This window comes from Oncorhynchus kisutch, linkage group LG14 (assembly GCF_002021735.2).
Source record: "Oncorhynchus kisutch isolate 150728-3 linkage group LG14, Okis_V2, whole genome shotgun sequence".
NCBI lineage: Eukaryota > Metazoa > Chordata > Actinopteri > Salmoniformes > Salmonidae > Oncorhynchus > Oncorhynchus kisutch.
The window spans coordinates 23346069-23481738 of record NC_034187.2 but is presented as its reverse complement, the minus strand read 5'-3'; the positions used below and the strand labels follow the sequence as shown (position 1 = coordinate 23481738).

The 135670-nt window shown below is 42.4% G+C and overlaps 4 protein-coding genes across 10 annotated transcripts; 2 read left to right on the top strand and 2 right to left on the bottom strand.

Annotated features, from left to right (window-relative positions):
- The first annotated feature begins 1888 nt into the window (after positions 1-1888).
- LOC109904561 (potassium voltage-gated channel subfamily F member 1-like) lies at positions 1889-4676 on the top strand. Its single transcript, XM_020501761.2, has one exon. It carries the CDS (start codon positions 2063-2065, stop codon positions 3593-3595), a length of 1533 nt encoding a protein of 510 aa, XP_020357350.2. The 5' UTR covers positions 1889-2062; the 3' UTR covers positions 3596-4676.
- Positions 4677-48293: 43617 nt separating this feature from the next.
- slc66a3 (solute carrier family 66 member 3) lies at positions 48294-51517 on the top strand. The gene is made up of 7 exons (XM_020501347.2): positions 48294-48585; positions 49620-49702; positions 50036-50105; positions 50215-50272; positions 50523-50643; positions 50838-50879; positions 51002-51517. Exons 1-7 carry the CDS (start codon positions 48440-48442, stop codon positions 51103-51105), a joined length of 624 nt encoding a protein of 207 aa, XP_020356936.1. The 5' UTR covers positions 48294-48439; the 3' UTR covers positions 51106-51517.
- A 147-nt stretch (positions 51518-51664) lies between these two features.
- On the bottom strand, positions 51665-104214 carry LOC109904161 (rho-associated protein kinase 2-like). Of its 4 annotated transcripts, XM_020501344.2 has the most exons (33): positions 103362-104214; positions 79012-79093; positions 78839-78939; positions 78570-78707; positions 66262-66522; positions 65909-66053; positions 65552-65690; positions 65291-65382; positions 64973-65132; positions 64728-64791; positions 64453-64464; positions 64206-64294; positions 64070-64118; positions 63806-63941; positions 63642-63733; positions 63222-63468; positions 63017-63123; positions 62763-62919; positions 62303-62648; positions 62103-62172; positions 61867-61970; positions 61417-61603; positions 59335-59428; positions 59147-59241; positions 58820-59011; positions 58449-58617; positions 56006-56076; positions 55830-55918; positions 55637-55715; positions 55248-55512; positions 53956-54169; positions 53741-53837; positions 51665-53069 (listed from the first exon to the last, which is right to left on the bottom strand). In XM_020501344.2, the coding sequence occupies exons 1-32, from the start codon at positions 103458-103460 to the stop codon at positions 53765-53767; spliced, it is 4218 nt and encodes a 1405-aa protein (XP_020356933.1). In that variant the 5' UTR covers positions 103461-104214; the 3' UTR covers positions 51665-53069; positions 53741-53764. The 4 variants fall into 4 exon arrangements, with proteins under 4 accessions (XP_020356933.1, XP_031643894.1, XP_020356934.1 ...); XM_031788034.1 differs by having other exon boundaries at positions 51665-53837; XM_020501345.2 differs by lacking the exon at positions 53741-53837 and having other exon boundaries at positions 51665-53405.
- Positions 104215-105446: 1232 nt separating this feature from the next.
- LOC109904164 (sine oculis-binding protein homolog A) lies at positions 105447-131010 on the bottom strand. Of its 4 annotated transcripts, none has more exons than XM_020501349.2 (9): positions 130603-131008; positions 125102-125173; positions 123978-124110; positions 122553-122765; positions 119923-120074; positions 119398-119421; positions 115844-115939; positions 109719-111765; positions 105447-109147 (listed from the first exon to the last, which is right to left on the bottom strand). In XM_020501349.2, the coding sequence occupies exons 1-8, from the start codon at positions 130696-130698 to the stop codon at positions 109729-109731; spliced, it is 2823 nt and encodes a 940-aa protein (XP_020356938.1). In that variant the 5' UTR covers positions 130699-131008; the 3' UTR covers positions 105447-109147; positions 109719-109728. The 4 variants fall into 4 exon arrangements, with proteins under 4 accessions (XP_020356938.1, XP_031643891.1, XP_020356939.1 ...); XM_031788031.1 differs by having other exon boundaries at positions 110004-111765; positions 130603-131006; XM_020501350.2 differs by lacking the exon at positions 119398-119421 and having other exon boundaries at positions 130603-131007.
- Between the last annotated feature and the right edge of the window lie 4660 nt (positions 131011-135670).

Below are 135670 nucleotides of genomic sequence, written 5' to 3'. Positions count from 1 at the left end.
AAAAGGAACTAAGGTCAGGATGTGACAGTACGGCTGACTTGGTTAAATAAATGTGGTTTCTACTGACAATTGAGATGTGGTGGTTCATTTCTTTACCATCAAATGCAGAGAGACAAACTTATCACACAAGTCAGAGTTATACTTAAACTACATTTTTATTCACTTATTAATAAGGGTGCAGGTCAATACAACACACACATATAAAGTGAATCGATTGAGTGCTCTACAATAATGAAGGCTGGTCGAAGAATCACCCTCAGATGATTCGTTGAGAGCCCCGAAACCAAAGTATTGTAATGAAACTGGCAAGGAGCAGGTCTCGAACCCTCGACCTTCTAGCCCGAAGTCCAGCCGCAAAAGCATGCTCGTGCGGCTTATAAACCCAGGGTCGTTACACTACTCCCTCCTTTCAAAGAGCGCGTCCTCGCGCTAGCTTGCAACTCAACGTCTTATAGGTACGCGCTCACCGGTCAAGCACACGCACTGTCGTAGATGCAAGGTCCGATCACTTCTGACACCAATGTAATGAAACAGGTAAGAAGCAGGTCTCGAACCCTCAACCTTCTAGCCCAAAGTCCAGCGCGCTATCGACTGTGCCGCAAAAGCATGCTCGTGCGGCAGAATAGATTTCAGCGCTTATAAACCCTGGGTCACTTGATCAGGAAAACTTTGTCATTGGACTTTGTCATAAAAGTCTGGCATTCTCTGGATTTATGTTGCTTTCAAGACAAATGGGAACTCAGAAAAAACAAGGTTGAATCATGATGTCAGTGATCTTCAGGTCGCAGCTCTAGAAAGAGGTCCGGGTTCCCGACTTGGAATTCTGAGTTGGATATCCGTTCAAAACCTATTTCCCAGTTCCCGAGTTTCCAGTTGTTTTGAAGGCGGCAGAAGTCATGCTGGGTTGACAGCATGGCTAAATATCGAATGTTTATCCTTTTAAGCTTGAAAAATAGACCCTTAAACCCAGACTTTGACCATACACCACTCCAATGAATAGCAGGCTAGTGATTGCTTTACAATTCTTGCAGTTAGCTACTGATTCCTTCCAAACCACTCAATGTTGAATTTGCGATTTCAACTTGTGTTATGTTTATGTCCAATGCACCGATATGTTTTATCTCTAATTTCTCTTCATAATTTCTCTTCATATAACAACGTTTGAAAAGGATTTGTAAGTAGATTGTCGACTTGATTCGTGATGATGACTGCTAGCTTGCTAGCAAAGATTTTGAAAGTATGATGTTGACATGATCAGTCCATTCAAAGCTGTGGTAGATATAACGTGATTTGACGTAATTTTATCTGTGACCAATGACCTTGAGCCTTTTTTGGATGGGCACTTCTAATGTAACTCCATGGCAGCACCCAAGGGGCTTGAATTTTCGAGCTCTCCCCGTAGATTTTACGATGACATAGTGTCCCCATAAATGAGAGAACACTGAGCCAATCACGGCGCAACTAGAGAACATTACCAACCCGATGTTCCGTATTTTCCGCTGGTTGCCCCACCCCCACAGACAGCACTGACCTAGGCTGAAACACCTGCATTTTCGAGATGCCTTACTCCAAAAAACAAAGAGACCATGTTTGTATGTGGCTTTATTAACTAAATTATATATATTTTTTTTACATTGTTTGCAAACTGATATGTGACACGTATTATTGTCAAAATAGCATGCAAAACAGGTAGCCCGAACTGCCCTTAATGACGGGTCGCCACTGTACTCACATCATATCACCTCACTTCAACAATATGGAATAATTGTGTTAATTGCCCATGCCGGTTTGGTCAATTCAAAACTTCAAGCAGAGTAATATCCTCCCACAGAGGATATCCGCCCACAGAGCTCAGAGGCGCAGCAGCAGTGTGTGTCAGTGTGAGTGTGTGTGTGAGAGAGAAAAAAGAGCGAGAGAGAGAGAGGAGAAATTAGAGACAGAGAGAGAGATTACTTAATTGCTGCTTTGGTAATGGGAGAGCACGGAGCGGGGTTTTGCGCAATGACTTTCCTCCTTTTTAAAATTAGTATACTTTATAGGCTACCTGCACTTTAAACTGTTCATGCACATGAAACACAAGTCTGTCGATTGCATTTCGACATTTTCGACGCCAAAAATAGCCTACGACAGCAGGAAGATGTGGACTATACCCAAACCCCGATATAGGAACTGCAACAGCTTGGACACGAGGGATGAAGCCGAGATAGCCGTGAACATTGGCGGGGTGAAGCTCGTTTTATACGGGGATGTGCTTAACCGCTACCCGGAGAGTCGACTTGCAGAACTTATCAACTGCTCAACTCTGAATTATGACATTATCTACTCACTTTGTGATGACTACGACCCCGGTAAAAGGGAGTTTTATTTTGACCGGGATCCTGACGCTTTCAGATGTATCATTGACGTGTATTACTTCGGTGAGATTCACATCAAACGAGGAATCTGTCCCATTTGTTTTATTAAAGAGATGGAATTCTGGAAAATTGACCAAAGCTATTTGGACGAGTGCTGTAAAAGTGACTTGACTGAAAAAGAGGAAGAGCTGGCTGAGATTGCCAACAAAGTGAAGCTTATCTTGGATGATCTAGATGTGGTCCCTTCTGTCAACCGCTCAGCGCGGTACCAAAAGTTCCTTTGGAAACTCATGGAGAAACCGGAGTCCTCATTGCCTGCGCGCATTATCGCCATTGCATCTTTCCTCTTCGTCCTTGTGTCATCCTTGGTGATGTGCGTGGGTACCATTCCAGAAGTCCAAATGGAGGACGACGAGGGAGACCTTGTGGAACACCCAACGCTGGAGGCCATCGAGACAGCCTGCATAGGCTGGTTCACCGTAGAATATCTGCTGCGTTTTATGTCCTCCCCAAACAAACTGCACTTTTTCCTATCCTTTATGAACATAATAGACTTCATGGCTATCATGCCCTTTTACGTGGTGCTGACCCTAACTTACCTGGGTACGGCCATGATGGATCTGGCCAAGGTCCAGCAAGCGGTCCAGGCGCTTCGCATCATGCGTATTGCCCGGATCTTCAAACTGGCGCGTCACTCCTCCGGGCTACAGACTCTCACCTATGCGCTGAAGCGGAGTTTCAAAGAGCTGGGGTTGCTCCTTATGTACATGGGCATAGGGATATTCGTGTTCTCAGCACTGGGCTACACCCTGGAGCAAAGCCACCCGGAGACCCTCTTCAGTAGCATCCCACAGTCCTTCTGGTGGGCTATTATCACCATGACGACCGTAGGCTATGGAGACATTTACCCCAAAACCACGCTCGGAAAGTGCAACGCAGCCATCAGCTTCCTGTGTGGGGTGATAGCCATCGCGTTGCCCATTCACCCCATTATCAACAACTTCGTTATTTTTTACAATAAGCAGAGATTGCTCGAGACTGCGGCCAAGCACGAGCTGGAGCTCATGGAGTTGCAGTCTAGCGAGGACTCAATGGTGAAGGCCACGCGCAAGTCTGGCGCATTGGGCGCATTGGAGAGCTCTATGCGCACCTCGCGTAGTGATAATTCTATACCACTTATTGAGGAATCAACCAGGACTTTGAAGTCGAAAAAGTATTGCTCCGAAACAGAATCGTTTTAACTTGACATAGACATAGGCCTATTGTATAGTGACGTGTTTCAATTCGATGAGGTATTTCCTCCTGTAGCTTCTACACAGTAAATCAAGGATAGTTGAAATCACAGTGTTAAAAACATTTGGGTTAAATTGACTCTACTGGGAGTTATTTTAACCCTCAATAGAGTGATATGCACTGTGGAGTTAATGTTGATAACTGGAGTTGATTGGGACAGAGTACTTTTAACTCCCTTAGGAACAACCAGAGACAAGGAATTAAATATATGGAGTTGTCTACGATGTGGGAGGAGCATCATTGGCATATTTCCCAGCTTGCTCTGTTGAAGCTTGATTTATTAAATTGTTTGTTTCAATATCTGTGTTTTTGCATGCACATTGATTGTTTTTTTAAATCTTATGCTACACAAATATAAGAAACTTAGATTTTTCTAAACTAATCCAATCGGTAAATGGTTGGATTTCTAGCAACCAGTAGTGAGATAGTTGTTCCAGTTTATATGGTGTAGTTGGTAGTCTCTGTGTACTGTATTTTCTTCCATACTATGACAGGTATTATATAAGCAAATTGTGGGGATGTAAAATTGTTGGATATCTTCCTGCAAGTTGGATTCCAGTAGAGATTTCGTTTCACATTACAAACCACCATAATGTGAAACATTAAGAAATATTCATATGTTTTTAACACCCTTATAACACAAAGGAAGTAAACCGAAAGAGAAATGTACTCTGCTGGAGGTGATTGTTAATTCAAAACAACACTGAAAATAGTAAAATGTCAATTGGTGTTACATTTAAGCAACTCTCTGAGAGTTGGAAATTTACTCCATTTAGTGCTGTTTTAAATCCCAAAATATCAACACCATGATCAGAGTAGTTTTAACACAAAATGGGGGTGGAACCATATAAACCCCCAAATAGTGTTACATTTCACTCCATAGGAGTTGAATTCACTCTGGTGATTTTACCATGTACATGTGGGTCTGGTGACTCTAGTCAGTCTACAGCAAACATCAAGAATTGAGTTTTTCGGGGAGAATTGTAATTGTATTTATTTAATTAGCATCGAATAAAGCGTTTGCATGAGAAACATTGAAATAGACCTGAGTGTCCAACTCTGGAGACATAGGCGTACTAATGTGGAACTTAACCACCCCATTGCCATTTCTTCTGAGGAAAGTCATTTTTAAATACAGTGCTCACTCCTGAGCGTCATGTGTTGTTCCTATGTCTTTGATGTTTGTGCAGGGGGATGCCTGAAATTATTATACCGGTGCACAGACCTTTTATGCACAGATAGCCTAATGGGTATTTTTTTAATCCTCAATGCAATTTAAACATTTTATGCATTGGCTTGCCTTCTGGACCTGCAGTGGAAAGAATGGCTTTTTGTTTTTTATCTGAGGTACATAAAATATTAGCCTCGTAATTACCAGACTAACATTCATATAAGCTTGCAAGATCAAGCAGCTTGCAAGGCTAATGAATATATAGTGAACAAAAATATAAATGCAACGTGCAACAATTTCAAAGATTTACAGTTCATATAAGGAAATCAGTCAATTGAAATACATTCATTAGGCCCTAATCTATGGATTTCACATGACTGAGAATACAGACATGCATATGTTGGTCAGAGATACCCCCCAAAAAGGTAGGGGAGTGGAAAAGAAAACCAGTCAGTTTTGGTGGGACCCCCATTTGCCTCATGCAGCGCGACACATGTCCTTCGCGCAAAGTTGATCAGGCTGTTGATTGTGGCCTGTGGAATGTTGTCCCACTCCTCTTCAATGGCTGTGCGTAGTTCCTGGATATTGGCGGGAACTGGAACACATGACGCCATACACATTGTCTGCAGTTGTGAGGCCGGTTGGAAGTACTGCCAAATTCTCTAAAACAACGTTGGAGGTGCCATATTAACATTAGAAATGAACATTCAATTGTCTGGCAACAGCTCTGTTGGACATTCCTGCAGTCAGCATGCCAATTGAACAGTCCCTTAAAACTTAAGACATCTGTGGCATTGTGTTGTGTGGCAAAACTGCACATTTTAGAGTGGCCTTTTATTGTCCCCAGCTGTAATGATCATGCTGTTTAATCAGCTTCTTGATATGTCACACTTGTCAGGTGGATGGATTATCTTGGCAAAGGAGAAATGCTCACAGACAGGGATGTAAACAAATTTGTGCACAAAATCGGGGAGAAGAAAGCTTTTTGTGCGTAAGGAACATTTCTGGGATCTTTTATTTCATGAGACATGGGACCAACACTTTACATGTTGCATTTATGTTTTTGTTCAGTGTGTTTACCAAGGACACAACGACCTTTCAACGACATCTAAGCGCCACTGAATTGATATGTGAATAAAACTATACATTTGGTTTTATAGGCCAATAATAACAATCATTATAGTCTAAAATACCCAACTTAAATACCCAACTTCTAATCACAAAATCATGACATGATGTTTATATAACAGTTCTCTCTCTCTCTTTTTGTCATGCAAGCTCCATATATTGCCGCCTCCTCCTCAGTGCATCTGTTGGTGTCTGTCTGACACTAACTGAAGCTCACTAATAACTGCCTCTACACATTCCCTTTCACAACACACTTTGCTAACCCCTGTTCCCATTTCTGTAAACAAAATGGCTGTACAGTGCCTTCAAAAAGTATTCACACCCCTCGACTTTTTCGACATTTTGTTGTTTCAGCCTAAACATTTTTTATTACATTGAGATGTTGTGTCACTGGCCTAAACACAATACCTCATAATGTCAAAGAGGAATTATGTTTTCGATAATAAGTATTCAACCCCTTTATGGCAAGCCTAAATAATTCCAGAGGCTTGCTTTTAACAAGCCACATAATAAGTTGCATGGACTCACTCTGTGTGCAATAATAATGCCTAATATGATTTTTGAATGACGACCTCATTTCTGTTCCCCACAAATAAAATTATCTGTAAGGTCCCTCAGTTGAGCAGTGAATTTCAAACACAGATTCAACTACAAAGACCAGGAAGATTGTCCAATGCTTCGCAAAAAAGGGCATCTATTGGTAGATGGGCAAAAAAAATAAAGCAGACATTGATGATCCCTTAGAGCATGGTATTAATTAAAATCAAATCATGTTTTCTTTATCACGTGCGCAGAATACAACAAGTGTAGACCATGGAATTACTTAATTTCGAGCCCTTTCTTAGCAATGCAGTTAAAAAAAGTCAGAAAATTAACAAATAGATAAAAAGAAAATAGAAACACAATAAAATAACGCAATAAAATAACAATAAAGAGGCTATATACAGGTTATATAGAAGGAGTACCGGTACTAAGTCAGAATACAGAGGTACGAGGTAATTGGCGTGTTTGATTGAGGTAATGTACATGTAAGTTTGGTTAGATGATGTACATGTACAGTAGGTAGGGGGTGAAAAGCAGAACGTCTGGGAAGTCGTTTAACTTACTGTTCAGCAGTCTTATGGCTTTGGGGTAGAAGCTGTTCAGGAGCCTTTTGGTCCCAGACTCCGGAACTGCTTACCATGCGGTAGTAGAGGGAACAGACTGTGACTTGAACATTTCTGTCTAGCAATGATCAACAACCAACTTGACAGAGCTTGAAGAATTAAAAATAATAATAAATATTGTACAATCCAGGTGTGAAAACTCTTAGAGGCTTACCCAGAAAGACCCACATCTGTAATCACTGCCAAAGGTGATTCTAAGGATTGGGTTACACAAAGCAACTTTCACACAATTTTAGTTGCAGTTGCAAGTTGCAAGCAACTTTGCTGTTACATGAAGCAACTCAAATGCGATTAAAATGGCATGCAACAGCCAATCAAATTGAAGCTGCTTGTTTAAGAATTATAAACTCACTCCATGTCATCTGCTGCATTACATTGTGTTTTCACAAATAATTTGTTTATCCAACTGTTGTTTATTGTAACAGCAAGGATATGGAAGAAATGTAGCCTGTACAATTTAGTTAGCTTGCCAAAATGAAATTGCAAACACCAACACAGTTAACCAATCTAGCAACGAACTAAGCTTGCCAGCAGAGTTCAGGGCGGACAATTTCAGTTAAAACTGGTCAGGGAGAGATTTGGGTTCTCCTCAAAATTACATTTATTGACAGCTAAACCATAACTTGTACGATAATTTGTATAGATCTGCTGTTGTGCTAGTCTCTGTTCTGTCAACCCTGATTGCAGGTTGTGCAGCGCAGCACTGAAAGCTGTGTTGACATGACAACTGGGTCAGAATTCCGAACCTTCCTATAGATAATGTGGCAAAAGTGTTTGTTTTGATTGGCTCTTGCTTGCAACTATTTTCACACAGTTGAAAAGTTTCAACTGGATGAAATCAGGTTGCAGATGAGTTGCTTAATAGTTGCAGGTGTTTCACAAAGCAATCAAGAAGCAACTCTGTTCCAAGCAACTAAAATGGTGTGCAAGTTGCATCTTGTAACGGCAGCCTAACATGTATTGACTCAGGGGATTGATTACTTATCTAATCAAGATATATGAATGTTTATTTTTAATTATTTTTTAAACAAATTTTGACATTAAATTTTATTTTGTGTAGATTCTTGACAAAAAAATGACAATTCAATCTATTCGAATCCCACTTTGTAACACAACAAAATGTGGAAAAAGTAAAAAGGTGTGAATACTTTCTGATGGCGCTGTACATCCCACTGACAAGACATTACTACATCTGTCAACCACATTGATTAGATGTTTTGATTAACTGAAAGGTTAACTACTCATATGCCAATTCTAAACTACCGCAAAGGTTACATTCCCTGCTTTTGGTTCCATGTTTGAAGTTGTCCAACAATTGTCCCATGTCAAACAATATTAGAATAATTTAAAACAGGCCTCCCGCGTGGCGCAGTGTTCTAAGGCAGCGCTCCCCAAATTTTTTTGCCCCACAGACTGGTCATTACATGACCGGAATATCGATTAGTCCTATAAATTCCAGTTTGGCTTTGAATGCAGCCAATTTATCTGCCAATTTAAAGACAGTTGTCATTCTCCTCTAAAGTCTGTTTCTGAAGACAGATTGAGTTCGTTGAGCGGGTTGAAAATCGCGCAGGTAAACGAGTTTTGCAACCCATTCCTCGTCATTGAAATGTGCTGCCAGTGGTGACATTCTTTCTGAAAGAAATCGCTGCAGCGGCTCTCATAACTCAAACACTGGCAAGCAATCTCCCCCTGGATAGCCATCTTACTTCTGTGTATAAGAGAAGGTGTTTGTGCTCTGCGTCCATTTCCTCACAAAGCTGTCCAAACAGACGCGAGTTAAGGGCGTGTGCTTTGATGTGATTGATAACTTTAATAACATCATTCAATACGACGTTAAATTCAGGTGAATTGTTTAAAAATCTCCTAAGAGTTCACGCAAATATCCTTAGCAGCAGGTAGAATCAACTTAGTGAATAGTGAAAGGCTTCTTTAGCAATACAGCTAGCCACTAAGTATGATGCTCTCAGTGCAGCTACATTTGTTGATGCGTTGGCTTTCAAGCCTTGCTTCTGTCCTTCTTGGTTACGTTTTCTTCGCTCAAAGAATTCAACAGGTTTGTCTTTAAGTGCATGGTGCTTGGATTTGATGTGCTGAAGCAGTTTTGAGGGCTTCATTGCCTCGTTAGATAGCCTATCTCCACATACCATGCAAGTCACCTGTCGCGATAAAGCCATATTTTAGGTAGGACTCATCATATATTTTAGGTAGACTCATTAGGTAGAACTCATCATATTTTCAATTTTTTGCAGTCCGGGCTGTCTCTGCATCATCGACATTGTCATTCGGCTTTTATCTCCCTTTCCCCTTCCGAAGAAGCTCTCCTGTAAAGTTTGTTTTTATTCATGTCAGCTAACGTAGCTAGCTAGTACAAAGTTGGCAGGCAATACAGCTCACGCAGACCGCGATGAACTCGTGGCGTTACTCAAGTTCAAAATCTGTAAACTGTTGTGGGCATGACAGAGATATTGAGAAAAGGACCACAGACTGCACCAAGTTCAATGTAATTACTGCACAAATAGCCTATAATTGTATATAATTATCATTTTATTTTACAGATAAAAACTACATATATATATATATATATATTTATCCTTTCCGTGCGGCCCGGTAGCGAATGTGCCGGTCTGCGGCCCGGAAGTTGGAGACCGCTGGTCTAAGGCACTGCTCACAGTGATAGCAGAGATCCTGGTTTGAGTCCAGGCTCTGCCGCGACCGGGAGACCCATGGGGCGGCGCAAAATTGTCCCAGCGTCATCCGGGTTAGGGAGGGTTTGGCTGGCAGGGATGTTCTTATCCCATTGCACTCTAGCGACTCCTGTGGCGGGCTGGGCGCAATGCACGCTGACACGGTAGCCAGGTGTACGGTGTACGGTGTCGCCACCAATTGTGCAAGTTCTCCCACTTAAAAAGGTGAGAGAGGCCTGTAATTTTCATCATAGGTACACTTCAACTATGACAGACAAAATGAGAAAGAAAAATCCAGAAAATCACATTGTAGGATTTTTTATGAATTTATTTGCAAATTATGGTGGAAAATAAGTATTTGGTCACCTACAAAGATTTCTGGCTCTCACAGACCTGTAACTTCTTCTTTAAGAGGCTCCTCTGTCCTCCACTCGTTAGATGACATTATTACGCAAACCTTGTAACGTGAAGAGTTTTCCTAGTAGATGTTTGATGTTTATACATTGTACGTTGTATGGAAAATATCCAGATCAAATATAATGTTTTGGGAAAGATGAAATGTTAAGTTAGATAACTAACTTAATAAAATCTAGACCTTGCCTCATTAACTTGGTACGCCCAGAGAATTGCCCTTAAGGCGGTTACGCCCACTTCTGACCCAAGGGTATAAAACCTGTGAGTATAGAATTTACAGAGAAGACTACGTGACCCAAGCTGCAGCCAAGGTCTAAAAAGTCAACGAACCCAGAACGCAAGCAAGTTTGAAGACAAAATAAATCCTTTTCTACCCAAGCTACGTATGAGTAGCTGTGTCTAAGCGGGTGAATTCAAGTCGAACCACCTAGCCTCCATCTCCCATCGAATCGTGGTATCTAAAGGGTTTCATTCCTATGCTGTGAGCTCTGAGCTACAGAGCAAAGGGTGAGGGAACAGACTCCTAAGCCAAAAGGACACTGACATCGGGAGGACGGTCAGAGAGGTGCGCCGGAGTAGTGCGTCATCGATCAGCCTGAACGGTCCATGCAGAGAATCCTCGGAGATCATCCCCACGTAATTACATCATTATATTGTGACCCATAAGAGCGGCAGTTAGGGGCAAGGCTAGGGTTAGAATAGCATAGCTGCCAAATTCCCCCAAATGTATATTTCTCTCGTGTACTTTCTTTTTCTCTCTCTCTTTGAAATCCCCATTTTGGGTAACACGCGCCATAGTGTGTTGATCTGTTATGCTAAGTTCTAATCAATAGCCTATAATGTGTTTTGTCTATGTTTATCTTTTATCATCATTTTAGCTTTTTAGTAAATAAATATTCAACTAAGATTGGTGTGGTACGAACTCATTGGTGAGACCCGGGTCCGTGCAGATTCACGGGCTATACGACGTTCAGAACGAGATTGGTAGAGGTAACTGGTTAATTGGCAGCTGTTGTAAAATCGATATTCTGATATTCTTTGAGTTAATTTGGGAAATAGAAACTCAATAAAAACTCGTTTTCCCATGGTGCCCCAGGTTAATGAGTTAATAATTGCTTGATTCAGTTAATCACGCAATTAGAAACTTGTAATCATTTGATGAGCAGCAGTCGTCACATTAACTAATACAACGTCACGACACCAGTAACACGTCAAAGTGATACAAAGGCTTTGTTTACACAGGCAGCCTAATTCTAATCCTTTGCCTAATTATTAGTTGCTTGTGTAAATGCACCCTAAGACCTTTTACAGATACATTTTCTCTGATCCATTCATTTTGGTCTGAAGTTTTTGACAATTTTTGACAATTTCTGTCAATTACACAGCTACAGCCAAGTCTCTGGGATGTCAGATGAGCTTCCTTTATCTGGACAGAGAAAGAGAAAGGAGTTGTGGAGCAGACAGTCCAAACTGAAGAAAGACAGATGGCTGCAGTCCAAGGTTTTAATTGGCTAATTACTTGGACCAGAGATGGCTACCATATTTCTCCCCATTGATTAATTATGAATTAATTCATTTCCCTCCAAAGGACAGTCTTACATATAATAACAATGATATCAATATCACATAATTATATGGTTTTATATGTCTATTTTCTACCTATGCTGTGTTTACACAGCCACCCTGTGTCACACCCTGACCTGAGTATTCTTTGTTTTCTTTATATATTTTGGCTAGGTCAGGGTGTGACATGGGTGATGTATGTGTTTTTGTACTGTCTAGGGTTTTTTGTAGGTTTATGGGGTTGTTTACCATCTAGGTGTTTATGTATGTCTGTTGCTGCTAGATTGGTTCTCAATTAGAGGCAGCTGTTCATCGTTGTCTCTGATTGGGAACCATATTTAGACAGCCATCTTCTTTGGGTATTTTGTGGGTTATTGTCTGTCTAGTTGCCTGTGTCTGCACTGTTTATATATTGCGTCACGTTCGTTTGTTGTTTTGCAAGTTTGTTTTAGTGTTCTTTCTTCATTAAATATAGAAGAAGAGAGGCAGCCCGAGAGGCAGCCCCAAACATTTCTTGGGGGGGGGGCACTTGGAGCAGTCGTCAAAGTTGAGGGTTGAGTCTGAGATTGTAGAGGAGTTATTGGACAGATTAGAGGAGAGTGAACGGAGGGGAGATTATGAGACATTCGAGTAGTTGTTGACGAAATTGGAGGAGAGTGAAGAGAGAGAGAGAGCTGTTGGTTTGGCGTAGGATGCACGGCATTCGCCCTGAGGAGCGTGTTAGCTGTCCAATGCCACCTGTGTCAGTTCCTCGTACTCAGCCTGAAACTTGTGTTAAAGTTCTGGAAGATTTGATGCCGGCTATACACACCAGGTCTCCAGTACACCTTCACAACCCGGTGTGTCCTGTTCCTTCTCCCCGCAGTCGCCCTGAGGTGCGTGTCCTCGGCCCAGTACCACCAGTGCCAACACCACGCACCAGGCTTCCTGTGCGTCTCCAGAGCCCTGTATGTCCTGTTCCTCCTCCCCGCACTCACCCTGAGGTGCGTGTCTCCAGCCCGGTATCATCAGTGCTGGCACCACGCACCAAGGCAGCAGTGCGCCTCCAGTGTCCAGTACTCCCTGTTCCTGCTCCTCGCACTCGCCCTGAGGTGCGTGTCCCCAGCCCGGTACTACCAGTTCCGGCACCATGCACCAGGCCTATAGTGTGCCTCGGCAGTCCAGTACGCCCTGTTCCTTCTCCCCGCACTCGCCCTGAGGTGCATGTCTCCAGCCCGGTACCACCAGTACCGGCACCACGCACCAGGCCTACAGTGCGCCTTGCCAGTCCAGAGCGTCCGGCGACAGTACCCAGTCCAGAGCGTCCGGCTACAGTACCCACTCCAGAGCGTCCGGCTACAGTACCCAGTCCAGAGCGTCCGGCTACAGTACCCAGTCCAGAGAGTCCGGCTACAATACCCAGTCCAGAGCGTCCGGCTACAATACCCAGTCCAGAGCGTCCGGCTACAGTACCCAGTCCAGAGCGTCCGGCTACAGTACCCAGTCCAGAGCGTCCGGCAACAATACCCAGTCCAGAGCGTCCGGCAACAGTACCCAGTCCGGAATCTCCTACGACGGGTCGCAGTCCGGGAACCTACCACGACGGGTCGCAGTCCAGAACCTACCACGATGGGTCGCAGTCCGGGACCTACCAGTCCGGATCCGCCAGAGTCTCCCTCCAGTCCGGATCCGCCAGAGTCTCCCTCCAGTCCGGATCCGCCAGAGTCTCCCTCCAGTCCGGATCCGCCAGAGTCTCCCTCCAGTCCGGATCCGCCAGAGTCTCCCTCCAGTCCGGATCCGCCAGAGTCTCCCTCCAGTCCGGATCCGTCAGAGTCTCCCGTCTGTCCTGAGCCGCCAGCCAGCCAGGAGCCGCCAGAGCCGCCAGCCAGCCAGGAGCCGCCAGAGCCGCCAGCCAGCCAGGAGCCTGTCTGTCACGCCCTGACCTGAGTATTTGTTTTCTTTATATATTTTGGTTAGGTCAGGGTGTGACATGGGTGATGTATGTGTTTTTGTACTGTCTAGAGGTTTTTGTAGGTTTATGGGGTTGGTTTCCATCTAGGTGTTTATGTATGGCTGTGGATGCCTAGATTGGTTCTCAATTAGAGGTAGCTGTTCATCTTTGTCTCTGATTGGGAACCATATTTAGGCAGCCATCTTCTTTGGGTATTTCGTGGGTTATTGTCTGTCTAGTTGCCTGTGTCTGCACTGTTTTATATATAGCGGTTTGTAAGTTTGTTTTAGTGTTCTTTCTTCATTAAATATAGACCATGTATTCATATCACGCTGCGCCTTGGTCTCCTCCATCCGACGAACGTGACACCCTGAGAACCTACATTTTTGTTTTTTTACTGTCCAACCTGTTTTATATGTGAAACATATCAGATTTGCACATTCACTCTGACAGTGTTTACGTAGGCAGTCCAATTATGATATTTTGCCTAATTATTGGCAAAAGAGCTGATTCGATTGATGAAAAGATCAATTCATATCTGGAAAAAACAGAATTGGGCTGCAAGTCTAAATGCAGCCACTGATGTAGCCACTGAAGTAGCACACACATACAATGCTCATTTTCTGGCACTGATCCTTTACTTTTTGGGTTAGTTGTCATGGTAATGACAGATCATCTAATAATATAATAATAATAATAGATTTAATTTATATTGCACTTTTCATTATACAGATCATCTCAAAGACACAAAATAATGTGTTTTTTGGGCTGGAAAATGGTCTACTACTTCAGAGCAAAAAAAACGAATCTGAGTGATCTGGATCTGTTAAGAAGGTTTGACTCTGAGCATCTCTTTTCTGGCCTTGTTCAACTAAAAGCACACATCAACATTATGGATTGCTCCCAAGAATTACCTTTGGTGACAAGCACATAAATATTCTGCTTCCCACAGTGTTCATTTGTTGGTCAACAATAGCACATTTCAGCGAGCAGATCTTTATCCAATAGTTTTATCTGAGGGACAGAGATAAATCATGTTATATCCAAATGAATGTAATTGAGCTAGAAATAACTCATAAGGAGGAAAGACACGAGTAGAGAACTACCTCTTTACACAGACATTTTGTTACGGATTTACAGTACCAGTCAAAAGTTTGGACACACCTACTCATTCAAAGGGTTTTCTTTATTTTTACTATTTTCTAAATTGTAGAATAATAGTGAAGACATCAAAACTATAAAATAACACATATGGAATCATGTAGCAACCAAAAAAGTGTTAAACAAAACAAAAAATATTAGATATTTGAGATTCTTCAAAGTAGCCACCCTTTGCCTTGATGGCAGCTTTGCACACTCTTGGAATTCTCTCAACCAGCTTCATGAGGTAGTCACCCTGAATACATTTCAATTAACAGGTGTGCATTGTTAAAAGTTAATTCATGGAATTTCTTTCCTTCTTAATGCGTTTGAGCCAATCAGTTGTGTTGTGAAAAGGTAGGCATGATATACAGAAGATACCCCTTTTTGGTAAAAGACCAAGTCCATATTATGGCAAGAACAGCTCAAATAAGCAAAGAGAAATGACAGTCCATCATTACCTTAAGAGATGAAAGTCAGTCAATATTAAAAATGTCAAGAACTTCATTCAAGTAACAGACACATCTCAACATCAGCTGTTCAGAGGAGACTGTGTGAATCATGCCTTCATGGTCAAATTGCTGAAAAGAAACAACTACTAAAGGACACCAATAATAAGAAGAGACTTGCTTGGGCCAAGAAACATGAGCATTGGACATTAGTCTGGTGGAAATCTGTCCTTTGGTCTGATGAGTCCAAATGTGAGAATTTTGCTTCCAACCTCTGTGTTTTGTGAGACACAGAGTAGGTGAACGGATAATCTCTGCATGTGTGGTTCCCACCGTGAAGTATGGAGGAGGAGGTGTGATGGTGTGGGTGTGCTTTGCTGATGGCACTGTCTGTGATTTATTTAGAATTCAAACCACACTTAACCAGCATGGCTACCACAGCATTCTGCAGGGATACGCCATCCCATCTGGTTGCACTTAGTGGTTCTATTATTTGTTTTTCAACAGGACAATGACCCAACACACCTGCAGGCTGTGTAAGGGCTATTTGACCAAGCCAAGAAGGAGTGCTGCATCAGATGACCTGGCATCCACAATCACCCAACCTCAACCCAATTGAGATGGTTTGGGATGAGTTGGACTGTAGAGCGAAAGAAAAGCAGCCAACAAGTGCTCAGCATATGAGGGAACTCTTTCAAGCCTGTTGGAAAACCATTCCAGGTGAAGCTGGTTGAGAGAATGCCAAGAGTGTGCAAAACTGTCATGCATCATATGTTTAACACTTTTTTGGTTACTACATGATTCCATATGTGTTATTTCGTTGTTTTGATGTCTTCACTATTACTCTACAATGTAGAAAATAGTAAAAATAAAGAAAAACCCTTGAATGAGTAGGTGTGTCCAAACGTTTGACTGTATGTCTCTTTAAGCTGCAACCTTTACTGCTCTATTCACCTACCTTACCTCTATGTCAAGGACTAGGGCATATTTTAACACAAAGACTATTTTCACAGATGTCCTTCAAAAAGCAAAGCACAGGTTATTTGTCCATTTCCTAGTGTTCCTAATCCATAATGTATTGAATTAGTGGACATTGTCTGCCACATAGCTAAGAGAGAATGGCCAAGACAGTCAATATGGAGTGAGGTCGGTGTAAGCTGGGTGTAGACAGAAACAATGGCTTGAATATGCAAGTGCACATCTTTCTCCACAGCATATGGAATGAGGTTATTTCTGTTTCAATGGAGAATGTACTCTGTCTCTGCAAGGAAAACAGTCTTCTGGTTATACTGAAAATCAATCAAATATAATCATGATGACCTTATTAAAGGATGTAAGCCCAAGGGCTTAATTTATTAAATATTCCTAAACACGGATCAGATTGTAAGTACTTTGAAACGACGCCAATATAAACATTGAACTTGGTTATCCTGCAGCAACGATAAATGTTATTATGTGGATTATAATGAATGGACATTTTTGCAGGGGTTGATATATTTTTCATAAGGGGAAATCAAGTCATAAATCTCAAAGTAGAAATGGAAAACTTCTGAAGCCTACTAGCTCACTGACTCATTTGAAGAAATCAACACACTATGGGGTCTGTTTCTAGCTACAGCTTCAAATACAGTACAAAGTTTGAAGTACAGAGTTGTCTAGAATGTCATTGTTTAGCGTTAAGATTTCCATTCACTGGAACTAAGGGGCTGTCACGACCGTGTGTAGAGAAGAACCAAGGCACAGCGGAGGTTGAGTTCCACATCTTTATTTCTAAGTGAAACTTAAGCAAAACAAGAAAGAAAGACCAAAACGTGACTAAGTGGTGCACATGCACCAACACAAAACAATATCCCAGAAACACAGGTTGGAAAAACAGTTACTTAAATATGATCCCCAATTAGAGACAACGATTACCAGCTGCCTCTAATTGGAAATCATACAAATCACCAACATAGAAAATTAACCTAGAACCCCACATAGAAATAAATAAACTAGATCACCCCCAGTCACGCCCTGACCTACTTCACCATAGAGAAACAATGGCTCTCTATGGTCAAGGCGTGACAGGGGCCTAGCCCGAACAATGACAAACAGCCCCAGACTATTACTCCTCCTCCACCAAACTTTACAGTTGGCACTATGCATTGGGGCAGGTAGCGTTCTCCTGGTATCCGCCAAACCCAGAATCATCTGTCAGACTGCCATATGGTGAAGCGTGATTTATCACACCAGAGAACATGTTTCCAGTGCAACGGGTGTGGCTGACATATCCGAATCCACTAATTTGAATGGGTGTCCACATACTTTTGTAATTGTAGTGTATTTGTTTACTGCGGCAGTTCGTTTGGAGAGAAAAAAATGCTGTCTTAAAAACAAAAAGGCGCTAGTCAGTTATCTTTATAGTTATTGTATTGGTGTTACGATATTTACTGCACATATATGGATTTGAATAACATTTATGCAATCGTTTCAAGTGTTATAATCTATGTATGTAATTATGTTGCTGGAATTGATATGTGAGAGTATTTGAGTTGAGAAGGGATCTTCTTCTTATCACAGACACAAGTTTTACTCACATAGTTCACTTAACTGCCAGTTGTGAAAAATACTGCAAAGTGTGCAACCACAGCAGTCTAACAATATTTATTATTTCTATGCGGTGCACAGCAACTCTTCAACTGTTGAACTTTAAAGAAATATCAAATCATTGCCAAAAATTACATACAGTGACACACTGGCATACAAACTCACACACCAACACACATTCTCTCACTCTCTCTGCCAGGTGCCACATGGGGCCATCTCTCCCGTGAAGCATTAAGTGAGGGACCAAGAAAGAGAAAGGTAATATAGAGGGAGGGAGCAACAGAGAGTGTAAGAGGGAGTGAGAGAGAGTGTAAGAGGGAGCGAGAGAAAGTGTAAGAGGGAGTGAGAGAGAGTGTAAGAGGGAGCGAGAGAGAGGCAGAAAAGGGAAATGAATAGAGATGAGAGGGAGAGCGACCATCAGCTAACATACCGAAACTCTATGTAGCTGCGACATTAAACATGGTTTTAATTAGAGCAAACAAGCCTGTGGCTGCGTTTACACTGCGTTTATTTTTGACCAATCACATCATATTTTTTCACATCAGATCTTTTTCAAAGCTGATCTGATTGGTCAAAATATAAATGAGTGAAAAAGAGATCAGAATTCGGCTGCATGTCTGGGTCCAGAACATGTATTAATAGCCCAGAGGCCTGAGCTGTGCAGCAAAGGGGATGATGTGTGTAATTATCAGGGATGAGTATAGGATCTAAGTGAACTTCCTGCACATTAGACCGTGGCAGTCAATGTTTCATGCCCTTTTTCCATCTTTTAAATAAAATACCCTTCTGAAATATTTAAGGGGAGGATTTACTGTAGGAGGAATCTCTTCATAGTACGGAGGTTAGTGATGTCTTAACATGTCGTCAAGGACAGGAACAAGTGGAAGATAGCCTTATGTCCCAAAGTGGATGAGGAGGATTAAAGAAAGGAGTAACAGAGGTGATGTGTCATTTAATGTGAGGTGATATGTGATCCATATAATGTAATGTTCCTTCTACCTATTTGCTACTGTACGTTTTGTAGAATGTCAGTTCTTGACCGAATTGCCATAACATTATTTGTAACTTGTGGTGTATTGAATACGTTAATATACTGCTGGAATCCCTTGCATTGCACAGAGATTTCAGTCAAGCTTAAGGAAATATTGCAACTCTGGCACAACACTGCCATTGGGTCACAAAGTTACAGTAGCAACTTTAGTATGGTTCCACCGAATTGTAAATATTTATTGTAAAATCTTGAAAGTGAACACACAGTACGATTGCTTCACTTTGTCGCTCACATGGCTGCATGCACAATGATGCACCCTACACATCAATATGATAGCACACAGGTAAAATGCATGTGTTGCAATTGTATAAGCCTACGTAATGCCCCTGCAGTTTGTGAACCCTAATGCCAAAGTGTGTAATCATGTCAGATTCTTTGCTATTTGATCCATGGTTTCAGCTGAGGAAGCTGTGGACCTTTGCTCTGTGCAATAAGCGTTGTCTAACATGTCTTAAAATATGTTTTATTTTGTAAATGCCACATAAGAGAATTAACAATAGTATGGTCAGGTCAGTCAGCCTTTTAAGAATTTAGATGATAATGGGAGCTAAAACCTCTGGAAGGCAGATGGGAGAATCTCCATGAAGTCAATAGACAGGCCCCAACAGGCTCAGGCAGTAAATGTTCAAGGCTTTGATCTCTTCAGGCACACTTTGAACTCCATGGTAACATTACTTCATTCAATTGTGTTGTGTTTGGGTATGTCAGTCTAAATCTGTCAGTGTTAGTAGTTGAAAGAACCCAGAAATGGTCTAAAATGTGACAGGGGGAAATGCTAGTCTTGTCTCACAACTTTTCCAGCTGTGATCTTCTCTTTTCCGGTAGGATGTGGAAGCAGATGCACAATATGTATTGGTGTGTTAAAAATGACCCTAACATCACACTTACAGAACATGTGTTGAATAACGTGGCTGTCATAGAGCGCTATAGTACTCCCATCAAAAGGACAAAATCAAAGGGACTGAGTGCAGAGGGAGGCAGACTGATCAAGATATGATGGCCATCTCATCATGTCTCATGAGATACTGTTCTGTGCTGAACTTGAACACACACATAAATCTGGCCAAAAACGGAAAGCTAATGTAGCTTGTTTAACATTGTTAACATTGTAAACAGTTTAGCCCACAAATCCAAGCTTGTATTAATTGTGGTGTGAAGAGAATAATATTTTTTTTATTCATCCCCAAAAATGGGTCACAGTGATTGAACAGGCCTCTGATATAAAGCTCGCTCTGTTTCAGAATAAAAGAGGCAAAAATGTGTTTTTACCAACTGAATCTACATTAGTCACTTGATTATAATAAGCTTGCTCCCTCTCACTGTTCAGCATTTGTCATTGTTAAATTCAGCTAAAAAATGAGAGAGATAGTTCATAGGAAACACTGAGTGCTAGTTCTATGACAGAATATGACCCTAGCCTGATCATAACTGCACCATGCTGCATACTGATGAATTCTGTGACCTCATGGGACTAGTCCCTATAGTCCTTACTTGCAAGAAATCATATAGCAAAAGCGCCCATATTTAATCAGTGGATACTCTGCATTGACAATAACAGTCTACTCCTCCCCCAACATTTTAGAAAGTTGGATCTGATGGTGAATGGGGGGGGGGGGGGGTGCAGTATGTGTTTCGTACAGAGGAATGGCTAATGTTGCATTGCAGCCAAGGTGTGTGTGAAACAGATGCTCCTTTCTCTGTTGTCATGGTTATTAAAACACAGACTGACAGGCACACATTTGGATCCACAATTAAGCATACACTTATGTAACGCTACTGTTCTCTCTAGAAGCAAATCATCATACTTTCCTTTATTCTGGGATTTTAAACATGTTCTAAAAAGAAAAGTATCCTTGCCTACAGTTTCTTTTGCACACTCCCAGACATGATCATTCTAATTCTCCCTCTTCCTCTCGCTCTCTCTCCTTCTAGACTCTACTCCCCTCTTCTAGCAACCAGAAGCAGTGGTCTGTTGTCATGACTTCAGTCTTTAAATAAGATTCTCCCCCTCATTATTCCACCTCATTAGAGCCTTTCTTTTGGAGATTGGTTCTTTTGGTTCCTATGATGATGAAAGCACTTCCTGTACTGTTCATGGTCAGAAAACAAAGAGCAGTTGCTTTTCCCTAACATACTCGGTGAGATTTTTTGATCACACTTTTGTTGCTGAGAATTGTAAACTTCTAGTCTATTTGAGTAAAAAAGACACCTGAAGTTTGTAATTCCCACTTTGAAATGTGATTTGCCCTAATGAAAAATGTCTCAACCCCTACAGAAATGTTCATGAATTATAATCCACATTTCCGGTTTCTGCAGGATTGTTTAAAAAAGCTTTCATAGATTGGAAAAACCTTTTGAGATTGGGAATGGAGAGTGATAAAATAAACCGATTTATGCATACAGAAATTACATTTCAAACATCTGTTGCGCACAATGAACCTTTTTCTACTCTCCCTCTTATGCCGATTTCATGTACATCTCCATGAAAAAGTATCTACCTCACTGTAGAATTGTCAAGTTCGGTGACCACTATCAAGTTCAAGTTATCAAATTCAAGTTCAAGTAAGCTCTCATCTTGGCAGTGGATTGACAAGAGCAGATGCTGCATGGAAATTCAGTTGGTGCTTGGCTTTTGAGAATTTATTTAGAAGCCCAATATATGAGAGAGGAGGGAAGAGAGCCAGAGAGGAGAGCTGTGGGCATCATTTCATGACCATCTGACTCCCCTCATACGATCCTCTAATTTATTAATGCAGCGTCTGTGAAGCAATGACTCAAGGGGAGCAGAGAAGATATGGTGAGTCTGCCTGGGGAAGATATAAAGATGCCATGGTGATGGTGTCTTCTGACATGTTGATTGTCTATGTGCATGTGTCACATAAGAAGCAATTGCTTCACATCACAGGATAATAAGTGGAACTGTTTACGTAAGGCCAGCTCTACATTGTGTTTGTCTGTGGGTGGAGGTAACCAGGAAATAGATACTGGATGAGATCAAAGTTGATTCTTTGTTGGTTTATTGACCTCAGGCTTACCCCAAAGGGACAGGTAGTAGGAGGAGGCCAAGTGTATGAACATAGACACACTATTCTATAAAGTCCAGGGGAGGGTATACTATGCATACACAAAGACTAATTCTAACCAGTGGTGGAAAAAGTACTCAATTGTCATACTTCAGGAAAAGTAAAGATTCCTTAATAGAAAATGACTCGAGTAAAAGTCACCCAGTAAAATACTACTTGAGTAAAAGTCTTAAAGTTATTGATTTCAAATATACTCAAGTATCAAAAGTAAATGGAATTACTATGTACTTAAGTATCAAAAGTAAAAGTATTAACCATTTCTAATTCCTTAAATTAAGCAAAGGAGACGGCACCATTTTCTTGTTTTTTTATTATTAACGGATAGCCAGGGGCACACTCCAACACTCAGACATAATTTGCAAACAAAGCATTTGTGTTTAGTGAGTCCGCCAGATCAGAGGTAGTAGAGATGAGTTCTCTTGAGATGAGTTCTCTTGATAAGGGTGTGAATTGGACCATTTTCCTGTCAAAATGTAACAAGTACTTTTGGATGTCAGGGAAATTTTATGAAGTAAAAAGTACATTATTTTCTTTAGGAATATAGTGACGTAAAAAAAAGTTGGGGTGGCAGGTAGCCTAGTGGTTAGAGTGTTGGGCCAGTAACCAAAAGGTTGCTGGATCAAATCCCCAAGCTGACAAGGCAGTTAACCCACTGTTCCCCAGTAGGCTGTCATTGTAAATATGAATTTGTTCTTAACTGACTTGCCTAGTTAAATAAAAGGTTTTTAAAAATGATAAAATAAACAATAAAAAAAAAAATATATAAATATATAATATGAATAGTAAAGTACAGATGCCCCAAAAAATGACCTAAGTAAATATACTTTAAAGTAAATCTGTTGCACATTTTAAAATGTGCAGCATGTTAATGCATTTAAAATGAACTAATTCACTTGTGGGACTTCATTCCCTTAAAACTAGTGACAAAAAACACAGAAATCACTTTGCAGTAGTCACTGGGGAGTGCTGAGTTAGAAGCGTTTCCAAAGCCTCACAGGAGATATCAGATATCAGATGGATCCCCACTGAGGAGACTCAACCATCCTCAAGGATATTTTTGGCATTGTGTCCAAATCTGGAAGGACTGATAGTTATGCATGTAGGCTACTGAAAGCAAATGTTTTTTGTATACCAGTATACATTTCTTTATACCTAGCCAGGTTTCCATTCATTTAGTGACAGAGTGTCATTTCAATATGCTAAAATCTGCATAAAGAAAATATTAGCATTTTCCCACCAGTTATGTTTCCACCAAACTGACTTTTGTCTGCAAAAAATCAGTGTGGTGACAGTGCACACAAACTGTACTTTTTATCTAAATCTAAAGTTTAATGTGTTTCCATTGCATTTTCAAACCTACCGATTTGTTGTTGCATTAAAGTTGAAATATGTAACTTTTAAAATTCATATAGAAATGTGAGATCTGTAATTCTTATTAAAATCAAGTCTAAGAAGCTGTAGATCTGTTGAATGTGCAGTGCATCTGTTGTTCTGTACAGTGCATCTTTAAATAGCAAATGTGCCAATTTTAGTCTTGGCACATGCGCTCTAGCCAACAGCTCGCAGATACTGAATGGGTAGGCTTTGCAGGTAGGCTAGTGTACATGATGAGATTATGGATAAGAGCAAGAATATTTGTATTTGTCAAAAGGCAGTCAAGCATTGATCATCATGTCACCAGAATAACACTCTCAATATCTATTGGAAAGGAGCATCAAGCTAATCACCGTGCACGTTAAGCACCCTGGGAAATGTATTTAATCTGTAGCCTAACAAACTGCATGGTTTCGTAGTGGAAGGACCACACACACACACACACACACACACACACACACACACACACACACACACACACAACATCATCAGGGTGATTCCTAGTTTACTTCGATACGATGGTTAATAGTGTATGTCAACATTTGTGCATAAAGGTGTTTCCACCACCATTTATGCATTTTAACAACACAAAAAGATCCCACCATGTTGAACGAACAAATGACCTGTTGGCATTTATAAAATTGCACTGAAATGTCCTGTTTCCATCACAGCTGTCATGATATTTTTTGATTTGCCTATGGTATGACTTTACTTGCATAAAAACTGGATGGAAACGTGGTTAAAGCTGTAGAATGAAAAGAGCACCAGACAAAACACATTTGAGTAATTTGGTAATGAAACTGTTGTTCAATATATCAAATTATAAAAAATGTAAAAAGCCATATTTTGTTAAACATTGAGAGATATAGTCGGACCAGAAAGCTATCACTCAGGTATTTCTGAATATATCAGCAGGTGGAAATGTGTGGGGTCAAATAACAGAGCCAGTAGCGGTGTGTGGGTAAAATGACTGTGGAAGCCAAGCTAACAACCCCTGTCCAGCGAAGTCCACTAAGCATATTGCATGTACAGTTACAGACAGTTACATGACCTACAGCATGGTCAAGCAAGTTAATGTTTCTGACATTTTCGGACCACTAAACAACTCTTGATTTAGAACTATAGAGATTTACCGCAAACACAATACACCATAATAAAAAAGCAAAAACATTTTCTTTTTAAATGTTAGCAAATGTATTAAATATAAAAAATGGAAATATCACATTTACTTAAGTATTCAGACCCTTTACTCAGTACTTTGTTGAAGCACCTTTGGCAGCAATTACAACCTTGAGTCTTCTTTGGTATGACGCTACAAGCTTGGCACACCTGTATTTGGGGAGTTTCTCCCATTCTTCTCTGCAGATCCTCTCAAGCTCTGTCAGGATGGATGGGGAGGGTCGCTGCACAGATATTTTCAGGTCTCTCCAGAGATGTTAGATCGCATTCAAGTCCGGGCACTGGCCGGGCCATTCATGGACATTCAGAGACTTGTCTCGAAGCTACTTCTGCATTGTCTTGTCTGTGTGCTTAGGGTTGTTGTCCTGTTGAAAGGTGAACCTTCACCCCAGTCAGAGGTCCTGAGAGCTCTGGAGCAAGTTTTCATCAAGGATCTCACTGTACTTTGCGCCATTCATATTTCCATAAATCCTTACTAGTCTCCCAGTTCCTGTCGCTGAAAAACATTCTCACACCATGATGCTGCCACCACCATGCTTCACCATAGGGATGGTGCCAGGTTTCCTCCAGCTGTGACAATTGGCATTCACACCAAAGAGTTCAATATTGGTTTCATCAGACCAGAGAATCTTGTTTCTCATGGTCTGAGAGTCCATTAGGTGAATTTTGGCAAGCTCCAAGGCTGTCATGTGCCTTTTACTGAGGAGTGGCTTCAGTCTGGCCACTCTACCATAAAGTCCTGGTTGGTAGAGTGCTGCAGAGATGGTTGTCCTTCTGGAAGGTTCTCCCATCTCCACAGAAGAACTCTAGAGCTCTGTCAGAGTGACCATCCCCAGATTGCTCAGTTTGACCTGGCGACCAGCTCTAGGAAGAGGCTTGATGGTTCCAAACTTCTTCCATTTAAGAATGATAGAGGCCACTGTGTTGTTGGGGACCTTCAATAGCTGCATAAATGTTTTGGTACCCTTCAACCAGATCTGTGCCTCGACACAATCCTGTCTCGGAGCTCTATGGACAAGTCCTTCAACCTCATGGCTTGGATTTTGCTCTAACATGCACTGTCAACTGTGGGATGTTATATAGACAGGTGTTTGCTTTTCTAAATCATGTCCAATCAATTGAATTTACCACAGGTGGACTCCAATCAAGTTGTAGAAACATCTCAAGGATGATCAATGGTAACAGGATGCACCTGAGCTCAATTTTGAATCTCATAGCAAAGGGTCTGAATACTTTTGTAAATAAGGTATCTGTTTTTATCTTTAATACATTTGCAAAAATGTCAAAAAATCTGTTTTAACTTTGTCATTAGTGTTATTGTGTGTAGATTGATGACGAAAAACATTGAATCAATTTTAGAATAAGGCTGTAACGTAACAAAATGTGCAAAAAGGGGTCTGAATACTTTCCAAATTCACTATACATTCAGCCTATTGTGCATTGAAGGGAAATAATGAAACACAGAGAGACGAAATTGGTTAATTTTTGGGGTAAACTTGGCTTCCCTTGGCATCCATGTATACACGCCACTGCAAAAATCCAATAGTTGCAGTCAATCAGGCTAGACTCCCTATTGTAAAATGAGCTTTTGAGAATCCTTTCTTGGGTTCGGGGACTTTCAGCAAGCACTCAACCTTGCAGTTGCATGAATGGATTTTCTTTCCCTCTTTCTTTATTGCACCCACTCCCTCACAGTTGATCACCTCGTCTATTGGCATTTCAGATGGCCCTGCTGAGCTTTTCAGGTTGGAAGCACTTCGGAAAATGTATTTTTTGACGGGGAGATTTAAGTTTCATTTTGTTTCATATTTTTGGGAGGAGAAAGAGCTTTATAATCAATAATACATGTGTTGTGAAAAGGGCGCCTGCCAGTTGGAGATGTTACAGGTTGTTGACTTGAAACACGGACTGAAACACCACATTTCCATCCACAGTTTTTATGTGAGAAAAGTCATACCATTTTTTAAAAAAATAATCAAGACAGCTGTGATGGAAACAGGAAGTTTCGGTACAATTTTATATATGCCAACATGGGATCTTTTTGTGTTGGTAACATTAATTATGTGAGAAATGGCGGTGAAAAGCATTTATGTACAAATATTGATATAATAACCATCATACCTAAGTAAACTTGAAGTCATGAGATGCTATGGTGTGTGTTCCTCCCATTATGATTCGGTAAACCATGCAGTTTATTAGGCTACAGATGAAATAACTTATGAACTTCACAGGGTGGTGAAATTGTATGCTGATCTTGATGCTCCTTTCCAATAAATATCGAGGGTCTTTTTCTAGTGACATGATGATCTATGCTTGACTTTTATTTGACAAATACACTCACTCTTATCCATAATAATCTAATCATGTATATAGTGGACAGAAATATAAACCCAACATGTAAAGTGTTGGGTTTATATTTCTGTTCACTATTATACATGATGAGATTATTATGGATAAGAGTGAGTGTATTTGTCAAATAAAAGTCAAGCATAGATCATCATGTTTCATGAGCTAATAGAAAAGATCACGAAGCGTTTCATATGCACACAAAACGTATTTCTCTCAAATGATGTGCACACATTTGTTTAGACCCTTGTTTAGTGGGCATTTATGCACAGATAATTCATTCACCTGACAGGTGTGGCATATTAAGAATTATCATCACACAGGTGCACCTTGTGCTGGGGACAATAAAAGGCAACTCTAAAATGTGCAGTTTTGTCACAAAACACAATGCCACACGTTTTGAGGGGGTGTGCAATTGGCATGGTGACTGCAGGAATGGCCACCAAAGCTGTTGCCAAATAATTTTATTACATTTTTATTTCTCTATCATAAGTGGCCTCTAACGTCGTTTTAGAAAATTTGGCAGTACGTCCAACCAGCCTCTCAACCGCAGACCATGTGTAACCACGCCATCCCAGGACCTCCACATCCTGCTTCTTCACCTGCAGGATTGTCTGAGACCAGCCACCCAGACTGCTGATGAAACTATGGGTTTGTACAACAGAAGAATTTCTGTACAAACTCTTAGAATCCATCTCACGGAAGCTCATCTGCGTGCTCGTCATCCTAACTAGGGTCTTGCCGTGACTGCATTTTGGTGTTGTAACTGACTTCAGTGGGCAAATGCTCACCTTCGATGGCCATTTGATGGCCAATGAACACAATTGCATTTTGTTGATGGCAATTTGAATGCACAATGATACCGTGATGAGATCCTGAAGTCCATTGTCGTGCCATTCATACGCTGCCATTGACGGCATTATAATGCACAGCCCCGTGTCGCAAGGATCTGAAAACAATACCTGGAAGCTGAAAATGTCCCAGTTCTTCTATGGCATGCATACTCATCAAACATGTCACCTATTGAGCACGTTCGGGATGCTCTGGATTGATGTGTATGACAACGTGCTCCAGTTCTCGCCAATATCCAGCAACTTCGCACACCCATTGAACAGGAGTGGGACAACATTCCACAGGCCACAATCAACAACCTGATCAACTCTATGTGATGGAGAGGTGTCGCGCTGCATGAGGCAAAAGGGGGTCACACCAGATACTGACTGGTTTTCTGATCTACACCCCTACCTTTTTTTGAAGGTATCTGTGACCAACAGATGCATATCTGTATTCCCAGTCATGTGAAATCCATAGATTAGGGACTAATAAATGTATTTCAATCGACTGACTTCCTTATATGAACTGTAACTTGTTGCATTTATATTTTTATTTATTTTTATTTATTTTTATATTAACTAGCCTACCTGCACAACCTAACCCACACTTGTTACGGTTTTCTAGTGGTGATGAAGGAGAGTCTGACCAAACTGCAGCGTGTCGATTGCGATCCATATTTAATGAAACAAAATAACACGAACTTACACGAACAAAACAATAAACGTAATGAAAACCGAAACAGCCTATCTAGTGCAAACTAACAGAGAGTACAAGTAAGACACTAAGGACAATCACCCATGACAAACTCAAAGAATATGGCTGCCTAAATATGGTTCCCAATCAGAGACAACGATAAGCACCTGCCTCTGATTGAGAATCACTCCAGACAGCCAAAGACTTTGCTAGAAAACCCCACTAGCTACAATCCCAAATATATACACACCAAAACCCCAAGACAAAACACACCACAATACAAAAACTCCATGCCACACCCTGGCCTGACCCAATACATGAAGAAAAAACACAAAATACTTAGACCAGGGCGTGACAACACTGTATATGTGAGCTGTTGGCTAGAACACACGTGCCAAGACCAGAGTAGGTACATGTTCTATTTATCTCAAAATTGTTTCTGACAAAACTATCGGTAAAGTTGAAAATGTGATGGAAACACATTGAACTTTGATTTTTAATCGATACATGAAAACTTGTGCGAAAAAGTAGATTTTGTTTGCACTACATCATCAAGCAGTGGCAATTTTAGCAAGTAAATCTTGGTGGGGCAAACCAGAGAAAATTGTTTTATGCATGCCAGCAAAGCCACTACACAACACTAAACAATACATTAATTGTACTATAATGGTGACTGTACACCAAGTCAGAACCGTAGGATAAATAAAGTGGGCATATAAGCAGGCAATGGAAGCTCTTACAATATTAAATTATGACATTTCTCTAAAACAGGCTATAGGCTATATGTGCACAACCAAGTCAGAATAGTAGGCTAAGTTGAGGGGAAAAGGGACCAAATTTTTAGGGTGAGGCACATGGGCTACTAACAGCTTACTACACAACATACACTTAGTATTACTTTCTTAGCTACGGTATATATACACACCTGTAACGAACACAATGGGAGACAGAGAGCTGGTTTCAACCGCAGGGCGCAGCAGGTGTTTATTGGTAAAGGACCACAGGAGGAGGCAGGTAGCTGGGTCCAAGGGGAGGCAGAAGGTCATACACAGGGGGTCCAAAAAATGAACAGTAAAGGCAGGGAAAAGGCTAGTAACATCGTCCGGGAGATCAATCAATAGGTTGATAACAGGAAATCCGATAGGCTAAAGTACAGGCAGGGAATAGGCAAAAGGCGTCATTAGAGAGGCAGACCAGGATTAAATTATGGGAAAAACAGAGCTCCGAATAGAAGTGTGTCACAAAACAAACAATACGTCACAATGATGTGGTGCAAAGAACTGAACAAAATAGTGTGCGATAATGACAGGTGTGTGAATAGGTGATCAGAATTCAGGTGATTGGGATCTGGAGAGTGAGCTGTGTTCAGGGGATCTACAGTGGGGAGAACAAGTATTTGATACACTGCCGATTTTGCAGGTTTTCCAACTTACAAAGCATGTAGAGGTCTGTAATTTGTATCATAGGTACACTTCAACTGTGAGAGGCGGAATCTAAAACAAAAATCCAGAAAATCACATGTGTAATCACATGTAAAAATCATGACATCAGTGATCTTCAGGTCGGAGCTATGGAAATAGGCCCGAGTTCTTGACTTGGAATTCTGAGTTGGATGACCGTTCAAAACGTATTTTTTCAGAGTTCCCAGTTGTCTTGAACTAACTTAAGTCTGAGATTTCCCAGTTCCGAGTTTCCAGTTGTTTTGAACACGGCAGAAGTCATGCTGGATTGACAGCATGGCCAATGTTGAATGTTTATCATTTTAAGCTTGGAAAATAGACCCTTAAACCCAGACTTGGACCACACAACCACTCCACAGCAGGCTAGTGATTGCTTTGTAATGCTTGCAGTTAGCTACTGATTCCTTCCAAACCACTCATTGTTGAATTTGCGATTTCCAACTTGTTCTGTAATGTTTATGTCCAATGGCCAATGAGAACCGATCCGTTTTATCTATAAATTCTCTTCATAATTTCTCTTCATATGTCAAGGAGTGAAAAGGACTTGCCAGTAGATTGTCGACTTGATTCATGATGATGACTGCTAGCTTGCTATCTAAGATTTTGAAAGTATCAGCCCAATCAAAGCTACGGTAGAGGTACGGTACGTAATTCTATCTGTTGCCAATGACCTAGAGACTTCTTAATGCCAAAATAGCATGCAAAACAGGCACAGACTATGCCCCACCTCACCACTGTCACCAAACACTGATATCACCAACAAGTCCATTTGGTGGAAACACCACTGATGGGAAAAGGCGCATATTTTCTCTATGCAGATTTTTTTAAATCTGTCGCAAATTGGATGGAAACCTAGCTACTGTCTCTAACCAAGTTTCCATCAAACTTTTTTTATGCAAGTAAAGTAGGCTACATGTCAAATAAAAAAATGTCAAGACAAGCCTGATGTAAACAGCAAAGTTGTCTGTAAACTTTGTCAAATGTCAACAAAACAAAATATGCTAGATAAGGTGAGGTGGGATCTTTTTATGTTGGTAAAATTAATTATGTGAGAAATGGAGGTGGAAACGCCTTTATGTGCACATACTGATATAATAACCATCATATCGAAGCAAACATGGAGTCACGGATTACATGTTGTGTGGTCCTCCCACTATGACTCGGGAAAGCATGCAGTTTATTAGGCTACAGTTGTGGACCACCCATCATAGTGGTGAAGGTGCACGGTGATGAGCTTGATGCACCTTTTCAATAAATATCAAATGTCTTATTCTGATGACATGATGATTGATGCTTGGCTGCCTTTTGACAAGTAAAAATAATCTCTCTCTTTTGTCCATGTTAATCTCATCATGTATGCTATACCCACACTGTATCTGCAAGCCAAGACCAGAGTGAGCACATAGCCTATAATGCACAATTTCTTGTGACAAAACCGTTAATAGAGTTGATAATGGGATGGAAAGCCATTTAACTTGTACTTTCTATTCAGGAATTTATCCACAAAAGGTATTTTTATGTGCACTTTTATGTCATCACACACAGCCTTTTATCAACAACAAGTCCATTTGATGGAAACACATATCAGGTGAAAAAAGTCACGTTTTTTAATGCAGATTTTAGAATATTCACATGAAAATCGGTCCTGAATATATATATTTTTTTACAAAATAAAACAACTCTTGCCATGTTTTAACAATTACACATTCAATGGTGTTCAAATAATGTGCATATTCTATGTGAATTGCCCACAAATATTTACCTGGTCCTTTTCTGAAATTTCTGCAATCATTGGGCTCCATTCAAACCTGTATTGCAGCATTTATGATGTTTTCTGTGGTCAAATAAAATCATAGACAAGTGCAAAAGTACCAAGAGCAGTCTCCTCACAGACGCTTCTATTCTTAGAATAAATAATAAAATACTTGTATGCCCTGACTCTAGTACGGGCAGGTTGTGTAAAGTAAAGATACTGCATAAACATTGCTAAGGCAGATGTGACTGAATCTGCCACCTAGTCTCCATGGGTACTAACTAAAAAAAAGGCGCTTTAACAAGTAGCAGAAGAATCCGAATACAATCCTATTCCTATCTCATTTTCATCATGTCTAGATGGTAATTACCACAAACCAGGAGGTGATCACTCTTATGTGGACAAATTAGGAGGCTACTGTGGCCTAATCACTGGCAATGGCCTGTTAAAGTCTTACATTCTACAGCCCAACTTTGTACCATTGTATTGGGCAAAAACTCGTTGAATCAATGTTGTTTCCAAGTCATTTCATATATTTTTTTAATGTGATGACATTGAATCAACTTGTTTGTATTTGCTAAAATTGTATTTGCTAAAAGTCATAAATGTAAGGGAATGTAGTCTTTTTTCACCCAACTTTCCACCTAAATCCAATGACATGATACATGTTTTTGTTGATTTCACATTGAATTGACATTGATTGACAACTCAAAATGTAAATTCAAATTAGACGTGCCCAGTGGGATGTGTTGTGTGTGGAGGAAATGGGAAGACAGTAATACAACAGTATTATGTGTGAGTTCCATTTTCCCGTTCCATTTCTCACAGTCTAACTCCTCTTTAATGTCACTGACTGCAGAACTGTTTCCTCTATACCAACTGCTTGAGGGTAAGAGGAGGGGGAGAAGAGAAGTGCTTGGCCATGCTCATAATGCATTGAATGAGTATTCAGAAGCACAGGTATTATTCGAGACATGTTATGTGAATGTGGAGTTAATATGGCCATCCGTGAGGCTTGACATTTGCAGCCATTTTTTTATCGAATGTTCAGCAGTCTAATAATGAATGACGAGGACAGATATAAATTATTCACATCCCCACTACAGTACCTTTTCATTAATCTATGAGGACTCTTCCAGCGCTTCACCTTCGTCCTAGCTATTAATAGCTCCTTACAAGAAACGGGGTGGTGGTACAAAGGTCATGAAGAGAATGTATTTTACAGGGGAGGTTTTGGTTTCCCTGAGTCTGTGGAGACTGTTCAACCTTGATAAGAGACTTCTGTTGAGAGTCCATTTGATTTGCACAACAGTATACCACAGAGGGATGGAGCTGACACTTGACTTAAGTCGTCCTGATGTGACCCATTCTTCAGTATCGTTACACTTACTCCTGAAGTTTGGAAGTGCTTACTCACTATCAAAGGTATAACTGAAAGCATACCTTTGTACAAAGCAATATGTTCCCCAGCAAGGTCTAGTCATTGTCTGTTTCTCTGTTCTTAGTGGACAGATGTTCCAGGGTCATTCAGCCTTTAGGAGGAAAGCTGGCCCACTTATTTCGACATAGCAGTTCTATTTCAAAGATTGTAAATGGCTTCAGTTGCTTTACAAAAGGCAAATGGACTTCTTGTAATTAGGCATAAAATGTGCTTTATTAAAAGAAGCAAATATTTGTGATTGAAGCATTAAATGTTTTTAACATGTCCCTTATTAGCATAATTGGTCATTTGTTACTAACACCAGAATGGCAATGAAGAACCAAAATATAAAAAACACAAATGAATGCATCACACTATGTGCAGTTTGGTGATTACTGATGCAAATTAGACTTCAGTGAACTGGGCAAACAGGCATAGCCAATCATGCTTGTGAACTGTGGGTAGACTAGGTACAGGCCCTTAAATACTGTCCCTTACTGATGTGATATGGATTGTTTACAGCTGAACAATGAAGGAATCATGGTACTGCCAGGGACCCAGGTGCTTAGACCTCTGTATTTGGTGCTGGTGACGAGGTGATGGTGGAGTGGAATCGCTTTTTTTGCATGTTACCGTTGAAGTTTGTTCATGTCAGTTATAATTAATGTTCTGTCAACACATTGTTTAAAAAGGCCTGAGGCCCCCCTCTCCTGTAAGATATATCTTTTGAGATTTAGGATAGATTACTTTGCTGCTCTGCTTCTTTCATAACCACGCATTTCTTTGTTCTTTCGTTTTCTGAGCTGGCTAGAGCTCCCTCTTGGTTCGGGAGCTCTTCTCTAGGTTGACACTGTCCCTGGCGAAGGAGTGATAACCCCCTAATGATTAACTTCAGAGAAACACGAGAGGAGAATTGAGTGAGAACACATTCTCATTTACAGCAACAACATGTGGAATAGTTACAGGGGAGAGAAGGTGGGATGAATGAGCCAATTGGAAGCTGTGGATGATTAGGTGGCCATGATGGTATGAGGGCCAGATTGGGAATTTAGCCAGGACACCAGGGTTAACACCCCTACTCTTACAGTAAGTGCCATGGAAGGCACCTCTACCATACCGACTCTCATACCATAAGAAACAAGATTCTCTGGTGTGATGAAACCAATATTGAACTCTTTGGCCTGAATAGTAAGCGTCACATCTGGAGGAAACCTGGCACCATCCCTAAGGTGAAGAATGGTGGTGGCAGCATCATGCTGTAGGGATGTTTTTCAGCGGCAGGGTCTGAGAGACTAGTCGGCATCAAGGCAAAGATTAACGGAGCAAAGTACAGAGATCCTTGATGAAAACCTGCTACAGAGAGCTGAGGACCTCAGACTGGGGCGAAGGTTCACCTTCTAACAGGACAACGACCCTTAGCACACAGCGAAGACAACGCAGGAGTGGCTTTATATTTCATATGATGCAAACTGCTCATAAATGCATCATGATGCTAAATGCATCTTACCGGCTGTATTTCTGCATTTTGAAAGTTAATAATATTGAAAGAATTTAGAAAATTCCAAAAACAAATTCCTGTAAATGTACATTTTAAGCTCAAATAATGCAACAAAATAATACAAATAAAGTTTCCCTGCCGGAAAAGGATTGTTCCAACTTTCAAGAATCCCTGAGCTAATTTCCTGCTATTCTATACATTTGTTTCCCATGAGGCTGAGAGAAAAGGTTGCCGTTTTCAAGCTAATTTCCTGTAATTAAAAAAAGAAAATCCATGGCTTATGACATGTTCATATGCTATCTGGGGTCCCGACCTCTGGTTAAAAAGGGAACGGGTGCTGTCTGAGGTGCTGAAAATGAAGTACAATACCAATAAAAAGGAAAGATCAGAGAAAGTATAGTTCTGTGAATATGATTTCCGGCAGTTATTATGCAGTCCCTTAGATTTTGTATTGGTCCAATTGATGTCTCCTAATTTCAGCACTTGGATAATGTGATGCTTGCTGTCTGGTGTCCGTGTTGCCTGGAGATAGCTAAAGCATGGGACAAAAAATGTCATGCGTATACAACGAAAAGGGATCTCAACAAGGCCTCCTGAGTGGCATGGTGTTCTAAGGCACTGCATCACAGTGCTAGCTGTGCCACTAGAGATTCTGGGTTCGAGTCCAGGCCCTGTCGCAGCCGGCTGTGACCGGGAGACCCATGGGGCGGCGCACAATTGGCCCAGTGTCGTCCGGGTTAGAGAAGGGTTTGGCCGGCAGGGATGTCCTTGTCCCATCGCGCACTAGCAACTCCTGTGGTGGGCCGGGCACAGTGCAAGCTGACATGATCACCAGGTGTACAATGTTTCCTCCGTCACATTGGTGCGGCTGGCTTCCAGGTTAAGTGGGCATTGTGTCAAGAAGCAGTTTTGGCTTTGTTGGGTTGTGATTCGGAGGACGCACAGCTCTCGACCTTCGCCTCTCCTGAGTCCGTACGGGAGTTGGATGAGACTGTAACTACCAATTGGGGAAAAAAGGGGGTAAAAAAAGAAAAGAAAAAAAGATGAGACAAGCAATGTGACAAGACTGTAACTACCAATTGGATACCATGAAATTGGGAGAAAAATGGGTAAAGATAAGGGACCTCAACCAGTGACATAATCTCTTTATTACATTTGTGTTTTACTACTTTTTAAAGCAGATCCATAGCGACTTACATTTACAACATACTGGTTGTACATAATGGTATATTCCTTGCATTCTATTCTGTCTCTTTAAATAGGATGTTTAATTAACACTTGTAACTACACTAACAAAGCCAGAAAGCACAAAACAAATAGAGGGGATCTACTGTATAACCATGAGATGCTACTTGGCATTACACGTGTAAATGTATTGTCTCTCACCAACAGACTAAACACGCACATAGAGATTTAGAGAATACTGGGTTCTGAGGACCAAAGGGGGAAAGTGATCCTGAATAGCCTGCCATATGAGGTAACAATGTCAAGACAGTCAGGGCTTGAAATACCTCTCTTCAATCGCTGTGTCATGCAAGGATAATTACCATCATCATCCCCACCATTTAAGAGGAGAAGAACAGACAAGGAAAAATACTGATTACATAAGTCTGCTGTTAACTGCGGCCATATTGCTGCTTGTTAGTAGGCAGACATTTGTGACATAAATGTTCATAGAAATTATTCTCCATAATGTGTCATCTCCTCCACCTTGGCTAGCACAATTAATTGTCCTATTTTGGACAGAGATGAGGAGGCATGAGCCATCACAGACATATTCATCAGCCTGTCAGTCAAAAGGAGATTTCCCTAAATGAATCCAATGCAGCCATCTTATCTCAATATCATATACTGTCTGGGTAACAATTGAGTACCTTAATGTGATTGTTTTCAATTAAAATGGTAATAAAAAAAATAGTAGAGCAAGCAATCATTTTTCAGAGAGGTTTGGAACTCTCATTCTTATTGGGTCTATTAACTCATTTATAAGCATGATCACCAAAACAGGCTGAAATTTCAAGCGGTCTTTTCAAACAGCTCTTACACTAAAAGGGCATTATCATAATGTTCACAATTTCACAGTATTATTCCAACTTTATGGTGTGGAAATATATATAAAAGACATGAAAATTATATTTTTGACTGCACTGGGTCTAGTCCCTTGGCACATACAACTGTCAACGGGGCTGCAGGTTGCCTAGCACTTACAAGTGTTGGGCCAGTAACCAACCGGTTGCTGGTTCGAATCCCTGAGCCAGCAAGGTGGGAAAATCTGCTGTTCTGCACTAGAGCAAGGCAGTTAACCCCCAACAACAACTGCTCCCTGGGCGCCGTGGATGTCAATTAAGGCATTCCTGCACACCTCTGTGCAGAAGACACATTTCGGTTGAACACATTCATTTAAAAAGTATACATATGTAAAATGTATACTCTTTAAATGTGTCTTTATATGATAGTATTTCTGAGTATCACATTTAGCAGTGCACAATTGTTACAATTCTCCAGGTTTCGGATGTAATATTTCCGTTTTCACTGAATAGTCTATTTTGATTTCTCCCTGTCTGCGCTGTGTTATCCAAAAGGACACATGCTGTGCCATGGGGTGACACAGCAGTCAGATATTATATCACAGTGTGATTCATCAACCTGACCTAGGAGTGTGAGATAGGCCGTAAGGGCACCGTAGCCATACTAAGCTCAGTGAAGTGAGCACATCTGTCTATAAGTAACTCTGCTCTGTATTATGCAATGGTTTCTCTCTCTCTCTCTCTCTCTCTCACACACACACACACACACACACACACAGAAGTTTTCTGCTAACTGTTGTCTCCAGACCTGAACAACCTGTCCATCAAAAATGCTTAACTTAGAACCAGAGATGACAATATAAGGATGATCCACAGCCAGTTCAAATGCCCACACAAGTGACCTAAAGTTACACTATGGTGCCATCTGGTGGATGTATTTTCCAATGCTCAATTTTCACATGGGCAGTTATACAGGCCTTTTTGTCCCTGTATGGAGTGGCTGTGGATCCAACTTCTCTGGAACCCCCTTCCTGACAGCAAAGGTACAAGGTTCTGCACATGTGTGGGATGCTCTACTGTTCACACGGGATGAATTTCAATTGCATACTCATCGTGTCCTGGCTCCTCGCCTTCTTCCCAAAATCAATTGGAGGAGAAGGCCAAAGGGAAAGGATCTGTGGCTTTCATGTCCAATGGGTTTTGAGAAGAAGGCGTGGAGAGAGGAGTAGGCAATTGAGATTCTTTCACAGTCTCTGATCTAGCCTACTGTTGGGCTGCCAAGAGAACAGGCTACTCTGACAAATGTTGCTTGTTTAATAAAGTTAGATCAAAGCTGAATCAATGTCAATGATAGTCTCCTACATACTGTAAAAGTGCCTCGGCCTAAGGTCTGTACACGTGTCAGCAATTTCCTTATCCTGCAATCCTGGCTGATATCCTATTGAGTACAATGGATATTTTGTAGGAATTTTTATCCTGTGTTAACGATCTCAAAATCTACAGGCCTACTATTCTACTGATATAATGCCATGATAATTTATTAAAGCTTTAGTGCCACAATCTTGTGTTGAAGATATCTTCCCAGTACACAACACAGGCCTAAATGGTTGCATTGACAGCATGGATTGATTATTGCTGTGCAAATACATTCATTATTTTCTTTATCTCAGAAAATCAGGTTTGAATAGGCATCTGTAGGTACTACGCATTGTCTTCTGTCCAGTAGAGACTGCTCTGGTACAGTTGTGGAAAGCATGCAACCTGGACTCAACCTAGACCTGCAACCTAGACTTAACATAGTTAACAAAAATCCAGGACATTCAAATTATGTTACATTTGGTATGGTATGTATTCATTTTGGGATGTCCATCATCCATTTCATATGATACACTATATATACAAACATATGTGGATCCCCCTTTGAATTAGTGGATTCAGCTTTTTCAGCCATACCCGTTGCTCCAGCCATGCAATCTATATAGCCAAACAATGGCCGTAGAATGGCCTTACTGAAGAGCTTAGTGACTTTCAACATGGCACCATCATAGGATGCCACCTTTCCAACAAGTCAGTTTGTCAAATTTCTGCCGTGCTAGAGCTGCCCCGGTCAACTGTAAGTGTTGTTATTGTGAAGTGCAAATGTCTAGGAGCAATAACAGCTCAAACACAAAGTGGTAGGCAACACAAGCTCACAAAACAGGACTGCCGAGTGCTGAAGAGTGTAGCGTGTAAAAATTGTCTGTCCTTGGTTGCGACACTCACTGCCAAATTCCAAACTGCCTCTGGAAGCAACATCAGCACAAGAACTGTTCGCTGGGAGCTTCAAGAAATGGGTTTCCATGGCCGAGCAGCTGCACACAAGCCTAAGATTACTATGCGCAATGCCAAGCGTCGGCTGGAGTGGTGTATTGCTCGCCACCATTGGACCCTGGAGCAGTGGAAGCGCGTTCTCTGGAGTGATGAATCACCCTTCACCATCTGGCAGTCTGACGGACGAAGCTGGATTTGGCAGATACCAAGAGAATGCTACCTGCCCGAATGCATAGTGGCAACTGTAAAGTTTGGTGGAGGAGTAATAATGGTCTGGTGCTGTTTTTCATGGTTTTGGCTAGGTCCCTTAGTTCCAATGAAGGAAATCTTAAAGATACAGCATACAATGATAATCTAGATAATTATGTGCTTCCAACTTTGTGGCAACAGTTTGAGGAAGGCCCTTTCCTGTTTTAGCATGACAATGCCCCCGTGCACAAAGTGATAACCATACAGAGATGGTTTGTCGAGTTCAGTTTGGAAGAACTTGACTGGCCTGCACAGAGCCCTGACCTCAACCCCATCGAACACCTTTGGGATGAATTGGAAAGCCAGGCCTAATCGCCCAACATCCGTGCCCGACCTCGCTAATGCTCTTGTGGCTGAATGGAAGGAAGTCCACGCAGCAATGTTCCAACACTCTAATGGACTGCATTCCCAGAAGAGTGGAGGCTGTTATAGCAGCAAAGGGGGAATCAACTCTATATTAATGCCCATAATTGTGGAATGAGATGTTCGACAAGCAGTTGTCCACATACTTTAGGTCATGTATTGTATGTTACGAATTACAATCCATATGATAAGTTACGAATTGCAATTCATACAATATGTTACGAATTTGTAATATGTTGGATATTTCTTGTGGCTAATGTTAACTAGCTGGCTTGGTGGATAACGCTAATGTTAGCTAGGTGGCTAACATTAGTTAGAATAGGGGTTAAGGTTTGGGTTCAAGTTGGGGTAAGGTTAGGGGAAGAGTTAGCTAGCATGTTAAGTAGTTGTAAAGTAGTTCAAAAGTAGTAAGTAGTTGCTAATTAGCTAAAATGCTAAAGTTGTCCGTGATGAGATTTAAACACACAATCTTTGGGTTGCTACCTGTTTGTGTTATACACAGTCCTTCCATTTTTGCCTTAATAACCTTCTGTCTTATATAACCATACCACTTCACTGTTGTTTAATGGGCATTTAATTTATATTCATGATACTGCCCATTTATATTTATTCTTCAGGAATGAAACACAAGCTATTCAGGAAGAAGCACCATCTTCGGCGGGATTCGTGACAGCTACTCTCTTGTCAAGTTTGACAATAATATGATGTGGTAACTATCTAGCTTGTTAATTGTTTACAAATAAATTAGTGAATGTGCTAAATTAGTAATACATTTGTGAATGTGCTATAGCTAAACAGCTACCTAGCTAGGTAGTTGACTGCTGTGGCTAGATAAAAAGGACTCATTTTGAAAGTTTGAGTTTAAGTTTGAGTTTATTTTTATTTTTACAGGGACAGTGCACATTAATCAACATTTCAGTAAAAGTGCCGGTTTTAGCCAACCGGCTAATTTTCAACCGCAGTCCCTAGGCAGGTTATTAAAAACAATTACAATATAGACAATAGCAACATAGAACAAGCAAGACATAGCATACAGACAGAGCAACATAGGACAAGCAAGACGTAGCATACAGACAGAGCAGCATAAAACAAAAAGCAGCAAGACAAAATTCATTAAAGCAACAAAGTGTTTCCACACCTCACAAGCTACAGACAACAGACAACATGGAGTGGCAACACACAGCTAGGGACCATGTTCACAAATCTGATTGACCTTTAGCCATGTCTTCAAGCATTTTGTGAAAGTGTGATATGTGGTGCAGTTATGTGTGTCTGATGGCAGTGTATTCCAGACATGGGAAGCTCTCACAGAGAATGCAGATTTACTAAAGGTGCTTTTCCTTAGGGGAACTATACAGTCACCTCTCATGGCGGACCTTGTGGATCTGCTGCCATATGTCTGGGTTTTCTGTTTAACAAAAATATTGAGTGGAGGGGGAGCCAGGCCATTGAGGATCTTGAATACAAGACATGCGTCGGTGTATTGCACAAGATTTTCCCAACTCAAGAGCTCATGCTTTCTAAGGATGTGACAATGATGATGGCTATTGGGCTTCCTATCAAGCACTTTGAGAGCCTGTTTGTAGACAGACTGAATAGGTTTTAATGTTGTACAGCAAGCTTGGGCCCAACTAGTCAAGCAGTATGTTAAGTGGGGGAGTATCATAGATTTGAAGTACAGTTTTGCTACCTCTGTAGTCAAACAATTTCGTATAAATCGGAAATTAGCTAGGTTGAATTTGGTTATTTGAATGACCTTTTTCACATGCTTTTTAAAAGAGAGGTTGGAATCAAGTATGATGCCAAGGTACTTAAAATCGGATACCACCTGGAGCTTCTCCCCTGACACATAGACATCTGGCTCAGTAGCATCTGTTGCCCTCTTTGTGAAGAACATGCAAACAGTTTTTTTCACATTGAGATGCAAACACGAGTCACTGAGCCACTTTGTAACCTGGACCATTACAGTAGTGAGTTCTTGTGCAGCTTGTTGTTTGCTCTTTGCATGCACATATATCACTGTATCATCTGCATACATTTGAACATTTGAACTTGAAGTTGGATCATCTTATCCTTTTATGCTTTAAAAGTGTTTTTACACTATGATTTTGAACATTCACAGCAACTGGGAAATGTCCATGGCATGCATTGTTGTCAATTTAGCGTGCTACATAACTTCTGAGTGATAGGAAGCACCACCACCAATCAGCCTACACCACTGTACACATACCCTTCGTTACTATGACAACTAGTGGAGCCATGTAAGTAAATTACTGCTTTTTAAAATGTCTTTATTAATTATTTTCTCATTTTAAATTGGTATTTTATTTATTTATTTATTTTATTTATTTTTATTTTTGCAGAAAAACCAGTGTACATACAAGGAGTATACAAACAGACAATGTTAACATATGCTAGGGGGTACAACAAATGACAGATTATACAAAGACCTTAAAAGACACACACATATTGATTGTTTTAACAGCTTTCTTATGAGAAGAATGTATAATGGTGTTAATGTACTGCTAGAATTCCTTATAGAAAACACGGAAGAGTGTTTTTTTTGTGTGAATTTACATCTATGAAAATGACATTTTGCAATTAGCACAATTCGATTTACGAGGTAAAATTGTTTTTCTTTATCCTTATTATAAACCGAGCAGCACATTCTCCCTTAAAAAACAAAAGTCATCAAGAATATTAACAATATTAAAACTATGAATATCTTTCCATAATTTCTTTACATGTAGACAACGCCAAAATAAACGCAATGCTGTTTCTGGATCCTCAACACAAAAAGTACAGTTAACGTTAATGTATTTTTTGAGTTTCTTCAGGTAATAATCCGCAGGGTAATACTTATGGATCATTCTGAAAGAGACCTCTATGAACTTGTTAACAAGCAGGTATTTGTGTGGTAAAAAGAGGGTGGTGTCATCTGCAAGCTGATTTATGATAATATCTGTCAGCAATAGAGATCCCTTTTATATTGTTGGATTTAACAAAACTTGTAAAAAGTTGGTTTGCAAGCAGGAAGAGGTAAGGCGAAATTGGGAAACCTTGCCTAATTTCTCATTTCAAATCAAATCTAGGAGAAGTGCCAAGCTTGAATTTTAAGTACTGTTCCCATTCATATAAAGAGTTTTAATAGTACTACAAAATAATTAGCCAAAACCACATTTCTCAAGGGAAAGAAATAGAAACTCATGTTCCACTGTATCAAAGGCTTTATAAAAGTCTATCTTTGGAGTCTAGATCAGGAAGTCAATAATGTTGTCACGTTCTGACCTTAATTTCCTTTGTTTTGTATTTATTTAGTATGGTCAGGGCGTGAGTTGGGTGGGCAGTCTATGTTTGTTTTTCTATGATTTGGGGATTTGTATGTTTCGGCCTAGTATGGTTCTCAATCAGAGGCAGGTGTCATTAGTTGTCTCTGATTGAGAATCATACTTAGGTAGCCTGGGTTGCACTGTTTGTTTGTGGGTGATTTTCTAGGTTGATTGCTTGTGTCATCACAGTTCTCATTTAGCTTCACGGTCGTTATTTGTTTATTGTTTTTGTATTCAGTGTTCAGTACTTTCTTTAATTAAATATCAAGATGAACACAAAAGGACCAAGCGACATGCGATGTCAGGATTTCGGGACATGGGAGCAGAATCTGGACTACACAATTTGGGAAGAGATAGACAGGTGGGCGGTCGACCCAGGGAGAGTGCCGGAGCCCGCCTGGGATTCGATGGAGCAGTGCGCGGAAGGTTACAGGAGAATGAGGTTACAGGAGAATGAGGTTGGCGAAGCGAACACGGCTGGAAAGGAAGCCCGAGAGGCAGCCCCAAAAAATGTCTTGGGGGGACACAGGAAGTATGGCGAAGCCAGGTAGGAGACCTGAGCCAACTTCCTGTGCTTACCGGAGGGCGAGAGGGACCGGGCAGGCACCGTGTTATGCTGTGGAGCGCACGGTGTCCCCAGTGCGGGTGTATAGCCCGGTGCGGTACATACCAGCTCCGCGTATCGGCCGGGCTAGAGTGGGCATCGAGCCAAGTGCCATGAAGCCGGCTCTACACATCTGGTCTCCAGTGCGTCTCCTTGGGCCGGCTTACATGGCACCAGCCTTGCGCATGGTGTCCCCGGTTCGCCTGCATAGCCCAGTGCGGGCTATTCCACTTGGTCGCACTGGCAGGGGGAGGTAAACACTTCTGGCGCCGACAGAGATGGCCGCCTCGCTTCGCGTTCCTAGGAAACTATGCAGTGTTTTTTTTTTTTTTACATTAGTACCCCAGGTCATCTTAGGTTTCATTACATACAGTCGAGAAGAACTACTGAATATAAGATCAGCGTCAACTCACCATCAGTACGACCAAGAATATGATTTTCGCGAAGCGGATCCTGTGTTCTGCCTTTCAACCAGGACAACGGAATGGATCCCAGCCGGCGACCCAAAAAAACGACTCTGCAAAAGAGGGAAACGAGGCGGTCTTCTGGTCAGACTCCCGAGACGGGCACATCGTGCACCACTCCCTAGCATTCTTCTCGCCAATTGCCAGTCTCTTGACAACAAGGTTGATGAAATCCGAGCAAGGGTAGCATTCCAGAGGGACATCAGAAACTGTAACGTTCTTTGCTTCACGGAAACATGGCTCATTGGAGAGACGCTATCGGAGGCGGTGCAGCCAGCGGGTTTCTCCACGCATAGCGCCGACAAACAAACATCTTTCTGGTAAGAAGAGGGGCGGGGGCGTATGCCTTATGGCTAACGAGACGTGGTGTGATCACAGAAACATACAGGAACTCAAATCCTTCTGTTCACCTGATTTAGAATTCCTCACAATCAAATGTCTACCTACCAAGAGAATTCTCTTCGATTATAATCACAGCTGTATATATTCCCCCCAAGCAGACACATCGATGGCTCTGAACGAACTTTATTTGACTCTTTGCAAACTGGAATCCATACATCCTGAGGCTGCATTCATTGGGATTTTAACAAGGTTTAACAAGATTTTAACAAGGCTAATCTGAAAACAAGACTCCCTAAATTGTATCAGCATATCGATTGTGCAACCAGGGCGGGAAAAACCTTGGATCATTGTTATTCTAACTTCCGCGACGCATATAAGGCTCTGCCCCGCCCTCCTTTCGGAAAAGCTGACCACGACTCCATTTTTTTGATCCCTGCCTACAGACAGAAACTAAAACAAGAAGCTCCCACGCTGAGGTCTGTCCAACGCTGGTCCGACCAAGCTGATTCCACACTCCAAGACTGCTTCCATCACGTGGACTGGGATATGTTTCGTATTGCGTCAGATAACAACATTGGCGAATACGCTGATTCGGTGTGCGAGTTCTTTAGAACGTGCGTTGAAGATGTCGTTCCCATAGCAACGATTAAAACATTCCCTAACCAGAAACCGTGGATTGATGGCAGCATTCGCGTGAAACTGAAAGCGCGAAGCACTGCTTTTAATCAGGGCAAGGTGACTGGTAACATGACCGAATACAAACAGTGCAGCTATTCCCTCCGCAAGGCTATCAAACAAGCTAAGCGTCAGTATAGAGACAAAGTAGAATCTCAATTCAACGGCTCAGACACAAGAGGTATGTGGCAGGGTCTACAGTCAATCACGGACTACAAGAAGAAAACCAGCCCAGTCACGGACCAGGATGTCTTGCTCCCAGGCAGACTAAATAACTTTTTTTGCCCGCTTTGAGGACAATACATTGCCACTGACACGGCCTGCAGGCGAGGTGAGTAAAACATTTAAACGTGTTAACCCTCGCAAGGCTGCAGGCCCAGACGGCATCCCCAGCCGCGCCCTCAGAGCATGCGCAGACCAGCTGGCCGGTGTGGTTACGGACATATTCAATCAATCCCTATACCAGTCTGCTGTTCCCACATGCTTCAAGAGGGCCACCATTGTTCCTGTTCCCAAGAAAGCTAAGGTAACTGAGCTAAATGACTACCGCCCCATAGCACTCACTTCCATCATCATGAAGTGCTTTGAGAGACTAGTCAAGGACCATATCACCTCCACCCTACCTGACACCCTAGACCCACTCCAATTTGCTTACCGCCCAAATAGGTCCACAGACGATGCAATCTCAACCACACTGCCCTAACCCATCTGGACAAGAGGAATACCTATGTGAGAATGCTGTTCATCGACTACAGCTCGGCATTCAACACCATAGTACCCTCCAAGCTCGTCATCAAGCTCGAGACCCTGGGTCTCGACCCCGCCCTGTGCAACTGGGTACTGGACTTCCTGACGGGCCGCCCCCAGGTGGTGAGGGTAGGCAACAACATCTCCACCCCGCTGATCCTCAACACTGGGGCCCCACAAGGGTGCGTTCTGAGCCCTCTCCTGTACTTCCTGTTCACCCACGACTGCGTGGCCACGCACGCCTCCAACTCAATCATCAAGTTTGCGAACGACACAACAGTGGTAGGCTTGATTACCAACAACGACGAGACGGCCTACAGGGAGGAGGTGAGGGCCCTCGGAGTGTGGTGTCAGGAAAATAACCTCACACTCAACGTCAACAAAACGAAGGAGATGATTGTGGACTTCAGGAAACAGCAGAGGGAACACTCTCTATCCACATCGATGGAACAGTAGTGGAGAGGGTAGTAAGTTTGAAGTGTTTTAAGTTCCTCGGCGTACACATCACAGACAAACTGAATTGGTCCACCCACACAGACAGCATCGTGAGGAAGGCGCAGCAGCGCCTCTTCAACCTCAGGAGGCTGAAGAAATTCGGCTTGTCACTCACAAACTTCTACAGATGCACAATCGAGAGCATCCTGTCGGGCTGTATCACTGCCTGGTACGGCAACTGCTCTGCCCACAACCGTAAGGCTCTCCAGAGGGTAGTGAGGTCTGCACAACGCATCACCGGGGGCAAACTACCTGCCCTCCAGGACACCTACACCACCCGATGTCACAGGAAGGCCATAAAGATCATCAAGGACAACAACCACCCGAGCCACTGCCTGTTCACCCCGCTATCATCCAGAAGGCGAGGTCAGTACAGGTGCATCAAAGCTGGGACCGAGAGACTGAAAAACAGCTTCTATCTCAAGGCCATCAGACTGTTAAACAGCCACCACTAACATTGAGTGGCTGCTGCCAACACACTGACTCAACTCCAGCCACTTTAATAATGGGAATTGATGGGAAATGATGTAAAATATATCACTAGCCACTTTAAACAATGCTACCTAATATAATGTTTACATACCCTACATTATTCATCTCATATGTATACGTATATACTGTACTCTATATCATCTACTGCATCCTTATGTAATACATGTATCACTAGCCACTTTAACTATTCCACTTTGTTTACATACTCATCTCATATGTATATACTGTACTCGATACCATCTACTGTATCTTGCCTATGCTGCTCTGTACCATCACTCATTCATATATCTTTATGTACATATTCTTTATCCCCTTACACTGTGTATAAGACAGTAGTTTTGGAATTGCTAGTTAGATTACTTGTTGGTTATTACTGCATTGTCGGAACTAGAAGCACAAGCATTTCGCTACACTCGCATTAATATCTGCTAACCATGTGTATGTGACAAATAAAATTTGATTTGATTTGAAGGTTGGGCAGGCTCGGTGCTCAAGAGCTCCAGTGCGCCTGCATGGTCCGGTCTATCCGGTACCACTTCCACGCACCAGCCCTCCGGTGGCAGCCCCCCACACCAGGCTGTCTCTCCATTTCATCCTTACAGGTGCTCCCGCCTGTCCAGCGCTGCCGGAGCCTTCCTTCTCTCCAGCGCTGCCGGAGTCTCCCGCCTCTCCGGCGCTGCCAGAGCTCCCGCCCCTCATTCCAGAGGCGCCAGAGCCCCTCATTCCAGAGGCGCCAGAGCCCCGCCTGGGTTGCCAGTCTGCCAAGAGGCGCCGCCTGTGCCGCCAGTGCCGCCAGTCTGCCCAGCGCCGCCAGTCTGCCCAGTGCCGCCTGAGCCCCTCTGTCCAGAGCTTTAAAATTGTCCCATTTTATCTACTCCATGCTGTCCTACTTTAGCTAGCTAAGGTTGGTAAAATGGGACAACAAAACATTTGTAACAATAGTTTTGATTTGTCAGATCAAAAAACAAATGGGTCAAAATTAAGCTGTCACTGTTTATATGATGTCCCTCTCTTTTTGAATTCATCCTAGAGGTTTGATTGATGTGTGGTTGTATTCAACTCCCCACTCTGAAATCCATAAAAAGGCTTAAAGCCCATCACATATTCCACATCAAATTGAATTGAGATTACATGTACTGCACCACTAAAACTACTGTATGTAGCTTACATTATCCTATGAGGCTCATATTTCCAATACCAGAATCATGGCAATGGAAAACACAATAAAACACTGAGTATACAGTAGACTTTGAAATCCACTGCAACACAATAAAATTACAAATTAAAATGTATTGAATAAATCCCCTACATTAGGCTACAAATAAAAGTTTTTATTCTTTTTCGAAAGAGTGTAATTAAATTATAATTGTCTGTTTGAACGATGCTGTGTGAATGCCGTTTCAAGCCTCTCTGCCTCACACTAGAAAACAGTTAGGCTATTGTGATTGAAATATTTGTAAACATTTTGCGCAACGTTTATAATATTGGAGAGAAAAAAAAGATTCTCCAAACTATCGATTTAAAATCACCGTCTACAATATTCCTATAGAATAAAATGATAGGTACCGGAATTATAATGGCTTTCAATTTATACATTTGTTTTACTACGGATGGGACTTGGGGTAAAAAAACAACAACATAGGGGAGGTGTAATGTGTGCGGAAGTGAAATCAAAACTCCGTGCAAGGAGACTTTCGATCCTATCATAGTTAGTAGTCGTTAGTGATCTACGAGCCAAAAGTCGATAGATCTTCATCTAATTGTGAAATCATGGAATCAGACAAGGTACTACATATCGCTAACTTTAGCACACTGTTTGTGTGCATGGTGCTAAAGTTTCCGCAAATATTTGTTTTGATGCGCGCGAAATCGACAACGGGTGTCAGCCTCAACAGTCTTCTGCTGGAGCTAACCGGGTATGTTTTACAAAGCAGTGCATGGTAATATTATACTCTGTCCTAATACCTGCCTTTTTAGGTTCTATGAATGTGTAATTGGTTGTTGATTGATGTTTGCATGGTGGTTTAATTGTAGACTAGAAATCTAATTATATGTGACGATAATACCTAATTGCAACGCTTGCGGATACAGTGTAGCCGACAACATCATGCATAAAATAAGTTACATTGTATCGAGTAAACCCATGATATGCAGTACACTTCCTGCGTTCTATGGTTGACTCATGTAGGATGAAAGTAAATAGACATTCAGAAAAACCATACAAACCATACATTAAATCATGATGACTGTACAGACCATGTTGCAGTGTTGCTCTCAATTGAAATATCCTTGTTGCAGGGCAAGTATTTATCAGATTTGGTTCAGCATCAGATTAAAGATGGCCCAGGGAATTTGACCTCATCCACCCAGATGGCAGTCTGCCTATTTTGTGATTAAAAAAATCTGTGTGTTTGCTTGTTCTAATGGACATGGAGAAGCTCTATCTTTGTGAGACAGTAAATATATAAATGTGAAGAATATCAGTTATCATCCTCCACAGCTCACTGGATCCTGACACTCTGCCAGAATTACACTGGTTCTCAGGCAAGGAAGGAGTGGTAGGCATACAGCATGGGTATTTTACCGTCTGCTTGCTACTTTACATGACTCATCATGGTTTGTTGACGTTGCAGTCCCTAATCTCTCCATTTAGCAACACATCATCCTTTCACTTCTCTCATATCCTGTTGGCTCGAAGCTCATTGCACCATATCACGATACACACCTAACGTTGTTATTGTTCTAAGAAACATTCTCTAATTTGGATCCTGACGCATTATCGTATGAAAATGCCCTTAAATACAGCGAATGGTTGGGTCAGGTGTGAACATTCCATCACAGGTTGCTCCCTTGCAGATCCACGGCTTGCTTGTTCACTTTGTGTTCCCTGTTGTTCCCACATGTAATTCTTTATCTTCCATAAATTTAATATCACATTTCTTTGTTTTAGGTTCATTGTGTTTGTCACCTACCAGATGTACTATGACTACCCACCCCCAACCTACTTGGAGTACCCCATCCTCATTGCTCAAGGTGGGCCATCATTCTACCTTTTGGTAAAAGTGAAGGTTCCTGTTCATTCATTTAATGAAATAGTCCTATTTCCCAGGTAACAATACTCTCCAGACAATAATCCAACCACATTGTTAGTTGCCGACTTATCTTGCATCCCTTTAGGGTTGTTGCTAACCACAAATGGTAAAAAATTAAGATAATCTATTGTGGTTGTACTCCAGGTATTCGTTCCCCAAACCTACAGTGGGTGACAATGCACTAGCCTTGCATACCTGATCTCTGTATAAGTGTGTTACACAGTGAGTTACAGCTTGTTCTTTTAATCCTGTTGTGTGCCATTATTTGTCCCAGATGTCATCCTCCTGCTCTTGATTCTACATTACAATGGCAGCCTGAAGCAGAGTCTGATCTATGCAGTTGTGTATCCTTCTCTGCTCATGCAACAAAACACAACACACACACACACTCCTGATTTACATAATGCTAACGTTTTGGAAATTGGTAGCAGATCCTTGACATGGCTTGATCAGGTTTGTGGTAGGCTGGCAACTACTCACTGTGCAGAAGTGGATAATTGATTTGGCCATGGTAAGTAGAAGACTGATGAGATGTGAAAAAGAGCAGTAGGTTATTCAGACAGTCAATGTCCACAATGTCAGAAAGCATATTGTATTATGAAGAACAGCTTGCAAAGGACTCTTATTAGACTCACATTGATGAAATTGTTTCCACAGACCAATATAGATATAGCACCAGTCAATGATGAAGTAACATTGAAAGGTCCTTTGACATGATGCAAGTTATCTAAATCAATTGCTTACCTTTCCATCTCTCTCAGAGCCTGTGTACATTCATCAGTGCTGGCAGTAAATTTGCCCAGCTCCAATGCCTGTGGCAGTCCAAGGACTCAGGGCAGGTTAGCGCCCTCTCCTGGGGTATGGCTACCTACACATGTTTTGGTGAGTGAACCTAATTCTAAACCACACACACACATAGGCCATAGCCCTTACAGATCTGTAAGGATATAAGTATGAGCGAAACAGCAGCAAATTGGAGCTATGACCAAGTGCCTGCCTAGGTGATCTCGCAACCACAGCGATGAAGATAGTCTTGGAATGTAATAATGTGATTTATGTTAACTGTCTTGTTTCAGCAAGGATTTACACCACCAGTGTGACAACTGGAGACATGCAGGGTAAGTCAGTCCTGTCACTGCAATTATCAGGTGTTGGCTGGAGAATGAAAATGTCTGTTATTACATTTTTGCGCAGCAGCATGTGTTTCTAACACCTCTGTTTTGTCTTCCACTGTCCACAGTTCTGGTGCGATTTATTGTCATGGCACTGCTGAATTCATGGGTGCTAGCTACAGTCTTGTACTACAGGAAAAGGGCTGGGGAAGTACAGAAGAAGCAGGATTAAGTCTCCTGTCACAAACAGTTATTACCTCCAATGTCTAAAACCGGACAATTTGTCTGCACTCCCTCTTTGTGTTTAATTTCACCCAGACATGAAGCTGAGAACTGGACTGTGTGGGTGACAAATGGACAGGTGGCAACCCTTTTGGCAAACCAACCCTTTTGGCATCAAAAGGAGGTTTTTTTCTCCTAAAATGTTTGGTACCATTCTTTTAAACATTCCATTTGGCTGTATTCTCAGTTTGACAACAGGTCAAGTTAGTACAAAATATTTTAAAATGTGTTGAGCTAATATATTGGGTGTATTAATCCTTTCTGTTGAGATGCAGATGTTTCTCAGGATAAAACATTAAACAGCTGTAATTTTCAATGTATTTTCTAAAGATTTTAATCAATAAACCATACCACCTTTGAAATAGTGGCCTTCTGTTATTAGCGAATATCAGAAAGCATAATTGTTCTTCAGCATATCTATAAAACTATTTGACTAGTATATGCAGATATCACACAGGACAGTGGTGCATAACTTATTTTTGGTATAGAAAAGACAGCATACACATCAATGACCTAAACCAGAAGGCACATACATTTCTTTATTGTAGCAATATCAAACATGCATTCTGGATGAAGCGCCTTTAAATACAAAGTGGACAAGGCAGTATAAATAATACAATGTGCACTGTATGTCATGTAAAATATTGTATATTAATATGTATAAAACGTGCTTTTTAGAAGCTTGAATAAAGGAGAGCACACCATCACTCTCCACCTGAAATATGAGCCAGATGCACACCACGTGCTAAGAGGAATTCTTTACAAAAATATCGGAAACATTCAAAAAGCTTCCATTACAGGTTACTGTTCCATACTTTCAGCTTGTGAATGAATACATTTGTAGTCTTTTTCCATCTTTATTTAAACAAAGATACGTAAACTTGATGTTCCCCTCTTCCATGGAGAAAAATACAAATCTTACGGGTGGACTTCCAAAAGAAAGGCATGTAGGCAACAGCACACTGAAAAATGTAGGGGGGCCCTCCAAGTTGATTTTGAAGATGGTAGGGGGGCCCTCCAAGTTGATTTTGAAGATGGTAGGGGGGCCCTCCAAGTTGATTTTGAATAGAAAATAAACAGCATAACTTCTAAGTCATACAATACTCGTGCTTCATCTCTGGTTTGCTCAGATGTACAACCAAACAATGAAGGAGTAAAGCTATGGTATTAATGCTGCACTCCTTGCATTCAGCTGGTGCATTAAACATTTCCCTCTTAAATTGTCATGCTGCATGGTGTAAGTACATTAAGGCAATGCCAGGGTGAAGTGCTATTAGGTAAGTGTTAGCATCTGAACTTCAACTCTATCCACCTACCAGTTTACAGTATAGTTCTCCTTGTGGGCGTAGTGTTCTGCACTAGATACTTACGATGGCTTGTAATCGTGAACTGTATTATATAAAGAATTGTCTTTGCCACGAACATTCAGGTTGGCAGATCACCTCAAACCTCATCTCTTGATCTCTGCTTTTTCCAATGTGGATTTCTTAAGTGTTGTCAAGGTAAGTCCCTCTGCTCTCACATGCCGTTTAGCTTAATTGAGGCTGCTGTTCTGTGTTGAGTGAAAATCTGGATACAAAGTCCAAAGCCAAACCCCTTCCCATGGCCTCGACATCCCCTCGCCTCACCCCCTCCTTAAGGAACCTGGAGAGAAGTTGCTCTTTGTATGCACACAGACAACAAGTAGTTGTGTTGGCACATTGTTCTTGGGAGACTAGCAGTTGAAGTGACTGGCAAAAAAGACAAGGCAGAAGTGGAATAGATAGAGAAGTCTTCTGGAAGAGTGAAGTGCAATCAAAGTTGTGCATGGAGGAAATGCCAAGTGGAACATTGTTTGTTATCAGTCTTTTGATTGCGTGTTAGGAGGAAACACCCACCACCTCGAACCAGCACCACATTCCCAAGTAAGGTTAACTGGAGAAAGAGAAAACAGAGGGGAAAAGTATTAGTTTCTCTAAAACCAACCCACAGCTCAGTGACATTGCCTGCATCACCACACACAGCATGCAGCTGTCACACATACAACCACCCATAGTCACACAACTTTGCAGAATGGATCTTTTGATTGCATGTTTTATTGCAAAACGTCAGTCATCGTAAATAAACATACAAACCATCATATTATAACACTCTTCTACATTAAAAAAACGAGTCAATCTGAAACACACAGAGAAGATGTAAGTCATGATGTCTCAATGGCCACTTTTGGAGTCTTCTCGTTGCATCCTGGGGGTGTCGGCTCTAGGGGGACTGAGGTCAAAGGGAAAAGGTCACACAGGGTTCAGTAGGAGGCTGATATAAGAAAAGGGATATCCAGAAAGGAAAGCGTTTTAAGGGTCCGATCACAGGAATCAGATCCAGTAGTGTGGTAGGGTTCCTGGAAACCTAAAAGTGTTTGTAATATTTCCTGACATTCAACTATGAAGACGAGAACACATGCACATTTAATTTCTTAAATTCAGGTACACGAACACCAGGCAATAGATTAGAGAAATATAAGAATAGACAATATTCAGCTGAGAATATCCAAGTTCTATTCCAATACAACCAAACTCACTGCACAACATGCCTTTCTCGGGATTTACCTAGGCTTTTACCCTATCTGCTCATCAGAAATCAAAAGCATCATCATCGATATCATCTAACTCCCAATGCCAGTCCTGTAGGCCAAAGTCGAGCAATCTGAAAGAGGAAAGTGGTGTTGAGCATGGCCCCTAACCACAGAGCACTAGTCACATCCTTCTCACATAAGTATTTAAAAGCCCAAGCTTTACGGTTTATGTCTGGCCTTTGCTTTTACCTGTTCTTGCTGGGGGGCAGCTGTCTGCTGGGCCGCCTCATGGACTGGCTGGGCTGGACCTTCATGGAGACACGGGGCGAGGAGCGGGCAAAGTGCTCAGGGGCCGGCGGCTTCTTTGTGATCTTCTTGACCAGTCGTCCCACCCACTCTTGCTGCTCCTCCTGCGACACAGCCAGCAGCAGCAAGTTCTTGGCCATGGACACATCATAGTTCACTGCAGGGGGACAAAAGGGTTTATATTGTGTTTAAGACAAAGATCTGTGCAAACAAACTTACAAAACAGCATTTTGTTGTGTTACAGCCTGAATTAAATAATTCTCACCCATCTCCACACACACACACACACACACACATATAACCCCATAATGACAAAGTGAAAACATGTTTTTAAAAATGTTTGCTAATTTTTTCAAAATAAAATACAGAAAGCTCATTTACATAAGTATTCACAACCCTTTGCTATGACACTCCAAATTGAGCTCAGGTGCATCCAATTTCCTTTGATCATCCTTGAGATGTCACTGCAACTTGAATGAAGTCCACCTGTGGCCAATTAAATTGTTTTGAGAAACACCTGTCTAAAAAGGGCCTACAGTTGACAGTGCATGTCAGAGCAGTAACTATACCATGAAGTCCAAGGAACTGTCCATAGATCTCCGAGATAGAATTGTGATAAAGTGTAAATCTTGGGAAGGGTATAAAACTATTTGTAGAGTGTTGAAAGTTTCCAAGAGCACAGTGGTCTCCATCATTGGTAAATGGAAAAAATATGGAACTACCCAAACTCTGCCTATTGCTGGCCGTCCGACGAAACTGAAGAACTAGGTAAGAAGGACCTTTGTCACTGGAATAGCTTCAGAACAAGAATGTGAAAGTCCTTGAGTGACCCAGACAAAGCCCAGACTTGAATCCCATTGAAAATATGTGGAAAGACTTGAAGATTGCTGTTTACTGCCGTTCCCCAACTAACTTAAGAGCTTGCCAGGAAGAATGGGAGAAAATCCCCAACTCCAGATGCTTCTACAAAGTATTAACTCAGGGGTGTGTATACTTATGTAAATGAGATATTTCTGCATTTCATTTTCAATACATTAGCAAAAGATTATAAAAACATGTTTTCATTTTGTCATTATGGGGTAGTGTGTGTAGATGGGTGAGATTAAAAAATAAAATGTTGAATTCAGGCTAACAAAACGTAGAATAAGTCGAGGGGTATGAATACTTTCTGAAGGCACTGTATGTTAACTTGCTCTGCAATAAGTAACGACACCACCCTCACGCCCCACCCCTACCTTTGCAGGGTGCGATGATCTCTTCCTTCTTGTCCATGTGGTCCTTGTGACACTTGATGTGGCAGCGCCTGCACTCCAGGGCAGGAGGAGGCTTAAACATGTGCCACAGGGGCTTGGTGCACGCCTCACAGTTGGTAGGGAAGTGGTAGAGTGTAGGGATGAACTCATGGCCCTTGTGGCAGATGTAGCTGGACTTCTCTCCACTTGCCAGCTCCACTGGGAACTCAGGCTCCTTCTTACACTCTCCTTCGTTGGCATACAGAATCTGAGGAGAGAAGGAAGAGGCCATCACTGTCGATGTCAATCATTACCATCAACAGTATGAACTAGCCCCATCACATGAATCGTTAAATAAATGCATGAAGAAAGAGCCATAAGAAGCAAGGGACCTGGAATATCCTGGGGATCTCTTTGGCGTCAGCACGGTAAACATCTGTTTGAGTGACAGGTCGCACATGGAAGAGTTTACTGAAAAGGGAATAGAACAAAACGTCAAGGTATTTTTTTTTTTACTACAGTTCTCTGCATTAGCATGATCATTTAAATGTAAATAAAAGGAGCAGGTAGATAGTCATTACTCACTCGATATCCAGCACCATGTAGGGGTTGGATAGCTCTTTGTCCTGTTCGTTGTTATAGAACAGAATCTTCTTGCTGCTTACAACCACATACTAAAGAGAGACAAGAAAACATTTAACTGTAGAACATCAACAATATAAAACAATGTTTGATCAGTAAGCCAGTTTAAATCTTTTCACCTTTCTCTCCCATCCAAACTTCTTTGTGTTGTTCCTCACCGGCAGTGAGAGCCATCCCTCTAGTCTCATTTCTGAGAGTGAAAGAGGGGGAAACATTAAAACAGCAGGCTAATGTTGTGATAGATCTACATGCATGAGTTTGTACATATTCCCAGGAAACATAACTTTTTCGATTTCAGTCCACAAAAATTATGTAAACAGCAGATGCAGAAAATGTCCACAGCAACTTTGCACACATTATGGATGGACTCAACTGCAAAACATGCAGGTTTAATATCTGGTGTTACCAGCTGCAGAGAAGTTTTCCTTCATAAATGGACAAAATATCAGTCAACCAGTCAAATCAATCAATGTATCAAATCACGCAAATCATCGGAGTCATTAGTAGCCTATTAAAGTGATCCTGTATACATACTGGCAACTGGACAACACAAGTAAAAAACAATCACATGCCAAAGACAATAGGAAAGATATCTGGCACTCCAGGACAAGAAAGCAAGTCACACCCCCCCCCCCTGTTCAATAGAATAAAGGTGCAATCTTTCTTGTACTTAAAAAAGGGTGGTTACAGAAGGACTCTGAAGACAGCAGATTGGAAGGCCAAACCAGACTCCAAGTACTAAAACTGTTCAGAGATGGGGGGGAAAGGAAAGGATAAACGAATACAATAGAAAATACAAGAGGTATAGAAACATTACTGTAAAAGGTAAGTGTCAAAATCACTGAGTGAATAAACTGTGAAGACAGAAGCTCAAGTGGTTTTAGTTCTTTATTAAGCAATAAGGCCCAAGGGGGTGTGGTATATGGCCAATATTTTTTATTTTATTTTTATTTCACCTTTATTTAACCAGGTAGGCTAGTTGAGAACAAGTTCTCATTTGCAACTGCGACCTGGCCAAGATAAAGCATAGCAGTGTGAGCATACAACAAAGAGTTACACATGGAGTAAACAATTAACAAGTCAATAACACAGTAGAAAACAAAGGGGGGGTCTATATACAATGTGTGCAAAAGGCATGAGGAGGTAGGCAAATAATTACAATTTTGCAGATTAACACTGGAGTGATAAAAGATCAGATGGTCATGTACAGGTAGAGATATTGGTGTGCAGAAGAGCAGAAAAGTAAATAAATAAAAACAGTATGGGGATGAGGTAGGTGAAAAGGGTGGGCTATTTACCAATAGACTATGTACAGCTGCAGTGATCGGTTAGCTGCTCAGATAGCTGATGTTTGAAGTTGGTGAGGGAGATAAAAGTCTCCAACTTCAGCGATTTTTGCAATTCGTTCCAGTCACAGGCAGCAGAGTACTGGAATGAAAGGCGGCCAAATGAGGTGTTGGCTTTAGGGATGATCAGTGAGATACACCTGCTGGAGCGCGTGCTACGGATGGGTGTTGCCATCGTGACCAGTGAGCTGAGATAAGGCGGAGCTTTACCTAGCATAGACTTGTAGATGACCTGGAGCCAGTGGGTCTGGCGACGAATATGTAGCGAGGGCCAGCCGACTAGAGCATACAAGTCGCAGTGGTGGGTGGTATAAGGTGCTTTAGTGACAAAACGGATGGCACTGTGATAGACTGCATCCAGTTTGCTGAGTAGAGTGTTGGAAGCCATTTTGTAGATGACATCGCCGAAGTCGAGGATCGGTAGGATAGTCAGTTTTACTAGGGTAAGCTTGGCGGCTTGAGTGAAGGAGGCTTTGTTGCGGAATAGAAAGCCGACTCTTGATTTGATTTTCGATTGGAGATGTTTGATATGAGTCTGGAAGGATATATATACCATGGCTATGGGCTGTTAGGAGCTCTAAGTTAGCCCAATTATTGTTTTCACTAATTATTGTTTTCACTAATTAGTCTTTCGATCAATCAGATCTGAAAAATATTTTATGTGATTGGTCAAAAGACCAATTAGTGGAAAAAAAGATGATTTAAACACAGCCTGTTTGCCTACATACATCAGTCAAACGAAGACAGCTTGTCTGTCGAAACGTTGGATATTCCATTTTTTCATCTGAGCTCCTAGAGTGTGCGGCTCTCCTTTATTTTCAAGTCTTCGTCTTAATAGGTGTGTGTTTCTTTTTCTTCTAGATTAGCCAGGCAACTGCCCCTAGGCACCACACAACGCGGACTGCCTGGATACAGCCCTTAGCCGTGGTATATTGGCCATAAACCCCTGAGGTACCTTATTGCTATTATAAACAGGTTACCAATGTAATTAGAACAGTAAACAAGTAATTGTGTCATACCCGTGGTATATTGTCTCATACCACGGCTTTCAGCCAATCAGCATCCAGGGCTCGAACGACAGTTTATAATTAGGCTTAGAGTTAAGAAAATAACTGAAAGTCAATTTAAACATACATGTGAGGTACAAGGCTATGTGAACAGGACTGCTTGTAAATTGGGTTTAGCACACATACTGTATAAAAGGGGTACTCCTTACCTGTGTAGGCGTCGTCCGCATCAAAGTCTGGTCCACTGTTGATACTGGCTGATTCCAGGGAGGAAACATTGGCGGAGCTGAGGAGGTTACGTAGCTGCTCTATGTCACTATCCTTACTGTCCAGGGCCATCTGCAGCTCAATGCGTACCTGACTCTCATCCGCTATTTGCTATTTGACACAAACAGGGGGAAAGGAAACATACATATGAAATGTCTGTATATTTTGAGGCCCCTGTTAGCTTAGTTGATCTCTCTTGGTGTGACTGACCACCTGCATGAGCTCTCGCTGGTAATTAATGATGGAGTTATACAGGTGGTTGTGTAATGGTAATGTGACAGTTAATATAATGTTGTGTTGCGCTTGGACTGACCGCCTGCATGTCATTGATCTCTCTCTGGTACTTGATGATAGAAGAGTTGAGTTTCTCCTTCTCCGATCTCAGCTCCAGCTGCAGCTTCCTATTCTCCTTCTCCTTCCTGCGTACGTCAGTGTCGTTGCCGCGCCGACTGCCTGCCGCACGTACCTCCTTCCTGTTCATGATCTCCGCCAGCTTGTTCACAGCCTGATGCACACAAGATAAATCAATAGTCATGATGAACATTAAAACAATAGACAATAAAGACAAGTGTCTTCAACACGATTTCCTTGCTGTGCAACATTGTAAAACTTTGAAGAAATGACATTATATCTGCCTTACCTGGGTCTTCAGTGTTCTCTCTGACTGGAGCTGCTTCTCAAACGTGAGCTTCATCTGGCTCATCTGCTGTTCGTCATCCTTGGATGTCTGCAGCTCTGAACACATGGCAAATAGAATAGAAATATAGTTAACGCTTTATAACCAAACACATGCACACCCGCCCACACAGGCTGGATGCAGAAATTCACCTTCAAGCGTCTCCCTGAGTTTGTTGTTGAGCTCCTCCTTCTCATTGGCCAGGTTAGCCACGTCGCTGGTGAGGGTTCGGTTGGCCTCCTCCAGCTGGGCAGGAAAGAACAGACAAAAAGTGAGACCAATCCAATAGTATTTAGCTGCAGAAAGCATCCTCACGGCCCAGTAGGTTTCACTTCAGTCACACTCACAGATCTATTGGTCACAATGCTCAATTCCGTTGTTGTTTACTCCTGATCCTGGCTATAGTCCCAGCCCAATACTACAGTAGCACACAAGAAAACCTGATTAAGCTTATCAAGGTCTTGATGATTATTCAATCAGTTGAATTCTGTGTTTTCTAAAGCACTAAGCAGGGACAAAAGCCCAATCCCACTGCAGCCCTCCAGGAACAGGACACCAGGCAGGGTTCGTACAGACAGTGGCAAGTCAAATTCAAGGACTTTCAAGTACTTTTTCAAACACTAATATTTATTTTCAAGGACCATCAATTTGTAAGTTTCTATTGTGCAATTGTTTTTAGTCACCAACAGATGGCAGTATATCTCCACAACCTCATGAAAAAAACAAAGTGATGATGTTGATTGATTTCCTTATATGAACTGTAACTGAGTAACATCTTTGAAATTGTTGCATGTATTTTCTTGCTCAGTGTATATAATATTAAATTGACTTCATATTTAAATAGTCTTTATACTGTATTTCACTACATTTTAGGTCCCACAGGCTGTCCCAACACATAATGGCATGAAAGTGAATACTGAGTGTAAAAGGCCTTGAGATTACCCTAAAATGTTGTATTCTATACCCATTTGAAGAGAAATTAGTTATTAACGTGTTTGATTTAAAACTCTCTCAGGGAACCCTATTTACATTTTAGGGGACCCCACATGGGTCCCAGACCCCAAGTTTGGTTACTACTAACCTCTCCCCCTGCTTGCTTCAATGCATCCTCTCTCTGTGCATCTCCTTTGCCTCCTTCATTGCAGCCTGACTCAGCACTATCTGTCTCACTACTCTCTATAAAGGAAAGGTATTTTGTTAGGGTACTATAAGTTCTCATATCTTGTTTATAGCTAGCTTAATTTCAGTCAACTGCTCTTGCCGAGTTAGAAGCTAACGTTGAACGGAGCCTAACTTTATCCTTCTAGTCAGATAGTTATAGCTAGCTACCTGGCTAATAGCCAGAGCTCTTGAGCTACCTTAGCTAGCTAGATATCTGACTGACATATCAGCAACCAGTTGTACTGTACACTCATTCTCCAAGAGTCAGGGGGGCGTTGTTTGGGCGATGTCTGTTGACAAAACAGGAGTTGAGGGATGTTAAAATAATGCCTAGCGGAGTCTCTGCTACTTGCCACTGTAGGTCTGGGCTGAGGTAGCTCGTTTCACCTCTCTGCTTATGTCGTGGGCTGAGTTTCCGTTGGAAAGTGGTGAATGAATGTGCTGCTAACAAGGCAAATCCGGGGGATCAGGTGAGCATACATGAATCATTCATGATTCCACTCGTTTGCAGAAGTAGACGCAATTACAACTCGGATCAAGATGCCTTCTGAGCGTTTATCAACGCTGGGAACACAATAAGTGGGTAAAAAATAATTAACAAAATAAAAAGGTGAATAAACGCTATTTCATAAATAAATAAAATCCCTGGTTGGTCTGGCAAAACCCATTCATAAACATCAATATCCTGCCAGACAGCATTGAATCTACATTTGCCTGCCATTTTACCTATGGATGTGACGTTTGGCAGCGCCTAATCAGTCACTTCTGTACCTGCCTGGCTGAGTGGCAGTGTGGGTGGAATGAGCGAGCTCACCTGGCAACCAGAGAGCCAAACACGGGAGGAAATAAAACTTGGAGGTCTGCCTGGAAATTAATACGCAAGACCAATACATTTTTCTAATATTTTTCATATTAACATAGTGGATCTTTTTCTGTTCTCCTCCTCCATTTCAAGTGCCAACTTGAGAAAATGTCTGACTTTCAAGGTATTCCAGCATATGAATTTCAGAGTGCCAAATTCAAGTACCTTGTGCAAATCCTGATCAGAGGAACATGGACCACTGCCGACTCACCGAGCCAATGGTGATGTCCTTCTCGCCCAGCTCCTGCTTGTGTCGGGCCATCATCTCCTTGAGCTCCAGCTCCTTCATGATCTTCTCCTTCTCCAAGTCTGAGTACTGCTCCTCAGCGATGGAGCGAGCCAGCTGCTCCGAGTCTGCTTTGGTCAGAGTGATCTCCAGCTGCGCCGCCAGGGAGTCCCTGGGGGACGGGGTCAAATATGTCACATCATGGTGAATTGAACATGGGTGTTGGTTGTGTTCTTTTTTTGTGTCGTTTTGGAAATAAATCAATAACAATATTAATTACAAGAACTCCGTAAAGAGGAAGAAGGCTTAAACCAGACCCTAGAGAAGCCCATCCTCTTCTGGATATCTGGTCAGATGCTTATAAGTTCAGCAGGACTTGAGTTGTAGACTAATGTCAGTAAACAGTGTAGGGCAACGCCACTTCCTTGTACTCACCTCTCCTCTTGTAACTCCTGAAGTGACTGCTGTATGTCCTTGTAGAGTTTGCTCTTCTCTTCACATTCCTCCTTCAACTCCCGCACCTGGGTCTTATACAGCGTCTGGGCAACACAAAGAGATGAGCATCTTCAAAACACAAATTCACACTTCAAGTGTGCAAGAATGCAAGTTCTCAAGTTAGGATTCCACTGTCAAAAAGCAACCATTAAGTGTTATAGCTGCAGCATACTTACAGAAAAATACTGCTCAGCCTCTAGCTGGTCCTGAAGTTCCTTCATTTGGCCATCTGAGTCCTGCCTTTCTCTGTGGTCACAAACACAAATGAATCCTTCGAGTTTGTTTTATTGTTACGCCATTTTCTGTCTGCATTATTATTTGCAAAAAAAAGTAAAACATTAAAGGGAGTGAAAAGAAAGTCAGAATGTTGACTGACTTGCGTAGCTCCTGGTTCTGTTTCTCCAGGCTGCGTTTGATTTCCAGCAGGTGGTTGGCCTCCTGTTTCAGCTGCTTCTCAGAGGTCTTCAGGGCATTTAGTTGCTGGTTCTGGGCCTTCAGGTCATTCTGGGTAAGACTGCGCTTCTGGGTCTCTTGCTCGATCTTCAGGGTCAGGTTCTTCACCTCCTCGGTGAGCCTCTCCTTGTGCCTGCGAAGCTCGTCTAGTTTCTGCAGGGACTGCTTGTAGTCGCAGTCCAGCATGCTGCTATGTTTCTCCAGCTCCAACATCCTGTTCTCCACACGCAGCTTTGACGCCCTCTCCTCCTGCAGCTTCTGCTCCATGTCTGGGGGAAGAGAGCAAGAGGAGTGATTTATTTAATTAGATTTCACCCTGCTAACCAGAGTCCAGTTTCTTTACAGAAGACTGATTCCTGTCCCGTTCTCAGGAATGGTCTTACCCTTCATGGCCTCAGACTTGGCGCCTTCGATCGACTCAATCTTGCTCTTGTCCGCGAGCCGTGCCTTGGTGGCTTTGTGTGATGCCTCCTCCTGCTCCAGCCCCTGTTGCAACACCTTCAGCTTGTACGTCATGTCTATTTCCTTGTTGTTCTTCTCCTACAGGAGTGAATATGAAAGAAGGTTAAAAAAAAAGTTATAAAAGTACAGAAATGATAGGATGTAGTGATATGAATTAGTGTGGATGTTTGTTTACCTTCTCCAGATCAGTGAGTTTCTCCTGTAGCTGTCTCTTCTCAGTCTCTGCCTTGGAAAGGGCCTGTCTCACCTGCCAAACATCATCCTCCAGCCCCGAGATTCGCCCTACAGAGAGAAAAATGTCACCAAAGGCCAAATCATGCTGCGAGAGATGTACATGTGAATACATGCAGCCTCTCCCATACAAACACAACCCCACTCACCCTGCATGTCTGTGATGGTCTCAGAGCCCTGGCTGTGTTCTCTCCTCTCAGCCTCCAGTGCTGCCTGCAGACCGATGAACTCCTTCTCCAGCGTGAGCTTGGAGCGCTCCAGCAGGCAGCACTTGTCCTGCAGCTCTCTGCCCCCAGCCTCCAGAGCTTGCAGCTGCTTGCCTGTTTCCGTCTGGGCCTTCCTCAGCCTTGTGGCCACCTCCTGCTCCGCACGCAACAGAGCATTGGCCTCGTCCAGCTGTAATATTACGGAGAACACGTCAGTTAGTCACTTTGTAATGTGCATTCCAATCACACACATGCACATAAACACTCAGTATACATACGTGGACATATGCACATTAACATATACAAACAGACAAGCACTTAAACACACACAAAGCCATTTTACCCTAAAGCAGAAACACATACCTGTCTTCGTAAGTGAATGTTTTTCTCGTTGGATATGTGTGAGTTCTGATTTCTCTTCTTCATTTCGTCCAGCTGGTCTCGTAGGCTGTTGACTGCAGACCACATCACAAGTTAGATATGAAAGTATACAGTGTGTGTGTGTGTTTTCAGCCAGCGATCCTCACCCTCGTTCTCCAGGCAGCGTTTCCTGTCTGCCTCACTCTCTGCCTTGCGATGGCTCTCCACAGTCTTGTGCTGCAGTAGAGCCTTCTCTCTCTCCAGCTGCCTCAGACTCGACTCCAGAGCCTTCCTGCTACTCACCTGTCAACGTACCACCACAAAGGAAAGTGTTGGAATGGAACAACTCGTATTCTTTCTTGGTTGCCATTTTTCTCAGTTTTGTGCTGTAGTTGTATGCTATATTGCTACTGTAGCTCCAAAGTTCTCACTTCTTCATCAAGATCTTTGGAGGTTTTCTCTAGACGACTGGTGGCAGTTCTGCAGGAAGAGAGTGCAGGTTAACTTCATCTCCCACGATCATACATGTAACGCTAATGGTTTTTAGTAAGTGTGTATAATGACTACCTGCACTTGTGCTCCAGCTCATCTTTGGTCTGCATCTCATTATTGAGCTGCTCTTCCAGCTGGTGGAGTTTCTTCTGCAGCTTGGCTGACTGAGCAAGGAGGAAGAGGCGTAGGGAAGGGAAAGCACAACCGTTACGATACACTTCACCTGGACTCTGCTCTGACACTATAGCGTATCATTTTACCACAATTTGTTCAAAGCCAATTGATTTCAAAACAGAGATGAGTCAAGAAAGAGATTACTTACCATCACAATATCCTGCAGCAGATGAGAAATTAATTAAGTTAGTTCGGCAAAACAATTTCAGTCAGCATAGAAGTCAATGAGCGGACAGCCTTTCCAGGATTAGCTTGTTGTTTAGCTACTGGAGGAAAGCTCCTTAAAATGTTTCAGCATCGCTAAGAACCTGATTGATTGTTTACAACTCCTCAGCTCAACTACAGGAATTATACAATTATGACCAGTTATGACATTGTTATTATAGCTATGCATTAGATTAAGCACAAAATAGAAATACCCACCTCTCCTTTCAAGGCTGTTGAGTTCACAGTCACAACTGTTGAGTTATTTACACCGCTTAGTAACCTGGAGGAAACACATTGGTGTTTGATGAGGAACTAACAGCTCATACACACTTTCATACTCCTTAACACAATCAAAGCTTTGTGAAACTTAGTAACTCATGTGTAGTGGATGGCTGAGGTCAAAATACTGTCCATGATGAGGACGGGGGTGTGATAGGGAGACATGCAATTTCAAGTCTTACTGGTCCTCCTTGAAGTATGTGAAGCCGACGAAGGGAAGCTGGTTGCCCACAAAGGCCTTAGGAGTAGGGAAGGTCTCCACGTCACCCTTGTCATCTTCTATCTCATCAAAGTTACTGGTGTCAATGTCACTGCTCAATTCTGGAACCACAGGAGCGGCCGCTGAACAGTAGCAATGCGGGAGATGGGAGAGAATTTTTACTTTATTTTTTGTGTTATTCATGTCATTTCTAGGTATCCATATGTAATATATTGTGTATTGTACAAGGACGATAACATTTGTATGATAAAATAATTTAATTAAATTGACAGACACTTACTGTTTCTAATGCTGTCAAAGTTCCATTGGTCATTCTTGAAAAAGGGGTGTCGCTTGATCTCCTCCACCCCGTTGCGGCCCAGTCGTACCTCCCTAAACGCCAAATAAAGGGCCATGGACTTCTGTTATGAGAGCTGGGACAGTTCCGTCTGAACACAGTGGATATTGGTCGGTTTATTAGGACTACTACAAACATTTGTTTGCAAACTGTAACTTAAAGTTTTTGTAACTGTGGTTACTTTATGTTTTTTATCCTTGCTACCTGTCTGTCAAGAAGGCACAGATTAAGTTTTTGGCATCTTTGGAGATCTCTACGTCATCTGGAAAGTTGAGGGAATTCTTGTGGTCCATGATCTTACTGTAGGTTCCAACAAGGGAGTCTGCATAGAACGGTGTGTCACCTAATAGGAACAAACACAGAAATGAGGTGCAAAATAATGACAACATGTTCTAAGCAATTTGCTTACAAGTTATCTAATACATCTTTATAGGCAGACTTTAAATATCTTAGTTCCAGATAAACCATCCAGTAAAAGACTTCAGTTAGTGGAAATGAAGATTGAGGCATAAAGAAAGAGCGGAAACATACACACCAAGAAGTTAGACAACACCAACTCACCGACTAGCATCTCGAAGATGAAGACCCCTACAGACCACCAGTCACACTCCCGTCCATAGTAACCATCTCCACCCTGCGACTTCAGAACCTCAGGAGAGATGTAGTCTGGAGTGCCAACCGCTGTGTCACAGTGCACCATCCCAGTCTGTGACCAGTCAATCCTTCAGTTAGATACACTAGCTCAAGCAAACCAGGTCTGAATCATCAAGTGTATATATATATATATACAGTTAAGATATAAGTGTTAACCTAAAGCACAGCGAGACAATAGAGATATTCTGCTGGAAGTATTGTGAGTAATGCTCTCTTCAGCACATTGCACAACTGGAACAAGGGGAAAATATTGCCCTTACCGAGTCCATCTTCATGCAGGTTCCGAAGTCGGCCAGTTTGAGGTGTCCGTGGCGGTCCAGGAGCATGTTGTCAGGCTTGACGTCGCGGTGGATGAAACCCAGGGAGTGGATGGCATCCAGTGCCATGACCACCTCGGCCGTATAGAACCGGGCCCACTTCTCAGGCACATCGTAGGTACTGGTGAGGTTCACCAGGTCCCCTCCAGGCATGTACTCCATCACCATGTAGAGGTAACGGTCATCTTGGAAGGCACAGCACAACTAGACATAGACCGGAAAGCAAAAACAATACAAGTTAAAGGGTCCTCTTACATCACACTTTTCTGGTTCGATATGGTTTGTGCTGATTGTTTTGATACATTTTTGTCTAATGTGATATATTATATATAGTGTGTGTGTGTGTCATGTCTAGGGCTGTGGCGGTCACAACATTTCATCAACCTGTGATTGTCAAGCAAAAAACTGCCAGTCTTACGGTAATTAACAAACATGTTTTGTACTGATCTGACTATACCATATGGCTGTGGGCTACATTAGCTCATTCAGCGGACAAGATTTGCTTAGAATTCCGAGGCATTAGTTCAAGTATGAAGAATACAATTGAATAAAATAGTATATTTTCTACCAAACATTTTAAGGGAGTGAGCGCATGCAGCGATTTTGTGTTGAGCGGTTAACAAAGAAACAGGTATGCTTCATTTAGAGATATTAATGTAACTTTAGTTGTTCTGCAAACATTGGGCTATAGATTTAGATTTGTACTACATTGTAAGGCTGCATGATACAACTAATGATTTGAAAAAAGTTGCTTGAAAAGCATGATCTCTGCTTTGTTTTTTGCGCAGGCTGTACACATGTCATCAGTCTCTCATTCACAATGTGACAAACACTTGATATTGCCTAGAATTTCTACCCCCAAGCCATAAGACCCCTGAACATCTAATCAAATGGCTACCCCCCCCCTCTTTTACGCTGCTGCTACTCTGTTTATTATGTATGCATAGTCACTTTAACTCTACCAACATGTACAAATGACCTGAAACTAACCTGTGTCCCCGCACACTGACTCTGTACCAGTAACCCCTGTACATAGCCTTGCTACTGTTATTTTACTGCTGCTCTTTAATTATGTTATTTATCCATTTTTATTTTACTTAACCAACAATGCAGTTTTAAGAAAAATGTGTGTTAAGGGCTTGTCAGTAAGCATTTCACTAGAAGGTTTACAGCTGTTGTATTCGGCGCATGTGACAAGTACAATTTGATGTGTGTGGCCGTAATCACCCCCTAAATAAATCTGACTTTTGCAGCCAGTGGCCGTTGTGCCCTTAGGCTGAATATAAGCATTAGAATTCCCCTCTCCCTGCATGCTCCGAAGCACTGCTCTCTGACATAGCTCTCAGTCACATGATCGGGTCCTTCTCACAGGCGTGAAACAGACACATCGGGGACTTAACTGCGTGCGGCCTTATTAAATTCTGAGGATCATATTAAAAGATGTTGGAAGAACGGTCCATTTTTTACTTTTCGTCAGCCAACAATACGAGTAGGCCTAACAAACAGCAAAAGGATTAGCCTGTCAATCTACTATCCCCCATAACACAAAAGTTGACCTATTCTATGCAATAAATATTCCAAACAGCCTGGAAGAGTTGTGGGATGCGATGGATCCCAAATTAATACAACCACTAGCCTAAAAAAAAAAAAGCTTTTAAGCAATGAGCCTGGTGCAACAGATGAACGTTCAGCTTAAAATGTTGATAAACTATTAAGCCATTTCTTTACATTATAAGCTCAGTAATGCGCTCATGTAGGCAGTAGGCTATGCACAAATGTTCCATTATCAAGAAAACACCATTATCAAGTGACAAATGTGATTACTCTTGTAATGCTTTTATTATAAAAGGTGCATTTTTAATGGTGAAAATGATCTTCAAACTTCAATTTCACGCGCTGCGTATATATGCCAGTTAGGCTCTACACCCTTTGTAAAGTGGATTAATGTGCTTCATTTTAAGAAGTTATTTGGCCACTTTAGTTGTGATACAAACCTTATCAAAACATATAGGCCTATGGGCTATGCTACATGTGGTGTGTGACTATGATTTGAGAAATAAAAAAGGTATGCAATGTTTCTTGCCTCAGGCTGGGCATCATTCACAAGTGGTAGGCTAATTTTGTCACCCAACAGACTATTCTTGATTTAATCTTGTCTACACATATACTAAATGATATACGTGTGAAATTTGTTCTGGTTTAGAATGGAACATGTAATGCACCGGTCTTGAAATCGGGGCAGGGGAAAAAAATGACATGTCATCTATGTATAGGGATGTGTATCGTTAAGATTTTACATGTATTACTACTTATACCAATACTGCTCATCGATCCGGTACTTTAACAGTATTCTTAACGGTTCTTTTTGTTACTTTTTATGGGGAAAAAATAAAAAACAAATTAAGAACAGAATTAACATTGCTTTATATTTATTTATAAAATAAATAAACAATTATTTACAACAAAAGAAACAGCAATGTTTTGAACAAATCACTATTATAGACTAATGTTGTGATGATGGAAATGTAAGACAAATGAAAAACTATTTTCCTGCAAAATAAAAGACAGTGGTATAGAGCAACATGGGTGGGGCATGGAGGTAGGCTGCAGAAGACAATACAGTGGTATAGAGCAACATGGTGGGGCATGGAGGTAGGCTGCAGAAGACAATACAGTGGTATAGAGCAACATGGTGGGGCATGGAGGTAGGCTGCAGAAGACAATACAGTGGTATAGAGCAACATGGGTGGGGCATGGAGGTAGGCTGCAGAAGACAATACAGTGGTATAGAGCAACATGGTGGGGCATGGAGGTAGGCTGCAGAAGACAATACAGTGGTATAGAGCAACATGGTGGGGCATGGAGGTAGGCTGCAGAAGACAATACAGTGGTATAGAGCAACATGGTGGGGCATGGAGGTAGGCTGCAGAAGACAATACAGTGGTATAGAGCAACATGGTGGGGCATGGAGGTAGGCTGCAGAAGACAATACAGTGGTATAGAGCAACATGGGTGGGGCATGCAGGTAGGCTGCAGAAGACAATACAGTGGTATAGAGCAACATGGTGGGGCATGGAGGTAGGCTGCAGAAGACAATACAGTGGTATAGAGCAACATGGTGGGGCATGGAGGTAGGCTGCAGAAGACAATACAGTGGTATAGAGCAACATGGTGGGGCCTGCAGGTAGGCTGCAGAAGACAATTCAGTGGTATAGAGCAACATGGGTGGGGCATGCAGGTAGGCTGCAGAAGACAATACAGTGGTATAGAGCAACATGGTGGGGCATGGAGGTAGGCTGCAGAAGACAATACAGTGGTATAGAGCAACATGGTGGGGCCTGCAGGTAGGCTACAGAAGACAATTCAGTGGTATAGAGCAACATGGGTGGGGCATGCAGGTAGGCTGCAGAAGACAATACAGTGGTATAGAGCAACATGGTGGGGCCTGCAGGTAGGCTGCAGAAGACAATACAGTGGTATAGAGCAACATGGGTGGGGCATGGAGGTAGGCTGCAGAAGACAATACAGTGGTATAGAGCAACATGGTGGGGCCTGCAGGTAGGCTGCAGAAGACAATACAGTGGTATAGAGCAACATGGGTGGGGAATGGAGGTAGGCTGCAGAAGACAATACAGTGGTATAGAGCAACATGGGTGGGGCATGGAGGTAGGCTGCAGAAGACAATACAGTGGTATAGAGCAACATGGGTGGGGCATGGAGGTAGGCTGCAGAAGACAATACAGTGGTATAGAGCAACATGGGTGGGGCATGCAGGTAGGCTGCAGAAGACAATACAGTGGTATAGAGCAACATGGTGGGGCCTGCAGGTAGGCTGCAGAAGACAATACAGTGGTATAGAGCAACATGGGTGGGGCCTGCAGGTAGGCTGCAGAAGACAATACAGTGGTATAGAGCAACATGGGTGGGGCATGGAGGTAGGCTGCAGAAGACAATACAGTGGTATAGAGCAACATGGGTGGGGCATGCAGGTAGGCTGCAGAAGACAATACAGTGGTATAGAGCAACATGGTGGGGCCTGCAGGTAGGCTGCAGAAGACAATACAGTGGTATAGAGCAACATGGTGGGGCATGGAGGTAGGCTGCAGAAGACAATACAGTGGTATAGAGCAACATGGGTGGGGCATGCAGGTAGGCTGCAGAAGACAATACAGTGGTATAGAGCAACATGGGTGGGGCATACAGGTAGGCTGCAGAAGACAATACAGTGGTATAGAGCAACATGGGTGGGGCATGGAGGTAGGCTGCAGAAGACAATACAGTGGTATAGAGCAACATGGGTGGGGCATGCAGGTAGGCTGCAGAAGACAATACAGTGGTATAGAGCAACATGGGTGGGGCATGGAGGTAGGCTATAAAATAAAAGACAGTGGTATAGAGCAACATGGGTGGGGCATGCAGGTAGGCTGCAGAAGACAATACAGTGGTATAGAGCAACACGGGTGGGGCATGGACGTAGGCTGCAAAAAGACTAACAGTTCTTCTGGAAAACAAACAAACTCAACAAAAAAAGTAATGTCCTCTAAATGTCAACTGCATTTATTTTCAGCAAAATTAACATGTGTAAATATTTGTATGAACATAAAAAGATTCAACAGACATGAACTGAACTGAACAAATGAAATGGAATAATATGTCCCTGAACGAGGGGGGGGGGTCAAAATCAAAAATAACAGTCAGTATCTGGTGTGGTCACCAGCTGCATTAAGTACTGCAGTGCATCTCCGCCTCATGGACTGCACCAGATTTGCCAGTTCTTGCTGTGAGATGTTACCCCACTCTTCCACCAAGGCACCTGCAAGTTCCCAAACATTTCTGGGTGGAATGGCCCTAGCCCTCACCCTCCGATCCAACAGGTCCCAGATGTGCTCAATGGGATTGAGATCCGCGCTCTTCGCTGGCCATGGCAGAACACTGACATTCCTGTCTTGCAGGAAATCATGCACAGAACGAGCATATGGCTGGTGGCATTGTCATGCTGGAGGGTCATGTCAGGATGATCCTGCAGGAAGGGTACCACATGAGGGAGGAGGATGTCTTCCCTGTAACGCACAGCATTGAGATTGCCTGCAATGACAACAAGCTCAGTCCGATGATGCTGTGACACACCGCCCCAGACCATGACGGACCCTCCACCTCGATCCCGCTCCAGAGTTACAGGCCTCGGTGTAATGCTCATTCCTTCGACGTTAAACGCGAATCCGACCATCACCCCTGGTGAGACAAATTGTTTATTGTTTATGGTTTACAGTGAAGATCTGTGAAGTTACTTGGATTTTTACAAAAGACAGGGTCCTGAAAATGCCTTTTTTTTGCTGAGTTTATTTGCCTTCTCTGGCAGCAGTTGGGACCTCTTTTGGCTTATTGTGTTGCCTGCAGTCAAAAATACCCTCTCGCTAGAGGAGGCAGCTTGTTGCAATGTTTGTGAGGGGCAGAATAGCTCTCTTCTCCCACCACTACGTCACAGGATCTTCAGCCATGGGGATGGGAGGGAGGCCTTTGTAGAGCTCGACCTCTAGGTCAACACGCTCGCTGAGGGTGAGGGACGAGGTGTCTTTTTGGATTGTCAACCTCAACTCCCTGTCCTCCAAGGCAATCTTTGTTTTGTACAATGGAGGGACTGTCTCCTCCATTTCCTCTCCTTCAGACTCCTCCTGTTGCTGGTGCTCTGTGTCTGTCTGCTCCGGCTCCTCTGACAGCCCTCGTGTTGCTCCTGTCACATCGGCCTCAACAGTTGCCGGCATCACTCACCGGCCTCCCTTTAAATCCGGGGTCCAATGCTGTGGCCTCATGCAGGAAGGCTTGAATGTCCTCATCCTGATAGCGCTCGGAGAGGTTCTCCCACACCTTCTCTTTGATGGTTGCCACAAACGTATCTGCATGCTTCACAGTGAAGTGCTCTTCCAGTTTTTGAGGATAGGTTTGATCTGTCCACAGGTCATTCTTTTTACATGACACAGTGTGGATGTATGGAGGATTCTCATGAACTGGACAAACTCCTCAGCCTGAAGGAAGTCCTTGTCCTTCAGACAGTCCAGGTTGTCCTTGGACATTGATTTTCATAATCGTGGGTTCAACGCTGCTGCATGGATACTGCTCCATGAATCTCTCTATCATTAGATAGAGTTCCATCTGGTCTTGACATCAAGGATGAGTGAGTGTTGCAGAAGGCCTGAACAACTAAAAACATACATTTAATTACCGCATACTTGAATATTGAATTAAATTGTTAAATGTGGGAATTTCAAAATAATACTTTAAAAGATTGAACTGGCTTCTTACCAAGGAGCTGCTGCTTTTCCTTCAAGACTGTTTTGGACATCGAGGATCTCTTGAACCACACAACCACTGCTTTGATTCGGGCTGCCCATTTATCAATTGAATAATTTTTGTAGATTCTCTGTGCTGCCAGATTCATTGTGTGTGCAAAGCATCCTATTTTTAGAATGTGTAGCCTCTTGATGGCAATATCCATATTGCTAGCATTATCAACAGTCACAGCTATAATCTTGCTCGGCTCTGTCTCAAACTCTTCCAGAATGTCTGAGATCTCCTCTGCCACTACTTCGCCAGTTTGCGATTTGTACACTGCCCTGGTGTGGAGGACTTTCTGTTTTACACTGCCCTGGCTTGTGTAGTGCACTTTAAGTGAGATAGTGGTCCTCACAGAGGCTGGGCCACCAGTCTGATGTGATGGCCAGCTTCGGCATGTCCTTCAGCTCAGCGATCACATTGGCCATTTCTATTTCTACACCCTACCACGTAGGAATTAATGTGTCACTGAGGTAACTCCTAGAGGGAGGCGTATACAGTTGAAGTCGGAAGTTTACATACACCTTAGCCAAATACATTTAATCTCAGTTTTTCACAATTCCTGACATTTAATCCTAGTAAAAATGCCCCGTCTTAGGTCAGTTATGTTCACCACTATTTTAAGAATGTGAAATGTCAGAATAATAGTAGAGAGAATGATTTCAGCTTTTATTTCTTTCATCACATTCCCAGTGGGTCAGAAGTTTACAGTCACTGAATTAGTATTTGGTAGCATTGCCTTAATTGTTTAACTTATGTCAAACGTTTTGGGTAGCCTTCCACAAGCTTCCCACAAAAAGTTGGGTGAATTTTGGACCATTCCTCCTGACAGAGCTGATGTAACTGAGTAAGGTTTGTAGGCCTCCTTGCTCGCACATGCTTTTTCAGTTCTGCCCACACAGTTTCTATAGGATTGAGGTCAGGGCTTTGTGATGGCCACTCCAATATCTTGACGTTGTTGTCCTTAAGCCAATTTGCCACAACTTTGGAAGTATGCTTGGGGTCATTGTCCAGTTGGAAGACCCATTTGCGACCAAGCTTTAACTTCTAGACTGATGTCTTGAGATGTTGCTTCAATATATCCACATAATTCTCCTACCTCATGATGTCACCTATTTTGTGAAGTGCACCAGTCCCTCCTGCAGCAAAGCACCCCCACAACATGATGCTGCCACCCCCGTGCTTCACGGTTGGGATGGTGTTCTTCGGCTTGCAAGCATCCCCCTTTTTCCTCCAAACATAACGATGGTCATTATGGCCAAACAGTTCTATTTTTGTTTCATCAGACCAGAGGACATTTCTCCAAAAAGTACGATCTTTGTCTCCATGTGCAGTTGCAAACCGTAGTCTGGCTTTTTTAAATGGCGGTTTTAGAGCAGTGGCTTCTTCCTTGCTGAGCGGCCTTTCAGGTTATGTCGATATAGGACTCATTTTACTGTGGATGTAGATACTTTTGTACCTGTTTCCAGCATCTTCACAAGGTTGTTTGCTCTTCTGGGATTGATTTACACTTTTCGCACCAAAGTACGTTCATCTCTAGGAGACAGAAAGCGTCTCCTTCCTGAGCGGTATGATGGCTGCGTGGTCCCATGGTGTTCATACTTGCATACTATTGCTTGTAATCGAATCGAAATCAAATCAAATTTATTTGTCACATACACATGGTTAGCAGATGTTAATGCAAGTGTAGCGAAATGCTTGTGCTTCTAGTTCCGACAATGCAGTAATAACCAACGAGTAATCTAACCTAACAATTCCAAAACTACTACCTTATACAAACACACACAAGTGTAAAGGGATAAAGAATATGTACATAAAGATGTATGAATGAGTGATGGTACAGAACGGCATAGGCAAGATGCAGTAGATGGTATCGAGTAAAGTATATACATATGAGATGAGTAATGTAGGGTATGTAAACAAAGTGCCATAGTTTAAAGTGGCTAGTGATACATGTATTAAATAAAGATGCAGTAGATGATATAGGGTACAGTATATACAAATACATATGAGTAATGTAGGGTATGTAAACATTATATTAAGTAGCATTGTTTAAAGTGGCTAGTGATATATTTGACATCAATTTCCATCAATTCCCATTATTAAAGTTGCTGGAGTTGAGTCAGTGTGTTGGCAGCAGCCACTCAATGTTAGTGATGGCTGTTTAACAGTCTGATGGCCTTGAGATAGAAGCTGTTTTTCAGTCTCTCGGTCCCTGCTTTGATGCACCTGTACTGACCTCGCCTTCTGGATAGCGGGGTGAACAGGCAGTGGCTCGGGTGGTTGTTGTCCTTGATGATCTTTATGGCCTTCCTGTGACATCGGGTGGTGTAGGTGTCCTGGAGGGCAGGTAGTTTGCCCCAGGTGATGCGTTGTGCATACCTCACTACCCTCCGGAGAGCCTTACGGTTGTGGGCGGAGCAGTTGCCGTACCAGGCGGTGATACAGCCCGACAGGATGCTCTCGATTGTGCATCTGTAGAAGTTTGTGAGTGCTTTTGCTGACAAGCCAAATTTCTTCAGCCTCCTGGAGGTTGAAGAGGCGCTGCTGCGCCTTCCTCACGACACTGTCTGTGTGGGTGGACCAATTCAGTTTGTCCGTGATGTGTACGCCGAGGAACTTAAAACTTACTACCCTCTCCACTACTGTCCCATCGATGTGGATAGGGGGGTGCTCCCTCTGCTGTTTCCTGAAGTCCACAATCATCTCTTTTGTTTTGTTGACGTTGAGTGTGAAGTTATTTTCCTGACACCACACTCCGTGGGCCCTCATCTCCTCCCTGTAGGCAGTCTCGTCGTTGTTGGTTATCAAGCCTACCACTGTAGTGTCGTCAGCAAACTTGATGATTGAGTTGGAGGCGTGCGTGGCCACGCAGTCATGGGTGAACAGGGAGTACAGGAGAGGGCTCAGAACGCACCCTTGTGGAGCCACAGTGTTGAGGATCAGCGGGGTGGAGATGTTGTTACCTACCCTCACCACCTGGGGGCGGCCCGTCAGGAAGTCCAGTACCCAGTTGCACAGGGCGGGGTCGAGACCCAGGGTCTCGAGCTTGATGATGAGTTTGGAGGGTACTATGGTGTTAAATGCTGCGCTGTAGTTGATGAACAGCATTCTCACATAGGTATTCCTCTTGTCCAGATGGGTTAGGGCAGTGTGCAGTGTGATTACATCGTCTGTGGACCTATTTGGGCGGTAAGCAAATTGGAATGGGTCTAGGGTGTCAGGTAGGGTGGAGGTGATATGATTTTTGACTAGTCTCTCAAAGCACTTCATGATGACGGAAGTGAGTGCTACGGGGCGGTAGTCGTTTAGCTCAGTAACCTTAGCTTTCTTGGGAACAGGGACAATGGTGGCCCTCTTGAAGCATGTGGGAACAGCAGACTGGGATAAGGATTGATTGAATATGTCCATAAACACACCAGCCAGCTGGTCTGCGCATGCTCTGAGGACGCGGCTGGGGATGCCGTCTTTTCCTCACGTCGGCTGCAGTGAAGGAGAGTCCGCAGGTTTTGGTTGCGGGCCATGTCAGTGGCACTGTACTGTCCTCAAAGCGGGCAAAAAAGTTATTTCGTCTGCCTGGGAGCAAGACATCCTGGTCCGTGACGGGGCTGGTTTTCTTTTTGTAATCCGTGATTGACTGTAGACCCTGCCACATACCTCGTGTCTGAGCCGTTGAATTGCGACTCTACTTTGTCTCTATACTGACGCTTAGCTTGTTTGATTGCCTTGCGGAGGGAATAGCTACACTGTTTGTATTCAGTCATGTTTCCGGTCACCTTTCCCTAGTTAAAAGCAGTGGTTCGCGCTTTGTTTCACACGAATGCTGCCATCAATCCACGGTTTCTGGTTTGCGAATGTTTTAATCATTGCTATGGGAACGACATCATCAATGCACTTTCTAAGGAACTTGCTCACCGAATCAGCGTATTCGTCAATGTTGTTGTTGGACGCAATGCGGAACATATCCCAATCCACGTGATCGAAGCAGTCTTGTACAGATGTATGTGGTACCTTCAGGCGTTTGGAAATTGCAGGTGTAGATGAACCAGACTTGTTGAGGTTTACAAATTTTTTTTCTGAGGTCTTGGCTGGTTTCTTTAGATTTTCCCATGATGTCAAGCAAAGAGGCACTGAGTTTGAAGGTAGGCCTTGAAATACATCCACAGGTACACCTCCAATTGAATCAAATGATGTCAATTAGCCTATCAGAAGCTTCTTAAGCCATAATTTTCTGGAATTTTCCAAGCTGTTTAAAGGCACAGTCAACTTAGCGTATGCAAACTTCTGACCCACTGGAATTGTGATGCAGTGAATTATAAGTGAAATAATCTGTCTGTAAACAATTGTAGGAAAAATTACATGTGGCATGCACAAAGTAGATGTCCTAACCGACTTGCCAAAACTATAGTTTGTTAACAAGAAATTTGTGGAGTGGTTGAAAAACGAGAATTAATTAAACTTCGACTTCATCTGTATTTGGGGTTGAGTGCCTTGCTCATCTCCCTACAGTAAAGAAAAATATTTTAATGTGTTGAATTATCATTATTGAATTATTGTGTGGTTGTGTATTGTGGATATACTACTATATCCCCAAAAATTAATACAACTCAATATATACTGACAGACTGTTACTTAAAGCCCTTGGACTCCACTGTTGCAAAGGGGTGTCTGCCTTTCACTATGAACTTGGTCACCCTCTCCTCAGTCATCCTCCCACTGGCTGCCAGCGTGAAGGGGCTTTGGGCTTTTGGCTTGGACCAGCGGTATTGGAGGGGGGAGTGGGTTGGTTCATTGTAGCTGCAACTAACAAAAAAGTAGCAAAATCTTTAAATGGGTGATTGAATTTCTGAACGGAAAAATAGCTAAATAATCAGCTGGCTAATGGTTACTTTTGATCAGGAACCCATGTTTGCATAATTGAGTTAACTCTGTGTGTGGGCTCTAGGCTGCTAGCATACAAACCTAATGTAGATCAGGCAACGAGAGATGAACTACAAGCTGGGCAGTCGAAAACTGTTTCTCTGCCTGTACATGATGCACTTTCCATAGATGTTTGGACAGATTGCTTGTAAGGGCGGAAGCACGAGCAAAAGTCTTGTTGCACTTGTGGCAACAAGCATCGAATCTGGTGAAGTGTAACCACACTGTTGAACGTTTAGTTCTCTCAGCCATGGTCACTAATTACGAGCAGGGGGCTGTGTGTGCTGTAGTGTCAGCGAGATCTCTTCTGGATTGGAATAGCGAAAATGCATCAGACGAATGTCTTAATCTTACTGCAAATTAGAAACGGTTGGTGAGATAAAATATGTGCAAAATAACATTTATGTAGCCATAATAAATAGGAAATGTATTTTCTTAATTTCTCCAGTACCGAAAGCAGAACGGATAACGTTGGAGCTTAACCATACTACAGTCTTTCATAATTTAGCCCCGGGCCCCATTTAATACTGGGTTTCGGTACCCATCCCTATCTATCTATGTACTTAAATAGCGAATGTGGGTTGCTTTTCCTGTGGCTCATTTTCATGCCAGCCAGGTAGGCTATACTCCTGTTGTATAGAGAAGCAATGTGCTTAATATTAGCAGAGTTGATAAATCTAGTAGGCCTAGCCTATAGAAAGCTGATGGGATCCTGCTATTTTTAATAGAGGTCATCACTCTGTCTTCTCACAAAATTGCATACCCTATAGAAATGTTTGATTAGATTTGCATTGATGTTAGAGTGATTAGAGAGACAATAGTGCTGAATAACAGGCTTTTAGCAAGTTTGGTAGGCTACTAATGACCATCAGCAGCATCGGAGCTTGGAGAAGCCTAATTATCATGACTAAACGGTCACGTGGAATTTGACTGCTTTCATGACTCGTGACTGCCAGTGCGGCGGTAATATGGTCAACGTAACAGCCCTAGTCATGCCTTACTTGTACAACCCAGGGACTGTTGGCGAAGGCCATAATATCCCTCTCCTCCCAGAAGAAGGCAGAGTCAGATCGTTTGATCATCTCAAACTTGCTCAGCAACTTCATGGCATACACTTTCTGAGAGGCTTTGTGTCGAACCTGGGGAAAACAAAGGAATTAAAGTGTCAGAAAGAGAGACGGGAAGACAAAGACATAGGGGTAGAGTCAAAACTAAGTGGCGTAGTGAATACGCAGGTCCTTAACATCTCTATGAAATACAAAAATCTCACCAGCTGAACCTCACCAAACGCCCCTCTGCCGATCACTTTCACCCTGTCAAAGTCCTCAGACCTCATCTGAAAGTCCCGTATGTGCCCCATCACCTTCTCATCTGCGTGGAGGAGAGAGGATTCAGTGATCCATTACACACATTCACATGACCTATTATCAAACGTATACTTACATCTGTTTAAAAAGGTTTCTATGTTTTTGTTTTTCCGTAGGGCAGGGTAGTCCAGATCTAGAACGAAGGCATTGATAGAATCCTGTAAGAGAGAAAGAAAACGAACTCATTGGAAAAGAGAAACCAACATAAAACATGCGATCAAGCAAATATAAAGTGACAGTGTTATTTTTAGGGTGCAATTAGACTTTGTACCCAAAACAATTGGGACATTTAAGTGCCACATTGGATAACATGTTTGTCAGTTTCAGTAAATGTCATATAATATGATCAAATAAAGAATTCCAGAACTTTGATTTGGTGAAGTGAAATTGACATAACTCATAACAGGCTTAAAACACAGAATGCAGGGCAATGGATTTGTCAACGGTCATTCTCTGACACCAACAGATCTGTGTCAACCTCTGTTGAGGTTTGTAGTTTGTTCCAAGAATAACATTACAACAAACCTTACTATAACCTCTCTGATCCTGTGTGTCTGTTCTTCCCCCTCTACTCTGCAGAAGTCAGTGTACACTGTACAGCTTGCTGCCAGCGGTTTCATCATCTCTACTCCACTTCCTAATAAAGGACGTACCTCACACAGAACTACTATTTAAGGAGAAAAAGCACATGCAGACATGCTCACACCCACAGACACACGCAATCTCCCTTAGAGCACAGCAATTCAGGACATGGTCCACCCCGCCCAGTACTCTGAAGATAATGTCATTGTGTCATGAAGCCAGTCCCTCAGTGTGCAATTCATTTCCTCTTTAGAGAGACAACTCTACGTAGCCCGGCTATGAGCCATGAGGGGAAAAAAAGTAGTTAGGCTACACTTTTTAAATAGTGGACTGTAGAAGTTATATTAGTTGGCATTTAGAAACATCATGGTAAAATGGCCAGTTGTGGTAATGACCAATCACTTCATTGAAAAATGTAAAGGTGCAATTACACAAAGCACCTGCATGCCTATGAAGTAGTCTACAGGTACCAGGAAGAGCTGCATTTACTTCATAGACATCAACATAAGATTCCATTATTACCACATTTCCTATGAAATACCAGTTAAAACAGGACTGTAAACACTAAGTATCATCCTTTCTGGGGGGGAAAAAGCGACCTACTTCTCAGGTGCAAAGCAGCATCCTGACTGCTCACTCAACATGTCAATCATACATAACTGGAAATGCATTGGACAAGAGCCATCCATGCCCCTCCCCCATTGCAAAAACTGGAAATACTTTGAGTGTGAATGTCCATTCCATGCGTGTTTGTGGGCAACACCTGGGGAGATTCAGAACCCTTCTTTCAGACTAGTGTGTGTTCAGTGTCTGTGTGTGCGTCCAGAGGTTATTGGGGGCTGAGAGGACTGAAACCTTAAAGAACATAAAAAAGAGAAAAGAGCCATGACCCAAACATTAAAAACTGGGTAGAAACTAAAATAGGACCCTAACGTAAACACCTAGTACTTTATATACGCAAGTAACAATCGGAATTTCTTCATAACTCCTAGAGATAGTGTATTAAACTATAGAGACACAAATAGATTAACTCTCAGGAATAGGTTAATGTTATTATGAACAGGTATGAATTCTTCAGACAGTGATGCTAAGGCAGGGACACTGACTCACTGCTGCTATCTTATCAGTTCTTTATCGGTCTGAACCATATCTGAACTACAGTGAAAAAACACTGCTGCTTGGGAGCACACTGCAAACCTGCCAACGTATTGGGTTGCATGGCAACGTCTTAGAAACATGATTCAGTGGGTGACGCAGTGAGAACAAAGTTGGTGACAAGCGACAAGTCAATATCTACTAAAACACATTTATCAATCCTATCATCTAACAAAATGTATGCACACCAGCTTGTAGAAGAATACAATGCGCATGTCAAACTTGAACATTGGAAGGAGGAGCTGAGAGAAAAGGATGAAAATAATAAAAAGAACAGGTTTGTTGGTAGCAGTTGCACACCAGTCAGCAATAGCCTACTGTATTTCCAATTTTTCATTTTATTATTGGTTGATTTCCTTGGGACTTTCCTGTTTGGCAACACAAAAATAAAACATTGAAGGGGAGAAAAAATTCAGAAAAAAGACATTTTCATTCAGCTACATGGCCTATTGCCAAACAATGCCGTCGGGGGTACGCCAAATAAAAATGTGATTCACATTTTCAAAATGGGGCTATACATTTGCGTAATGTTTTTTTCCCTTGCCTGCCAAAAATAAAATTATACTATATGGTGTTCAGCGAAATAACAATGTCAATACAGGTAGCCTAATCAAATAATGAACATCCAATTACATCAACCATTACTCTCTCGTGGGAATTCCACTAACGGTCTGTATTTAGCCAAGCGTAGCTGCTGCTCATTCCGTTTGCACGAATATTGATAAATGCTTAAAAGAAAGTTAGGCCCGTGTCCATAGAGACACATACCAGCTCAACTGGTAGTATTGCTACTACCAGCAGTACTACACCTGCACCTGTCAACGACAAGTTGTTCTGCTTCCACGAGCACATCCAATGCTAGCATCAGTAATTCTACATTTGTTGCTAGCCCAGCTAGCAAGGACACTAACAGTTGTGAATCTGATGCAGCCAAAGAGCTACTGCCCCCTTACCCGGGAAAGCACCGAACAGACAGGGACGTTGAACCATCGAAGAGGCGTAAATATGATGAGAACTACATTGATTTCCGGGTTCACTTATATTGGGAGTAGTGCCTTTCCTCAGCCACAGTTTGTTATGTGCAAAAGTATTCACCATTCTATGAAACTGTCACTCTTCTGCAGACATTTAGAAACGAAACATGCCAATTTGAAAAATCAACCACAGTTTGAGTGAGAATTAAGACAACTTTCGAGTAGTAAGATATGTATAAAAGCAACAGATACCATTAATAAGAAGGGTCTAGAAGCATCTTATATGGTGAGCTACCGAGTGGCTACGACAGACAAGCTCCATACTATGTGGAGGACTTAATTCTTCCTGCTGCCGCAGATATGGCTGGGACAATGCTGTGGGAAAAGGCCCCCCAAAAAACTACACAGACAATGCCTTCATCAAACAACAGTTTCAAGACGCATCAGTGACATGCCAGGAGATGTTTTGAAACAATTACTGCTTCGCATACAAGCCAGTCAATTCTATGAGTTACAGCTGGATGAGTCAGACATACCAGGAGCTGTGCCAGGCCCGCCACATGTCTGTTACATTTATGGGGGGGGATCAATTAAGGAAGACATCCTTTTCTGCAAACCACTGGAAACCAGGACAACAGGAGAGGATATTATTTAAGTACTGGATAGCTTTGTGACATCAAATGGGGTCAAGATGTGCTAGTATCTGTACTGATGGTGCAAAAGCTATGACAGGGAGACAGTGGAGTGGTAACGTGCGTGCAAGCAGTTTCTCCTGACACCACTTGAGTACTTGCTGCCAAGGGAATACCTGACAACTTGAAAGACGTATTGGACACTACAGTGAAAATGGTTAACTTTGTTAAATCAAGGCCCCTGAACTCTCGTGTATTTTCTGCATTACACAAAGATATGGCAGCGACCATGTAACACTTTTACAACATACAGATGTGCGCTGGTTATCAAGGGGCAAAGTATTGACACTTTTTTTTTTATTGAGAGACGAGCTTGAAGTTCTTTACTGACCCTAATTTTGACTTGTCTGACCGCTTGCATGATTATGAGTTTTACACAACTGGCCTATCTGGGTGATGATTTTTCTCACCTGAATGATTGGAGTCTAGGATTACAGGGACTCCACGCAACTAAACTCAGCAAAAAAAGAAACAGCAACTGCGTTTATTTTCAGCAAACTTAAAATGTGTAAATATTTGTATGAACATAACGAGATTCAAAAACTGAGACAAACTGAACAAGTTCCACAGACACATGACTAACAAATGGAATAATGTGTCCCTGAACAAAGGGGGGTCAAAATCAAAAGTAACAGTCAATGCAGCTGGTGGCCACACCAGGGGGGGAGGGATGTCCCTAGCCCTAGCCCTCACCCTCCAATCCAACAGGTCCCAGACGTGCTCAATGGGATTGAGATCCGGGCTCTTCGCTGGCCATGGCAGAACACTGACATTCCTGTCTTGCAGGAAATCACGCACAGAATGAGCAGTATGGCTGGTGGCATTGTCATGCTGGAAGGTCATGTCAGGATGAGCAGTATGGCTGGTGGCATTGTCATGCTGGAAGGTCATGTCAGGATGAGCCTGCAGGAAGGGTACCACATGAGGGAGAAGGATGTCTTCCCTGTAACGCACAGCATTGAGATTGCCTGCAATGACAACAAGCTCAGTCCGATGATGCTGTGATACACCGCCCCAGACCATGACGGACTCTCCACATCGATCCCACTCCAGAGTACAGGCCTCGGTGTAGTGCTCATTCCTTCGACGATAAACGCGAATCCGACCATCACCGATGGTGAGACAAAACGACAACTAGTCAGTGAAGAGCACTTTTTGCCAGTCCTTTCTGGTCGAGCACGGTGGGTTTGTGCGCATAGGCGACGTGGTTGCCGGTGATATATCGCAGTCTCACCAGACAACAGCCCTACAAGCTCTCAGTCCAGCCTCTCTCAGCCTATTGCGGACAGTCTGAGCACTGATGGAGGGATTGTGCGTTCCTGGTGTAACTCAGCCAGTTGTTGTTGCCATCCTGTCTCGCAGGTGTGATGTTCCTGTGCAGGTGTTGTTACATGTGGTCTGCCACTGCAAGGATGATCAGCTCTCCGTCCTGTCTCCCTGTAGCGCTGTCTTAGGCATCTCACAGCACGGACATTGCAATTTATTGCCCTGGCCACATCTGCAGTCCTCATGCCTCCTTGCAGCATGCCTAAGGCACGTTCATGCAGATGAGCAGTGACCCTGGGCATCTTCCTTGTGGTGTTTTTCAGAGTTAGTGTCCTAAGTTGTCATAACTGTGACCTTAATTGTCTACCATCTGTCAGTGTCTTAACGACCGTTCCACAGGTGCATGTTCATTAATTGTTTACGATTCATTGAACAAGCATGGGAAACAGTGTTTAAACCCTTTACAATGAAGATCTGTGAAGTTATCCTTTAAAGACGGTCATGAAAAAGGGACGTTTATATTTTTGTTGAGTTTATATTCGATGTGCAGGACAAAACTGAAGCTAAGTTGGAGCTCCTCTGTCTGCATTAACAAGGACAACACACAGGTCTTTCCATCATTGTATGATTTTTTGTGTGCAAATGAACTCAAGCTTACAGACAATGTAAAATGTTATGTAGCGAATCACCTGAGTTAACTGGGTGCGCAATTATGTGGGTACTTTCCCGAAACAGACGACACAAACTGGATTCGTTATCCCTTTCATGCCCTGCCTCCACTTACCAATATCTGAACAAGAGACCCTCATCAAAATATCAACAAGCATTTCTGTGAAAATTTAATTTAAAACCAGAAGCCACTGCCCTTTGCAATACAGGCACAGACTGTCTGTGGAAAATAATATAAGACCGACTCTCTCCAATACAACATTGCAGTTATGTGCATCCTTTCAAGTACATCAATCTCATTAACCTATGGTGAATAACCACCATTTTGATGAACAAATGTGGTTTTATATGCAAGATGGCCATGCGCAAAATGATTGATTATTATATTATTTGTGCCCTGGTCCTATAAGAGCTCTTTTGTCACATCCCACGAGATAGGGTTGTGACAAACTCACTCATTCTTATGTTTAATAAATGCATTTTGTAGTGTGTGTCAGGCTTAAACATTTTTGAGAGTGTGCTGACCCTGGTGCTAGAGGGTTATTCAGCTGAAGGTTGAATGTTTGAAGGGGTACGGGACTAGAAAAGGTTTGAGAACCACTGAACTACGCGAACACACCTAAGACATGGGGTGATTCAGTTTATTATTATGATCCGTTTCATTTGAAACCTTTTCTTCGTCGGGGATGTTAATTATAACCACTTCTCGTTAGTTAAAGCAATAGATCTGACAGGGACCATTCCATCTCCATCTCCCAAACCATCCTGTCCGATCCCATCTCCAGGCATGTGGAACAGAAAACAACAGCCTCTGGACTTTAAAAGGCTTGAGTAGAAAGCAAATGTTTGGTCAAATTCCAGATGTTTAAAAATAGTTGTTGGGAGAAGCAGAGCCAGAGCCTAGGCGGAGTGAGGGGTATGCCAGGCTGAGCACATAACTCTGGAGTACTGGAACAGTCAGAGCCATAGTCTCAAATAGCAAGGCCCCATGTAGCAAGGCCCCATGTAGCAAGGCCCCAATAGCAAGGCCCCATACTGTGACCCATGGAGGGAAACAGACGAGCACCACGTCTGTATTTTGTCTAACTGCTGATGGATGTCATGCCTGATATGTTTTGTTATTTAAAACATATGTTGGACGTCAGAGAAATTAAACAGATACGTTGTCGACTTATTATTCATCACGTATATTATGTACACTGAACTAAAATATAAAAACGCAACAATTTCAAATATATTAATGAGTTACAGTTCATGTAAGGAAATCAGTTAATTGAAATAAATTCATTTGGGCCCTAATCTATGGATTTCACATGACTGGAAACAGATATGCATCGGTTGGTCACCGATACCGTAAAAAAAAAAAATATATAATTTTTATTTTTTTAAAGTAGGGGAGTGGATCAGAAAACCAGTCAGTGTCTGGTGTGACCATTTGCCTCATGCAGCGCAACATCCTCCTTTGCTTAGAGTTGATCAGGCTGTTGACTGTGGCATGTTGTCCCACTCCTCTTCAATGGCTGTGCGAAGTTGCTGGATATTGGCGGGAACTGGAACACCCTGTCGGCTACGTTGATCCAAAGCATTCTAAACATGCTCAATGGGTGACATATCTGGTGAGTATGCAGGCCATGGAAGAACTGGGACATTTTCAGCTTCCAGGAATTGTGTACAGATCCTTGCGACATGGAGACTCACATTATCATGCAGAAACATGGTGATGGCGTCGGATGAATGGCACGACAATGGGCCTCAGGATCTCGTCACGGTATCTCCGAATTCAAATTGCCATCGATAAAATGCAATTGTGTTCGTTGTCCGTAGCTTATGCCTGCCCATACCTTAACCCCACCTCAACCATGGGGCACTATGTTCACAACGTTGACGTCAGCAAACCGTTCGCCCACATGACGATATACTGCCATACAGATCGCTGTCTGCCATATCCCCCCGTACAATCGAAACCGCGATTCAGCCGTGAAGAACTCATTTCTCCAGCATGCCAGTGGCGATCGAAGGTGTGCATTTGCCCACTGAAGTTGGTTACAACGACGAACTGCAGTCAGATCAACACCCTGGCGAGGACGACGAGCACGCCAATGAGCTTCCCTGAGACGGTTTCTGACCATTTGTGCAGAAATTCTTCAGTTGTGCAAACCCACAGTTTTGTCAGCTGTCTGGTCTCAGACAATCCCGCAGGTAAAGAAGCTGGATGTGGAGGTCCTGGGCTGGTGTGGTTAGACGTGGTCTGTGACTGTGAGGCCGGGTAAAAGTCCTGCCAAATTATCCAAAATGACGCTTATGGTAGAGAAAGGAACATTCCATTTTCTGGCAACAGTTCTGGTGGACATTCCTGCAGTTGGCAGGCCAATTGCACTGCCCCTCAAAACTTGAGACATCTGTGGCATTCTGTTGTGTAACAAAACTGCACATTTTAGAGTGGCCTTTTATTGTTCCCAGCACAAGGTGCACCTGTGTAAATGATGTTTAATCAGCTTCTTGATATGTCACACCTGTCAGGTGGATGGTTAATCTTGGCAAAGGAGAAATGCTCAGCGTGTGCATACACAGCGTTTGTGTGTTTATACGGGAAGCTTTCTTTTCCCAGGAAGTGGTCGTGAAGTTGTGATGCTGAAGGCAGATTAATAGAATGGTACACGAGTAGGCGGAACGCTTTGCCAAAGTCCTTTCTCCTCCCATCCCTGACATGTCTTCATGCCTAAAAATAAAGTCTGACTCTTCTCCCCCACAAGATTCCGTGTGTTTTCCCTTCTTCTCCCTCAGATGCCACAAGCCGTGCTCATGCCCCCTATAAAGGCTACACCAAAAAAGGCAAAAAATACATTACATTAAGACTAACTACCTTCAGTCGTAAGGCTTAGCCCCATGACCAACTATTACAGCATACACTGCACTACATTTGCATGACCAGCAGTGTAAACTAGCCAACAACGTTCTCACAATGTTAGAACTGCATTCTGCACAGGAGCTGGGATTTCCGCGGCTAACGGAGAATGGAGGAGAAGGAATAGGGGAGGAGAATGAGAGGCTGTCTCAAGAGAGGAGGTGTGCATGCCTGTTTTGCTAAACTTGGCCCTGGCCACCATCACACCACCATATATGGAGTGTTTCTCCCCACTGGTACAAAGCAGCCAATGCAGCTAGCGAGCGGTCACACTTGGAGACAAATTGAACAGAAATTCAGCCTCTGAGGAGTCAGAGCAGAGCAGCAAGTCCATGTAACACTGGATTTCCCCCACGACTGGAGACAGGAGGAGCGAGAGGAAGAGAGGGGGACAGGACAGAGGGAGAACGAGAGAAAGGAGAGTCAAAAGATAAATGAATGTGGAAACAAATGCAATTATTTATTTTACACTACTTATAGGCAAGTACAGAAGTTTAACTACATTTTAGCAATCTGCTGGGGTAAAGGCCTCTAACTTCTGCGCTTTGCAACAGCTTCATGGTGTTCGTCTGCCCTGGATAACACCTACCATTCATCTTGGACAAAGTACAAACTTGAACAGATCAATTCAAACAATGTCTCCTATCCACAGAAACATCCTAATGATCAAATCAGTCAAGTCCTCTTGTTAGCACTAGAGTGACTCCTTACGAAACCAGGACAAAACAAATACCATGATTGTGGGGATTTTCACTAAATTGAATCCATAGATAGTATGTCAACAATCCTTTCGCCAAAGGACCATTCTGTACACTCGGTGTACAAAACATGAACACCTGCTCTTTCCATGACATAGATTGACCAGATGAAGAATCCTAGTGAAATGATCCCCTATTGATAATGATAAGGATTTTTAAGCCTAAAAGTAAAAGTAAATACATTTATGAATATTGGAAACACACAGATTTTGGATATGGCAAAATGTTTAATATATTGAACAGAAGACGCTCTACAGGCATATGAAAGGTCCAGAGTGGGATCTCCGCTACTTTAGGACTTTAGGACAATTTGTAAGCATTACCAACGGAGTGAATGTGAAAATGGTTTCAAAATGGTCACCCCCTGCTGGTAATTTGCAGGATGTGGAATGATACAAGTAAAATGCTGGCTGTGATTGGTACCATCGCCTACCATTAGGGACATTGAATGTTCAGGCTGCTGCACAGACATGACGGTGGCTCATCTAGAGCGTTCAGTTAAATTGTGTTTGAGAGCATTTTAAAACTCTAAAATGGTTAAATGAGTGAGAAATAGGAGTAATTGTTGCATTAGCTTGTGAGTGAGCAACGTATACTATTACCCTAAATTGACATGACTTATTTTTCCATATTGAATTATTGGCCGTGGCTGCAAATACTGAGTTGTTGCTCGTGGTCAAACCCCTCCCCGCCCCTCCGGAAAACGCGTTCTCAAAGCTAAGGAACCGGATCATGTTCTGCACATGTTATTTTACACACACACATTCCCTTTAGGGTTCTCTTTACTCACCCTCTTCTGCATCATGATGATGCAGCCTCTGTCTGCCTCATATTTCTTTAACAGCTCAAATAAAAACCCCTGTGGCGATCTGAACAAACAACCCCCAAAATATGTATTGAAGGCTATAAAACCTTCTGTCTGTTGTAATGGATATTGCATTTGCACAAGCAGGACGTAGTCCCTTCACATTGCATTGGAGCAAAAACAATTAACGTTGTGTGTGATGTAGGCAAACCTTTATTGTTGCTGCCATACAGCGCGCGCCATTATTCCTAACGTTGTTTGTCAAGTACTGCTTTAGACTGCCTACTATTTGTGATGATAATCTTCATAGTTATGCTGCCATATCGTAATAAGAGTAGTTGAAAAAAGAACTAACCAATGTTTGCAATCATAATTCATCGCTGTTTTGACTATGTGTCTTGCTTTGTTTGACATGCTTGCTTAAATATACACAAATCCGCATAAATCTCAGTATCAATAGCCATGGCAGGTCTGGTTCGAACAGCAGCTACTCCGTAAATAATTGTGTATTGCGCTAATTTCCCTAATGTGGACAGTTTGTGTTACTACCGTACACAAGCTTGTATTTTCACCACAAATTAAGTGGAATTACAAATACTTTTCACCTTACAATAAAAGTTTGTACTCATCAAGATGATACTAAATCGACTGCTTTAAAACAGATAAATAGCTTTGGTTTGGCACCGTTGATTTTATCATGTGCCTGTCCATAGCATTTTCAATCTCAAATGGAAAGGACAAAATCTGGGCGGGGTCTTCAGAAAAGTCACTGGCCACAAACACAAACACAGATTTGCTATCACTCAAAATGAAGGCCAACGAGTCACTATGTAGAACTATATCTGTGAGGTGATTATTCAAATGATCCAGTCAAAGTGTTGCATTCACTTTTTTGTATTGGCCATCTACCATAAACATTGTGGCACTACAGGTTCTCATCTATCGATAGGTACAGTATATTCAACTTTGATGTGGTTAGTCTTTTAGAAGAGCACAAACTGTACATGTTCCCGCGGTTATTGTCCCAGTTCCATTGATTTCTATACAATATCGATGTGAGTGATTCATTTGTGCACGCTATTGAAAACAGTAGAACAAGCTAATCAATTCCAGTTTAGAGTGGCCGATTGGTAAATGTTGGTGTGTGTGCAGTTTAAAAAAGGTAGCTACTAATTTAGGAAAATATAAGTAATCTAAACACACGTGTGACACATGTATGTGTAGCAGAGGAGGCTGGAGGTAGGATGGGCTCATTGTAGTGGCTGGAATGGAGTCAAACGTGTAGTTTCCTTAATGCTTGATACCATTCCATGAATTCCATTTCAGCAATAACAATGACCTATCCTGCTATAGCTCCTCCCACCAGCCTCTGATGTGAAGGGAGTATTTTTTGGTCTTCAAAATATTACAACCAATTTCAGCATATTGATTATGAATTTGAACATTTAAAACTGGTGTTTTGAGACTGGGCTATTTAAAAAAAAAAATCCATAACAGGAAGCAGCAACAGTATAATTAAAAAAACTTGTTTTAAGAATATAAATGATACTTCTTATGTGATTAATGTTAGAACAACTGAATAAGCCAAATAACATGCTATGATTTATTGAAATCGTGAAAATGTGTTTGTCAATGCCAATCTCTCTGTATAACATAGGCCAAAACTTTAAAACTAGCAGAGATCTGACTCTGGAACTTTGATATACCCATAATTGTTGCATATTATGTAATTTATCTAGGAAAGTCAGTTAAGAACACATTTTTATTTACAATGACGGCCTAGGAACAGTGGATTAACTGCCTTGTTCAGGGGCAGAGGGACAGATTTTTACCTTGTCAGCTCAGCATTCGATCTAGCGACCTTTAGGTTACTGGACCAACGCTCTAACCACTAGGCTACCTGCCGCCACAAATGTGTTAAACAAAATATTGACAAATTTGAAAAATCTTTTTATTTCACTCACACACACGTTTATATTGTTCAACATTAATAAATTAAATGGGGGGGGGGGGGAGTTCAAAATCGAAATACTACTCATATGACAGAGCAAGCAGTAACACGGAACCCAAACCAGCTGCGCGCGTACGACACGCAGGTTAAAATATTAAAACAAACTCAAATTATATTAATTTGGGGACAGGTTGAAAAGCATTAAACATTTATGGCAATTCAGCTAGTTAGCTTGCGCTTGCTAGCTAATTTGTCCTGGGATATAAACATTGAGATGTTATTTGACCAAAAAATGCACAAGGTCCTCTACTCCACCAATTAATCCACACATAAAACGGTCAACCGAATCATTTCTAGTCATCCATCTTCCTTCCAGGCCTTTTCTTCGCTTGACTTTATATTGCGATTGGCAACTTTCATAAATTAGGTGCATTACCGCCACCGACCTCGTTTGTCTTTCAGTCACCCACGTGGGTATAACTACTGAGGAGATGGCACATGGGTACCTGCTTCTATAAACCAATGAGGAGATGGGGGAGGCAGGACTTGCAGCGTGATCTGCGTCAGAAATAGAACTGATTTCTATTTCATCCCTTGGAAACGCAGGCGCGCGCGATCAGTGTGGGTGCAATAATTGAATAACAGATTTCTAAATGTATTTTGCAACGCTCACACACGCGAGCGGTGTGGTCAGCCTATAAAGCTTCACATGACACCAATTGTTGTCTTGTAGCACCTACAAATGGATGCCTGTGTAAGGCTAAAATGCAATAAATATGCCAACTTTGGTCAATTATTTCTCTACTCTGCTTTTAGATACAAACGTCAAATACATGTCAACAATCTCTCGTCCTAAGCACCAATCTATGGATTACATTGTGAAAATCCCCAAAATCATGGTATTTTTATGTCCTGATTTCATACGGAATCTCTCACTACCAATAACATGGCACAACATCAGAAGGGAGAATGGCAGTCTGCTACTAAACATACACACCAATTTATTCCTCAATACCCAAACAAAGCTCATTGAAGATAATACTTCCTCCAGATGGCACCGCCTATCCCAGCCTATGCCAAGCTCACACCATACAGAGTACAGACCCAGAAATCAACACCGCCATTCTCACGGGTGTGTGGTTCCATTCAAATGAACCCACAGACATAATCAAAACAAGCAGGCAACTAATACTAAACACAGAGGTAGTGGCACTAGCAGTGTTAGTGAATACATAGAAACAGTATATGGACTTTCTGGGGCATCAGCATGATTTGACAAGAACTAGATGAAACCTCCAACAGACATTTAAAGTGCCAATCAGACTCACAGCACCAGAGAGAAGCTTGATAGACTAGAGCAGGGCTCTCCATGCCCGTTCCTAGAGAGCTACCATCCTGTAGGGTCACTCCAACCAGATTTGTAATGTGATTCAGCTCATCAATCAGCTAATTATTAAATTCAGGTGCGCTAGATTAGGGTTGGCATGAAAGCCTACAGGACCATAGCTCTCCAGGAACAGGGTTGAGAGCGCTGGGCTAGAGTAACCAATACTCTCTCGCAAGACTCCGCAAGCGACACAGAGACTGAGAAGACTAATCGTTTATAGAATTCCATCATTTGAATGTTCTCACTCACTCACAGTGGAAGTTGAAACTTTAAGCTAGGTGCCGAGTCCGGCTATCACATTTGAGACTTGTGAGCGGCAGGGTAGCCTAGTGGTTAGAGCATTGGACTAGTAACCGGAAGGTTGCAAGTTCAAACCCCCGAGCTGACAAGTTACAAATCTGTCGTTCTGCCCTGAACAGACAGTTAACCCACTAAGCCATCATTGTAAATAAGAATTTGTTCTTAACTGACTTGCCTAGTTAAATAAAGGTTTAAAAAAAAAAAAAAAATTGTTCCATGTCTATTGTGGATGCGATCATGTCCCAAAGGTTAAGTAACAGTTGTGTAGGTGCATGTGGGCAATTCCATGCAAACATAGTGATGCTGAGACTAAGATCTTTCATTTTAAAATGTATGTAAAACCAAAATTCAATGATTCTAAGTTAAACAAAAACCATACAACTCTATGCACAAGGACTACTTAACAATTTCCACTGAACATATTACAAAAACACATTTACTTGAACAGTGCAGATGCAAAGTTTGTGCTGTTTGTGCCATCATTGCTACCAAACTAACTTCAAGCAAGTGTTTTAAAATGCTCAGTGGAAATTGTTAAAAGTAGTCATTGTGCATAGAGTTTTGTTAAACTTGCAATAGTTTTGGGGGGTTTGATATACATTTTAAAAGGTTAAAAAGGTCAGCATCGCTCAGTTACAGTGGAATTTCCCATATCTCCAGCAACACACAAATGAAATAAACATTGAGAAGAATGAAACTCTGCAGTTAGATCTAAGTCACTGGTGTAGATCTAACTTTGAAAATCAAATACTCCGTTTGAACCGGTGAGAGAGAGAGAAGGGAAGCAGTTAAATTAAGAGAAAAGTGAAAGGGGAAAGAGCAGCAATTCAGAGGGACTTTCAGCCCCATATATAGCTCCAACTATTTATTCAATGAGGTAATTTCCTTGAGGACAGCAAAAAGGCTGCTCATGCAACTGAATCAAGTAGTTAGGCCTACCTAGAGAAATGCCATCTCTTTAATGCTGCTATCCCAGAGGGGCTGTTTGAGTCAGTATAACTTCTGCCTGACGCTGGAGACTGAAAAAAAGTACCCAGTCAGCAATGGTGCTCTGCCAACTAAATGGGATCAGTGGGGCTGGGGCCTGGGGGAAAATACTGCTATCATTGATGTTTTACTTCAGGCTTTGATGATACAGTATGTCTAATGTGCCTAAACTGAGCACTACTGAAATGAAGAAGGGCGTGTTCTGGGATGTTATTAACAGTATACAGTGCATTCGGAAAGTATTCAGACCTTCACTTTTTACATATTGTTACGTTACAGCCTTATTCTAAAATGGATTCAATTGTGTGTTCAGAGCTTTGTTGAAGCACCTTAAGCTGCGATTACAGCCTTTAGTCTTCTTGAGTATGACACTACAACCTTGGCACACCTGTATTTGGGGAGTTTCTCCCATTCTTCTCTGCAGATCCGCTCAAGCTCTGTCAGGTTGGATGGGGAGTGTCGCTGCACAGCTATTTTCAGGTCTCGCCAGAGATGTTCGATCAGGTTCAAGTCCAGGCTCTGGCTAGGCCACACAAGGACATTGAGCCTTGTCCCCGAAGCCACTCCTGTTTTGTCTTCACTGTGTGCCTAGGGTTGTTGTCCTGTTGAATCTAAACCTTTTCCCCAGTCGGAGGTCCTGAGCGCTCTGGAGTAGGTTTTCGTCAAGATCTCTCTGTACTTTGACCCATTCATCTTTCCCTCAATCCTGATTGGTCTCCCGGTCCCTGTCACTGAAAAACTTCCCCACAGCGTGATGCTGCCACCACCATGCTTCACCGTAGGGATGGTGTCAGGTTTCCTCATGAAGTGATGCTTGGCATTCAGGCCAAAGAGTTAGTCAGACACATCCAGCCTTTTTTTAAAGGCAGATTTATTTATTTACTAGCAAGCAATGAAAACGTGCATTTCATTTAAAAAAGTCCACTTTTTTTCTTTTTTTTTGTACATAAGTGCCAAAGCTTATTGCGCTCTACACCCCCCACCAGCAACTAGCTCCTTTACATCTCTATCCAACTTTCCTTTGATGCTCGAGTTTTTTATAGATACTAAGTTAACAAACCAATTGCTTAATCATTAGGAAACACTCCCGCTATTAGGTAGAGTTTATTTACATTAAAATAAAGTTACTAATAATTGACAAATCTAAATGAATGTCGGCCTATTTAAAACGGTTTTGACGGTTATTTTATTTACATGTCCGTCTTCATACATAACCGTCAGTTACACGGTTATTCAATTACCATCACTGCCCTATCCCTGACCCAGTCTAATATCTATATGTTTAAAGCAGACCACAGAGTCCCTGTGCCCAAGAACACCAAGGCAACCTGTCTAAATGACAATCTCCCCGTAGCACTCACATCTGTAGCGATGAAACACTTTTAAAAGGCTGGTCATGTCTCACAGCCACAGCCACACCATCATCCCAGACACCCCGAACCCACTCAAATTTGCATGCTGCCCCAACAGATCCACAGACAATGGCGCCGGAGGTGATGGCTGCAGTTTTACGGGCTCCTAACCAACCGTGTATTTTGTGTTTTTTTCCCGCATTGTGTGAAACGTATTTTGTACATAATGTTGCTGCTACCGTCACTTATGACAGAAAAGAGCTTCTGGGTATCAGAACAGCAATTACTTACATCGAACTAGATTAAGATTTTTTCTTTAGTGAGTTCGACGCAAAGGATATACTGTTTTCCCGAGACAAGGACAAAATCCCAGCCATTCAAGTGAAGAAAAGACAGATGTACAAGGAGCGGAAATCGGGGTAGCTTGTGAGAAGTGTGTAACCCGCCTCAACCATCTGTTCTATTGGTCAACATGCAATCACTGGAGAATAAACTGGATAAGCTCCGTTTGCAACTATCCCAGCAACGGGACATTAAAAACTGTAATATCTTATGGTTCACCAAGTCGTGGCTGAACAACAACACGGATAATATACAGTTGGCTGGGTTTTCAGTGCATTGGCAGGACAGAACAGCTATGCCCGGCAAGACAAGGGGCGGTGGTGTGTGTATTTGTCAATAACAGCTGGAGCGTGATGTCTAATATTAAGGAAGTCTCGAGGTATTTCTCACCTGAGGTAAGGTACCTCATGATAAGCTGTAGACCACTAAGACCACACTCAACGAGCTGTATAAAGTCATAATCAAACAAGAACATGTCCATCCGGAAGCAGCGCTCCTTGTGGCCGGGGACTTTAATGCAGAAAACTTCAATCTGTTTTACCAGCATGTCGCGTGCAACCAGAGGAAGTAAAACTCTAGAAAACATTTGCTCCACACACAGAGACACATACAAAGCTCTCCCTCACCCTGCATTTGGCAAATCTGACCATAATTCTGTCCTCCTGATTCCTGCTTACAAGCAAAAACTAAAGCAAGAAGTACCAGTGACTCACTCAATACGGAAGTGGGCAGATGACCCAGATGCTACGCTACAGGACTGTTTTACTAGCAGACTGGAATGTTCCAGGATTCATCCAATGGCATTCAGGAATATACCACCTCAGTCACCGGCTTCATCAGTAAGTGCATTGACCCCCCCAGTGATCGTACGTACATATCACAACCAGAAGCCATGGATTACAGGCAACATCCACACCGAGCTAAAGGCTAGAGCTACAACTTTCAAGGAGTAGGACACTAATCCGGATGCTTATAAGAAATTCTGCTATGCCCTCAGACGAACCATCACACAGGTTTAGAGACAATACAGGACTAAGATTGAATCCTACTACACCGGCTCTGATGCTCGTCGGATGTGGCAGCACTTGCAAACTATTGCGGACTACAAAGGGAAACTCAGCCACGAGACGGGCTAAATGACTTATGTTTGCTTCGAGGCAAGCAATACTGAAGCATGCATGAGAGCACCAGCTGTTCCGTACAACTGTGTGATCACACTCTCCGTAGCCGATGTGAGCAAGACCTTTAAACAAGTCAACATTCACAAGGCCGCGGGACTAGACGGATTACCAGGATGTGTACTCAAAGCATGCGCGGACCAACTGGCAAGTGTCTTGACACTGACATTTTCAACCTCTCCCCGACGAAGACTGTAATACCCATGTTTCAAGCAGACCACCATAGTCCCTGTGCCCAAGAAAGTGAACGGAACCTGCCTAAATGACTACCGCCCTGTAGCACTCACCTTGGTAGCATGAAGTGCTTTGAAAGGCTGGTCATGGCTCATAACATCATCCCGGAATCCCCATTCCTACTCCAATTAGCATACCACCCCAACAGATCCATAGATGACGCAATCTTAATCCACACTGCCCTTCCCAACCTGGACAAAAGGAACACCTATGTGAGAATGCTGTTCATTGACTACACCTCAGTGTTCATCACCATAGTGCCCACAAAGCTCATTACTAAGCTAATGACCCTGGGTCTAAAACACCATGCTACCACATGGCAATGCTGCAAGTCTGGAACCTGAACAGCTTCTACACCCAAGCCATCATACTTCTAAACAATACTGCTAAATAGCTAATCAAATGGCTACCCGGACTACCTGCATTGGATGTTTTTTTCCACCGACTCCTGCACACACACTGGACTCTACCAACACACAAAAGTATGTGGACACCCATTCAAATTAGTGGACTCTGCTATTTCAGCCACACTTGTTGACAGGTCTATAAAATAAAGCACACAGCCATGCAATCGCTAAAGACAAACATTGGCAGCGAATGGCCTTACTATTTAACAGCACGTGGGGATCTCTCTCTTGAATTGTTGTAACAGTTAAGAAGTTTTTATGGCTGTGTGCAATGATCATGAAGTGTGCATCAAGTTGGCTACTTGCAGAGGATATCGTATAGCTTCAAGTTGAGCCTAATAGAATATTTGATATTGGATTTAACATCTGGTCTCCCAGCAGCGTTTGAACCTCTTGATGGGTTGCCACATCATTTTCCACCACTATACTAGAAAGGCTAATGCTTCCTGATGTTTCGCCCTGTGGTCAGCCAGGGGTAAAAAGACTGCTGCAACCTGATTGGCTAAACGCAGGGTGCACCATCAGGAAGTAGCATTCCTAGGCTTTAGCCACTCTGGCATGATGGTGGCAAATGGTGTTTCATAAAGAAAGTATGCATATTTTCCTGTTTATTCCCAAGACGTTATTAAATCTAGTTAAAAAGGAGGGGAGGACCGCTCATAATAATTTCTGGAATGGAGATAATGAAAAACCATGGTGTTTGATGCCATTCTACTAATTCCGCTCCAGCCATTACCACAAACTCGTCCCCAATTAAAGTGCCACCAACCTCCTGTGGTGGAGATCCTTAAATCCATTAGCAGCTGCCCAGGCTAGCAGTAGACATATTGTGTTGCTTTCCTTCGATGTCGATGATGATATTGCTCCCAGTAATTATCAGCTATTGGTGGTGTTGTTTTGGTGCATTGTGTTTATGCCAATGCATGTAGCTGTGCAGGCCGATGTGAAACCCACATGGTTTGCTACATAAGGGGCATTACAGGGAAGGGGATCCCTGCTGGTGGGCTATTAAAGTGGGTAGTAGTTCACTGTGGGCTAAGAGCCATAGGGTGGGGCTACAGAAACGCAGACGGCACCTACGGTAGACCTACATACACTAGATATACAAAAGTATGTGGACACCCCTTCAAATGACTGGATTCAGCTATTTAAGCCACACCTTTGACAGGTGTATAAAATCAAGCACACATCCATGCAATCTCCATTGACAAACATTGTCAGTAGAATAGCCTTACAGAAGAGCTCAGTGACATTCAATGTGTCACCGTCATAGGATACCACCTTTCCAACAAGTCAGTATATCATAATTCTGCCCTGCTAGAGCTGCCCCGATCAACTATAAGTGCTCTTATTGTGAAGTAGAAACGGCTAGGAGTAACAATGGCTCAGCCGTGAAGTTCCAAGTTCCAAACTGCCTCTGGAAGCAAAGTCAGCACAATAACTGTTTATCGGGCGCTTCATGAAACAGGTTTCCCTGGCCAAACAGCCGCACACAAGCCTAAAGATCACCATGCACAATGCCAAGCGTCAGCTGGAGTGGTGTAAAGCTCACAGCCATTGGACTCTGGAGCAGTGGAAGCGTGTTCTCTGGAGTGATGAATCACGCTTCACCATCTGGCAGTCCAACAGACAAATCTGGGTTTGGCGGGTGCCAGGAGAACGCTACCTGCCCCAATGCGTGGTGCCAACTGTAAAGTTTGGTGAGGAGGAATAATGGTCGGAGGCTGTTTTTCATGGTTCGGGCTCAGCCCCTTAGTTCCAGTGAAGGGAAATCTTAACGCTACAGCATACAATGACATTCTAGATGATTCTGTGCTTCCAAATTTGTGGCAACAGTTTGGGGAAGGCTCTTTCCTGTTCCAGCATGACAATGCACCCTGTGCACAAAGAAAAATCCATTCAGAAATGGTTTGTTGAGATTGGTGTGAAAGAACTTGACTGGCCTGCACAGAGCCCTGACCTCAACCCCATCGAACACCTTTGGGATGAAAAGGGAACGCGAGCCAGGCCTAATTGCTCAACATCAGTGCCCGACCTCACTAATTGTTTGTGGCTGAATGGAAGCAAGTCCCTGCAGCAATGTTCCAACATCTAGTGGAATGCCTTCCTAGAAGAGTAGAGGCTGTTATAGCAGCAAAAGAGGGACCAACTCCATATTCATGCCCATGATTTTGGAATGAGATGTTCGACATGCAGGTGTCCACATACTTCTGGTCATGTAGTGTACTTACACAGACACCCCCCCCCCCAACACACACACACACTTTTGTTATTATCTATCGTGTTGCCTAGTCACTTTAACCCTACCGATAAGTACAGTACATAGATACTTCAATTACCTCGTACCCCTGCACATAGACTTGGTACTGGTACATCCTGTATATAGCCATGTTATTTTCTACTCCCTATACAAAACATTAGGAACACCTTCCTAATATTTAGTTGCACCCCCTTTTACCCTCAGAACAGTCTCAATTAGTCTGGACATGGACTCTACAAGGTGTCAAAAGCATTCCACAGGGATGCTGGCCCATGTTGACTCCAATGCGTTCCACAGTTGATTCAAGTTGGCTGGATGTCCTTTGGGTGGTGGACCATTCTTGATTCACATGGGAAATTGTTGAGCGTGAAACTCAGCAGCGTTTGAGTTCTTGACACACAAACTGGTGTGCCAGGCATCTACTACCATACCCCGTTCAAAAGGCACTGAAATATTTTGTCTTTCCCATCCACCTTCTGAATGACACACATACATGTCTCAATTGCTTCAAAATCCTTTAAACCAGTCTCCTCCCTTGTATCTACACTGATTGAAGTGGATATAACATCATTAAGGGATGATGGACTGACCAGGTGAAAGCTGTGTCATGGAAAGAGCAGGTGTTCCTTATGTTTTGTGCACTCAGTATATAGCAATGTAATTCTTATTCTTTATTTTTTGTTATTCAGTGTATTTATTTCTCGTGTCACTATTTCAATTGATTTATTTGATCTTCTCTTTAACTCTGCAATGTTAAAATGTCCCTTAAGCATTTTACGGTTAGTCTATGAAGCATGAGACAAATAAAAACATTATTTTAACACCAAATGATAGAATTCATCATGGAATAATGGTGCTATATCCCTCCAATAGAATTTTAGAAATAGAAATATTAATAGAAATAGAAATATTTGCCAAGATACATTGAAGCTCTTCAGGCCAAACGCCCTATTAAAACACTTTATGATGGAGTTTCCTTTATTTTGCCAATTACCTGTACATAGAGTGCAAATCAAGAAGAGTACAGGTTGAAAAACGTTTACACTAAGGACATAAAAATGGCCCAGGCATTGTTCTGCTGAGGCAATTAGAGTCTTATCCAGGATAATTACAGTGCATTCAGAAAGTATTTAGACCCCTTCCCTTTTTCCACATTTTGTTATGTTCAAGCCTTATTCTAAAATGGATTCATATATATTCCTCAATCTACACAACACCCAATAATGACAAAGCAAAAACAGGTTTAGACATGTTTAAATGTACTGAAAATAAAAAACAGAAATACCTTATTTACATAAGTATTCAGACCCTTTAATAGGAGACTCGAGCTCAGGTGAATCCTGTTTCCAATGATCATCCTTGAGATATTTCTAAAACTTGATTGCAGTCCACTTGTGGTATATTCAATTGATTGGACATGATTTGGAAAGGCACACACCTGTCTATATAAAGGTCCCGTAGTTGACAGTGCATGTCAGAGCAAAAACAAAGCAATGAGGTCGAAGGAATTGTCCGTAGAGCTCAGAGACAGGATTGTGTCGAGGCAGAGATCTGGGGAAGGGTACACAAACATTATGCTACATTGAAGGTCCCCAACACAGTGGCCTTCATCATTCTTAAATGGAAGAAGTTTGGAACCACCAAGACTCTTCCTAGAGCTGGCCACCCGGCCAAACTGAGCAATGGGGGGAGAAGGGCCTTGGTCAGGGAGGTGACCAAGAACCCGATGGTCACTCTGAAAGACCTCCAGAGATCCTCTGTGGAGATGGGGAAACTTTCCAGAAGGACAATCATCTCTGCAGCAGTCTACCAGGCCTGTATGGTAGACTGGTCAGATGGAAGCCACTCCTCAGTAAAAAGCACTTGAAAGCCCACTTGGAGTTTGCCAAAAGGCACCTAAAGGACTAAACAAGATTCTCTGCTCTGATGAAACCAAAATTTAACTCTTCGGCCTGAATACCAAGCGTCACGTCTGGAGGAACCCAGGCACAGCTCATTACCTGGGCAATACCATCCCCACGGTGAAGCATGGTGGTGGCAGCATCACGCTGTGGGGATGTTTTTCAGTGGCAGGGACTGCGAGACTAGTCAGGATTGGGGGAAAGATGAACGTAGCAAAATAAAGAGAGATCCTTGATGAAGTCCTGAGCGCTCTGGAGTAGGTTCTCAGACTGGGGTCAAGGTTCACCTTCCAACAGGACAACGACCCTAAGCACACAGCTCAGACAACGCAGGAGTGGCCTCAGGACAAGTATCCGAATGTCCTTGAGTGGACCAGCTTGAGCCCGGACTTGAACCCGATCGAACATCTCTGAGACCTGCAAATAGCTGTGCAGCGACACTTCCCATCCAACCTGACTGCGCTTGAGGATCTGCAGAGAAGAATGGGAGAAACTCCCCAAATACAGGTGTGCCAAACTAGTGTCATACCCAAGAAGACTCGCTGCCAAAGGTGCTTCAACAAAGTACTGAGTAAACATTTACTTATGTAAATGTGATCAGTTTATTTTTAATACATTTGCAAAAATGTCAAAAAAACTTGTTTTTGCTTTTCATTATGGGGTGTTGTGTGTAGATTGACGAGGGAAAAAACAATTGAATCGATTTTAGAATAAGGCTAATGTAACAAAATGTCAAAAAAGTGAAGGGGTCTGAATACTTTTAGAATGCACTGTATATGCAAGAAGCTTTTATAGGTGTTAATGGATGTCGACGACTGTTTTCATAATTTACCATTAGGCAAAGATTTTAAAGGGAAAAATGGAGGGTATGCCGGGGGTCTGAATGTGTGCTGCTGGTCAGAACATGTAGAAACAGGTCTGAATATGTGCTGCTGGTCAGAGCATGTAGAAACAGTCTGACTGCATCAATGCAATGCCTGATGCTTGTCCTCTCTGCCTTCTTCATAGCAAGCAATAACAGAGAGCGAGGCACTAAAAATGGCTTGGGAGGCGAGAGGGCTAGAGGATCCAGCCTGTTCAAACCCACGCACTCTTCCCACTCAACTTCAGTCTAGAACAGTCATCTAGCTCTGATATCCATCTCCTACTCATTCCCAGGAAATAAACAGCTGAGGATTCAGTTACTGCATATAAACTATATTCATTCTGCACTTTTAAAAAGATTTTAACTGGCACTGTAGAAGTTGAATTCCGTTTCAGAAACTGCTTAACATAGCATCTATGGTAACTGCAGGAAAAACCACTGCTAGGCCTTCAATTCAGTTTTGAAATGTGTCTGGGGGAGATTCGATGGAAATACATACATTTGTAAAATATGAGTGTTTAGGATGTAGGTGTGGCTATTTCAGTCTGGAACAACTATTATCACAATAAGTTTATGCGGAATGTTTTCAGGCCTATTAACAGATGACAGTCCTCTCGACATTCCACAGCAGTGAGTATGCCTGTCTGGGTAAATGCTCCTCAATCGTTTACTTGTTATTATCCTCTTAAACAGTTGGCTGAGGTCTACAACCCTGTCCTCTCTTTGGCAGCTACTACAACGCATCTGTCTGTATAAGAGAGAAGCGCGCATGTGGCATGCCGTTGGTAGTGGTACCCGTCTGGTGCATATCCCATATAGTGGGCCAATCCCTTGCCAAGTGGAAGATCGCTCAAGGATTTGAACGGAAGAAATGCTTCCATAGAAGTAGCCTACAACGATACACACATTTTCCACTATTCCCCATAATCTTCAAACAGACAGTTAAAGACTACGGCTATAGTTAAAGTATGTTGTCTTCTGCATCAAATGCTCTCATGTCTCAATAGAAAACTGAGCGCGCAATTATTTTCTATGACTGTCCTTACACCCTTACATAGGCGTATGTAGCCACTATAAATCGTAACTTTACCGGGAGCAATTTATTATAGGCCTCGTCTGCATGTCATCTGAATAGCCGGTCAATTACTATTAGCATGGAGGCTCGGCTACACATTGTCATAGAAGGATACACATGGTGCGGTTATCGGTGCTAAAATGTAGGCTAACGATAATGTGCAAATACAGTTTGTTAATCTAAAAGATGTGCAATAGGCCTATAATTTATTTGTGGAAATTCGGTTACAATGTATTATCTGAACATAAAAATGTATACATATCTTGGTTAAAAGGCGTAAGAAGTCTACTTATTACTATGTATTTTTTCGGTTGCTTCAAAATGCGAAAGGGGAAAACATCGGACCTATTAATAATTAATAAAATATTTAAGCAGACTTACCAGTAAACTTTCTAAGTTTATCGCAGATCTTGGATCTTTGATCATGGCCTCCAGCTTTTTCAACCGGTTTTCCATCCTTCTCTCTGCACCAAGCGACATCTTTGCGATTGATTAATGCCCGTTTCGTTTACATATAAGACGAGCCTTACGAGAAGTCTTAAGAGTTTACATGAGAAAAAAATATTTTAGTTCTTGAGCAATCGCCGTGGGCCTAGCAGCCTCCGACTCACCGCCCTCTGAAATCGCTTCGGGATTACAGTGTCCACAATGAAGGGGAAAACATAATCCACCGTGAAGGGAGAAGCGCCGCTCCTCAAACTTGCCAATTAGTTAGGAGATGTCGTTAAACGCAAATTAAGGTAAAAACTTATGGTAACATATTCCAAATAAATGTTCTCTAAGGTCCACACGGCGATTAAGTTAACATTTTTAGAAGATTCAGCAACAGGGCGTTTTCTTTGACCCCCCTCCCCTTCTCTTTTTGGGCGCTCCGAAATGCTTTGCTTCAATTTCAAAAATGTGTTTCTAAAACAGTCCGCAGTGTTTAAAATCCAACTTTAGAAACTCTCAAATTACATGGATTTTGTGACTGCCTCACAGTCGTAGGCAAATGTACAGGGTAAGAATGGCGTTCTCCAAAATAGCTTGCGTGATGAATCGTTAAACTTTCTATGATCAGTTCTACTCCCATGCACTACGTGGGTATTTATCCCTGCATGCCCAAAAACAAAGGTTTGTCGGAATGGCTAACTACAGTTAGCCACCGTGGAGTCCTCGTACACTACATACTCCACTTCCAGAGCTAGATCTCTCTCCTCCCTCTTCTGATATCAACATGCAAACACAGCCGTCTCATTTACCCATAAGCCTTCTCTTGTCTATATAGCCTGCTGTCCAACGTGGGAAGCTGCATGATGAACCATAGGAAGGCCTATGTGATGAAAGCTCTCCTAAAGTTTTACAAATACGTTCTTCACACTGAGAAATGATTCATCTGATTGATACATTATTTCCACTATTTAACAGCACATAGGTATCTATCTCTTGATATTGTTGGGACTTGAACCTGCGACCCTACAACTGTCCATGTGACTATCACGCTATCACCTTGTTACAACAATAGGTTTGAACCTCTTGATGGGTTGCCACATCGTTTCCCACCACTATGCTATAATGGGTAATGCCTAGGAATGCTATACTTCCTGTGTTTCGCCCCGTGTTCAGCCAGGGGTAAACAACAGACTGCTGCAACCTGATTGGATGAACGCAGGGCGCAACATCAGGAAGTAGCATAGGCTTTATCCACTCTAGCCTAGTAGTGGAAAATTGTGTGTTCATTAAAAAGTATGCATATTTTCCCCGTTTTTTCAGCCTTCTCCTTAAATATAGTTAAAGAGGAAATCGAAGCCTTTGCAGCCTGAATGGAGAATGTTTCATGTACGAACCGGTCGCCGGGGGACTTCAGTGTATTACCAGCTGTGCACATCAAGCCCAGACCCTAGTGGAGATCACAGGAGGCTGCTGAGAGGAGAACGGCTCATAATAATATCTGGAAAGGAGTTAGAGGAATGGAATCAAACACCTGGAAACCATGTGTTTGATGTATTTGATACCATTCTACTAATTCCGCTCCAGCCATTACCACAAACCCGTCCTCCCCAATTAAGGTGCCACCAACCTCCTGTGGTGGAGATCCATAGTCTATTAGCAGCTGCCCAGGCTAGCAGTAGACATACTGTATGGCTGTCCTTCAATGTCGATGATATTGCTCCCAGTAATTATAAGCCATTTGTGGTGTTGTTTTGATGTATTGATACCTACAGTAGAACTACATACTGTACCTTCAGTAGAGTATCAGTATGTCACTGTGGGTGCACCAGTCTCTCCTTTGTTCATTATGCTGTATCGGCTGGTGCAGACTTTTTGCTAATTGCCACCCCAAGTGTTCTGTGATGCACAGAGAAGAATAAGACACAATGTGTCCAAATAATATTTGTTTTGCGCCATGGTAAGAGAAGGGGAAATAACGTGTGTGAGCGCGTGTCTGCAGTTTACATGAACGGATATTGACAAAGATGAAACAAGTTGGTGTGTGCCTCTATTTATTAGTCTCCATAAGCAATTCACTGAATAAAGCAAATACTGTTACAGAACAACATTATTATTTTCAAAGCAATCTTGGCAACAAGTTATTGTAACAACTTCATAATAAAAAGACAAGGGTTATTTCCATTTCTTGCAGTTTTTTTCACTTTAATTATAAAAGAAACAATTGACTCTTCACCAAGCATTGACATGTAAATAAAATGCCCAGTTCAAATAATGTAATTTTGTCAATAATAAATAATACTATAAAATGTACACAAAAAGGTTGAGAATTCACCATAAGATAAAATATAGAAGGGGTAGGGGGATGTGTGGGACAAGTAGCAGTTGTTGGTGCTGTAGGAAGAAGGGTCTTTTAGCAAAATGTGAGGGTTGGGTTTACACGTCACAAAAAAAGTTGATCAGCTATACATCAACACAACAAAGTTGTGTAGGGAGTCTTACTAGCGAGCATCATCGTATGCACTGTGGAGTAGTACACAAGCGAGAGTTAAGGCAGCTTTTCTGTTCACGTTTGAAAAGTGACATGAAAAATGTCATGTTTTTGTTTTGTATTTCTACTCTTTCATAAAGATTTTGAATATGAAGTTGTCATTGCATATCTTAGGCTGTTGACCTAGCCTATTTCATTTCATTACATGGGTGCTGAATGTTCTCTTTTATTCTTAATCTCTCCGCCATAAAATAGGCAGATGACTTTAACCAAATACAATTGGCTTTCCACTTCATTCCTGTAAGCATTAGCAAGACTGATGATGCTGGCACTGGAGGGTTGAATTGTCTTTTCGGTCACAACGATGAAGGTGATATTAAGGTGTGTGTGTGTTGTTGCCGTTGTGTTCGGGTGAGTAGGTCTATGCGTCAGGGCCACTCAAAGGTATGTGGAAGTGTTAGAAGGGGGCTCTGCTAAAAAAATAAAAAATGATCATGGTTGTATTTTCAGGCCCACTGTGTTGGCAGCAAAGAATATCTACCCTGACACCTAGTGGTAATTCTAAGCATTACATATGTTTATTTTTAACTGAGATGCACCCAGACAAAGACAGCAATGGTCAGATGATATCAATTCAACACGTGCATGCACACAGACCGGAAAACACATTTCTGCAATCAGACAGAAACCCGACCTGTTTCATTGTCTCAGTTTCAACTGTCTCCCACATCTGTCAAGAACCGTAGACACTACACGTTTCCAGTTTCAAGGCTATATTTTGTCGAAGTATCTCTGGTTCACATTACATTGGTGGTGAAAGTGAATGAAGTAAACGTGAATGAAGAAATGATTCCTCAGAATTTCTGTTTCTTATGTGATCTCTGATTTTGGTTGGAATCATTGAGAATTAGTCTGTACAAAATTGAATTGTTTGAAAATTAATTGCTACTTTTGGAGTGTGCACTATAATGACTACAAAGGCTAGGTGGCCGAGTCTGGAAATATAAGACACATTAAAAATATATATATAAAAAATAATAATAAGCGAGAGACTGAAATTCAAGGCAATGATTACTGTGACACAGAATCTCAGTCTTGGCACGGGACAGGCAATGCCTAAATGCCTGACTATCAACACATGGCAGATTGTGTTGCAGTGCATACTCAGAGTCAACCGACTCTAATATGAACATTGGCAAACACTACTGTCATCAGGAAGGGAGTCAAGAGAGAGGAGTTAGAACAATACATGGATGGAAAGAGAATGAATATCTAAACTTCATTTTAGTTAGTGTATGTGCGTGTGAAAGGGAGAGTACATCATAGAGCGTGGTGAGTTGTTGCTTTTGACACCTCTGTGTGTGTGTGTGTAAATGCACGCATGTGTGTGTGTTTGTGTGTAACTCTCCTATTTCTGTAATAAAACATGCAACCCATAGCTCTGGAGTGGGTGTGACATGACATTTCCCATTGGTGTTCAGTGGAAGAGAAAAAAGGTTCAGACTCAAAGGGAAATGGAGAGATGGAAAAAGAAGTTGGCAAGAAGGTGGAGGTTTTGGCAGGAAAGATTGCACATGAAAATCGAAAAAGCTAATCTGATGTTGAAAGAAGTCTATGGGGGAGAAATCGTTTAATCTTTGCACCAAAAGATTTTAAGACATACTAGATATACAAGATAATTGAGAAAACAATTCCTCCATGAAGCCATAGCAAACGTAATGACACCAAAACATAGTAAATAAATAGATGGCAAAAATGTTAGTGTCTACCGGCAGCATAAACTCTGATGAAGCAAAATAAACTGACAAAATGTTATAATCCAGACAGATTAACACTGGAAAATTACAAAATGTAGAACAGGATGAAGGACAGGGAAGTGAGATGATTCCCCATATCATAATAAAAGTCCAGGCTGCATCACATCCGGCTGTGATTGGGAGTCCCATAGGGCGCACAATTGGCCCAACGTCGTCCAGGTTTTGCCGGGGTAGGCCGTCATTGTAAATAAGAATTAGTTCTTAACTGGCTTGCCTAGTTAAATAAAATATTAAATAACTGTTAAAACATTTTTTTTAGAATGTAAATATGACTATCTATGACAACATGTGTGATTGATTAAAGAATTGTTACATTTTTTTAAATACTGAATACTAGTGATGTGAAACAATGCAAATGGGTGTGGTCTCAACTCCTGATTGACGCAATCCCTTAGCGGTGTGTTGAGCAGCAGTCCTGTTTTTGCTTCCATGATGGAAGTCACTCCATTACCATAACATCAGAGATGTGGCTGAAGATACAGTACATCATTATCATCAATAGCATTAGGATGTGAAAAATGTAAATATATAAATTATGATAAGAATTAGAATTACACATCTGATCCGGTCTGACCAGGGTCTTGCAGAGATGCAAAATTGCCTCCACGATGGCAGAGATTGCACATAGTCCACAGTTGCCCACCATCATTTGCTGGTGAGATCGCTACCCTGTTGTCCACAAATCAGTGAGTGAGGATATACATGAAAATCCTTGTCTTTTATGACCATGAAACTCACTGAAGAGGAGCAGATCAATAGTGCCAAGGTCTCCTTTTATTGTGGAGATATCCCCATTGCTCTACTAGAGAAAGGCTCTGTTTTGGCAGGGGGCCTTGGTATCTCCAGGGATGGAGAGCGCTACAGTCAGAACACAAGGATTTCACCGCTGCTCTTTTTCCTTCTTATTCCTGAACCAATGAGGCTCAGAAAATGTCTCCTTCTGATTGTTACCTTCCATCATGAGATGTCTCTTTTTGGTTACCAGTTAAAAACAAAAGTCCTGTTACTGTCAATGGTGGGATGGGGGTTGGAGGTTAGCATTTTGTACTGGTTGTGATCATGCAAATGGGGGTGGGGTGGGGTGACTTTAGCCTGAATTTCTTGCCACAAGAAAACTCCCCCTTTCACTGTGGGACAGACTGGCTAAAAATGCTACCGTAGGACTCTTCCAGTGAACATAAAACTGCTGGTAAACCTATTGGGTTAGCATTGTGGCTTCTCCGGTCGGAGAGCAGAGATCTGACAGAGCATTTGCTTTGGAAGGGAGACGGGCAGTGTGGGTGGTCTGAGTGGTCAAGATTAGGGTTACATGGCTGGTTGGCTGGGAGAGAGGTTCGTGGAGTGGAGGAGCGGATGGTTGAAGGCTAGTGTAGTCAACAGCTTCAAAAGCGTCCCTCATTCTGTTGGGGAAATACTGCCTCCTTTCTGAGCTGAAATGTGAAACAAGAAAGAGGATCCAGAATTAGACATATTAGATCAGATGAAGGGAATCCCCATTCTACAGGTCTATTTTTCAACCAGACACATCTCTCGCTCAGATCCAGTTGATTTTACTGCTGCATGCTTGACTAAAATAGCATTAGCTTTTTTATCAACTCTGACTTCAGAGTATATCTTCCCTGATGCTGGTACATTTCTGTCAGCACCCCTCTCAGATCAGGTCGAAAGCTACAGCGAGGGCAGTAGTGAGAGGGAAACTTTGCAATACATCTATGCAGACAAAAAAGGTCAGTTTATGCTTGATGAGGAAACTTTTATATATATTTAAACAATATGATCAAACATCAGTACAATTATATACATCATCATATGCTGCAAAGCAGCACAAACACCCTCCACATAGTTAAATCAGACATCTTAATGTTATGAATACCTTTTTGTGTGACATTTACACAAAAAAGCTGTCATTTCCACACCACCTGTAGTAGGGACAGGTACAAGGCAGAGATTATGATAGGGGGACCTCGTTGGATCCTCAGTAGGGGGCTCCATGAGACCAACCTTTTCTGCCTCATTTGTTCTGATTGCGTATTCGCAGGCACCTCCTCTTTAACGGTGGCTCCAGCTCGGGGCTCCCTGCCGCCAGAGGAGCGCTGATGCTATAGGACACAATGGCTGTCTTGTCGCTGGGCTTTGGCCCGGGCTGGATAACACAGCCAGCCTTGGGCAGCAGCAGTGCATAGGCGTGGTCGTCATCATCGTCTAGATCCATAAGGTCGCAGAAAGCTTCTAGCTTGCCTTCATCAGTGCCCCCCTGTGCTGCCTCGTCACTCGGGCCTCTCTTACCTGGTTCCCACTCCGCCACTGCACAGCTGTTCTCCTTCAGGGCATCCCGCTCCAGCTCGCAGTTGGCCGGTTCGCCACCTCCTCCTCTCCGACCAGGGTCAGGCTGAGGTGTGGGTAGCGTGCTCCTGCCGGGACTGTCTGTGGATTGACTGCTGCCGTTTACTATGACATTAAAGGGGGCAGCGAGGTTGCAGGGCTGGGTCTGTGTGGTGCCAGGGTGGTTTGTGAGCTGGGTGAGGTAGGAGTTTTCGTTTGGCTGGGGGGATGGTGATGTGGCCTGGCAACAAGATAGAGAGTTTGGCTTCAGAGAGACACTAATGGCCTCCCTGACCTCCTGGCTCATGTCCTCTAGGCTGCTGTCCCCCTTCCCAGATACATCAAGAGAGGATGGTCCAGAGGGTGGGGGGCTGGATGAGTCCCCTTCCGGTTCCACCTTCACCTGGACACTGGGCACCACCCGCTGGGTGACCTGCTGCAGCCGCGACCGCTGGCCCAGAGTCAGGTCGATCACTCCCTCGGAGAGGGAGGCTGCGGGGCCACCAGAGAGCGAGAGTCCCAAGGTGGTGGCACTCTCCGGACTCTCAGTCTTCACGGTCAGGTCCACCACACCAATCCTACTTCTCTCAGAGCCAAAGCGGTCCAGAGTATAGCCAGAAAAGCCCAAGGAGTGCACCCCAGAACTGGAGGGCCCCAACTTCAGTTCCCCTCTGGAGGAACCAGAGTAGAAAGGCTTGGGCTCCGTCAGATCAGTGTTCTCCCTCGACGCACTCGGAATGGGGTCGTTGTTGCTGCTGGGGTTGTCCTTGGAGGTCTTGGGGTTGAAGGGGAAGGGTATGGGTATAGGGATGGGCACGGGCAGGGGCACGATGACAGGGTAAGGGACTAGCAGGGTTGGTGGGGGCACCAGGGGGGCAAGGGAAGGTATACCGAAGTTCATCATGTGCGGCATATGCATGGGCCCGTTTGGCATCATGTTGGAGGTGAAAGGAAAACCAGGTATGTGTAGGCCTGGATAGGGTGGCATCATCCCTGGAGGGTTCCCTCCAAGGTTGGGGTTGTTGGAGGGGTGGTGGTGGGGTGAGAACTGGGGCCTGTGCATAGGGCTGGATGGTGGAGCCAGGGTTCTGGGTGGTGGAGGTGGTGGCCCGATGCCAGGGATCATTGGGTTGGACAGAGGGCTGTTGGGGCCTGGGCGGTGGGGAGGTGGGCGGAGGAACGAAGGGCGCATCTGCTGCATCATCTGATGCTCCATGAAGAAGGGCAGGGGCACGGGCCCCCGGGGCGTCATCACCATGGGGGGGCTGCCCGAGGGGACTCCCATGGGAGGGTGCAGAGAGGGGTGTGGGGGAGGGGGTAAGGTGGGACTCTCGTGGGGTCTGGGTGTGGAGTTTTTGGCAGACGAGAAAGAAGGAGAGCAGACGGTGCCTGTCTCAGAGGGAGAGGCAGCGGTGGAGCTGGAGGGGACTGGCACAGAGGGGTTTGCCCCAGGAGAAGGGGCTTTGCGACGTAAGTCACCCAAAGGTGTGCCCCAGGAATCGGGTGTTAAAAGCTGCAACCCAGTGCTGCTCTCTGACTTGCCCTCCACAGGGCCGTGTCCTGGGTTACACAGGCCCCCTGGCAGCGCCGCCTGAGTCTCTTTGTAGAAGATGTCCATCTTGTACTGGTTCAGGCATTTGGCACTGCAGAACTGCAACCTCCGTTCACCGGCACCAAAGTCCAGGTACTCCTTGGTGTGGCGGATGTGTTTGCACCAGTCACACACCTGTAACACAAAAAAAAACACAAGACCAAAGACATCATCAGGTACAATGCACTACAGACAGCACACATAAGCAGTTCAAAAGTCAGAAACATTATACACTGAGTGTACAAAACATTAGGAACACCTGCTCTTTCCATGACAGACTGACCAGGTGGCTCTAGGTGAAAGCTATGATCCCTTATTGATGTCACTTGTTAAATAAACTTCAATCAGTGTAGATGAAGGGAAGGAGAAAGATTAACTAGGGAATTTTTAAGCCTTGAGACAATTGAGACATGCATTGCGTAATTGTGCCATTCAGATGGTGAATGGGCAAGACAAAAGATTTAAGTGCCTTTAAACAGGGTATGGTAATTTCTCCAGGAGCACAGGTTTGAGTGTGTCAAGAGCTGCAACGCTGCTGGGTTTTCACGCTCAACAGTTTCCTGTGTGTACTGTATCAAGAATGGTCCACCACCCAATTGAAATTTAGCCAAATTCGACACAACTGTGGGACGCATTGGAGTCAACATGGGCCAGCATCCCTGTGGAACACCTTTTGACACCTTGTAGAGTCCATCCCCGACTAATTGAGGCTGTTCTGAGGGCAAAAGGGGGGTGGAGCTCAATATTAGAAAGGTGTTTGCCCTTTTGCCATGTTGTTACTCTATAACAGGGATGGGCAACTGGTGGCCAGTGGGCTCATGCACCCTTTTGTATGTCCACGGACCAATTAGATTAAATTAAAATTCAATACAAAATTGGGAGGGGGCATTGATCATCAGTTATCATATTAAAAATTGCAAACATTTGCTTCCACCCTATGTCAAAATGTGTAGATTTGCTTTAAAAAAAAACTATTTAAACCTTAGCTGTCATGAGGGGGGACCAATTAAATGTTTTGCTCGTAAGGTGAAGGGGTATGGATACGCAGAGTTCAGTTTTGGATCGTAATGAAATTACTTGGTCAAATTCTGTTTCGTTACACCAAGTAAATAAAAGTCCATCTGCACTGCACCTGTGCATGTTTGTATCCTCGTTAGGAAAACCCATCTGTATCTTTGTGCAAACCCTTCTATATTTTTGTGCAAACCCATCTGTATTTTTCTTCCACTGCATAACGTTGCATACTCTACCCAAAACAGCCAAAATATGATCGAGTGTGTGTGAGTGAGACAGAGATTTTCATAGCAACTTCATACTGCTATGACCCTTGCGGTGCAAATACTGCAAACACATGGTAACACCTTGATAAATACAACCTGAAGAAAATCCAGCTGGCTTAAGTGAGTGCAAATCTGGATGGGTGTACGTAAAGCTTTCAAAAGGACAACACTTTCTCCAGACATGTAATTCCCATTTGCACTTGCCATGGGGTTGTGACCTCTTAAACCTCCTCCATAAGGAGGAACCACTCAGATACACATTTAGCCACTGAGCCGCGTGTGACAGTGGCCACAGGCACAGCACATACCAGCCTCAAGTAAAAGGTTTTCCCCAAGGTATGATCATGAGTGGGGGTACGTGATTGTGGTGGGTGAGATGGACAGACTGAGACAGTGAACAAGCTGCCAGTAGGGGGCACAGAAGAGAGACTGACAGCTGGGCAGAGTTCTACATGTTCAGTTGGCTGCTGAGCACCACCTAGGAAGGTGCTATAATGCGTCACTATTCACTACGGATGTGCAACTTTAGTATGAGTGTTTGGTATATTTTCATTACATAAAAAAGCCTATTTGATTCAAGAATTGACAGCATTAAAATATAATTGACAGCATTAAAGTGGAATTGACAGCATTAAAATGGAATGGGATCATCCAACCCTACCGCGGGGCCATTACACACATTGGGCAGTGCAGGGGAGCAACCTAGCACAACGTTTCAATACTCTGTGGGATGTCAGGATATTTTTTATTGGCTACAAACATTTCCAAAATGCTCAAAAACACTGAACGTCCAATCATCACGTGGCCGTTCTCATTAGAGTACCTGAAATAATGAACGTGACCCTGGTGAGTGGAAGGCAATGGGTGGGCCAGGGAGATGGGGCACACAACTCACTCTGCCAGCTCAGAGGGACGTGGCAGCGACTCACTGGAGATAATTAAGGCATTAATCAGCTGTCAGACCCCTCAACGACGTCCATCCATCACACACACCCTAATCCCCTTTGCTGAATGCTAATACGTTGTGGGATGCTACTGGAAGACGACTATGATCCTACGCATTCAATCTTTCAGAGATTCACGTATATGCCTGCTGCACTTGAGTCACATGTTGATTAGAACACGCACACAAGCACGCAGACACACGCACGTCATGACAACTTCAGACTTGGAATGGTCATGAAATCTACCCAAAATCAACATCAGCTTTGGAAACCCCCATCTTTTGGCTTTCACAGTAACGTGGCACTCGTGTGTCATCCTCCGCTGAACCCTGGCCTGTTTCATTGATTTGTTCTTCATTTGTCACTCTAGTAGTTTAAGACCTACTGACGTACCGACTCAGATCTCTGTTGATAGGATGCCCTGATTCATTCACTCTCCTCTTTTATCTCTTTTCCATGGACAAATCAGTCAATAACAATCTTGTCCATAATGGAATTTTAATGTTAAACAGAGATCTCCTCCATCAGCAGATGTCAGTCAAACGGCCACTGTGGGAGAGGCTGTCATGATGTAGACATGACGATCAGACCATCTCTGCAATGCTCTGTTATAGTGGCCAGCATTACAGGGTTAATGTTTCATGTACTGTGTTGGTACTGTTACAGGTGAGTGATCCATAGTCACCTTTCAGCGAGCGTTGGTATCTGTAGTCTTCTTTTTAAAACTGTCTATTCGATCCCACTGGAACGCAATGAGCCACAGCAAAAAAAAGTATGAAAAGTGCTCTGAGAGTTGGGTTCAATGATTGTAAGCCCGGATATTTTAAATTATAAGTGTTGAAATTTTCCTGGGCTAAAAAAGAAGACAGATGGAGAGCACTTAACGAGTTTCTGCACCGTGAGTGAAATTTCACTGTGCATTACCCTGATGGAGTTATTTCTCTCTCTCTCTAGTCTCTCCCTCTACCGCACACAGATGTTTGCAGTTGAATATAATTATGGTCATTTATTTCAACCGTGGCCATCGTAATAGCGGTCGCTCCGGCTCTGTTTAACCATTTGCATTGCTGTAGGCATTTACCTACCTACCAAGTACACACGGACATCATGGGGCCATTTATTCCTTGATTATCTTTCAAGGACCTGTTACACGATTTCACAGTCTTGTTTCTAGTGCTCTTGAACTGGAATTTACAATTATTAATAATATGGTATGATTAATTAAAGAGTAATTAATAGATCATTATTATGTTGTAATCACTTTGACATGACATTGTTTAAAGTACTTGTAATACTGATTTCTCATTTGTCTAATGAATTTAGTTTTGAAAATCCATCCATCTCGCAAACCGTCTGGTTAAACACTAAGCAAACTGATCAGCAAGGGAACAGAGTGTGATACTGTGTGTGATAGTACGCATTGGAGGAACAATATCTGATGGGAGGACAGTATTATCCTGGACAGTATATTATGGGGCAACAATTTTGATCATGATGAGCTTATGAAGCCTGCAAAAAAAAGCATGAGTCTATTCCATCACAAATCACTTAAATTAATGAATTGAACCAGATACAATTCAAATATAAAATGGCCATTATTATAGAGCTAATATTTACATGCGAATCGTATGTCCAATTCAGTTACTGGATTGAAATGTATTGATGTCACCAAGCCCAAAATGGTAATGATTAAATTGGCAGAAAATTCCCTAAAATTTTCTTTGGCGTGAACATAACATCTGAATCTAACACAGTGCAGAATGAAAATGAGAAAATAAAACTATTTGAATGAAAAAAAGTATGTTATTCACATTAAATCAATAATTTTAAAAAATGTTTGAAATAAATTGACTTAACAGCACATTCTCTAAAAACAAACATCTCTACATTATTCAACACATCAAACAGTCATGAATATCAAAATATGCCATTACATTTCTACAGTTAGCCATCAAAAACTATCTTGTTGTTAAATGTTTTAGTCCTTACAAGCACATCGCTGTTTGTTTTGAAGACAAGCCTGGGCGTATCCTTAGAATAGCTGTGCTGGGGTAATTTCTCACCATGGCCGTCTTCGTCTCTCGCCTGAGGGGAGAAATAACGGCCTCTTTTTACGAACTGACAAAATAAACAGGTGGACAGAAAAGAAAGGAAAACAACATCAAACGTATGAATGGAAAGACACCGACAAAGGTGAAAAGGTGAGCATGCTTTGGGTTGCTGAATCAGAAGCAAGTTCTCATTATCATAAATGAAAGCCATGTGGAAAAGTGTGTGTGTGTGTGTGTGTGTGTGTGTGTGTGTGTGTGTGTGTGTGTGTGTGTGTGTGTGACTATGGTTAAATGTTCACATTGACAGCTGAAGAGATGTTATATTGGCCTTATCATTATGAACTGTGAAAGAGGGGAATTCTAATCTAATGTAACCAGGGAGGCTGGTTAAAAGGCTACATTAATCAGATTTAAAGACTTCCATGGAGAAACAATTATTTAACAATGTCACAAAAATCAAGGTTAAAGGAAACAGGATCAGGGATTTAAAATCCACTAGCACTATTTCGGCACCGTGTAGATACACATTGATAATAATTTAAATGTAGTACAATGTTCCCCCCCCCCCCCCACACACACACACACACACCATTGTGTCATTACCCAGTCTCCATTTTGTGCTGTGACCCTCTGGCCCTGTGCCAATTCATTTACATATAGTGCTAATGAGGTGCTGGCACAGTGGATGAGGCATGAGGGTTACACACACACAAACAGAGAGAGTGAGACAGCGAGGGAGAGAGAGAGACAGCGAGGGAGGGAGAGAGAGAGACAGCAAGGGAGAGAGAGTGAGAGACAGCGAGAGACAGCAAGGGAGAGAGAGTAAGAGACAGCAAGGGAAAGAGAGTGAGAGACAGCAAGGGAGAGAGAAATTACCCAGCATGAAAGTTCAGTCATACAATGGGGACACCATGTCTTTTACTGTGAATCAGGCCCACCACTGTTGTATGAAGAGACTGAGAGCATGAAGGAAAACAGTCTACCTGGAGACAAACACAGACATGGGCTAAGAAAGTATCTACCCGCCATGGGTTAAAAATGAGCCCTCCGGAGATCTCAATCCACCTTTTGAAACAACTTCCCATCCAAAAATAATTTTCTAACCATCAGTTACTGTTGCAGGGATTATGGGAGATGTCCCACTCTCCACTTTCAAAAGTTACTCTTCCTCAAATTACTTCTTGGCTATTAGACATTTACTTTACGCAAATATTACCACAGTTGGTTCCTCTGAAATATTCAGTGACATGTCTTATTGATGGCCACACCATGTCAGCTAAATACAGCCGCAGTCCGGCTAAATGGTCTGGTGTAAACATGGCATCACAGTTCCACGCCACTGGTATGTGTGCTCACTGGTGACTCCAATGCCCAGAAGGAGTGGTACAACAGCTGTCACTGTGAAAAGCTCCATCTGGGCATCTGTGCCTGCCCAGGTGTGTGTGTGTGCGTTTCACCTGCCAAGAGGTGTTTTACAAAAGATACTGACGGGTATACCCTCACAATTGTACACACACATACCCACAACAAGAAACAGACATTCACGGAGATGTCCCATTGCACAAATCCTCACACACATCTAACACAAATGGAACATTTTTCACCCACCTGGGACAACACACATCTTTGGGCCAGCCCCCTCCTTCTGTCCTCTCATTAGATTACCCAGCTAACAGAAAATGTTCCTTGAACATTCTCTTCTTGTTCCCAGTTGGTTGTGGGATAACAAGCTTGTTTACGATAGTCAAGTAACTTATGTACTGTAATGCCATTCTAAAAGAGGTCTTCATATCATAGTACAATGTTCCTCGGAAGTCAGTGTTTATTAAGCTGGCTAACAGATAAATAATGAAAATTGCTGATTGTTCCGTCCAACCCGCGATTTGTAAGGATCATCCACCTTTACTCTAGCTGGGCTAGTTAGACTTTCAGAAGGAGAAAGAGCATGACATGACCATCTCAGTGTAATGCAAGTTCAAGCTCCAGTTTCTTTCTAGAAAAACTCCTCTCAAAGTTACCCTTTCCCTTTATTTGTATTAAATCACTGTCAGCTATGAAATAATGCCCTCCCTCACTAGGTTATCCTGCTGCGACAAGGGGGCCTAGACTGAGTCACAATGCTGACAGTTTACACACACACCTCTATTATCCAGTGTGTCTTCTTTGACACTGGATCCAGAAGCTAAAATAAATTGCAGAATGTGTCAGAGCAGTGCAGGCAACCGCTAGCCGGTGTGTAAAGATTTGTGTCTGTTTGAAGTGATGTGACAATACTGTGGTGACGTAAAGAAGCACTCTGCCCCCTCTTGCCTGGAGGGACCTCAGAGAGAAAGACACAAAGTCTCTTGAGGTGTATGGAAAGATTCCTAAGCCATGAAAAAAAGAGGCGTATTGCAGCGGAAATGAGATGTAAATTACAAGCTAGGGTCTCTTCACTTGGACTTTACCCTCCCTCTCTAGTGCTTTTACATGATGTGAGAGAGTGTGTGTGTAAAACATTTTTCACAACATCAGTTTTATTATTCTGTATTCTTGAACGTCTATGTGAAATAAACCAGACTAGTCATTAGCTGAGCTCAAAACTGGATCAAAACTCTTCTACCCCAAGCCACCCTATCATATGTCTAAATGTTGGTATTATTCCTGGTGCACTGGATGGATGGTGTTGTGCAGTGGCAATGGTAGAAACTGAATCCTCCCCACCCGCTCGCCATAAGAGGAGATTGGGTTACGCGGACGAGGCAGCTGTAGATATTTAGCGAAACTCAATGCGTCTCCACTGCCCACCCCTTTGCCATCCTACTGTCCTAGCTCCCCTTTCAGACACACACAGACACAAGACTCTTTGCCATCCTACTGTCCTAGCTCCCCTTTCAGACACACACAGACACAAGACACATTTTCAGCCATGCAATTTTTTGTTGTTGGAAAAACTGGAGGGTTTGTTGTTGTGGCCAACCTTGTGGGTGCATGAAAAAGGAAACATGTGGATATCACTTACACAAATGGCCTGCATGAATGTGAGAGTGTGAGACGTAATATAGAATCTGCACCACCTCAGCAGACAAGGACTTTCTGTGCTCTAGCCATGTCTGTTTTCCTAATGTGGGAATTCTTGTCCCTGGATAACACTTGACTTTGTTCCTTACTCACTGAAATACAATATCTCTTCTGTTGTGCTTTTGTTTATATATACATACATAAAGTAGTGAGTAAGGAACTTAGATTTTTAGAGTGAACTATCACTTTAAGACTAGCAATGCTTAGCAAACGTGTGAAGAAGCACAGCAGGCACAAGGCAACTCATGCTGTGAAAATAGATAGTTTGAACAGGAAAAAAATGGGTTCACGTATCTTGAAAACATTATCATACATATGTGTACTTCCATTTCAGCAGCTAGTAGCATACAGAGCTATGCTAAGTGATTATGTTTGGGTGAAAAATGTCCTTTAGACAAACAAGGGAAAAGAATAAAGACATATCATACTTACCCTGTAATTCCTTAAATATCCAAGCTTAGGTATAAGAAAGAAAGCAGAATGTTTAACTTCAGGAATCAGGACAAACACTATTTAACTTAATGACTGTCTGTCTTTGGAAAGACAATATATACTGATCATTGGAACCAATGCATGTTTGAAGGTAAACTGATCTGCATAGGCCATGAGGGTTTAAATGACTGAAACTGTGTTTCTGGATATCCAATGATGAAACCACAGGCCAAGGCTGGATATTGGTACTCAGAAGCGAAAGGTCAAAAACTCAGGAGTGAAATATCCAAAGAACCTAAACTTGTGGGCACCTTACCCAGCCAACTACTGTACGAAGCTGAAAGTTGGTCACTACAATTCCTAAGGTTTGACAAGTGTCTTACAGTGTCTTAATCTGAGATATCAGGAAGAGTGGATGTAGGGAGGAAGTGATGTATGTCAGTACACATGTATTTATCACATGGTCTTGTGTGCACTTTCATAATTGGTTAAGTAATAAGGCAGGAGTGTTGAGAAGGAGCTTACCTTGTTTCTCTTGAAGTAGGCTCTGCGGCAGGCGGCAAAGCACTTCTCACTGCAGAAGCTCTTTAGCTCAGTGCCCATGTTGAGGGAGTAGCGTTTGACGCCAACCTTCTGACACCATGCGCACATGATCTGGACGTTAGACACATCCTCGTCTGGGGGACCACAAACACATGATCTGGACGTTAGACACATCCTCGTCTGGGGGACCACAAACAAAATGATCTGGACGTTAGACACATCCTCGTCTGGGGGACCACAAACACATGATCTGGACGTTAGACACATCCTCGTCTGGGGGACCACAAACACATGATCTGGACGTTAGACACATCCTCGTCTGGGGGACCACAAACACATGATCTGGACGTTAGACACATCCTCGTCTGGGGGACCACAAACACATGATCTGGACGTTAGACACATCCTCGTCTGGGGGACCACAAACACATGATCTGGACGTTAGACACATCCTCGTCTGGGGGACCACAAACACATGATCTGGACGTTAGACACATCCTCGTCTGGGGGACCACAAACACATGATCTGGACGTTAGACACATCCTCGTCTGGGGGACCACAAACAAAATGATCTGGACGTTAGACACATCCTCGTCTGGGGGACCACAAACACATGATCTGGACGTTAGACACACCCTCGTCTGGGGGACCACAAACACATGATCTGGACGTTAGACACATCCTCGTCTGGGGGACCACAAACACATGATCTGGACGTTAGACACATCCTCGTCTGGGGGACCACAAACACATGATCTGGACGTTAGACACATCCTCGTCTGGGGGACCACAAACACATGATCTGGACGTTAGACACATCCTCGTCTGGGGGACCACAAACACATGATCTGGACGTTAGACACATCCTCGTCTGGGGGACCACAAACACATGATCTGGACGTTAGACACATCCTCGTCTGGGGGACCACAAACACATGATCTGGAACACCCCAGACAAATTTGCTGGAACTGGGACAAAGCATAATGATAGTCCAACCGTTGGCCCCCACCCCATAAACTCCGCCTCCTCCCCCCTTCCCCAACCCCCCCAACAATCTGACAGCCACCTGTCAAATCTCATCATGTGAATGATCCCACCAACAATGCATCCTGACCGTATTCCCCTTCCAGGCAAAATAGGACAGTGCTTCCTACCCCAAGGGGTTTTTGCTGCAGTCATGAAGGCAGTACGAGACATTCTAACCAGACAGAGATCCCCGAAAGCATGTCTGTGGACAGAAATTGGTTGCCGATTTTACGAAAATGTTTTAGCTGAAGTTTACCTAATTAAATTGCAGAGGGCTTCATTGGAAATTCATGAGAAAATGGAAACTAAACACTATTCAGCCCTCCATGACATCAAATGGGTCTGTCATCTTAAACAACGGCTTCTGGGTAATTGCCATTGGTTTTTAGCCGCTTACTGTAGTACTATGTGGAGAGAGTTCTTCCTGTGAGACTTCCAATAACTTACAATTATCACATTATGACTATGTGTGTGCAAAGGTGAAAAACAATGTGGCCATTAGTGTTTCACCTTCGCTCACCCTTTTATCACACTGTTTTGGGTACTGGAAAGGCTTTTTCCCTCTTGTTAAAGCTTAATGGATCTATAGTGCAAATCCTTTTCAAAGTAAAGACTAATTATCAATTAAGGGGAATAGCTCCCAGGAGGCCCAAAGTTAGCACCATGGCCACAGCATGCATATTATATGCTCCTGCTGCATGGTTAATCTTTTCCAGTGAAAATAATAGATTTTTTCCTTTCAAGCAAATATTCCTAGGGAAGATCATTTTAGAAAATCTATGTTAAAAAGTCCAATCGCAACCTTGCAGTATTGAAATAAAATGTATGGCAATAACACACAAGTTGAAGTGTTCATTTGGAAGTATCTCATTATTTCAAACAAAAAGGTCACTTGAGGTGGTTTGTTTGCATTCAGATTTTTCTGGCCTTTTTCTCATCTCTCGTTATGCGTTCTCTCAAACAGCTCACGTCTGCTGGGAGAGAGCCTGGTACTGTAATTATGCAGTGCCCATATTAAATACCTCCATCATCCAGTGTACCTGCACCTCAAAGGCCCCTCTGTTGCTCTAGCAGGGCATATGAATAATTCAAAAGGTGTACAAGTCGGGTGTTGAGCTGTTAAAAAGGGACTATACCATCTGTTTTTCCCGCTGTGCATTGCGAGGTTGTGCGAAGCTGTGGGTACTCCTCTAGAGTGATGCCAAGTCACTCTCCTCTCCCTATGCAGGCTGATGAGCCTCTGGAGTCTCACGGCACACTTGTGGTTCAATGAAGCCCTCTGTCTGGCCAGCAGGCCATGTACATTTCCACTGAGAGTTGACTGGGTGATACTGACACTTAAACAGCTGGAGGAGGGGAAGCAGGTTTGTGTGTGCAAGTCTTTATGGAACGTGGGCCCTCATCAGGTGATTGTAAAACTGACCAAGAATTTGAGCACTGAAATGGAAGTGATTTGTTAAATTTGTATAACACCGTTTTGTATATTTTGTACCAGATTGTTGGTTACATTCAATTGGTCCTTAAAGTGCAAGCTTAAACACATGTCTTATTGTTAGGTGTGTGTGTGTGTGAGAGGTGTTTTACCTGCTGGTGGCTTGATCATGGAGGGTGGGATCAGTGGGACTATGATCGGCATGTTCCCATGCTCCCTGCTGCTGGGTGTGGAGGTGGATGGGGTGGTGGAGGACTCTGTCACTCCATTCCTTGATGTTGATGTAGAGTGGGAGCTATTGACTTGGTTTGGGGAGACATCGCTGTTCTCCCCCGATCCTCCTGGGATTTTTGGCAAAGAGTTTTCTGAGGGAGACAAAAGTCAGTGCGTTGGTCTTTCTCGACTTATTGTATGTAAAGCAATGTAAATGGACATAATTGTTCACTCCAGCAGTACAGCTCTGGAAGATCTGCAGAATAGTTTGTTTCAAACTGTAAACATTATTTTGGTGTGTACATGAATCCAAACAAATATGCTTTTAACGCAAGATGGGTATCCTTTTTGTTACCCTGGAAACCAGGTTAGCAGCTATTGGATAAGGCCCTATGTTTGTTCAATTACTGACGTGAATCTCTCAAATGTTATCCAGCATTACAATCAGGAGTCACCATGTAGAGATTCCAGAAACACCTGTCTAATCATCAATAGAAAAGCAAAGTGCAGTTTCCTGCTGAAAACAACTACACCATAATGACTGGATGAAACATCTAGAACATGTTTTAATCTGGATAGCCTGACTGAATTGCCTCATCAATCCTGGTGAACTACTGCCAACCCACTGGAACAAACTGGTTGAATCTGTCACGACCTGGCCATAGAGAGGCTTTTATTCTCTATTTTGGGTAGGCCAGGGTGTGACTAGGGTGGGCATTCTAGTTTCTTTATTTCTATGTTTTCTGTTTCTATGTTTTGGCCAGGTATGGTCCCCAATCAGGGACAGCTGTCTATCGTTGTCTCTGATTGGGAATCATACTTAGGCAGCCTTTTTGCCTTTGTATTTTGTGAGTAGTTATCTTTGTTAGTGGCACTATAGCCCTAGTAAGCGTCATGGTCGTTTGTTGGCGACATTTACATAATAAAGGAAAATGTACGCTCACCACGCTGCTGCTTGGTCCGGTCATTTCCACCATGACACCCGTGACAGAATCAATGTTTCCATGTCATTTCAACAAAAAAATGTATGTGATGACATTGAATCAACGTGGAAAGCTTGGATTTGCAAAAAGTAATCTGCGTAAGGGAATTTCAGATTTTTTTTCACCCAACTTTCACCTAAATCCAATGACATTTCACGATGGATTCACGTTAGTTGACAACTCAACCAAATGTAAATCAAAACTAGACCTTGAAATTATATCTTTGCCCAGTGGGAAGTTGCAGCAGTATCTTCCTCAGCCTTTTCATCACAACATCATTTGTATTACTACTTGTGAAACTTTCTTTTTCTTAGCCTCTTCAAAGAATCAACAACTGCAATGTCCAGATAATAACATATTTATCTCCATGGTTATGCTCACCTTTCAGGACAGAGATGTGTTGTACCTCTCCATCTGGGTAGTTCCGTATGTCGATGTTGTCCTGGTCTCTCAGGTCTACCTTGTCATAGCCGTACCAGCCCAGCAGCTCGTTCATAGTGTTCTCTGCAAAACTCTGCAAGACAAGAGACACCATATTGGCCATTAGGATTTAACAAGCATGAACCCTGTTTCACTATTACGTCACAGTGTTATGAGGGGGGCAATAAGGGATAAAAGGGTTTGGTAGCATATGATTATATGAAAATCCCCCCCCCCCCCCTGCAACACACAAAGGAAATGCAGTATTATATGTTTACTATATGAAACCAAGCTGCATGTTTTTTTTTAAATGGGTCTGCCCAATTTCCTGAACCATAATGCAATAATGTGTAATATGTTCACAGCAGCAAAAGATTCACTAGTGGCAGAACCCTTACCAGAGATATGTGCACACGTTTCAGGACAACTTGACAGTTGACTTATCCCAGACTGGTTTGATCAAGGCCTCAGTGAATTATTCTTTTACCAGCACATAATCTAAGTTTTCTTTCATAGCTTCTTACAGTTCATTTCCAAAAGCAATCCACATGAGTTGCATGTAACTTTCCACAAATAGTCTATACTGATCACATTACAAAAATTCCACATTGTCTTATACAGAATTCCCAACCCATCAAACCAGGAGAACTACCACAGATTTATTTTTACTGCACTTCCACTGCAAATCTACACAAGCAGTAACATCCAACCAAACCCACCTCACCTCCTTACATGTAAGGTGCACAATAATGTTCTTCTATTGAGACAAAACTATCAGCCTATCATTGATTAAACCTGCAAATCTCAGTAGCAGCAGAATCATATGTAAGAGAGAAATTTGGTCATCTTTGGAGGTGCTACTGTACGTTCATGTTGTGATTCTAACAGTTCAATTAGCTATCTGTGTTTCAAATTCACAAGATTATATGCTATTAGTGAATGTTAGGCTGTAAAGGAAACATTAACATGGCTGCCATAGAATTTTGTGATGTTATGTAAATGGAATAAATACAGATGTTTGGCTGAAATCTCTCTATATATGGCTCAGAGTAGCACTATTGTCTCGCACGGACAAAGGGGCTCACCATGGAGTAGGGTGGGTTGCCATGGAGATCACCCGCCATGCCTGCCCATGGGCGGGCCCGCTCAGCCCGAACCTGATGAGACATTAGTCATTTCATTACATTCTGGCATTGAACTGTCAATCAAATAATACTCAATCAAGCATTTAATTGTCAATTACGGGTTGCCCTGTCAATACCATTGTATCGGGGAAGTAATTTCATTACATGAAAGCATAATCAACGTTAGTTATAACATCAGCTCTGAATCAAGAACTGCAGACATGGAATCAGAAGGCATGAGATACAAGTACAATTCAGAAACAGGAAAAAGGCAATCTTTAAGAAACACAAACACTAATATACTTATATATTAAACCAAGACCAGACTGAAACAATACTAGGCTACCTGCTACACTGCTGTTCATGTACTGTATACCTAATTTATACAAAGTTTATAGTCACAACTATTGTCTAGGGTGGATTCTGCCACACTGCTTCATTCAACAACTGCTGGGGTTTTGACATGTTACAGAAGAACATTGACTCAATCAGTAAATGCTTGCTTGACTCAGATGTGACTGCATCCCATTACTCAAACAAAATGAAAAGGTGTGAAGCCAGCAACAGTCATCTGTCTCTATCTTCAAGAACGTTTGCCCTCGTCTTTGCTCCCTGTTCCCTCTGTCACCCTGCCACTTCCAGAAAGAGGGAGTGGTAAAGAGAGTGGAACCCAATCTGTATGGCAGGTCATGAAAGCAGCACACAGGCTTGACTCGGGGTGAGGTGGGAGGCAGCGCTATGGTGCAGTCTTGGAGCAGAGTGTCAACTGTCCACTGCAGATGTGCAAACTCTCTGGACTGGACTAAATCTCCTCTATGGTTATCCAATTTATAATTTATCAGGGTGTGTAGGATTTTGTTTCTTCTGCCCAAGACTAATACACCCGATTCAACGAATCATCAACAGAGATCAAAAGTTACCAAGGTATGAGAAAACTCTATTTATACAAAATACCACCATTCAAACCTAATATCAGCTCTGCAAAACACCAACTTGCTGCCACTGTTCAACCCTGGAACTGTCTAAACTTTAGCAGTTTAGAATAATCATATTATTTTGATAGATTAAATCAAAAGCAGTAGTTCCCTTATTTCCTTCAGTTAGCAAGAGGTGCTGCTGGTAAGGGTGAGCAGGGGGAATCCGATACCTTGTGTGCAGAAACCAGAGTAGGTCACAGTACACCCTGATAAAATTCCCTAATCCGCATGCCAAGTTTCCTTGAGTGGGCCCTCCTTCAGACTCTCCTGGCCCACACTTTTCCATTCCCTTGTTCATGCTCTCCTCTCTCTCCCACTGCTCCGCTTCCATTTCCTCTACCTTCCTTGACATCTGATCCTGTGCAGACGCTCAGGTTTCAGTTTTTACAGCTTAGGCAGCCTATTGCTGTATACATTCCTTTCTCCCCTGCTCTTAACCTCCACTATCCCCTATCCCACCAAGTACAGCCCCCCTCTCCTCGATTACTTACTGTGGCTTATTTTACCATGGTGCACATTAAAGCGGCACAAGATGAAGGAAACATTGTCAGACTGTTTGGTTTTTCTGAGGTATGATCTCTCACAAGGGCACATTGTGTGGTGGGTTTGTTTGACTGCTTTTTTGAACAGACAAGGGAGAAAATAAATAAATAAAAGTATCAAACGGTTTAAAGTAGCGAACAGGCCTTCAGTCTGGTTTAGGGAGAGCGTTATACTGTAGCATGTTTGGCAGAGAATGTTGAAGATAGTGGGTTTTGATATAAATACTGTATCTTCATCTGAACATTAAACTAGGACTACTTTGTCATCTGTATCCGCTAGTCTTATTGGTCTTTGTTCAAGCAGTAACAATTTTGTCACACTGACATAAATGGGATACCTACATAATAAATCAGTGTTCATCAAATCCATGAACACATTCAGGGCCAGATGTGATTTAGTACCAGGTGCAAAGTTTGAACCTTGTTTTTCTAGGGGGAAATTACTGCATCTCAGACAAATAAAGTCGATTGTAATTGTGTGGCCATATGAGTCTTGTTTTAGAACAGTTTGTTGACACGACAGCACATTCTATGGCCACAAACAGTTTAGGAACGCTACTAGTCTCTAATACCATTACCACCTCCTTCATAATCACTTATCTGGATAGGCTGACATAGAACTTGAACTCACAGAAGTCATTGAAAGATATACATTGTGTTTAATGTAGAAGAAAGCACCTGTATGCCTGGGTGTATACAGTTGAAGTCGGAAGTTTACATACACTTAAGTTGGAGTCATTAAAACTAGTTTTTCAACCTCTTCACAAATTTCTTGTTAACAGTTTTGGCAAGACGGTTAGGACATCTACTTTGTGCATACCACAAGTAATTTTTCCAACAGTTGTTTACAGACAGATTATTTCACTTATAGTGCACTATATCACAACTCCAGTGGGTCAGAAGTTTACATACACTAAGTTGACAGTGCCTTTAAACAGCTTGGAAGATTCCAGAAAATCATGGCTTTAGAAGCTTCTGATAGGCTAATTGACATCATTTGAGTCAATTGGAGGTGTACCCGTGGATGTATATCAAGGCCTACCTTCAAACTCAGTGCCTCTTTGCTTGACATCATGGGAAAATCTAAAGAAATCAGCCAAGACCTCAGAAAAAAATTGTGGACCTCCACAAATCTCGTTCATCCTCGGGAGAAATTTCCAAATGCCTCAAGGTACCACGTTCATCTGTACAAACAATAGTACGCAAGTATAAACACCACGGAACCACACAGCCGTCATACCGCTCAGGAAGGAGACGCGTTCTGTCTCCTAGAGATGAACCTACTTTGGTGCGAAAAGGGCAAATCAATCCCAGAACAAGAGCAAAGGACCTTGTGAAGATGCTGGAGGAAACAGGTACAAAAGTATCTATATCCACAGTAAAACGAGTCCTATATCGACATAACCTGAAAGGCCACTCAGCAAGGAAGAAGTCACCGCTCCAAAACTTCCAGAAAAAAGCCAGACTACGGTTTGTACATGGAGACAAAGATTGTACTTTTTGGAGAAGTCTGATGAAAAAAAATCTAAATGTTTGGCTGAAATGACCATCGTTATGTTTGGAGGAAAAAGGGGGAGGCTTGCAAGCCAAAGAACACCATCCCAACCGTGAAGCACGGGGGTGGCAGCATCATGTTGTGGGGGTGCTTTGCTGCAGGAGGGACAGGTGCACTTCACAAAATAGATAGCATCATGAGAAATTATGTGGATATATTGAAGCAACATCTCAAGACATCAGTCAGGAAGTTAAAGCTTGGTCGCAAATGGGTCTTTCAAATGGACAATGACTCCAAGCATACTTCCAAAGTTGTGGCAAAATAGCTTAAGAACAACAAAGTCAAGGTATTGGAGTGGCCATCACAAAGCCCTGACCTCACACCTATAGAAAATGTGTGGGCAGAACTGAAAAAGCATGTGCAAGCAAGGAAGCCTAAAAACCTGACTCTGTTACACCATCTCTGTTTGATCCAAGTTATACAATTTAAAGGCAATGCTACCAAATACTAATTGAGTATATGTAAACTTCTGACCCACCTGGAATGTGATGAAAGAAATAAAAGCTGAAATAAATCTCTACTATTATTTCACATTCATAAAAATTGGGTGATCCTAACTGACCAAAGACAGGGAATTTTTACTAGGATTAAAAGTCAGGAATTGTGAAAAACTGAGTTTAAATGTATTTGGCTAAGGTGTATGTAAACATCCGACTTCAACTGTAGCAGCACCTCTGACTTTTGCTGTTGTCTGGCTGCCAACAGATCTAAATTGGAGCTGTGTTCTTCAATGTTGAAGATGAATCATATTGGTTGTACAGGAGACATCCAGGATGCTCTACATATGGTGATAATTATAGATGTGTAACCTTCCACATTTTAAACTAAGCTCATTAACAAGGAGATGGAGCAGAAGATTTGGCATCTTCAGAGAATGAAAATAATGATTGAGTCATTTTCCAAACAGTGCAGAAAACTTTTGTCTGTCTGTCTGACACATAATTTGATTGATGGAGACAACGAAACAAAATTACATACACAGAATACCATTATGTGCTAGTCAAAATAATTCCCAATTCAAATGCTTTTTGTCCGTAGTATAGCCTGTGTTCTTTCTATTTTAAATAACTGCTGTTTATTTTTATTTTGCACATGCAACTGCCTACAGATATGCCACTCATTTTTAACAAATGCAAATAAACCAATAAATAAATGGCATGCATTAGGGCTGAATGTAAGCACAATGTGACCATCTGTCCCCTTTATGGGTCCCAATGCAACGATTAATAAAATGTTAAAATGCTAATATTTAGCATTCCTCAAGATAATTTTTTTTGTTTATTTGAAACCCAAGGCCAGTACACACACCTCTTGGACGAGAAGAGACATGATGCACACGGTGTTAGGCTTTCCTGAATATATTTGTTCATAATTCCTCTGAATGAATACATCAAAATAAAAACCAAGCTCTAATAACAGGACCATATATGACTTTGCTCTGGTAATTATTCTGTATTGGGAATTATTTTTCTCAACCCAGGCATATAATGTGTACAAACAGTGAACACGTGATGAAACCCCGAGACAAAGCAGCGATATCGTTAGGTTCCCTGCATGCCATACCCTCTTTTCTCCACAATTTATTCCAACACAGCTGGAAAATATATTTATCTCTGCAAAATATTTATATTAATACATGACATGCATGGTTGTACCATCGGGTACGCCGTTAGCTTATACAGAACAGTACAACGCACGATAAACAATGGGCTCTTATCCGGCACCTGTAGACACATCTGGAGTACACGTTTCGGGTCGTCCACAGCAGGACAATACACATCGTTTGGCTTACGTTAAGAATTTGAATTAAGTTTATTTCCTTTCATATATCTAAACAGCATCCCCATGCGATTTTATTTTAATTGCGTCGCCTACGGTCAGTGTTGTTTCAGCGGGAGCAGAGGTAGTAATAGTAGTAGTTGGCACTGTTGACGCCTTGACTGATGCACTGGATTTTCCATTTAGCTTACTCCAATGGAATAATCTAAAGAAAACTCCACAAATTACAATAAATGGGGTCCTAATTATCGATAATATGTTTCCCCATTCATTCACAAAAAGTACATGTAGCCTACTGGTATGTGGAACAACAAAGACGGTGTAGCCTATAGGCTATAACGTATAACGCATGGCAAGAAAATCGACCCTATCGATTTGTATTCAAAATGCGGTGGACATGGGACTAGGTTATGAGTGGGTTTAAGTCATTGCCAAAAATGAATATGACAATTGAACTTGTTGGCTATTCATCCAACAAATTGCAGTTCAATTAATCCACATTTTTAAAGAGGATGCGCGCATTACGCATCCACAGAAAATCACGCGCTTTAATGAGCGTTCTGTTTCCATGCGTAATCCTAGGCAAGTGGTCTAATATCGATCACTTACCTTCATTTCTTCGTTGATTTCCCTTTTCACTGGGTGAGCCGGTTTTCTGCTTCTTTTATTTTCGGGGGGTCTGCCCTCTTTTTCCATCTCTGCCATTGTTTATAATAGCTCTGTCAATATTTGCGGTGGTGGATGGCTGGATAAGGCGGGGCTGATTTAAAGTTGCCTAACCGCGAATGTCAAGCTTGGGAACAGCCCGGGTGATGTTGATGATGCTGTTGAGGGCTCGCGATGCCCGGTAAAGTCAGCCATCTTCTGCCCCTATTTTTCCACGGTCTGTGCGCAAATTGGTGTGTGACTGCCTTTGAGTCAAATGAGAGGTTGAGTGAAAAAAAATATCTAGACAGGGGGAGGAGCGTCCACTGTACATAATATGACGTTGCTGATCAGAGGCTGGCTATTGCCATGTTCACGTGCTAGTCGGAATTAGAAAACTCGGAAATGTCCGACTTGCTAATAGGTTGTAGTTCAACCTGGTCTCAGAGCATTTCGTATTATTCTGTATGTAAATTCGAGACAATCCATTTAGTATAATATGTTACCTTTCATATGGTAGCCTATGTATTCATTTGTGGATGACCATCATTCATTTCGTATGATATGTTACTAATTACAATTCACATGATATGTCATGAATTTGCTAAATGTACAATATGTTATACATTTGCTAAACTTATGGTATGTTATGAATTCTAATTTGTTGTGGCTAACATTAGCTAGGTGGCTAAGGCTTACAATAGCTTGCTGGCTAACGTTAGCTAGGCTAGGGGTTAGGGTTACGGTTAGGAGTTAATGGTTAATGGGTTAATGTTAGGGGAAGGAGAAGGGTTAGGGGAAGGGTTAGCTAACATGCTAAGTAGTTGCAAAGTAGCAAGTAGTTGAAAAGTTGCTAATTAGCTAAAATGCTAATGTTGTCTGTGAAGAGATTCAAACACACAGCGTTTGGGTTGCTAGATGTTCATGTCATACACCCATCCAACCAAATCAAACAACCAACCACCCGCCTTTCCTTTTCCTTCTGTCTTATGTAACCATATCAAATGTAACATATGGTATTCATTTGAGTGCCCTGGATTTACATTTACTATGTAACCTCTAGTGTATGAGACCAAGCTGTGTAGTTTTACACATGCTGCATTCAACCTACAAAGTTGGAAGTTTCAGAGTTTCCTAGCTCTGACTAGCACTTGAATGCATAATATTAACTCTCGATTTTCCACAAAATTTTAACTTTGGGCCCTGCTCACCTCACAACTCTGGTGTTGAACGCTGAGCTGTATTCAATGAAGAGCATTCTCACACAGGTGTCTAGGTGGGAGAGGGCAGTGTGGCGTGCAATAGAGATTGCATCGTCTGTGGATCTGTTGGGGCGGTATGCAAATTGGAGTGGGTCCAAGGTGTCTGGGATGATGGTGTTGATGTGAGCCATGACCAGCCTTTAAAAGCAATTCATGGCTAGAGATTTGAGTGCTATGGGACATAGTCATTTAGACAGGTTACCTTGGTGTTCTTGGGCACAGGGACTATGGTGGTTTGCTTGAAATAGGTCGGTATTACAGACTGAGTCAGGGAGAGGTTAAAAATGTCAATGAAGACACTTGCCCCCTGGTCCATCTGGCCCGGGGCCTTGTAAATGTTAACCTGTTTAAAGGTCTTACTCACATCGGTGAGCGAGAGCGAGATCACAGTCGTCCGGAACAGCTGGTGCTTTCATTCATGGTTCAGTGTTGCTTGCCTCGAAGCGAGCATAGAAGGCATTTAGCTCATTTTGCAGGCTCGCGTCACTCTGCAGCTCGCAGCTGGGTTTCCCTTTGTAATTTGTGATAGTTTGCCAGCCCTGCCATATCATGGAGGTATCATGGAGGTATTTGTGCCCGATCCTGTCTGCCACTGCTGGACAGATGTTTCTTATCTGTTGCCATTACAGATTTACAATATAAATTGTGCACGCCTCTGACAGGTGAGGTGGTCCCAGTCAAGTTATTGAGCTCTTCAGTATGATAGAATCAAGGAGTTTGGGTAGAACTCAGTTACAGCACTGGCAAAGTCCTAACACACTTGCATGCTCACCATGATCTTTCTATGGTAAGACGAGGCCAATGCCCTCCTATTTCACTTATTAGCTACATGACTTTCCACTTGGTGTATCTACTGTAAGGTGGCTGACTTCTCCTCCAGTAGGCTATAATTTATTTTACTATCCTCAATGCAGATGAAGAAAAGGAGAAGCATCATCATCAATCCACAGAGGAGTCCCAAAAAGGGGAGCTCCTTGTTCTAAATAAATGTTCTTGAAATATTCTCTCTCTCTCTCACACACACACACACACACACACACACACACACACACACACACACAGCTGGCAGTTGAATATTGTTCCTTTGTAACATGTTACATTAACTGAAACAAAATAATTTTAAACTTGTTTTTACTGTAGAATAGTCCAAACCAAATGTTATGTAGCACAGCTCTTTCCACTCCACCAGATCCTCCAGATATCTGCAATTGTTTATACCACAATATTAGTGTAATTACACAGCTATACCAGCAACTTTTTATTTTTTCTTAAAAATGCATTGTTAGTTAAGGGCTTGGGAGTGCATGTGACCAAAACATTTGATTTGATTTGAACTTAATATAAAATGTTACCAAAATGTTAAATGAACATGAACACATATTTTATGAACTCATGGCTATCCGTCATATTCAATGGATAGATTGTTTGTAAATCCATAGATTCACTGGTCAATTATGTGCAAAGTACTTTGAAAAACAGTGTACTTACAAATCTGCCCCATCGTGAAGATCCCACTCTGGAAATATTATGTGCTTATAAGTTCACTTTTAACTAGCAATGGTGCTCCCAACAAATGTAGGAGCACCAAACAATATTTAGGAGCACCAGAAAAAGAGATTAGTCCTATATGAATCTTACCCTTGAAGCACATCTCCTGGAGGTATCCAGGAGTGCCTTTCCTTTGCCATCTAAAACCATATTGGCCAATTACCAGATTTTTAGCCAGCTACAGTAGGTAACATGACTGGACAAGGTTGTTTTTTTATCACACAAAAAAAGAGCAGAACTGCATTGGTTTTAGTTTAACAATAAATAAGAACTTTCATCAACTTCCACTGTTCTCCAAGATTTGCTGCATTCCCTCTTCACTCTCACAGGTGAGGTGAAATGATACAATGTATCGACTTTGCACTGCTGATACAAATGTAACAACAGCCCGAATTTGAATGTAAGGTTTTTGAATTTGTAATGCACAAATTGAATCATTGAATTCATAAATGTAACTTGTATTTATTTAAAGATTTGAAACTAAATTGAATGAATATTGCATTCCGTTTAAAAATTAAATGTACATTTAATGGAATATTCAAATTCAATATGTATATTCCGTTTTAATATATTAGATATTGCATTCATTGTCTGTGAATCAATTTAATAAACTATAATTTCCAGCTTATTAAAGTAAAAAAAAATCTACTTATTAAAGTTTTTAAATATTCATAATGTGTGGAAAGGCTATCCTTAGAAGGGCTATGACAGTGCAATTCAACTATATTCTTATGGGGGGCAAATTGCAGTTTTTATCACACTCAAATCAAATCAAATTTTATTTGTCACATACACATGGTTAGCAGATGTTAGTGCGAGTGTAGCGAAATGCTTGTGCTTCTAGTACCGACAATGCAGTAATAACCAACAAGTAATCTAGCTAACAATTCCAAAACTACTACCTTATAGACACAAGTGTAAGGGGATAAAGAATATGTACATAAAGATATATGAATGAGTGATGGCACAGAGCGGCATAGGCAAGATACAGTAGATGGTATTGAGTGCAGTATATACATATGAGATGAGTAAGTAAACAAAGTGGCATAGTTAAAGTGGCTAGTGATACATGTATTACATAAGGATGCAGTAGATGATATAGAGTACAGTATATACGTATACATATGAGATGAATAATGTAGGGTATGTAAACATTATATTAGGTAGCATTGTTTAAAGTGGCTAGTGATATATTTTACATCATTTCCCATCAATTCCCATTATTAAAGTGGCTGGAGTTGAGTCAGTGTGTTGGCAGCAGCCACTCAATGTTAGTGGTGGCTGTTTAACAGTCTGATGGCCTTGAGATAGAAGCTGTTTTTCAGTCTCTCGGTCCCAGCTTTGATGCACCTGTACTGACCTCGCCTTCTGGATGATAGCGGGGTGAACAGGCAGTGGCTCGGGTGGTTGTTGTCCTTGATGATCTTTATGGCCTTCCTGTGACATCGGGTGGTGTAGGTGTCCTGGAGGGCAGGTAGTTTGCCCCCGGTGATGCGTTGTGCAGACCTCACTACCCTCTGGAGAGCCTTACGGTTGTGGGCGGAGCAGTTGCCGTACCAGGCGGTGATACAGCCCGACAGGATGCTCTCGATTGTGCATCTGTAGAAGTTTGTGAGTGCTTTTGGTGACAAGCCAAATTTCTTCAGCCTCCTGAGGTTGAAGAGGCGCTGCTGCGCCTTCTTCACGATGCTGTCTGTGTGGGTGGACCATTTCAGTTTGTCTATGATGTGTACGCCGAGGAACTTAAAACTTACTACCCTCTCCACTACTGTTCCATCGATGTGGATAGGGGGGTGTTCCCTCTGCTGTTTCCTGAAGTCCACAATCATCTCCTTAGTTTTGTTGACGTTGAGTGTGAGGTTATTTTCCTGACACCACACTCAGAGGGCCCTCACCTCCTCCCTGTAGGCCGTCTCGTCGTTGTTGGTAATCAAGCCTACCACTGTTGTGTCGTCCGCAAACTTGATGATTGAGTTGGAGGTGTGCGTGGCCACGCAGTCGTGGGTGAACAGGGAGTACAGGAGAGGGCTCAGAACGCACCCTTGTGGGGGCCCAGTGTTGAGGATCAGCAGGGTGGAGATGTTGTTGCCTACCCTCACCACCTAGGGGCGGCCCGTCAGGAAGTCCAGTACCCACTCTTAACTTGTCCTGTGTGGCCTGTGATCATCATAGAGGGGAATAGAAGGGACGTCCATGTTCCAGAGTCTTAGCTTTTAGGAATG

Coding starts and splice junctions, on each gene's coding strand:
- LOC109904161 (XM_031788034.1), bottom strand. CDS start 103,460: ATGTCGCTTGGTGCAGAGAGAAGGATGGAAAACCGGTTGAAAAAGCTG. Junction 63,124..63,221: donor GACCATCACAGACATGCAGG/GTGAGTGGGGTT, acceptor TTCTCTCTGTAG/GGCGAATCTCGGGGCTGGAG. Junction 62,649..62,762: donor CAAGTCTGAGGCCATGAAGG/GTAAGACCATTC, acceptor CTCTTCCCCCAG/ACATGGAGCAGAAGCTGCAG.
- slc66a3 (XM_020501347.2), top strand. CDS start 48,440: ATGGAATCAGACAAGGTACTACATATCGCTAACTTTAGCACACTGTTT. Junction 48,586..49,619: donor CTTCTGCTGGAGCTAACCGG/GTATGTTTTACA, acceptor TCTTTGTTTTAG/GTTCATTGTGTTTGTCACCT. Junction 50,880..51,001: donor GACAACTGGAGACATGCAGG/GTAAGTCAGTCC, acceptor CACTGTCCACAG/TTCTGGTGCGATTTATTGTC.
- LOC109904164 (XM_020501349.2), bottom strand. CDS start 130,698: ATGGCAGAGATGGAAAAAGAGGGCAGACCCCCCGAAAATAAAAGAAGC. Junction 120,075..122,552: donor CATGATCAAGCCACCAGCAG/GTAAAACACCTC, acceptor GTGGTCCCCCAG/ACGAGGATGTGTCTAACGTC. Junction 119,422..119,922: donor CCTACTTCAAGAGAAACAAG/GTAAGCTCCTTC, acceptor CTTATACCTAAG/CTTGGATATTTAAGGAATTA.
- LOC109904561 (XM_020501761.2), top strand. CDS start 2,063: ATGCACATGAAACACAAGTCTGTCGATTGCATTTCGACATTTTCGACG.